The sequence below is a fragment of the Rhea americana genome, unplaced genomic scaffold, assembly GCF_003343005.1.
Source record: "Rhea americana isolate MKP2758 unplaced genomic scaffold, rheAme1 scaffold_536, whole genome shotgun sequence".
NCBI classification, from domain to species: Eukaryota; Metazoa; Chordata; class Aves; order Rheiformes; family Rheidae; genus Rhea; species Rhea americana.
Window position 1 is genome coordinate 1 of NW_028186686.1, and position 116,570 is coordinate 116,570.

Genomic DNA, 116,570 nt, shown 5'->3' on the forward strand with positions numbered 1-116,570 from the left:
CAGGTTGCCCAGAGAGGTTGTGGAGTCTCCTTCTCTGGAGATAGTCAAGGCCCACTTGGATGCAACCCTGTCTACCATGCTCTAGGTGACCCTGCTGAGCAGGGAGGTTGGACTAGATGATCTCCAGAGGTCCCTTCCAACCTTACTGATTCTATGATTCTTCAATGACCTGGAATGAAGGGACAGAGTGCCTCTCAGCAAGTGTGCTGATGATCTGAAACTGAGATAAATGTCTGATACATCAGAAGGCTGTGCTGCCCTTCAGAGGGACCCTGACAGGATGGAGAGATGTTCAAAGAGGAATCTCATGAAGTTCCACAAAGGCAAGTCAACAAAGATGCAGACCTCTACATCTAGGGAGCAATAACGCCATGCAGAAGTACAGGCTGGGGGCTGACCTGTTGGAAAGCAGCTCTGTGGAAGTCCTGGTGGACAAGTTCACCATGAGCCAGCAATGTGCCTTTGCAGTCAAGAAGATCAATGGTATCCTGGACTGCATTAGGAAGAGCATTGTCAGCATGTCAAGGGAGGTGACCCTCCTCTACTCAGCCCTGGTGAGACCACATCTGCACTAATGTGTCCAGTTCTGGGCTCCCCAGGACAAGAGAGACATGGAACTACTGCAGCAAGTCCAACAAAGGATTACTAAAATGACTAAGGGATTGGAACATCTCTCATATGAGGAAAGGCTGAAAGAGCTGGGATTCTTCAGCCTGGAGAAGAGGAGAATGCTGGGGCATCCTATCAATGTGTATGTGAAGTAGATGGGGCCAGATTCTTTTCAGTGGAGCCCAATGACAGGATGAGGGGCAAAGGGCACAAAGTGAGACACAGGAAGTTCCATCTGAACATAAGGGAAAACTGCTTCACTGTGAGGGAAACAGAGCACTGGAATAGGTTGCCCAGAGAGTTTGTGGAGTTGCCATCCTTCGAGATATTCAAAAGCCATCTGGGCAATGTGCTCTAGGTGATGCTGCTTGAGCAGGGGTGTTGGATATGATGATCTCCGAAGTCCCTTCCAATTTCAATCATTCAGTGATCCTATGATCTTTTCAATAGAAAGGTACCATTTGAATCTCACCCCCTTTCTTCTTTTCAAGAATACTACGTGATTACTGCCTGGTGATTCCATTATGACATTTTGTTTCAAGGCACTACAGATGACAGGTGCAATGTTGGATGGATGAATTATTTTGAAATTTCAAATATTTTCTGTGCTCAGTTTCTTTAGGAACATAAGTTACCATGTTACTAAGTGCTGATGTTACTCTAGTCTCCATGTAGGAAAATTCCTGATGGCAAGCACTTTTAAACATAATGATATTTAGGACCAACTCTGTATCTCCAGTCACCAGGACCTGTCTCCAAGGGATGCTACTATGCAATAATTTATAGTGTGAATTTACAACACACTGCAGTGTACATTAAAATTGTCTTAGAAAGTGGAGTTACTTTAGAAAAAGATTGATCATGCAGGGAGTTACAGTGAAAGAGTTACTGCACTGTAACTCTTCACAGTCTTCTTAATTGCATATTAGCTTTGCCCTGTACATAAGATTTCAGTCTAACTGTTTAGGATATAGGCAAAGAATATTAATTTTCTTAATACTGTTGGTTTTTAGGCTTTAATTCCTTCCCCTTTCATGTGTTTTCCCTGACTTTATTTTTGATTTAGACAAAGTCTGAGCCTATATATGAATTTAGAGGAGTTTGCTCTCTAAATCTGCATCTCAGAAGAGTTCCTATGGGACACAAGCAAAGAACTTACGTACACAAAGTCTAAAAGCAGCCAAGGAGAGATTCATGGCTCACAGGCCGTGAATACAGCCAAACATCACTACCCATGGCATACTCAGATGAATCACTCACGTAAGCTTTAGATTGTATCTAAATGTCCTGGATGACAACTGCACTATTGTCCCACCACACATACACAGATTACTTTTTCTGGCTCTTCAACCTGATTCAAAACTATTGTATGGCCATTTTTTATCCTAAGCCATTTTTGTAAGCACCAGGCACTCATGATGGAAACTAATTCCAAAGGCAGTATCAATTCCAGACAAATCAGAGCAAGAGCTTGAGATTCACCCATGTGAGAAAATATAGAGAAAATACTACTTCACTTTACTGTTTAAATGAGGCATTATCTTGAGACTCTTCGAACAACTCTTCAGTAATCTTTCATTTGGATAATGAAGTCTTCTACATAGGCCTTAGAGGCATACTGATTATAAAGACTTTCAGAACAACTATGTGAATATCATAGCACATAGTAAAAGCTAATGAGCTAATTCCAATTTGTGTGTTGTTGCGCTACTGTCCAGCAATAATAAATGAACCCTCATAAGCTCTCCTTGTAAAACCTATATACATTTTTCCAAAGGTGAGAGAAATCTAAGTAGATATGTACAGATGACAAAAAAATATTATTTATCATTTCTTACAAGAAAATACACTTTTTACTTAAAACTTTGCTTATACATACTGGAAAAAGCTGGAAAACATAATGCAATAAATCCAGTGATCTGCAACCAAAAGCAAACATTGTTACATAAAAAAAGTGCATATCAAACAGACTCTACATATTTCAAAAAATTTACTTCTCCTTATATGTAAGGGACACTTACTCACAATGCTAACCAGAAATGTCTGTTAGTTCATAATTAATCACTTGTAGATGTTGTATACACACATCAGTTGTTGACTTTGAATGCTTAAAGTAGCACTATAAACAACAACAAACCTCAACATTTGAATTCATATCAAAACTTAAGTCTCTTCCTTGAAAAGAAAAATTGAAAATTTGAGTCAGATGCTGCTCACTCAGAAGCATATTTTAGAAGACTTTCACAGAATCCCAGAGCACTACAATATATATATTACCTAAAAACACTGAGAAATACCTCCCCCCTCCAGACTTGTATTTAAAATAATCAAGTTACTTTTATTTCTTCACTAGTAATGTTATTGGATTGAAAAAGAAATAATTTAATTGAAATATGTGTTATTGAGTGAAAAATGTGAAAACTAAAAAAAAAGTTATAAACACAGATTTAGATTGGGGTATTATATAGTCACCTATATAATACATAATTTTGACTAGTTAATAGCATAGCAGAATGGGGGCAAGGTAAAAGCTATTGCAAGGTAGTTTTCTATTCTCGAGCATCTAGTACCTACTTGGCAATATGAAACTCAAGCATGAAGGGAGATTTTTCAGGGGGTTTAAAAAGGTACCAGATATCTGCAGGTAGACTAGCACTTCACTTCTTTCACATTTCACTTCCAGTGCACTAACAAGCCACATGACAACTAGAGATTTGAAGAGATGGAAACATTTGGTGACTTTACTGAATAACACAAATTCCTCAGTAGTAAGCTCCCCTCGAGGGCTAAGATGCAATCATACCAACATTTCAAGTAAATTACTATTTCTGGATCCATGTTGTATTGGGTCAACAGTAACTCCTTTAGGACAAAATTCTCAGATACTGATCCACAACAGAATTACTTCATGCCATCCTCTCAGACACATTTGCTATTCTGTTTCTCTACAAACAGGATAATCAAGCTAATGCAAACTAGGGAACTATACAAAGAAAAATACGTATTTTAAAATCTATTCATATTTTAAGATCTACAGACTCCTCAGCTCTGAGGAGAGGATCTTATATGAATGCATCTTAGCAAAAGTCTACAAAAAGAAATCCTATCTTCCCCTCAGATATCCATCTTGGAATCCAGACTGTTCCAGAGATGTCTCCAGGGAAAGAAAAAAAAAAGAGAGAGAGAGAGAGGGAGAGAGACGACAATCTGCAGTGTTCAGTGTTCAGGGCAAAGAAATGAAAGATCCTTATCCTAAGCAGGATGCTATGAACAGAGAACTTGAGATTATTTTCAGAGAGATTATTTTCCAACACTGTAACAGCAGAATTGCACTTCTCCATTGCTATTTCAGTATAATGGATAAGTCTTCATCTCAATATTATTTTGAAATAAAAAGTGATTTTATTCTGGAATAATTATCTCAGTTCAATTTTATTTTAGAATGTTTCCATATATTAATTGTTCTGAAATTGACTCTCTGCAGAGTAATTATTCTACTATATATACATTGGTGAATGCTTTTTGGTAGATTCATACCACTTTTTAATGAAACTGCATCTCTTTCTTTTCCTAACAAATTTAAGCTAAATTACTAGGTAAATACGCACCTAGAAGACCATATGGTTGCTACGCTTCAGTAACTTTCAATATTTGCATCTGTAGCAGATTTAGAGTGTCTAATCCCTTTGACTAGGCCCTCTCCTTATGCAGGAAACAGCTTAATACATGCACTTAGTTTTGGAGGAATTCTGAATTCTGTTCTTCAGGAAGTTTGTTCTTAAATTTCCTTTAAGCTAGATAAGATCAGATGTTGTCTGGCCCCCATGACTACTACTTCTTGTAGAAAGATGGTATTTCAAATGATATTACAGTTGTCAAAATTACAAAATTCCTTGCTATGAATACCTTTTGTCTATAGAAATTACGTATTACTTTAAGGTACAGAAGATCTTGGATAGACCAAGCCTCTTTCTGTTTACTTTTTGTAAGTATCTCTAGGTCTTATCTTTCTTTCTAGGATCTAGAAACAAGTGTAGCACTCAATAACATTAAGAAAGGGCTGGTGTTCCTGGAGTAGGTTTGCTGATATGGTTGAAGATGGGCTCATTCTTTAAGGGTGCAAAGAAATTTGTAAACACTTCTCTAAAGCAGTCTAATGGATCAGTTCTACTCCCCAAGATCTAAGAGTCCAAGGTCAACATCAGCAAGCATTTTAAGACATAAAGCCTTTGTTCTCCTCAAACTTTGGTAGATTCAAGAAAACTGAATTAATTCTTTTAATGATGAGAAACTCTTTCAGTGGATGGAAATGAGAACATATAACTGCAGAGTTAAAAACAGCCTCATTTCCCCAGAAGGACAGGTTACCAGCACCCTAACTTCTGCTTGTCTTCACTGGTAACTACTTTCAAAATAAATGCTTCTTTTGAGGAACAAGCAGCCCTCTTCCACAATTTCAACAAGTATTTTTCCAACAAAAATAACATGTAGTATTGGAATTTGATAACTTTTTGTCCCCACAGTCCTACCAGAGGTGGGAAGTTGCAGATGGATGATGAAAATTTCAGTAAATTATTGGTGAAGGTAAAGGAAGAAAAGAAAAAACAAAATAAATCTAATTGCACCAGGTGCTGTCACTTTCAGATTTGTCATAAAAATGCTACATTAAGTTGTTAATAAGATTAGGAAAACAGTAACTATTTATCCATACTTGCCTAGTTTCATGTTTCTTGTCTATACAAAACAGACGAATACAGAAAGCATTTGAAACACCTCGGTACACTGGACGAAAAGCATCTTTTTCTTCAGTCTCAAAGACAGGTGYTGCTGAGAATTTAAAATCTTTGCCTCTGAGGTCATCTAATGCCAGTTCAGTATGGGAAACAGTATTCACTCCACCCTTCTGTAATAATAAGTGATATTTCAGATGACTTTTTCATTTTTTAATGGCAAGGTCTTGCATCATTCCTATCTTACAGCATTCCAAGTAGACACACAGGGGCATGCTTTTCACTTGTCACATCTTGACAAACACACAAGGTTAAGGAGGTACTTTTAATGTGAAATCTACCTGCTTATGAAGCAGTAGGAATATGGCTTTATGTATCTACAAACTCATAATTTTCACTAAAATCCCTTTGTGAGACAACAGATATTTATCTTTCAGAAACGCTTTGCAATATAAAAATGTTGTTTCCAGATGCGTATTGAAACTATCAAAGCACGTTACATTAAAGAAAATGGAACTAATGCAGAGAATACTGTGGAAATGGAACTGAATAACTATCGGAAGAAAACCAGAGCTGTTTGATACAGTATTAAAAGAGAGACTACAAGACAGATATAACCGTTTAATATTTCTTGGGATAAATTCTCCGCAGATTAATATTGCACCCAAGATAAATTAATTGAGTGGTGTTGTCATTACATAATATAATATTTTATGAATACATAGATCATAGTACTAACAGAAGTTTTAATCTCCTATGTACTAATATTTTTACTTATAAAGTCTGCTGCTTCAGAAGAGGAGCTCAGACATAATCCTCCTTTCATACCTATGCAAACGATATCCGATTTGATGTTACAATTTAAATTACGGTATGAGCCCTTTTCACATCAGATGCTATACAAATACAGGACAAAATAATAGCCCTGTTTTGACAACGCTGTCTGTCAGATTTACTAGGGCAACTTCCATGGCCTAGCTCTGAAATAATAACTTCATCCAAAACATTACATACCTCATTTAAAAACAAATAAACAAAGCAAGCAAGTAATCCATTGCCTTTAAATTGATTCATCTACATAAAAATATTGAATGCTAGTATTTTATAGTGTCTTTTGTTTTAAAGCATGAAAATAAATTTCACAGTATGTTCCAAAACCAAACAATCAGTAGTTCATGTTTTCTTCCAGATCTATTGTGAATAAATGTAACATCCCCTTACACAAAAACCCAAGTAAACAGGATATAGTGGGAAATCATACAGCTGTTTTAAAAGAAAGAGGAGAGAAAATTACAGAATCTACCATTATCTGGTTGTGGCAAAATGCCATACAGCCCTTCTGCCAAAGCTTCTGGCAGCTAGAAACCACATAAACCTGGGTTCTGTACAAAGGCGTTTCTTCCACCTGATTACTGTGAACCATTTAGAGCCCAACTCTCAGTTTGCAGAGGAAAGCAGAGTTATTCATTCTCAACATTTAGTTTCAAAATATGGCCTGAGTACTGCACGGGATTGCTTTAAATTTCCTAAGTTCTTTTATCCTTCCCTTTTTTCAGCAGTTAGGCTATACTTTTGCAAGGCTTTCAACTTCTTCCACTGAGGTCTAGAACAAGACCTTCAGAAATTTACTTTTTTCTTGGAAAATGAAATTTGGTTTTAACAATACGACCACAAGGTTTGTGACTTTAAGAAATACTTCAAATATCAGAACAGTTGCCTCTGAAGCACTAGTCTGAATGTTTCCTTTTGCAGACTGCAAAGAAACTGAATCTGAAGCTTGAGCTGATCCCTAGTTTTCGTATCAAGCTGTACAGACTGCAAGCAATAAGACAAGTTGACATTCACAAACCAGCAAATAAGCTGTTTTTCTGGACTATCCTGAAATTGTTCTTAATGTTGGAAGTTCTGACACACAAAACTGCAATATAGGAGATTCTGAGTTTTTATTCAGGTTGCTACTGAGTCATTGCTCGGTCCCAAATAAGAACCCCCAAATTTGCTAGTTAAATCTGTATTTCAAATAACTTCAAATTCACCTCACATCCCTCTGTCCCTGTGGCCCCAGCAGGTGAGTGACACTGGGCTGTCAGGCTGCCTGCCACTTTCTTCCTATTCCCTGGCCCGCTCTCTGGCCCCCTCTCTCAAGGGCAACATGTACCTAGCCTCTCTCTCTGGTTCATCGCATACATCTGTCAAACTAGGTCAAGACTGTGATAACATCTAGTTTGCTGGAGCTTGTCTAGCCAACATTTTTATAAAAGTATTAAAACATTTTAAAGCTAAGGGATATTCTTCATGAAATACTGCAACGGGCACATCTGATGGGCTCAATTTTTCTTCCTTTGAAATCAGTGATAAGACTTGAACTGTTTTTGAATATTCCATCTGTGGAAAACTGTAAAAGCTTAATAGCCTTGCAGTTGATTAAAAAAAAGTGCTTAAAATCAACTTCTTTGTCTGAAAATGCAACATAATGTTAGGCTAATGACAGTAAAAACACATCTAAAAGCACTTCAGTGTGATGGCCTTGAGTTCTTTGTAACATATTCCTTTGGCAGGATTCCAGAGAGTGATGTAGCTCCTGATTCCTTGGACTAGAATGTGGAAATCCTTACTCCATCCTCTTATCATTTGATTTGCCAATCTTAATCTGTAAAACCTGTCCCTATGCTATACATTTCCCCATTGGAAACTGCAGAAGCAGCACAGACAGAACGTGTGTTCTTTTAGTTCTACAGATTAAGGGGGAAAGCTGAAGCTATACTGCTGCCTTTAACAGCTTTGGTAGCTTGCTATCGGTAACAGATCTGATGTTTAGTAATGCAGTAAGGCAAAATTCTTTTAAAATTAAAAAGACTCACATTCTGTCTGTTCCTGAGGAACACTTCCTCTAGATCTGCAGAGCAGAGCCCACTTGAAGTCGTGTTTCCAACTCTGCTCTGTCTTCCAGAGCAGTTTCTGATCCAGTTTACTGTGTAACACCACCTATAACTGTGTGGGCAGATGTAGGGAATGGTGCAGGAGTGGAAACAGGCAGCACTGCTTGTCCTAGCAACCTTCCCCTCCTCTTCAATTTAGTCTTAAGAGCAGATCAGCATTGCTGTGTGCTGTGCTATTACCTGAATAGCTGCATCGTGATCACCAATACGTTCAAAGTTTTGAGATGGAACAGATTCTGCTTCTTGACTCCCTTGCTTGCTTTTATCTTCATCTGAGTAATGAAAAGAGTTAGTGCATAGAACAGGCTTAAAAATGTGAGCTTAACCATCAGAATCGCAGCAATAACTGAAGAATAACTTGTGCTAAACTGCCTCTATTGAAAGAATTTTTACTACCACAGTTAAAAGAGACATTTACTTAGCTAGAACTTCATCAGACTATTTGACCTTAAGACAAAATATGAGAAGGAGTTTTAAAACAAAAATTAAACAGGACACAGTTTGGAAGCAATTCCTGACCAGTATATTATGTGTAATAAATTATGGCCCTATCAGAAGAGAAAAATAGGAGTAATTAGTGTATCGACTGATATCTTCACTTCCATGTCTGCTTCTAATTTTTTTCCTGATGACTGCAAAGATGAGCAGGGCTCTTGATTCTAAAAGTAAATCTCCTACCAGGACTGAAATTCAGAACAAAGTCTGGCCCAGTCAGAACCCATACTTAGAGGAGGAAATAGAGATGAGAAACAGGGACTGAAATTCCCCTCTCAACTGCTAAATTTAACTAACCTCTTTAATCTCTGTTTCCTTTCTTATAAAAGGTGCCTGCTGTTTGATCAATCTTTCTCACTTTGTCTACTTCCACCTCTTTATCTGGTCTAAAAAAAATCCTCATCTGCTGCTTTCATTCTGTTCAGACACTCTGTTTAGATATGTGAGGCCAGATTTTATCGGGGAACTCCAAAGTGCAAAGTAAGATGTCCTAAGCATTCATTAGGCTGAAATTTAGGAACTCTAAGCAAAAAAAGATTTAATACCGTTTCTCCCACTGCCGTTTACCTGCCTCCTCCATCAGGTGCCTGCTGAGCTGCAGTGGCTAATGCCTGCCTTTGGGGCGCACACCTGCCTCCTCCCAGGATCCTTAGTCTGTCCAAAACATCGCAGTTCCCCAGACAGCTTTGGGGGACGGCACCAAGACCTAAAGGTATCTGCTGGCTCATTAGCGAGTTGCATCTCCCAGGTCGAGCCATGGCTGCTAAGAAGATTATTACCTTTGATTTTCAGCTATGGCCAGGAGCTTCTCCCCTGGATGCTGAAGGAACCACTTCAAAGCACTTTATCAGCTAGCAATTGCAAATCTTTTGTGTCATACTCAAGGAAAAAATAGGCACTGGTTGAACTGCATAATGAATGCCCACTGCAGCAGTGACCGCAGCTTTTGCTAAGCTTCTAAACATCAGCAACACAAAGCAGGAATAAAAGGGCTCCACTGAAAGGAAGGGCAATTTATAAAAATTTACCAAAGAGAAAAATATCAAATTAATGTAGAGCAAGCTTTAAATCTGCATAACAGATACATACCATCCTCAGTAACATTATAGCTGCATTCTAATTGAGTTCAGCCTAACCCGAGTAACACCTTTTTTGGCTACAAAATTGTTAACTAAGATGATAGGAGGAAATTCTAGCCAACAGATCAATCAATTTATATTTAATAATTGACTGATGTGATAAACAGCTATGGGATATGAGATACAACATATAGGTATGTATACATTATTTCTGGCTAAGTGCTTAAGCAATTTAAACAGCAAACATCTGTACGCCAGGGATTCCTGTTAAATACCAACGTAAATGTATTTTCTGCCGTTCTATTCCCTGGCTGGGGCCAAATCCAGAGCAGAGATAAATTAGCTTCATTATTTTGCCAATTGACATGAGCTGAGGATGCAGCCCAGAGTAATATCTTCCTATTTAAAATGTTTTAAAAAACAGGACAAAAATGTCCAAAACCATTCTGGAACATTTGGCTTTAATTACCTAACCAGTACAGGCAGGCATCTTAACTGTTTTAAGCTGCAATGCACAACAGTTCTGTAAAACTCTGCTGATATCCAACACCTATAGGACAGAACTGGCTACCAGCTTTTATAACATCTTCACGCTTGCTAGACAGCGAGCAATCACCACTGCAGCAAAGGCCACCCAGGTTTGGGAAAGCGGTTCCTAGCTCTGCATGGTGACAGATATTTCCCCTAAAGTCAGTGAAAGGGGACGGTGTTCAGAGGCACAGGTTATCTAATAACTCATCAGAAAGGTCACATTTTAAGTTAATGTTAAGGACCAATAATTTGAAAATCAGCTTAGAAAAGAAACATTTAAATACCAGCAAATCCTACATGTTACACCAAATAACCATCAGAATTACCAAAACAAAATGTCAGCTGCTATGTTTTTAGCCCCTGAATGCATCCTCAATAGTTTATTCTTTAAGCAATGACCCTCCTAATTTTACAGATATGTTCATAGTTTATTGTTTTTATATTTAAAAATAAAGTCTATGGAAATAAATTTTAATTAATAAACTCTTGAGATCATTGCTGCAGAGAATACATCATGATCCTTGCATTTGAGAACTCCAGCAACATAAGAATTTGGAAGTTTCTGAGCTCCAGGAGGAAGAAAAAAGCTTTAAAAAACACAGCACAACTGAATTCTTCACTCCTTTCTCTCTATTTTACCTTGGAAAAATCCATCTGAGTTACATTCACTGACATACGTTTTTTTCATACAATAATAAGCTTTTCTTTTTTAAAAAAAGCTCCAAGAATTAAAATATTTCAGCCCAAAGTATTTTTAAGAATCTGTTCTCTGGAAATCTGTTTCTCTATTAGTAGGAAAGAATGCAGATGCAATGTGCAGGGCAAGAGGAAATTCAGGGGTTAGAAATCACAGCTTCTCTAGGGGTATCACAGATGTGAGACTTCACAGAAATGATCAAATGTCGTCTTGATTAACCCAGCAACATTTCTCATTACAAACAGCCTTGCAGGTGTCAGAAGTTAATTAATACAAGCCTCTTGTTGTCATGTAAATATTGATATGTTGTTTCTGACTTTATACTAAAATGAAGACTCTTAATGGCTCCACCACCCACTACTGTTAAATGTAGCTGCATCGTTGTTGTTTACAAACATGCTGTACACACGTGATTGGGAAGAACATAAATACTGTTGCACTTAATGAAGTAGGAAACATGAATACAAAGCAAATAACTCTGTGATTGCTAGGTTCTTAGCAGAGGTAACAGTCAGCAGGATCAAAAAGCCAGTTCAACGTGAAGCCTGATGAAAAGCCCTTCAATCATTCTCATTCTCACTGCATCATAATATTTTCCAGCTACTAATTCATGACACCATATAGAGCAACAACCAAATTACTGTAATTACCATGAAATGTAAGTGGCATATCAATATTGTGTTAAACACAGATTTTTGTATACACTTTCATTATTATTCATAAAATAATAATAATTATTATTTTGAAAGGGAAAGTAATATCAAGCTGTGGTCTCTAGTACAAAGGTTAAAGCAAGGTAAATAGCTTGAAAAAGTCTCTGTACTAGCGTTATTTATACGGAAACATAAAATTATTCGACAAAGGAATGTAGCTTACATTTTTAAATCTCAGTCTCTGAATTCATTAAAAGAAACTTCATATCCTTTGCTGATGTAAGATGTCTAATGAAGCTTCACTGACTTTACATCTAGGGACAATTTGAAAGCAAATTTCCAGTACGGTACAATATAGAAATGGTACAATCACGGAAAGAGCATTCCTGTAACCATGTATATGTTACACAGTATAATCAAATATAAACATCTGAATAACACTATTATTATAAATTCAAAGGATATAGGTTTGCCCTGATACTTCAAAGACTTACAAATAGACTACTAGGATTCAACTGTTACATACAGACTCTCTGTTTACCAAAATCAAGACATAATTACCTTTTCAAACTACATTTTTAAGAAAATGAAAAAGTCAGAGAAGAGAGAAAATGCACTAATGTTTTTTTCCCTGTAAACATCTTTATTAAAATGGTGGGCTTTTTTCTTTTACGTTCTTAATAAAAAAATGAAACATCACTCTTTTCCTGGAAGTTTTTATGAATTACTGGTTAAATGACCTTTGAGTCATATCTACTGCAAAAATGAAACTTGAATCATTCAGAAAGAAAGAGTTTTTTTATTCAACTGTTTAAAAAAGATGGGCTTTTTATTTATAGTCTCAACTCAAATGCCTAACAAACAGTAGACAGAAAAGCTCCTTTTACAGCTATCATATAAAGCATACATTTTCAAAAAACTGTAAGAAACCTCTGTAACCTGTGACAGATTTACTATTCAACCAGTATTAGAAATTAGAATAATAATAAGATATATTTGATTTTTCCCCTTTCTTTTGCCTTTTGTTAAAATTCAGATACCATAGCCTTTAGTTTCCTTGTTTTCTTCTTGACTATATTGGGCAGAGACAATAATTCAAGACATCATAATATGGACAAACAACAGTCAAAAATGTTGCAATTGTTCATTTCTATTCTAAAACGTGTAAAGCCACCACAACTATTTTTATTACTATTCAATAATATCGGAATGAATATTCCTGAGTAATATATAGCCATTAGCTACCTCTAATTTCACTATAAAACTTCTAGTGGCTCTCTCTGTCTTTCTCTAAGAATGACACCAGAATCAGGCTCTTAACTGATAATAATCAGGTTCCTTCTCAAGTGTCTGTCTTTGAGATGCTTCCTGTTTGTGCTCAAGATATTTGAAAGAAAGTCTACCAATAATTCTCTCTCTTCCTTCCAAGGCTGCCCTTGAATACACCAAGCCTCAAATTTTTGGCTCTAGCACAAACAGGGCTGCATCTGCAAAGGTGGCATCTAAAGGCTGCCTGCAGGGCAGGCAGAAAGTAGGATCAGCAAGGTCATAACCGTACCTAACATCACTCTGTTGAGGAGATAAAACTTGGTAAATGGTTTAATACCATAGTAGTTCACAAGATCCACCATAAAAACCTAATCTGCCATTCCAAATGGAGGGATACTGCTACTTTTTTCAATCTTCCTTCAAAAGCAAGCATATAGCATTGCAAATCAAAATCAGCCATAAAAAATGTAATTTTTAAATGAAGAGGAAAAATAAAGATAATCTCATACGAGAATGCTAATCAGGTTGCTTAATAAGCTTCTGAAAGGCACTCAGATGCTACGCTGATGAGAGTCATGTAAGAACGTGAATAGAATTTTTTTTAAAATAGAAATTTTTCTCTAATAATAATTCTTATATACACATTATTTAAGAATTAACAGATCTAACAGCTGGATGGTTAAAATCTCTAACTATATACGCATTTAAAAGGCTGAGCAGTGCAGAATTTGTCACAAAATATGGGCCTGCATTTTGAGGTCCTTGGACAAGGAAAGCAGACATAAAAGTAGCTAAGGGATTTGCCAGAAGCAAATTTGACAGACTAGGTCCGTATATATGTCCAGACTTCCTGCTGATCGGGTCTGAGGTACTGCAGTAAAACAGGAGCCATAATGAGAAATGAACACCTCTCACACTTACTAGGTGTTTAAAATACTAAGTGATAATATTTGCAGTTTTAAAATGAAAGCTAGTTAGTACTTTTCAGCACATTCTCAGCTTTGTAAAGATCTAATCCTAAACCAATTTGCACAATTTACTAGAGTAGGTAGGACCTTTTCATATATTGTTTGTACCTGGCCAAATAGTGCAAGGGAAGCCCAGAATGCCAGGAAAGGAAACGAAAAACTAGTTTTCAGAAGATAAGAGACTATTATAAATGATCTGTCTTCCTCTCTGTCCTATTTATATTCTTAATATATGTCTGTCACCTATTTTGAAATAATACTCCTGAATTTCTAGGAGCATGGAATGACACAGGATAAGATAGCAGGATTTCTTAATCTTTTATTAGCAAGACTTTTCTTTGAGAGAAGTTCATAGGAATAGCAGGAAGAGAATTCTTTCTTCCCTTTTTGTGTCCCATGGTCGTCAGCTCTAAGATACCAGCTGGCGACTGCTCTGAGGCTGTCCAGCGGCCTTTTTTGTGTTCAGACAAGGAGATATGTAAAAATCTAACAGTACTTCTTTTAATGCTATTACTGTTAACTAATACGTAGCAAAATGTTGCTCTTCTGGACAAAAAAAAAAATCTCTTCAACACCGAAAAATAAAGATGACAATAGAAAACAGACGATATTTCCATTCCACAAACAGGTGACATATATTATTTGTAGTAAGGTGTCTTGTAGATGGGTTGTCATATCATGCCGTATAGAAAAATAAAACAAAGATAAGCTTGATCCCCCCAAATCTTGAAACCTTGGAGTAACACTGCAAACAATACGCAAAGAAAGCGGACACTGGACCACACAAGTCAACGGGACAGCATAACAGCCACAGTTAACCAGCTGCTTAAGCTGTCACTAGAACCAAAGTTCAAAATTACATCTTCAATTAATAGTACAATAGTAGCACACTAATGGGAAATTTACCCAATGCTTTAGCTTTCCAAAACTTGAAGCCCGTGTTCATTCCCTACCTCTATACCAAGGACAGCCTACAATCAGACAAATCCATATACATCAGTTCCCTAGGAACAGCAACCACTCTAGAAAGATCAGAACTATCAAAATTTCTTTCCTGAATTAAAAAAATGACAGGCAACTACCTCCAGAACAGTTGCATTCCTCTGTGTTTTTTTTCTGATACTTTCATATTCCAGCATTTTGCAATAACTTATTCAGAAGCTAGAAATAAATGCAGCTTGAACCTATATAGCATTTTATAACATAGATACCTTCTTGAAAGTTTGGTTCTTGTGGCATTTGGAGAATATCATCAGGATGTGGTTTACAGAGTCCATGGAAGGGCCCTAAGTCAAAACACTCGTGAAGCAAGGAAATATTTACTTGGGAGCATAAGCTCATGAATCCTACTGCAATGCCACCATCCTGAAACATAAAAACAATGTCACATTTTTATATGTAAATGTTCAGCAGCTCACTTTCGCTGAACAAAAAAATTGCTAAGTCATAAAAATTACAGTGATCAGTATCTGGCTATGCACAAGACAATATAAGGTACTATTTTGGCAAAAATTAAATTCAGCATTCTTTTTTAATTTTTCTTGCAATATGTGTACTAGATCCCCTACATTAGATGCTGTAATTGTTTGTTAGCTTCAGTTTGCAGGGGGACTGAGATTATTCATATGGACCAAATGTAGATCTATTGTCACAGTAAAACATTTATGACAGCTAGCAAAGAAAAAATGTACTTTTTTAACTACAGACTTCCAAAAATTATATAATTTTTCCTTAATTTAAAGTGTAGTTACAGTAAAACCTAGGTTTAGCTATCCCTAATGGTTGACTGATAATTACACACTACCATGCAAATACAACTGTGTTCAAATTGAAAAAAAATTATCTTCCTGAGAGAATGACTAATTCAAAAAAGTAATTATATACCATATAAACAGTATCTAATATAGTATATGGTATGTATTATATACAGTAATTATAAGCAATATAAATATTCTTAAGTTCTGAAAATGTCCAGAAATAGCCATATCTGAAAGACCAGTCTTTCAAAAAAAATGCTCTGGAAAGTATGAAAAGGACAAGAACCCTGTGATGCTGAAATGTTTGACTACTCTGCATTTGACTGCTACTGAAACTTTCCAGAAAGTTATACTGTTCAAAAAGAAAGACTGAAAAATAAGAATCAGCATGTTGGCCCTTCCCCCACCCCAAGCCAACCTGAAAAAAATTTTAGTACTCTATGCAACTTTCTGATAAAACACAAAATAATCAGAATTTTTTCTTAATATATATAATGAAAACATCCTTTATAAATACAATTAAAATCCAAAGGCTGGATTCGTATAGCTGTTTAATCAGGCCATCAGCACTTGAATAAAAATAAAGACTATATATAAATAGTTTATTTTTTCCCCAAACAACAAGTGATTGTTTGTTTGCGTAACTGAACAAAAGCTGGGTCGCTGCAGTTGTCTGGCTGCTATGTAATTTTAGGCCCAAGGCTCAGCAGAGGCTGATTAACCAATCCATCTACCATATGTGCAAAAAGAGGTTGCCAGCCTCATTCTCCGCAGGGAAAATTGGCATCTATCTTGGTTCACATGGAGGTGTCTTTCCAGTCTGCAGCAGCAAGTCTAAACTATGAAGGCCTGAAACACCTTTTGCTTGTGTCATATTGAGCTATAAACGTACAACAGAAATGTATTATTTATAAGATAGCCATTTGTGCTGTGCTATTACACTAATGGTTCATTGTTTCCCATTTGGCTTCCAGTAGAAGTGATTACATGCTAAGGTTTTCTAAAATCATTCGCCACAGAAAGCAGAATTCCAGAATTAGGAAGATTATGTTGCATTACTTACAAAACCACACACAATTACAAATACATAAAAATACTAACAGGAATTTTCAGCAGGATAACTTTTGCCACCTCTCTTTCTTATTTAAATTAATTCCTGGGTTTGTGTTTTCAATTCAGCCAAAATCTGGCTGCCTGAGCCAGGAAATGGAAAAAAATCTGGGGCATTTTTAACTGTGAAAGTATTATTGGCTACTAGTTCTCACATGCAATATTTATTTTACGGGGAATGAAAATTGGTCATCTATAATGCAAAATGTCTTAAATAGCTACAGAGCTGTTTCAAGATGACTTGTTCCAATTATTTGAAAAAAATCTAGAGAGTTATTGGGAATTGCAGCTTCATTAATTTAACAGGAGATATCACTCCTAAAGAATAGAAAGCCCTAAAGAAAATAGTGGAGGGCATTATGTAGATGCAAGTCATGGATTCCACCTTGCAAAAGTGAGCCTGATCTTTTTGTTCAGTAAGCTGCACTGTGAGCTGTTATTCACACAGGACATCATTAACATCATGCAAAGACAAAACTGTACACAACAGACTTACCTCGCCAACAACAGCCTGATTTTCTTCGTCTTGAGTTTCTAAGAGATCAACAAGGAAATATTCACCATAGATTTCTTTCAGAGTTTCACGGTGACGTGCCAAGATTGGCATGAGATCATCATGATCTTCCAATCTATGAAACAGAGATTACATCATGTTCTAAAGCTCTGCTATTCTTAAGTCCCATTCCTTCCGCTATATTGTGTTAGCATATTGACAAGTATTAAAAAAATCTCATCCAAAACTCCTAACCCTCAGCTGGGAGCCTCAACACCAGAGGGGAGACAGAGTCAACACAACTGACCTAGGAGCTCAATTGCCCAGGAGAGATGCTTGTCTTTTTCCAACGAAACATGAAGGTAGCCCAATTCAAAATTCTCTTGCCTAAGGCATGTTAGGCCAGATGAACCTGGACTTTTGGGCTCATTTACAATATTTATATTCAGTGAGTCCAATCATCAGCTGGTTGAAGTTGGCAAAGATCTCAAACAGTTACACTAGTGCAATTTATAAAAACATTTTTTTTTAAAAAAAGAAAAACAAAACAGTGCCTTCCTGTATGGGAGAAAGAGCACTGAATATTGTGTTAGATTACTGTTATCACACACAGTGGCACCATCACCCAGCAGAAATCAAGTCACTGTGCCTCTGTAAGGTCAAGTTAATGCTCTACCGCTAAAACAAATCCAAGGGCCAAAGTGCAATTACTGTATCCCTCTGCCACACGTGAGAGGCCTCTGCATATGCGGGAACCTGCAGCATCAAGGCTTTAATTATGCTTCCACTATTCCTGTCTCTTCTCCATACTGCCTTGGTAAAAGCTCTCTGCATAAAAGCTAATTTCCAACCAGTCCAGCTTTCACTTTAATCATAGAATCAGTAAGGTTGGAAGGGACCTCTGCAGATCATCTAGTCCAACCCTCAACCGACTGGCCCATACAGGGATCAAACCCGCGACCTTGGCGCCACACTCTGACCAACTGAGCTAAACCTTAACACCAATATAGGTCCCACCCCGTATGGGTTTTTACTTAAATAGACATAAACACTCTCTTTTCCATTAAATAACTTAATTTTAATTCTTAACCAGAATCAACACCAAGCCTTAACAATAAATTTCAATGCTTTTACTGTACAGAAAGCGTAAGGAAGGAATTCAACAGACATATGTGCTTGCAACCACAGCATAAAGGCCCATGGCAGAGTAGCTCTGACACAGAACTAGTTTCAATAAGAAGATGAAAGCTCTTTTCTTATTTATTTAGCTAAACACCATAACAAGTAACAGCAGTCCCACAGACAACTCTAAAACTAAAAAGGTAGTTATAAAAGTCTGGCTGTGATGGACACTGAGAAGGCATGACCTTTACTACCAGACTACACAATTAAGAAACCACTTTCTCCTCAATGTCATAAATAGGCTGCGACTAAGAGTGCTTCTAGTAATTTCAGCTATCATACGCGTGTGCAAGGAGCAGGATGAACGCTAACGGAGACGAGATGTAAACCGACGGGAGCAGACAGCTYGCTCCATTGCTGTGACTCCTTTGCACTTCCTGCGAGGAACAGCGACCAGCACAATCAGCTCTTTCCAAACAACAGAGGCTGCATGCTGCAATTACAGTTCACTCCCGCGACTAATTGCTGTAATGCGTAAAGATCTTCGCCGAGTCAGCGTGAGCCTATCCTCTACCCGCTCTGTGAACTGCAGCGTGCAGCCTTCTCTTTGGAATAGGCATCTTCTTGGTTATAACATTTATAACACTATTTAATCGTGCTTATCTTCTGAGGCTCATTTTTTCCCTCTGTATAGTTGTGACAGTCAATTAAAAAAGCAGAAGGATCTTCTGCTGCTGGCCAGGAACCTGACCCCACGAGCTCCAGGAGCAGTGCTGGAAAACCAAAAGCACACCAAAGCAAACATTTCTAACCAAAGGGCGTCCGTGCTCCCTCGTGGTGCTACCATACACACCTACACAGTAAGGAGACCTATAGGAGTCCGTGCTCCCTCGTGGTGCTACCATATATGCCTACTCAGTAAGGAAACCTATAGGAGTCCGTGCTAGGTCCTAAATACTAGATCAGTGTTTCTGATAAAAACAAAACCGGTACTTCGGTTGTGATCATGAAGCAATAGCAGAAACCTAGAAACCCTTTTGTTGGAGGTCTCTAATGACCTCTAGTGGTAAAGGGCGCACATTTGTTCCCTAAGGCACCGAATTCATTGCTGAAAAATCTTCGAAGAACCGAAGTCACATACTTTCAACCTCTCGGAAGCTTCATGCTTTGAAAACTCTTAGCTGTTATTAGAATCTCGCCTTCATTACTTGGGAGAGATTAAACCCCCTAATAAGTGTTTTCTGCAGATCACTGTAAGATCTGAGTGTATTTTATATTTTAAAATGTGCTGTTTCCCGGATAAAGGTTGTCCAAAGATAATAAAATACCTTCCCTTTAATGTTTTTGGTTCTCTCTATCTCTTAGCCAGATGACAGAAAACAAGACTAATATAAATACATCATGGAACATTTTCCTGCATTTTTAATAAATATTTTTTATTTTTTTTAATAGTGATTTACAAAATAAAACAAGGTAGAAACAAGATGTTTTTACAAAAATACATTAATCAGTGCTATACTTTCTGTTGCAAAAGGTCATTCACTTTAGCCTGAATAAAATCATAAAAAAATTATTTGCACTTCTTTCATTTTTATGTTTTAGGTGCTAGTACCATGATGATGGTAACACCTATCTTTTACACTGTGTTTGCTCACCAGTCAAAGCCCTAGTGATGCTTTACTAACTGTAAGCAAAGCACTGTTTGTTTTCTTTCCTCTTCTCCCCAATAGGGCAGTTGAGTAAGCCACATTAGTTCCCCTTTAATTTTTTTCAAGATACTGTTCAATTTCAAAGGGGTTTCATGTTTTGCTTCCTTATTTGAATAACTACCAACAGCAGGACAGACAGTCTAATATGCTTGGATTTTGTCTTCCTCTCTGAATTTTAATTTGGTTAAATTTGAATTTTTTAATTTGATTTTATTTCTCTGTTTTCACTATCCCACAAATAAAATGAATCAGGTAGTAAGATTTTTTTTTTATTCCCAGGTGAAAAAAAAAAAGAAAGAAAGGACCTCATGGTTCTTGAAGGATCTTAAATATTTGTTCTCTGGAGGCCACACTATGAATCTGAGACATGAAAGGATGATAATGTTTCTTAATAATCCAATGTCCTAAAGGTCTTGTAGCTACGAGCAACCCTTCACAATATGACTATGACTTTATGTATCTATCACTCCACATCCCCAATTTTCTCCAGCTAGAATATCATTTTCTAAATCTCTCTAAAATAAGATGTTAGTAGTGGAGTATTTTAAAAAAGTTCTCTTTTCTTTAAGAATTTTACATATTGTAGAAACAATAGTTACCTTACATTTATATTCTGAAGATATCTAGCCAGGAATCCTTATTAACACTTCACTCAGTTTTAGGAAAAACATTACTTTGCTTTAGGCTCCTATTGCTCAAGTTTATACATATCTAAATTCTCGTACCTATAATTTGGATACCTTAGCTCTGCGTAGGCAGCAGTTCAGAAAAATAAAATCAATTGATTTTACTTTTCTGGATTTTGRAGAAGTATTAATGTAAGCACAACTGGGCCAAAAACTGCATTTCTAACTTTATCACATGGTCCAAATTTCAAAGTACTGATAGACTTTGACATAAGATTGAAGGACAGTTTAAGTGCTATCACAATGATTGCTGCTGCTCCTACACCAGAATGAATGTGGCCTTCAGAGTAAGGGGACTTACCTTTCTACTAGGGGACTAGTGACCTCTTTTACTCTAATACCATTTCTTTTTCTTTCTTTCTTTTTTTTTTTTTTTTTATTTTTTTTTTTTTTTTTTTTTTTTCAGGCCATCTGTGTGAAAGCTCTCTTCTTACTCTTGTTACTCCCACTGCTCAGGAACAGCCTGCAGACAAGGCCTTGAACATCCTTCCATCCCTGATCCAGTTGCATTGACCTCTTTGTTTAGGTCAACCAAATGGGTTGTTTGGGCAGGATGGACAGTAAAGGAGAGCTTTTCCAGCTTGGAGTGAGTATCTGTTACAGATGGTCTTACTAACAGCCTTTTTAGCAGAGTGGATAAATGTTTAACTTGTGACCTTTAGGATGTCCCAAGTCACAGTACTATTCCATCTGATAGGAGTTTAAAATAATTTAATTCCTTTTCTAAAGGGCAGTCACGAGATTCTTTCATTCAGTTTTTAAGTTAAGAAAGTCAACTTCAGAATCCAACAGAGATGAATATTGTGACTGTCCACTCAAAACTGGGGATAGCCGTCAGTTGTGACAAATTTCCAAGCACCACACTTTTTAATTCTTTTTTTCAGTTTTAGCAAGAGTTTTCATTGCAATAAATTATATGTAAGAAAAAATGAACACCTGAAAATGTAACACAATATAAATCTTAAAAATTAGCTATAGAACTAATTCAAAAGCCTCCTCTAAAATGAAGTTCCAAGAAAAATCATTCTAATACTTTATATTTCAAATCAAAACAGTAGACTTTCTCTTCTTCTCAGGCAATAGCTCAAAGGAAAAACAGTAGCAAGGCTTTCTATTATCAGAACTTCACTACTTTAACATAATTAATTAGTATAGCAAATTTGTTATGTATTATGAAAATTCAAATAAGTTGAAGTAATTTAGGGGTAAAGGAATGGAACTGTATTGTCATTGAAATGTGTTGCTTTGCTGAGACAGATAATAGGTACACCACCTCCAAATTAAATGTTTTGCCAATATATTTATCAATGTGATGCTTCATTATGCTGATGCTCCAAGTCTCTTAAACCATTCTGCTCTGCAAAACACAGCATTACGTGAGGCCATGTAGCAAGATGCAGACAGTAATTTTGCGGATTGGTAGTACGTAGACAGACATGCAAAACTCGTGACAGTCAATGGGGCTCCACATGGAGTGCAATCATCTCCCTGCATACTACAAACTGTAGGAACAGGATTGTTTCATTTCTGCAGTTCCCCCACCACCACAAGGTTGTTTTTTTTTGTTTGTTTGTTTGTTAACATAATACCTTTTAATACAAAAGTTCAGCCAAATTCCCAAACTGAGAGAAAAAGCACAACAAAAGCATTCCACAGAAATGTAAATCTGTGATTTTTTACATATCTGTTAAAAAATAAGGATGACAAAATCTAAAGATAATATACCAGCAAGAAACTTAAATATAAAAGCTTAGTGGACTGTGTTCTGGCACACTACAAATTTATTTTGCATTATAAAGGTCAGTTTAAAAAATAACTTCAGAAAATAATGGTTAAGCAAAGTATCAATTTACTGCATTTTTTCTTCCTATAAGTAAAGGAAGAGGGAACAGAGATTACCCTAATCTCCTATCATTGACCCAGAACATGTTGCTAGGCAGGTGGCTGGGGACAGCTTTCACAGATAAGTCTCTAAAGGGTTTCCAGTGAATGTTACTATGGATGCCAATGAAGTACAAAGGTCAATACAGAGGAAAAGGAAAGGCAAAGCATCCCTTGAAAATATAATTTAGCTGACTCAAAGAATCTACTGATAGACAATATTTAAATATGAATTTTACATGACTGTGTAATTTAAAATAAATAAGCAGTTTTCTGCTTAGTTTTCTAATTTGTTTTTTATTAAAGCAAATCACTGTTATTACTCTTAACAAACTACAAAAATCCCAGGCAAGAAGGATCCCATTCTGTATACTGAAACAGCCTTCTTGATATTTCCAGTCAGAGCAAAAATATCTTCTATTGTTAATATCTACTGGCCATCAAAAGAATGTGTTTCAAATTAAATAAAAAACAAACATAATGAGCAGAATCAAGGGATATGGAAAACTTTTAACTTCTCAGGAATCAGTTTACTTACTAATACTTCCTCACTATTAAGGTTCCTTAACATACTGATAGATGACAAATTTCCAAGCACCACACTTTTTAATTCTTTTTTCCAGTTTTAGCAAGAGTTTTCATTGCAATAAATTATATGTAAGAAAAAATGAACACCTATTCTACCTGATAGATGGTAGAAAATTAAAAGGAAATACTTTTCAAAAGTCTATAGCAGGACTGTGTAAAGTGGTCCAGGTCAGACCTCAGTCCTTACGCTCAAAATGCTCAAAAAAAAAAAAAAAAAAGTCTCAGGATATCATGAACATGTAATAAAACTGATGGCTAAAGAGCACGATCCATCACTCTGTTTCAGGCTTATTCGGTAAAATTAAATTGTGTAAAACACCTATGACAGACAGATTTCTGTCAGAATCTAGTCCAAGACAGCAGCATCAACTACCCCATGAATAGGAAGTGTATTTACCCTGCCCAGAGACTTGCCTAATGCGGCATTAGCTCCCCTGTTAGCACTGGTCAGTATGGAGCACATATCAGTAATATATGATGTAGTCACCCAGGATGTGCTTGTCCCTAAAATGAGGACCATGACAGACTTCATCGATTTACACTACAAGCACTAGAAACCCTTCTTTAATCATACATATACTACATAAGCACATAGCAAGGCTTACATTTCAAAAAACAAAAACAACTCCAGAAAGAATCAGAATGAAAAAAAAAATTTAATGCATAAAATACTTCCCTACATACACTCCTCCCAGTGTGAAGAGGACAAGTGAGTGAATCAAAATGTGACAGATATACTTTGAATGCACTACAGAGAAACATTTGTATAGTGAGAGAGTGTATGGTCCTGCAATTTATACAGCAATTTCTATGAATTTATACAGAAAAATTCAAGGGCTAAACAGGGCAGAAACTCTGCATTTTCAGTTTACTGTACACAATGCTGGCACAAGCACAGAAAGCTGTGATTTGGCATAGGCAGCAGAATTCAAATGGCAGGAAAAAACAGAGTGGTAATAGTCAATGTGCAGCTAGACAGCAGCAGGCAAGGCTGCTAGAGAAATATGCATCTCTATCTGGTATAGGCTACAGCAGCTAAGCAGGTAGACTCTGAAATATTTTTTTCTTTCTTGACTTTTTAAACGACATTTGTTATTAGAACCCCAAAACAAGAACAAAGCTGTATTAAAAGGAGCTTCGTATGAGCATATCGTGAAGGAGTCTTTGTTCCAAGCTACACACATTGAAATAGATGACACAATGGAAGAAAAAGAAAAGCAGGTACAGTACTACTAATAGCAGTGTTACTCCATTATCTTCTTAAGATACCTGAGCAACACTGAGGAGACCTGCTCCTCTGAAACACCATGAGAGAAGATGTACAAAAATGACACTGAAAAAACTGCAGGAAACCAGAAGGGTTACTCCCATGTTTGAATGATTATAGGAACTATGGACTATTATGTAATTCCTTTAGCTGATAAATCCTCCTCTTCAGACTTTGCTTAACTGGTTAGAATATGACATAACAACAGAAATGAAAATTTACTTGTAATATGCTCCAAAAGACATGGAAACTATAGTAAAAAGCTCAAATGCATTCAGTAAAATATGCCGCAATGTGATTAAGCCAATAGATTCACAGAATAAACATCAATGCTGAAAATTTGATTTTTTTAAATAAAAAAAAATTTACAAAAAATACAGTTAACTTTGTGATGAAGTAGAATAAAGACAGCACAATCATAACACAAATATTTAATTAGGCGATCCAGGAAAAATGGCAGTTGAACTAAGATACTGATGTGATAAATCAAAAAAGAATTTTTTTTAAATTGACCTGGACATACTCACAGAGTAGGAGAGCCAGAACCGCATTACCTTGCTTTGCGAACGTACAGCTGTGGGTAATACTGATGCCTGTGGCACACAAGCAAAGAAAAGTTTGGATCCACTGTGGAACTTGGCATAGTTGTCATCTCTTCAAAGATATTTCCCAAGGCTGAGTCTGTGATCGACACAAATCTGTTAGGCGTAACAGAGGATCTGCATTATGTCAACTTTTGAATTATCAACAAAACTGTTTGAGGAAAATTGAGTTTGAATTTAAATCACATATGGCATAATGCTCTAAGTCTTTTTAAGTTAAGCAGTGAAGCTGAAATGGCAGTAGTAAAAACGTGAAAGAATTGTTAATAGATTAACTTGCTAACGATTATTCAGTCAATTCTTTTAACTTCTCCAAATAATCAATGTCTATTTCCTTAGTGTCTTGTAGGACCAAGGGTGAGAGCTCAGTCAGCCCCCAGCATCCTAAACCTGAATGAACTTCAAAGTAATCAGAAATTGGTAGGATCAAATCCCTACAGAAAAAAAACAGTCTAATGACCAATACTATATGCCACTGGAGAATCTCCTTCTCTTTGTCAAGAGCTGTTATGCTGAAGCAAAGCTTAGATTTGTTGTTAGGGTAGTTTCAACAAAAAACTCTTATTTGGTTATTGTTTTCTGTAGCTGACATTACACTAGTAAGGCAGTTGTATAACATGACCTGGAACTTAAGCTAGGTGGAAATCAATGTATGAGGAAAGGCTCCAGTTCGCTTCAAGGAAAGCTCCAAGCAAAAATTAGCCATTAACCAGATGCTTGGTTTAACAGTCTGAATTCAGGACTTTATTTCCAAGTTACACACTGTTCTCTGAACAATGAAGCTAATAAAGACCCATCTCCTGATGCGCATTCTCCATCTTTAGTACCTTGGCTAGTTTCTTATCTCCTACACTCCTCTCCCACCCTAGAGAGTCCTCTCCTCCCTCTATATCCACTTGAAAAGAAAGTATGTGATGTGACTGGTTCAGATGTATGGGTATGATGACTGGAGTACAAATACGCATACATATGCTGAGTGACCTGTTAGCCACTGTCTGTCAGAGTATGAACACTGATTTCAATCCCTTACCGCTACTCAGCCACAACTTCATAAAACTTGTAGCAATTTATTTCTGAGATCTCTACTTCTCTGTTTAAATTTGCCTGAAAAAGTTATGAGTTCAAAGATTATATGAAATGGACAGACTGCTGAATGGACTGCTGGAAAGAACCTGTAACTACATAAATTCCTTTTACAAGGGATAAACATTAAAGGATATTTTAGGATTGCATTTTCTGCATATTTAGAAAATGACTGTTCTTAGTATATGAAAAAATAACACAGTGTACATTAATGATAATGAGATTTGAAATTGTTCTCATTAATTTAAGAATAAAATGGTATTAAATTCTTACCTAAATTCTCATCAGCTGGTATGAAGAGAAGCACAAATTGCAGTTCTGGAAGTATATTAAAAATCGTCCTGGATAAATAACATAATTATATTCAGTCATCAATCATTACACACTTTAGATATAACAGCAAGCCTTTTAATGTAAGAAATTTACTCTCCAATGTTTCTAATCTTCTTGCACCAATCCACATGGCTCAAAATTAAAACATTTTATTTGTCACAAATAAGATGGTATGAAAATCATCTGGGGTTTTTTTTTCTATCCCATTTTTCTCTTTAATCTGCCAAACTTTAGACTTCATACTTCCTCCTTTTTATATCAGTTCCCCAGTGGAGAAAAAAATTAAAGATGCCAGATATCTGCTGGCAGATCTCTGACCTAGCATCTGGATGAGCTTGCTTGACATCTCAAAGTAACTGTAAATTTGACAGCAACAGCACCAAATGCAATTTACTCTGTTTATGTAGGGATGTTTTAAGCTATACCAAATAACCTGAGCACTTGTTTGACTACTGAGCTAACACAATGATATATAGGGCTGTTTGTACTGTACAGTTTGTAGTCTCTTTACTATTTAATCTGTAGCTAACAAACTTCAAAAGACCATGTGAACAATCATTTTCCAGAAAGCTTTTTAAGCTTTCTGCTCAATCGTACATTTTAATCTTTCTTTTTCCTAAATTTCCACTCCTAAAAATCAATATGCCTTGCAACTGCAGTACTGATATTTCTGCAGAAAATTATAGCAAAGATACAGCTAATGCTTAACACTGTTTGGAAAAAATATACTCAGAACTGGAACAGTTTGGTTTCAAAGCCAAGAGTGCGTATTTGATTAATACATGGCTATGTTTTATTATCTTCTGAAACTGTTTAGAGTGACAGCTAATTCTGATCCAGTGTTTATCTTGGGCATTTTTAATTCCATAGCCTCTCTAATGATGGGAGGAAAGTGTACAGGCTTCACTACAGAATGTTACACATTAACTTACCTAACAATTTCTTGGGAACATCCAGCTGCATATTCTTCTCTCGCCACAAAAAGATGCAAGAACAATGTGTTCAAAGGCTGCAGTACAAGGAAAGAGAGTCTAAACACCATGCATACAGTATTTATTAAATCAATCCACATGTTTATATGCACATTTATTTCCCATTTATATAATCTGCATGCAAAGTGAGTAGCTTCACATATATGAGTAAATTGTTGCCTTCAGAGTCTCTTGGTAGACAAAGCTATGTGCATAAAGGTTCTTTAATATCACAATTTGTGCTTTTGTAATATTTTTGATAATTGATTTACACTCCAGCTGACTACCATTAGAGTACATTCTACATGCATCATTGTTCTTTTCAGTTAACAATGTTAATTCAACACTAACAATATTTTAATTTAACAACAACTAAATCTTAGCAATATTTAATTTAACATTTGGCTGATGAAAAAAGACTTTTTTTTCTTTCTAGGTTAAAAAAAATTTCTCACATACTCCAAAACTTACTTTCTTTAAAAGAAGGAAGAAAAATAACAGAAGCTTAAGATTACATCATTAGGCACATTTATATCTGCAGCCAGAAACAGGGCAGAGTAAGACTCCAGTTAACCTGGAAAATATGCTTTCCAGCAAAGAAATACCCTTATATTGGAACAGTAACTGCTGTTAATTCAGCTGTTTTCTCTTGCATATTTCCTCCAAGTGTTGAGGCAATGAAGGTCCATCTGTAAATGAGGTATTTCTATAAAAATATTTTAAATAGGAAAATTTCTAGTCTTCTGAATAGTTAAATCTTCAATTAAATGTAATGGCTAGAGTCACCATTGAATTTTGGCAAGAATGATTTTACTAGAGGTCTGTAGTAATGGAACAGCATAAAGACTACAGGCTGTTGTAATGAATAAACATCAAGAGCCATTTCTAAAATCAGACTTCTTATGTATTTTTGTAAAATGTGAAAGAGAAAGGAGTAAAATAAAGTAATGGTTTGGTTTTGAGGCCCAAGAGGACGACCAGGAGGCAAGAATTTGACTTGTAATCAGTTCTGAATAGCAACGGTAAACAGACAATCCTGAAAAGAATCTTCTCTAATTACATTCTGCACCAGCCAATTCATAATTTAGACCCTTAAGCTTTCTCATCACTTCTGATCTCTACAGAGACAATTCTTGTCAACTACACTTTTAAGAAACTCTATTTTCAGAAAGGTCTCAATTTTACAAAGCACATCAGCATAGATTTAAACTGCAGTTAACCGACAATATCTCATAAAGTTATAACTCTGAACATGTTCAGTTGTTTTGCCAGAGCAGAAGCATAAAGTATCTACTGAATGTTATGTAGAGATTTTAGAAAATAATCTGTTTTAGAAAAACAAAGGTTCCTCTGCTCCTTGATTCAGGATCTTTCACTCCTGTTTACTAGCAGGAACTAACTAACATGCTCAAGCTTTCTTTTTTTCCTTTTTGTTTCTTTTTCTCTTTGCATGCCCCTGCGCTCTGATGTCAGCTGCAGCTTTACTGCAAGAGATATTGTCAAGCGCACAGCCTGAGGAAGAGCTTACACAACTGACAGCACAGCACGACCCAACACAAGCAGCTGCAGCTGCACAGTAAATGAAGTGGTTGTGCCTGCCATATGCCTGTACACAAAGTGCTGTCAAGTGACAAAGAAAACAGATTATAAGAAAACAGCATGTTTTTTCTACATTCTCTTTGATTGTAATAATTTTCATTTTAACTGCACATACACCATTTTCAAATGCAACTGCTGACTTGACAGTTTTGCTACAAGCCGTTGTTTAACATCATCCAAGACAACACTGGAAAAATGATGAACAAACTGACCAGACAAAATTTCCATACTGCCAGTATATTATTTTGGCATATACTGCCTAAGGTTTGAGTGAGGTTAACATTTTCCATTTTTTTTCAACAATTGTAGATCCAGTTCCCACATGGACTGAATGATGAGCAGCAGTTGTATGCTGAACTTCTTAGTGCCTGGCTCTAGGAAGGAAATTCATAAACCTGACTGAGGAGCCCATATGAAAACTGGTATCGAATAGAATGGAGTGCAGGAACCGCCACATCCAGCACTGGACAAGTTAACTCCAGAACTCACCCATTAAATTAGTATTCCATTCTATAAACTAGAAAGCCTTACTCCAGAAGGTGAGAAATGTGGATTTGAAGTCCCTTACAGTGAGCAGAATGTTAGAGCAAGGTCTCTATCTCCAGGAAAAATGCTCTGTTAGATGACACCAGAGCTATACAGGGTTTTGAATGAAATGTATTGGTGGCAGCTATGATTCATATTGCTGTCAGTACTATCAGGGTACACTAGACATGTCCTGGGCATGTCTAGCAAAGGACTCATCTTGCAAATCCCTAATGGCCTCTGTCAGAATGGCAGAAACCTTAAGTTACTTCAGTGGCAAAAGTATGAACTTCTGAGCAACTGAGAGTTTAGTGAGGAATCTAAGTGCCTAAATTCTACCTAAATTATATTTTAAATTCCTATGCCTATTTTTATATGAGCGCCTTAAGTGAAAACTCAACTAAAATTACGCAATTTACTTACAGTGCACTTGTTAATGTAGTTTTCATGTAAGAATGATTCCCAATCAGACTGATCAGTGATATTCCAATTTGGATAGTCCAAAAACAAAGCATGGGCAATAGACTCTTTCTTCTTGTTGCTGAGAGTCACAGCAAGATTTGATTTTTCTCTGTTAAAACAATTTTAATGCAGAAGTTGAAGAAATTACATTAAAAAAATGTGTAGGGAAGTCTTACACTTGATAACCAGGATGTGTTCTGGAAATATTCAAAACAGACACAAAAGTTGTCATAAGGATATAATGACATTAAAATAGTTGTTTGTAGTTCCCATTCATATGTCCATCTGTCACGCTGGTTGTGCATGTCATATACACTGAGTATGCCCAGATTTCAAAATACTAACCCAGTAAACAATGCAAATATAAAGTAAGTTCTGTGAATGACCAAGAAAAATATTTATCATTTAAAAATATTAGCAGTGAAATTCCTGAGTTATCAAACAGCTATACTCACACTCTATAGTTTCTTGCTAAATAAATAACTTCAAGAACAAGTTTGCTCTTAACAGGTTCTTTCTTACTTTCAATAAAATATCTGTATTATTGCTGAGACAGTCCTATTTTTGCTGTTTTGCATGGACTGAGAGCAAATCCTGCATGGATGAAGGCTGAAACCTGACCTCAGAGTACCCCTAGGTGGATTCCTAAGCAGTAGTCAGCCTGCTCAGAACTCAGTTGTTAAGGTAAAGGGTACCTCGAGGGCCACAGTTTCAAAAGCACCTTAGAATAAAAGGTGAGTAAATGTAAATAATGCATTTCACAACTGGGCTAAGTCAAAAGCCCTTGGACAAATAAAATGTCCTGAACTAAGAGGTACTGTTCTGAGAGAACATTGTAGACCCTCCTCCAATTTCAGATTTGTCCTTTCATTCATAAACTCATGCTGTACTCTTTCCACAAGCCTGTATCTTTCAGACCTAACATATAATACCTCTCACTTCAGCAGAGAAACTGGAACAAACTTATTGTCATAAATTCTAACTTTAAATATAATTTTCAGTTATTCTTCAAACAGGGTTCTTTATATGCAATACACAGATGTAAACATAAGTTACAAACTTTGAAGCTTTTTGTTTGTGGGGTATTTTTGTTTCTGTTTTTTAACTAGATGTATCTATCTTGTTCTCCCAAGCTGACAGTGTCTGACAAAAGGGGCAAATATTAAAGGCAAGTCCTTCCCTTCCATATGCCTCATCTCTTAAAGTATACCTCTAACTAATAGAAACCTGGTATACACACATGAACAATTTACATACGTGCACGATCTGTCCCTTTGCATCTCCCTTTTATGTCACTACCTGTCTATTTAAGATACACTAAATAAAAAAGAATCTTCTTTGATTGTCTTGCACTGACATCTCTGTAGACGAGAAAAACTCTTTATAAAGCAAGTTTTATATTATTTTCTCCTTCTCTTCGTTGTTTTCCTTTTTTCTCTCTCAATAAATTATCATTCAGAAATGGGGAAAATAAAGATCACTAGATTTTAGACCCTCAGTCATACGTCTCTCTTGTCTTCAAGTTCTCCAGACTCTAATCCTGCTCTTGCATGTACTCAGCCTAACTACCATGCATAGCAGCATAGAGCATATAATTCAGCCTGTCAGACCTCTAAAATTAACCACATTCAAAAGAGCTCAGAGGCTCAAGCCTCAATAAAGCTTCATTACCCAAATCCTAACTTGATGTTAATACTTAATTCCAAACATTTATTTATTTGGTGGATTTGGAAATGATAATAATTAAATGATTTTTCTAACCCTCAATTACTACATATTTGCTATGCAAGAGTTAAATGTTCCCTCTGCTTTGTATTTTTTCTCATAATTCTATTTTTCCCAAATAGCTGGTATCTATTTCCCTTCAAAGACAAATGCAAAAAAAGCTTGAAATGACCCACTGGCATTTCATGCACTCTGTGTACTATACATCACTGCACAGAAAAGAGTCTCTAGTATTGCACATACTATAGCAGAAGGCTTCCACAACGACATGCTTCTGCTAATGGTTTTGCCCTGCAAAAAGCTAGGATACAGATGTCCTGACATAGGGGATATTAAATATCTCAGTGGTAGAAAGTACAAAGGAAGAGGCACATTGAAACATGCACTTTACAGCAGATGGAGAGAGTCTTTCTCCCAAGACAGAACAAGAGAGGCAAAAAAAATCCCTAACAACTCTTTTCCTTAAGGGGAAACTGGTAGAGAAGGAAAATGTTTGGACATAAGCAAGGAAAGAGAACAGAAGAGTCATGGCCACACAGCAATCAAAATCCCCGATCCCTGCCCCTCTATTTCAAATACTCTCCAGTTGACAAAAGGCCTCAATTAGATGAAGCAGACAGCAGACCTTGTAATCTAATGGTTTTATCATATAATATTCAGAAGTATTTCTTCGGAACTTTTATAAAAAGTAAGGTAATATAGAGTCAAATCCTGTCCCCAATACTTGCTGCTGTGAGCCAAGGTAGCACAGTAATGCACATTTGTAGCACAAAGGAGATGGAAGCAGATTTTCTTTCCCTTTTAATGAGCTGCATAAAAAAAAAAGCATTATGCTACACTGTGTCAAGGCTCATAATATCTATCTGCTCTTTTAAGGATAACCCAATTTCTTTAAGTTTCCTGCAAGAATGGTAATACAATGTCCCTAAACAGTTACTTACAAAAGATATATGACATTAATCCTTCCAAAAGTTTTTTTTGTAGAACTGCTGATGAGGCTGATAATATCAGGAATATCATGTGATTCTGTCCTTCTGGCACTGACTACTTCTGCCTTTCCTCTCGATGAAGTTATTGTAGTCATTTTATGGACTGTAACAAAAAGAAAGAAAACATTGTTGTTCTAGCAGATCCTGTAGCAATTTGTTGTTGAATGTAGTTACTTGAAATGGAATTTTTAAAACATGGAGAAGATTGCAATTTAAGTGCCTAATTCCTGTAGGCCTCTGCATGTATACCTGACTACTCCTTGCATAGAGCTACAGCTTGCATATAGTGCACATGTGGAAATACTGATACCTACTGTACGTATTCCACATGCTACACAGAACTATTTTTAATGGACTAAAAACTAGTTTTGCATCTATTTATTTAAAGGCATTCACATGCTACTTATCAGAATAGTACTCACTGTTAGTCATTTCAAATTATTCATAGCTTTCAGTCTAGTGAGTTGGCAGAATCAGCTCAGAATAATAATGTCATAATAATGTTAAGCAGCAACCTCAAATAAGTTAAGTGCATTTTGCCCCAAACTGCTCAAACTTCCTTTTTAAGTCAACACTGATGTTTAAACTTCAGAAGGAATTGAAAGCTCTATGGCTTCTCTGACCAGAAGGAAAATATTTGTGTGGTTCAACTTCTGCATAGTTTGTCAGCTCCCAAGTGATTTATTAAGATGTCTACCAATTTTGTAACATAGATGGCAACAGGCAGTCAGCCCATCTGTGATTATCACTAACAGTTCACTTATCTTTCAGCTGTGTTGCCACCCATTATTGTATAGACGGACTATATCCTGTTGTAACAAATAAAAATTAGGCAGGTAAAAATATAGAAACGGAACCAACACAGTCATTTACTGCAATTTCTTAAATACACGTGTGTAAAAGACCACATTGTTAATTCAAAAAAAGAAAAAGTCTATATAGCCAATACATCTAGACTAGAACTCTTTTACCAATTGACCCAATACAACAGCCATTTCCAACAGTGGCTCCAAACCCAGATATGATGGCAATACCTGAATTATGCTCCACAGATCCCAACTAAAATGAGATAATGAAGGAAATCCTGAATTTAACATCTTTTATATACAAAGTCATGTGTACAGCTACATCTTTCACACACAGTCAAGAGATTATTGTATGTAATACCAACAGTCTCAGTCATGCAAATTTATGTTTGCAAAAGGCCCCTGGCTCCAACCTGGCACCAAAATATCTTCAGCAGGTCTTAATGCACGGGCTTAGTGGACAGAATTGTTATGCAGAAAGAATCCAATTTTGGTTTGCATACCTGGGAACATACTACTGTTCTGCTACTGAGAAGAAAGATGAACCTCATGAATCTCCCCCCTAATGACTACAGCAGAAATCTCTGTCTTCCTGCTGTCAGCTGAGTGCGAGATCTTTCTCTACATACAGAAGTATCATGTATGTCCACCATTTTTAACGTCTATACAGAAATAGTTACGGCCACTGCCTCTCAACTGTCTCATTCATCCAGCTAGGCTTGAATGTACTTACTTAATATAGATTATGACAATAACACCTATCAAAAAAAAAAGACAATGACTTATGTAGGCAATTTCTCTAGTGTCTTAAGTTGTAAGACATGTACATTCTTTCCTGTGGAGTGGAAGAAATTATACTAAGGCTAAATGAAGGGTGGTTCCTAAAGTGAGCAGACAAAATGTCCCCACAATTCACTTATGCATTTAACTAAGCAACCTTAAACTGCGAGACTACTAAAATAATTGGTTAATTTTCATTAATTTCATTTCCATAAATCAAAACAAACAGGGATTTTAAAATGTTGATAGCAAATTTAACTTCAGCATTAAGATTACTTCAGCTGAGGAAAGTGCAGTTTGCCACATTTCTCTATTTAGTTGTTCAGCTTCATGTATTGAAAAGTACCAATCCACCTCCCCCCAAACAGACAGACAGAAAACAACATTCATACATTTAAAATGTACTGTTTTTATAAAAACAAAATGTACTGTTCCTACCATAAATCCTGTAGCTGTATTAGGAGAACAGCATACAATAGCTGAGAAAATTGGCAAGACAAGCAGATAAAGAACTGTTCCTTTTCTGAACCAGTTCTTGGAATAACTTCCCCTCTAGCTCATTAATTAATTAAAATGTTCTCTTTTTAAGCCCAAAGAGATTCCCAAGTGATAACTATTCTTTCTGTTGGTGACTCAAAGCACACCAAACATGCCGAAAGCGCATCCCTCAGAAGACTTCCACGGGACACCTCCTTCTGATTGATCGGACCCATGGCAGATGGCACACACAAACCAGACAGAAATCAGGCCAAGAAAGAAATAATGGCTTGCCCTGGCAACACGAGTGAGTGCTGTCGACCGTCCTCATCCCTGAAAAGCCCAGAGGAACAAAACCAGACTCCAATTTTAAAGCTGAAATGCCATGATAGAAGGCTGCTAGGTCTAAGAGCTAGGCTAAGCACTCTTGATTAATAAGTGAGTGAGTGAAAGCAGCACGGAGACCTAGGGTGGGATACAAGTGTTTTTTAAGCATTTGTTACCAATACTGACATGTCTTGGGCTGTACATCATCAGCATAGGCTCTGCTATGCAATAAATATATGTATTTTTTTTATGTCATGCCGTCATTCCCTTTTAATCTTGGGCATTTGGCAACAGCCCTTCAGTTCGGAGCCGAGCTGCCGATGTAGACGCTGAAGGGATTTACACAAACCCAGAGACAGAAGCCGACTCTAGCGGCAGAATAAAATCAGGCTGAAGGCAACCCCGGCCCTCGCGGCCGGCTGCGGCCCCGCACCTCCTTGCCGCCCGCGGGCCCCCAGGGGGCGCCGCGCCGCGCCGCGCCGCCCGGAGCATGCTGGGAGCCGGGCCGCGCAAGGGGCGCTGGGAAGTGTAGTTCGGGGCTCGGGGCGGGCGGGGCCGCGCCTGCCGCCCGCACGCCGGGCGCTCACCTTCCCCCAGCTGCGACGCGATGGCGTCCCGTACCGTGGTGCTCGAGGCGCAGCGGGGAAGCTGGGGGCGCGGCGGAGCAAGAAAGGCGCGCCTGCTGTCCCCGCCGCCGGCGAGGGCTTCCCTCTCCTTTCCGTCTCTCTCGCGCGGAGCAGCCGTTAAGACGCCACGCCGCCGTTGCCGCGGTAACGACGCTGCGTGAGGTCAGGGGTGACGGGGGCCGCGGCCGGAGCGGAGAGGCAGCAAGATGGCGTCTACGGCGGCTGGGAAGCAGCGGATCCCGAAAGTGGCGAAGGTTCGACGGGGCACCCGGCTCCAGGGGGAGGAGGGGGCCGGGGCCGGGGCCGGGGCCAGGCCTCGGCCTCGGCCTCGGCGACGCCCTGCAGCCGCCCGGCCTGGCCTGGCCTGACCTGGCCGAGCAGGGGTAGGAACACGGAAAATTTTAAATCCTTGCTGTAATTCTTTTCTTTACAGGTGAAAAATAAAGCACCCGCTGAAGTTCAGATCACAGCAGAACAGCTTTTAAGGGAGGCAAAAGAGCGAGAGCTTGAACTTCTTCCACCACCTCCTCAGCAGAAGATCACAGATGTAGAGGAGCTAAATGACTATAAACTTCGGAAAAGGAAGGTAAAGCCCCCCCCCCCCCAACATTGCTGCTCATCTAAAGCATTGAAATCGTAATCGATCTTAATTTAAACAAGATGTGTTTTACATTACTAGTGCATTTTTCAAGTAATAGCAATTATTAAAAAAACTCTAAACATTTTCAATAGGAAATGTTTTCTTTTTTCAATAGAAAAACTTATTTCGTGCAGAAGTTCTAAGTTATAAACATGCTGTTTAACATAAAGTTTGGTAGTACTTTACTTTAGAAAGTTTTACAGTTTTTCACAGACTTTAGAATATAGCATTCTACATTAACCATGATTATGTTTTAATGATTGCCTTCAAACTTATCCATTTTGCTTGTGAGACTTTAGGTATAAACTTTTCTTCTTTATTTAAAACAGAAAACTCCTTTGCTTGTGCACGTTTGTTTGCTGTTTTGATCTGCTTTCTCCTTTGGCAATTCCTGTTCTGGATCAAAAGAAAGTAAAGGCCAAGTATATCACTAACAGCAAACTTTAAATGTTTTCAACTAGACTAACTCAGTTATTTTTTAGATACAGCCAATGTCTAACGATAGAACCAGGATCTAGAGATAAATTAGGAACATCATTTGCTGTAGCATGTATGCGTATATTCAGAGCTGGTAACTGTTCAAGCACAAGCAGATGGCACTTGTGTACTCATACTTTAGTGGGTGTCCATTTGCTCATTTGTTTAGGACTCTTAGTGAAGATTCAGGGCTTTACAGTGCCGGCTGGTGGTGATGTTATTTCACTTGGGTACATAGAGGGCAACTACAGTTAGATGATCAACACCACAGCACTGCAAACACTGGTTTTGATGTTACATTTTTCTCATCCCTCGTTTGAAGAGCAGTAACAAAACACTGTATGTTAACTGTGTATGTTAAACCATGTTTAGCCACATGTTAAATACCAATAGCAGTGATCCTGACAGTAGTCCACAACACACTGAACAGGCCCTCACCATTACATTTCATGAGCTGTGAAATTTGTCTAACACTTTTAGCAGTAGAATATTAAATCAAGAGAATAATCATAATGCATCTTGCTATTAAAAAAAAAAAAACACAAGAGAATGCGATGATACAAACAGATCTAAGTGAACAAACTCTTGCTGACACATCCAAGTATATATATCCAAGTATGTATACATAGTGTAGTCTGCAATGATTGGATTCTGTATGTCTAGTTAATGTTGCTATTGAAATAGCTAACCAGGAGATTGAAGGTGAAAAAGGAAAAGATTTGAGTGCTGTTATTTTCCTCTCAGTATTTTATGTATTAGGTTGCAGGAACTTGAGTTTAGTCCTTATCTATATGATGATCTGTGCTTCTAGTGGCTCTCTTATGCCGTTTTTAGCAAATACTGAATATGATTTGTTTCAGCATCTGCATAGATGTAACATTTGGAATGTAGTCCAGTTATAATAATATTCTGTAAGCTGTTTATAATGAGGTCATTCTATACAGAAGAATTTCCTACTTACGGAAATAATTTTCTCCTTAGACTTTTGAAGATAACATAAGAAAAAACAGAACTGTTATCAGTAACTGGATAAAGTATGCACAATGGGAGGAAAGCCTAAAAGAAATACAAAGGTAATTATGCTATAGCTGTAGGCATCTCTTTTTAAACCTTTTTAGATACATGCTGACAAATGCTATCAAAGTCTTGGGGGCACATTATGTTCTCAACATACTTCAATGATGTCTCTTTACTTTCCAGAGCTCGTTCCATTTACGAGCGTGCTTTAGATGTGGACTACAGAAATGTCACTCTCTGGCTGAAATACGCAGAAATGGAAATGAAGAACCGCCAGGTTAATCATGCCCGAAACATTTGGGATCGAGCCATTACTACCCTCCCCAGGGTCAACCAGTTCTGGTACGTTTTCAGAGAGTAGACCATTGCTTTTGCTCTTATGTGTCATTTTACTATAGGCATAATGCAGAAGTGCACTGTGTTCTCTGTTTCTGCAGTTCTTCAGGTTAATCCTCAAATGGAAGGGTTTAAGTTTTGGAAAGCTTTTGTACTTTTCCAGTTGTTAACAGTAGTGAGAGGATGTTTGTGTGTTTGCATGCTGCCAATCCCTATAGTATCTATAGGCACTTCTGGAGTGCAGGTGGTGAATAGGTGGAGAAATCTCAGGAATGCTCTTACTGAACACTCAGAAAATCATTGTACTTCTAAGTATTTACTAAGTGATTGTAAAGATTTGATCTTGTTTTCTAAGGTATAAGTATACTTACATGGAAGAGATGTTGGGGAATGTTGCTGGAGCACGTCAGGTGTTTGAACGCTGGATGGAGTGGCAACCAGAGGAGCAAGCTTGGCATTCCTATATTAACTTTGAGCTGAGATACAAGGAGGTGGACAGGGCGCGTACCATTTATGAGAGATATATCCTTTCTAGTGCATTGTGATTCCTACCCAGGTCTAGGCTTGGATTCTTCCTTTCGTTTATTTAACATTATTCATGTTTCCAGCTTCTTTGCAGTCATCGTGTTGTTTCAGATTTCTCTTTGTACTTCTTCATGACTCTTGCCTGATTTTTTTTTCCCTTCCTCCTCTTACACTTTTTTCTTTTTCTCCTCCTTCTCCTTAAGTTCTCAGGACTGAACATGAAGCCTTTGCCTACTCAGAAGAGTTGTCTTTTCTTCTTAGGTGTATCACTTGCATATATCATCCTTGGGTGGTGTTTCATAGTCTGTGACCCTGTAGTTACTGGGAAGAATGGGATTTGAAATGACCAATTCAACTGTTTCTATTTCTTTAACATAACATACTTGTTATTGTTCATCCTGATGTTAAAAACTGGATCAAGTATGCCCGCTTTGAAGAGAAGCACAGTTACTTTGCTCACGCAAGGAAAGTTTATGAGAGGGCAGTGGAGTTCTTCGGAGAAGAGCATATGGATGAGCATTTGTATGTGGCTTTTGCAAAATTTGAGGAGAACCAGAAAGAAGTAAGACCTTCTTAATTATGCAGAAGATTAATACTAACCTCTCCCACAAGATTCCTTCTTGAATATCAGGCTCAAGGGCATTTAACATTATTTCAATACTTGTGTTTCTTCAGCACGTCATGAGGTCCTGTTATTGTAGCCTGAGTTCAGGAGACAATTTTTTGCCTACTTTTTTATTTGTCATTTGGTGACATTGAGGAAATATGTTTTAAGAAAGATAGGCACCAAATATCTCAGATAAAAGAGTAGTGCCATAGGATCTAATACAGATCCTCAGATTTTTAAGTTTAAGGTCGATTGTCTACATGATTTAAAAAAAAAAAAAAAAAATGAATTAGCCATTTTTTCCCAGATGCCATCCTAAAAGTACCTAGGACATTAAGCAATTGAAAACATTCCGTAAAGGGGAAGGAAAAACCCCATACCACAGCCTCTTAAAACTATTTTAAGCATCCCAGACCTGTAAGTGAGTAAGCAAGATGGTGATAACTGTTACGGAATCATTTTTTTTTTTCAACTTTTGGAAAGTTACTCCTAGGGAGATCCATTAGTCATGTCCTAAAACACTTATTTACATTAAATATTGCCAAAAGTTCACTGAGAAATTAAAGCACAGATTTTGGGGGAGGAAAGATGTTTTGTAAATCTAATTCAAGTGATATTTAATATTTTCAGTTTGAAAGAGTAAGGGTGATCTACAAATATGCCCTGGATAGAATTCCAAAACAGGAGGCCCAGAATCTTTTTAAGAATTACACCATCTTTGAGAAGAAGTTTGGAGACAGAAGGGGAATTGAAGACATTATTGTCAGCAAGAGGAGATTCCAGTATGAAGAGGAAGTGAAGGTATGTATTATAAACATCCTCTGGGCTCATCACACACACAGGTGCTGCTTAAGCTACTGAAGCACCTCGTGATACAAAGGTTAATTAATTTTACATTGCCCTCGATGCTCAAGCCAAAGAATCCCTACCCCCCTCCATTCTTTTTCAAAGGTAGAACTCAAGCTGTAGGGCCGAGAATGGGACCTAACTTGTGTTCACTGCTTTTTTCTTTCTGCAGTCTAAGTAGACGGTGGCTCCAAAATTTTTCATTGCAGTGAGAACTCAATATTCTTTGCAGTCATYTTAGGGAGATGTGCAGTTTAGCTGGTAACTTATTTCACTTTTGTTATGTAGTAACTTTTACAGGAGTCCTTGTCTATCTATAAATACCTTATTTTTGTGAGGAAGTGTGCCATACCTACCTACTATTTGTTGAATTGCTGAAAATTGCAGATTTTCATCATTTCCCCTTCCNCTTTTTTTTTTTTTTTTTTTTTTTTTTGTCTTCAATCAAAGAATCTTTGGTAAATAAAGGATGTATGTAAAGGAACAGGATTTTTTTTATTTAAGATTTACTGAAGTTTCTCTCCTGTTTCCTTGCTCCCATGCTTCTGTAAGGCGAATCCACATAATTATGATGCGTGGTTTGACTATTTGAGGTTAGTTGAAAGTGATGCAGATGCCGACACTGTCCGAGAAGTGTATGAAAGAGCCATTGCCAATGTTCCTCCAATTCAAGAGAAGAGACACTGGAAGAGATACATCTATCTTTGGATCAATTATGCATTATATGAAGAGCTAGAGGCAAAGGCAAGTAGTAAGACCTCAGGGATTTTTCTTTCCTTTCTAGATAACTTACTTAAGTAGCTACAGATATTTTCATTTTAACAAGAAAATGGGGAACTAAACTTCTCGTATCTTGTTTTATGTAATCAGCTACAGGAATTGCTCTTTAAGAGAGTTTTTTTCCTATTCATTTGTGTGTAGCATCCCCTCCCTTGCTTGGGGAAGGGAAAATAGTAACACTTTCACATCAAGTCGTCCAGACGTATGCTGATCAGTAAAAACAGAAGTAGGTTCTTCTAGCTGTATTTGAATTGCCTGTTCCAGGCTATTGTCTGAACTTGTGAAACAGTTTGGTATTGAACAAAAGAATTTGAAGTTGTTGTGTCAAGCAGCCAGGAATTCTGAGGTTGTGTAGGCATTTCTTCCCTATGTTGGTTATCAATCATTTAATGTTACAGCTGCATATAATCTTAATGTAGCATAGCTGTTCAGAGTCTGTTAACAGAAAACTTTCTTTTTTCCTAAAAGAATTTTTAGGAGGGCCACTCCTAGTTTTGTTGTCTAAATCTTAATGCTAAATTTTGTTTTGGAAAGACATCTCTTACGGAGTCTTAGAAGTTACCATCTTCAAATTGTGCACACAAATAAGCAATATATAAACGTGTGTGTGTGTGTGTGTGTGTGTATGTATCTAAATACACCAGATTCTAAACATCTGGACTTAAACATATTCTAGCACTGTTCTGGAGTTTGACAACTATTGCATAACTCAAAATACAATGTAATCTTAGCAATGAATGAAGTATTTAATCTTGCCTGTTTTTATAGGATCCAGAACGAACCAGACAAGTGTATCAGGCATGTATCGAGCTCATTCCGCACAAGAAGGTATGGCTTCTCCAATAGTTTCTATCAAGTCTTGGATTAAAATCCCCAAGATCAAGATCCTTGAGCTTTCCTTCCCTGCCCCCACCACTTCCTAGTCCTGAAGCCACTTTGGATTATCCTCAGTTAGTTGCAGTGAAGAGAACAAGGTTCAGGTGTGTACGCCCCTCCAAATGACTATTGGCGCGTTCAGGAACCTCCTGCTCAGGAACAAGGGAGGTATTTATCCAAGATTTTAAGTGGACTTCCTTCCAGTACCATTGATTTCTTCTTCCAAAATTGACAACCTTTTCTTCAGTTAAGGTGTTAGATGGCTGTAAATATCATCATCAGTAGGAAACTGCAGGCCACACACTGATGTTCTGTTGCCTAGCACAGACATGATGCAAGGGTATTTTCAAGTTACCTGAGTTACTTTAGAAAGTTGAAATAGCATGTAGTCAGAGGCTAGCTTGGTATCATGAAGCAGCACAGGAGAACTTACCTCTTTTTTTCCTCCTGCTTGCTTATTTTCCTTCTCAAGTTGAACTTTTCATAGCTGTTCTCAGTCTACCAGCTCACAGCCTCTGCAAAGTATCTATTGTTCCACTTTGCAGGGGGTTGCTGCCTTCAATAGCAACTGTTTCTAATTGCTTGCATGGTTTGTGCTGAGGAAGGTGCATTGGTGAACATCTTTAGGGTTACATCTCTTTGAGACAGACTTTCTCTTTTTTTGTCAATGAGCTTTAGTTAATCTTTCCACATGGCAAAACAATTAACCAACTTTGCCTTGGAATGCCATGAAATCTTAGGCAATATGTATTTCCTTTTCTAATGTGATGTTAATCATTTCATCTGAATATCAGATGTGTGGATTAGGCAATGTGTAATAATTAAGAGTTGATTAACTGTTAATTGATTTAGTGGTAAACTAACCATTTTCTTTGTTTGAGAAAACTTTCAATGCTGGTCACTTTTACTTTTATCCATGGTGGAGAAATTTTTCCTTTCTTAGAAAGGTTGTTTTGCATTATGAACTCTCAACTTCTCAGCGGGAAAATACTACAGTAAAGTGCAACAAACTGTAGTAGCAGTAACATTTCTTTGTATAGCCTATGTGATGTTCTTTAAAGAACATATGCAGCATCATTTATTAATCTTCCAACTCAGGCATCACATTTTTTTTTCTTTCAGTTTACATTTGCCAAAATATGGCTACTGTATGCACAATTTGAAATACGACAGAAACATCTTCCACTTGCCAGAAGAGCTTTGGTAAGGCAATTATGGAATTAACCTCTTCTTTTACTTAACTAACTAATGACAGCAAGGGAATGGCATTAAAAAATCTTAAATTGTACTTCATAAATTGCTGGTTTATCCACTTTAAAGCATCCTAGAAATTTGCAGACACCACTATTTACCGTCATGTATGTTTTTTTTTTAAAAAAAGCATAGCTTGAAGTACGGTGAATTAGCTGCTGACTGAAATTAATGTAGCTTTCTCTTCTCAGCTGGCAAAACACTCATCTGAATAGCAACAGTACCCAAATCAGCTTAGTGCACTTGTAAATTTTTAGCTGATGCTGATTTGTTTAAATGATGCTTGTGCTAAAAATAGCTTTTTAACAAACGCTCTAAAATCAATAGTTACTTGACTCTGAGAAATTGAGATTTACACAGTGGAGTAGTCTCTGAGTCCCAGTTATTGTATTGCTAAGAGAAGCAATCATGGGGGCTTTGGACAGACTTAACAGAGTGAATTGAACTCCAGTACTGAATTTGCTATCATGTCAGAAAATAAGGGAATATGTTTTGGCAGAAAAACCTTTTAAAATGTAAAACTTTCAGATTATTTTAAATAAGCTGGGTGACAGCATGAAGCGTTTTGAGAGAAAGCCAGTATGGTAACAGTTGAGGTGGTTTGATACCAAAGAGAAAATTGGTGGGGTTTTCATTGTATCTGTGGCTCAGCAATGACAGAGCAAACATGAATGTAGCTGACATTAGGGAGCAAACATGGTCCAGTGTGCTAGTAAAGCTTTGTCTGGTGAGCTGGACTCCTGCCCTTGACCAGAAAAAAGAAGCAGAGGGATTAAGTCCACTGTGAGATTGTTAATGCCTCCCTGCAGGAGAACACAACCATCTGTCCTGAAGCGTGCTGCTGTTCAGACTTCACTTAAGATACCATTGCTAAACATTAGCATATTCACTGATCATAACCCTGCCTCTACCCTTCATTTTTAGGGGTAAATAACTTAGTGAATTCTGGAACGGCTGCTTTGATCTGTCTGGAAATCTAGTTTCCTCTATTTCTTTGAGGCTTCTCTTTTTGGTAGTCCTTTTTTCCTTCTGTTGTTTTGTTTCTCTGACAGACCTTTTTTTAGTGTGTCGCATCCTGTTTTGGAAACCAGATTTTGATACAGCCATAATCTTTATACTGGACCTAGATTCTGCAAGCAGGTCCTTTCTTGACAAATGAAATGACTTTGAACCATGTGGGTCCCACACTGTCACTGTGCAGAAGAGGAGGTCCAGTGCCTTGTGCTGAAATGCTCATCAGTATGTGGACAGCATGTTGCTCTGCTTTATTTTCGCTGGCTGCAGATGTCGTGTGGGTTCTCTGCTTTCCTAGGGTTTGAGAAGAACTGCAACTTGGATGACAGGAGTTCAAGTGGAGCCTACACTACTTAAGAAAATAGTAATGGGGGGAGAACCAAGCATATTTTGAAACATTTGTGGAGCCAGGGAGACCTGTAAGGGTGACCAAATCAGTGATCCCAAATACTGGTTTCCTCTATTTATAAAGTACTGAAGTAGGCAATGTGTAGGTAAGTAAGTTGTGTGGGGGAATCACAGTAAGGAAGTTTATAGATCTTGAATTAATTGCTCACATCTTCTTGAAGAGGCTCCAGTCAGAAACTGCTTTCTCACAGCTTGACACCAAAATATTCTTTTTAAACATCTATCTATCTATATATCCGTTACTGTAAGTCAGCAGGCAGGGAGTGTGGACAGTTCCCTATGCAGTGGTAAATAGTAGTGGTGGGCCAGGAGTCAATTTCTCTTGATACAATTTATAAGATAAGATACTCAGGAACTGCTCAGTATGTTTTCTTCAGTTTTTGGCTCAAGATGAAATGTTTATTTGATAAGTCAGAGTTTCAACTGATAATTCTTGGGGAATCCATACTACTTAAAAATACTGAAAAGGTTTAAAAGACTCTCTGTTTTCAGAGCTTCTGTTGATAGTTTATGGATGCACATGTGTGCTTTGTAAACACTGATTATGTTTCATACTGGTCCTGATCAGCCTGAGAAACTGCTCAGAATTGAGTTTTAGTTCAAATAGTGAGCAGTAAACAGGGTGACTTTTTGTTTTGTTTTAAACAGGGGACATCCATAGGTAAATGTCCAAAAAACAAACTCTTTAAAGGTTATATTGAATTGGAATTACAACTGCGAGAATTTGATCGTTGCCGAAAGCTTTATGAAAAATTCCTGGAGTTTGCACCAGAAAACTGCACATCATGGATTAAATTTGCTGAATTAGAGACCATTCTTGGTGATATCGACAGAGCCCGTGCAATATATGAGTTGGCTATTGGCCAGCCCCGGTTAGACATGCCAGAGGTAAGCGGTCAGATGAATTTCAAGGTGTTTATTACCCACTGTGGCTGATGAAAACACAAATAATCCATCCATTTGAACAGAAAGGCTTATCATAGTGGCTTAGTCTGTTTCTCATCTAATTTAGCATGTTTCTTGACAGGTTACTCAGGGCTATAAAACCCATGATAAAACATGGAGAGAAAAACATGCTTACAGTAATACTTTTCTATCTCTAAATGGCTAATTTCTGACTGGATTATGTGCACAGGCTTTGATACTACTTGGCGTTAATCCTAGGTAGCACAGTCAATTAATACAGAGCTCTGAAATGTATTTATAAAAAGTTAATGTTTACCCATGCTCCTCCTTAATTAAAAAAAAAAAGTTTTAATCTCAGTATTAGATACAGGGTTGTTTGAAGATACTATGAACATAAACAGTGACTTCTTTTACAGGTTCTTTGGAAATCCTATATTGACTTTGAAATTGAGCAAGAAGAGTATGAGAAAACAAGAAGCCTTTACCGCAGATTACTTCAGCGGACACAGCATGTTAAAGTACATACACGAATGCAGAACACAGATTTGGTCTTGATTACAGCCCATGCTGGGGGGAGAGCCTTGAATGCTTTCRTTTTGTGGCTTTTTCAGATCAGTTGTGAACCTAAATTTGCAGTGCTATGCCACAGCCTGTGCCATTAAAAAAAAAAAAAAATCAGTGATGTTTAACAGCAGCTATCCTTCCTGTTAGGAAGGACAGCTTCCTACTGAGCAGCTTTGGAATTTTAGTTACAAAAACACTGGTGGGGGGGGAGGAACAAGTATTTTTCCTTGCAAACTAGTTTGATGCTCTAGTTTGAATTTAGTCAAGCAGATTTATCATGACCGAAAACAGCGCCAATAAATTTGTCCAAATGGCTTACATGAAGGTTAGGGTTATCTATTTGTTAAAAATGAACAAAACCCCCAAACTTGGTTTTTATTTGCTTTCACTACAGGTATGGATCAGTTTTGCACAGTTTGAGCTTTCTGCAGGGAAGGAGGAGAGTTTGCCACGATGCCGGCAAGTTTATGAAGAGGCAAATAAGGCAATGCGCAACTGTGAGGAGAAAGAGGAGAGAGTCATGCTTCTGGAATCCTGGAGAAACTTTGAACAGGAGTTTGGAACTGATACCACTAAAGAGAGGATAGATAAACTTATGCCTGAAAAAATAAAGAAGAGAAGAAAACTTCAGGCTGAAGATGGGGTAAGAATAAAAGTTATGCAAGTAACTAACTATGCTGTTATTTCAGACACAAACCAGATTCAGCTGGGATGGGTGCTGTGACTGTAGAAATTTTATTGTGGTAGCTGAGGCAAAGCATTGCCCTGAAACAGGTGCTGCTGAATTGCTTGCTCTTCAGCATGTCTAGGTGGCAGATTGATAAGTCTACCATAGCAGTTAAAGGAAAACTAGCCCGAGCATTTGGTGTGAGTATTTTGACTTTAATCAAAATAGCCTGAAGTAGTACTATATGGATAGTATCTGTTTCTCAGCTTTACTTGGAAAACTGTAATTCACCAGATCTACTGCCTTTGCTCATCATCCAAAGTAGTAGTACTGTCTCACCCCCCTCTCTAGCTCATTGGATTTAGCTGTGGTGGGTAGTTTAACAGACAGTGATTTTTAATTTCATCTTACTGTTATGCTCATTAGAAGCAAATTCTAGTAGTTGCATGTTTTAATGTTAGCTTAAACTTTCTTTGATGTGTTTCTTTTCCTAGTCTGATGCTGGCTGGGAGGAATACTATGATTATATTTTCCCTGAAGATACTGCCAATCAGCCCAATCTCAAACTACTTGCTATGGCTAAACTGTGGAAGAAACAGCAACAGGAGAGTGAAGCTGCAGAGATGGATCCTGACAAAGACATTGATGAAAGCCAGTCATCTTAAAGCACTGCCTTCTTCCCCTCCTTTTTGGAGGTATTGTACAGTATTTTCATTGGTGATGAATAAATGTATTTGAAGAGTTTTACTATTACTGATTTACAACCTTTTTTTCCCCCTCAAATAAAAAATGTTATTCTGAAGTGATTCCATTTAACAGTCTCAGTTTCCAGCAACTGAAAGGAAAGGTCACAAGGCAAATGCAGAAGTCTGCCGCTATTACCAGTGTTCTGAGAACTGTAAGCAGCAGTGGATTGCAGCTTTGTTTTCAAACACAAGACTTAACTCTTCTAAGGCTCCTGGCAACTGTCACAGATTGCTTGATTTAAGGATATTAATGTGGCCAGATCTACTTTCTGTAATGAGAAAGATGCCTTCAATGATTCCTGATATATTTTCCAGTGATCTGTAAAAGCTGTATCGATCACAAGGACAGTTGAAAACAGTAAGTACTAGTGACAACTGCAACCTGTTCGACTTCCTACTGAAGTACGCTTTTATCCCAGAAACTGTTTAGGAAGGACAACAGTAGAAGCTAGATATACTGAAACTACCCCCTGAAAAACAAATGTATGGAAATTAATTTCACAAAGTTTGTATTGCACAAGCTATATTTTTCCAAAAAAAGGTTTTAAGCTTAAACACTTCATACAGGAAGGATGAATAAGAATTGCGTATCTGTGACTCTCAGGCTCAGTAATAAAAATTGCTTCCTGTCTGTGTTTTTATTTAAATGTTATACCACCATAGTTTACAGTAAATATTTAAAGAGCTACTGGACATAAAATTGGAAAGCAGCATAAGTAAACTCAGTATAACTTTTGGAGTTCCATGGAAGGGGGCAGCATTGAGCCTTAGATTTCTCATCCATTTAAGCTCAAAGGAGAGGGGGAAAAAAACCAGGATACTCTTAGTATGTTGCCTGAGAATCACAGCTTACAGCTATTCGATATCTTCTGGTCTCACAGGATGAGGTAGAGGTATAATTGATTTCTTCTCTGAATCTCTGGAAAGAGCTTTTCTCATATCTGTTTCAAAAGAAACATAAATGTTACTGTAACAAGATAGCCATTACCTAAAGCCATATTAAGTCAAATTGCTATTACAATAACCTTATTTTCATCAAGAACATTCCAGTAGCAACATTATAAATTCAAACACTGCAAAAAAAAAAAAAAAAAAAGTCAATAGAACGTAAGGGAAGTGGCAAGCTAAAACGACTCTTAAGGATTTAAGGCATCTGCCATTGTATCTCTCTCATAATCCCTGCACTTCATAGGACCAATGCAAGAACAGAAAAGATGCCTAATGTGGCCACATAAGTGTTTTTGGAGGATACCTAAAGAAAATCTAAAAATAGCAAGCAGCTAGTCTGTCAGTTTTTTAACAGAGTAACAGTAATACACTTTCTTCAATTTAAAGGGGAAATTAAACAGAAATGGAAAGCTCTGAAATTTGAGAAACTGAATTTGAATCTGAGAACTTGATTTTGTCACTGCTGACCATAAATGCTTCTAAGTTTGTAATTAGGACATCTAAAGGGGCGAAGTAAGTTTTTAAGTCCCAGTCATCAAAGCACCCCTTTCCCCCCCAAAAAAAGGGAGCCTCCCCCCAAAAAATCCCAGCAACATATTCCACAAATACAACCACTCGGAAGGAACATTCTTGGGAAAGAAGAACTGGCTAAGTAACTGCATTTTTATTTTAATCTTACCTACAGAACAGTACATCTTTGTACTTTATTCATCTTTGATAGTTTATTTTGCCACTGGTAGTGCAGAACCTGTATGCTGCACAATTAAGTAAGTTTTGTAACTGAAGTAATCTTCAGTAGGAAAAGCTACCTGAAGTCACAAACAAAATTCCACTCTTCAACAGCTCTCTGAACTTAGTTTCATATAAAAAAAGAACAAACTCAAAGATGCACAACATCAGAACCTTCCCATTCAGCTTGAAGCAGAACAAGTACTTACCATAAGCATCTTCATCTGGCTCTCCGTTGCTAGCAGAGTAGTACTCTAGTACTGTCCGGTACACACTGTAGCCTAGTTGCTTATACATATTTACTGCAACTTGATTTGATACTCTCACAAAGAGATCCACAAAAAATCCACCCTTTCTTTGTAAAAATAAATAAAAGAAAGTAAGGAAGAAGTTGTGAACATATTTCCAAATAATAAGCCTAGCCTGTAATCAGACCAGAATTAGGTACGATGATGCAGTACACTACCAAAACATCTTTTGTACTGTTTTAACAGATTCATTCCTTTTCCAAGAAACAGATCTGGCACAGGCACAAGTATTATTATAAAATTACTACAAAAAAGAACAAGACAAACTAAACAACCATACAAGCCTCACTATTTTAAGAAATGAGGGGGAGAAAAAGTTTCTAGACTGCACTAACTTAGGGACTACTTCATTTAAAATACACACAGGGAAGAAAAAAAAATCAGAATGAAATTCAGTTCCCCAACTGGATATAGCACTTTTCACAAGGCAAATTCTTCAAAACATTGTTTTGGGGTTTTATCAACTACAGTGGGGTTGTCCTACCAGCATGAGTTGAGGACATTTATCAGTTTATTTGACACTAAATTTTCTGCAGGTACAAGTAACCCAAAGCGATAGGGAAAGCAAAGCTTAAGATGTTGCCTCAAGCACATAACTTGCTCAGTGTTCTGCCTGATAGGGCCACACGAAGTCCATGACTTTATTCAATTATGTCGTGGGCACTTTGGGAAACGGTGTTGACATTTTGTGAAACTTCTCCTAACAAGAAAAGCAACTTCTATAGAGTGCTACTTATCCTGGCAAGATAGCAGTATAGAAACCATGAGATTTTAAACTGCCAAGCAGCAGTCATAATTCTTCGTTCTCTAACCAGTTTTTTTAGTTTCAGTGAATCACAACACTGTTTACTGGAAAACTCTGGGTCTGTTTCCACATGAATCAAGTATATAAACCATGGAGAAGAGCCTGTAGGAAGATTACTTTAGAAAGATAATTTTTGAAAACAAATACACTACTCACTTCTCTGAAATTTCTTCCAGTAGTTCCATCAATTTAGCAGCCAGACCCAGACGGCGAAATTCAGGTGCAACAGAGAGGGCAGTAACATGTCCATGCCACTCCTCTCTGGCCACAGAGCCTTCTGCTTTACCCATTACTGCAAACATACAGAATACTTAGTGCAGGAGCACTTTTGGGATAATGCACCACACATAGCTAAACATGTTTACAAAAGAACCAAAGCAATGCATAAACAACAATTGCAGTAATTGTGGTAAATACTGAAATAGTGATGCCTGCACCATCATTACACTATTCAGTGACTATGCACAGTTGTTTCTGTATACCAGTCTATTAAAGTGTTGGAAGCACGACCTTCCAGGTCCTTGCCTACCTGGATAAGTTGAGTTCTGTTGGAAAGAGCCCCTAACCTCCAAATTGCTAATCCTGCCAACTGCATGCTGAGAGTTTATTGCAATATCAAAATCAACTGTCTGTAGAAAAGGCAAACAGCTCATATACAGCTCCACTAAAAATGTCGTTCTGCACAAGTTTTACGCTAGCTTTTTTTGATGAGTGTAAAAAGATCATTTTTGAAAATTCATTTTTGAAGCCTAATTGTCAAATAAAAATCATAATCAACTTTTGCAAGTCTTTAACTGAGCAGAACTCAGGATCTGATTGAAACAATGAAAGGAAGGAGGACCAGAAACCTCAAACTAACCATCACAAAACTAATTACTGTGCCCACTATTGGAGTCTTCGAGTCACTAAGAAAAGCACAGGTTGGGAAGCTTTGCCAATTTGGTAATGGAAAGCTGAGGCCCTGCAAAGATGGTATGTTTATGGGGAAAAAAAAAAAAAAAAGGAAGTATTGTTTTGGCAGGGGTTCTTTGTAGTTCCCTCCCTTTCTGCATAGTGCCAAAGGAGCGTTAGTTCACTGGTGTTCATTCACACTTCCAATCCCATGCAGTGTTCTTAACAGCTCACAGTCACTGCTACTAATAAGGAACTGAAGGGGCAGGTCTGGAAAAAGCCTCTGTATAGTAACTGCTTTAAGCGTCCATCTGTTGAATACTTTAATTCCCAGGTTCCTGCAGAGACCTTTATGACTACAAAAGGTGGAAAAACAAAACCAATAAACCTCACTGTTTTAAGGAAGGAATAAGCAGACAAATAGCTCTATTTAGAAAGAGTTCCAAGAAACACAAATATCTGATAGCAAATAAGCAAATATAATTGAAGTCCAAAGCCAGAGCTTTCCCTTAATGGACAACACAAAAACCAAACGCAGCATTTTTACTCACAGTTCACTAAAAGCGTGCTGGATCACAGCTGAGTGCAGTGACTCAGTTCCCTGCTCGTAGGAAGGCTTATCCGCACGCGTTCACACGGATAAAGCTCGGCTGGGYGCGACGACAGTCGCAACCCTTTGCTCGTGAACATCAAAACAAAAGCTATTAAACCTATATAATACGCTTAGATATTCCTGAGACAACATATCGCTATACAACGCTCCTCTTCAGTACTAAACATTTAGAAAAATCTGGAGAATTAAGCAGYAGCTTGTGAGTTATAACCCCCAAAACATCAAAATGCGAGGAAACGGGAGCATAACCCTCTCCTCCCCCCATCTTTTGCCAGTTATCCCGTCAGACTCACTGTAACCCATCAGCTCTCCACCGGGGGCTTCCGCGACAATGAAATACTCGGGCCAGTGGGCCAAGTACTGCAGGTAAAAGGGGATCCCGTACTAGGGGCGCCTGGTTAAGGAACACGGCTCGACTAGAAGGGGCCGCGGGCCGCAACGGGGCCGCTCTCCGCAGAGCGGCACGGCGCTGCGCCGCCCCGCTCCGGCTGCCGGCGGGCGCGAGGCGGGAGGATACGGTCTCCGTGAGCGGGTCCAGGTTGCTGCGGGGAGAGAAACCGACACTCAGCGACGACGGGCGGCCCCGGCCCGGGGGGGGGGGGGGGGCACGCCACGCCACCCCCCAAAAAAAAATTCGCCTGACGGGCACCCCGTCCCACACCGGCACCGAAGAGCGAGCACAGGGCTCCGCAGCCCCGGGCGGGGCAGCTAAGGGAGGGCGAAATGAGGCAGGAGGCGCCCGCCGCTCACATGTTATTGAAGCGGAAGAGGTCGTCGCAGGTGAAGGCCCGGAGCGACGTCATGCTGCCCGTACGGCTGCCACAGCTGCCGCCGCCGCCGCCGCCGCCCCGGAAGTACTCCCTCCGCCCCTCGGCGCGGCTGCGGGCCGCTTCCGCCGCCGGGGTGGGGGGGCGGTTGCTAGGCGACACCGAGGCGGAGGGTGCCTTTTTTTTTTTTTTTTTTTTTTTTGGTCCCCCTCAACCTCGGCAGTAACGAGCTGCGCGGATACAGAATGCTTTGTGTGTGTGCGTGAGGGAAATCAGGCTGATTTTAACAGGCTAAATTTCAGTTCAGCTGATTTCAATTTCTGGCTGATTGTTTTTATTTATTTATTTATTTTCGGACACTGCGGCAATGGGCTGACAGCCCCTGCTCTTTCGTAACGAACTCCCGCTCGGTTTTCGACGCAGTAACTTAAGAGCAATCTGAAAGCGAGACTTGCCCAAAAGACTGGGGCTGTGAGGCTGATCGCAGCCTTTGAGACTCACCATCAGAAAAGGAGCATGAGGGAGCGACAGCAAAGAGGCAGATCTGGTTTAAGCGGCTTCAGTTGGTATTTTTCAAGATGTGCTACTTCTTGCGCGTTCACATCTAATTCCCTAATAACTGTGTTAACTTTCCTGTTAAGGCTGTTTTACTAGTAAAATTTAAGGATTGATTACCTCCAGCTTAATTTCATTTAGCTTTTACAGCCGCTTCTTCATTTCAGAAAAGAGAGAGTAATAATAAGCACCTCAGTTAAAAGTTTTTTCTCTCTCAGTATTTCATAACATCCAGCTCCTCTCAGTGGAGAAGATGGAATAGTTGATTTTTTTACAAGCGCAAATCCCTTCCAAAGTTTTGGTATCATCTGTTTCCTGGCATTATGAGAAGTAAGAAGTGTTTTGCACAGAGAAGTGAATAAAACAGTCAGATTTTCAAAAGAAACAATTGCACAAGAATGGGCAGCGGAATCATCTTGAGGTGGCTGGGGCACATGCTTCCCTTCTGCACTTTTTGCTTTCCTTTGTTTCACGCCTGAAGTTTTGAGTTTCTCAATACTTGCCCTCTCTGCCCCAGCGCTTCCCTCGCTCAGTAGTCGCCATCACATGACAGTGGTGAGATTTTCATTAGATCTAAATGTCAGTCTGAACTTCGCAAGAAATAGTTCAGCAGTCAAGATACATGCCAGCTGCTTCTGCTGACCGTTTAGGTCAAGCACAGAAAGTGGAACGACTGGCTCAGGCCAACTGACATCTTCAAATATTTTTATATATACATTACTAGTCTGTATTTAAAAAAAAATGATGATACAGTAGTTAATACTGTATTGTAAAAAGATGAAGAATGAGTGAATTGAAGTCTAGCCTAGGAAATATCACTGCTGCTATCTAACATCAAAATTATTTTCCTCCTTTGGTCTGAAGTCTAGTTGGTGTGATCAGCTTCTCAGCACACTACCTTACACAAGCTAATACTCACTTGCATCTTTTCAAAGAGTTTAAAGTGGGACAAGCAATATAAAAAGCAGTATCATGAGAGTCTACAGATACACAAAACATTCAAGTGCAAATTATTTCTAAGAAAAAGCACACAACTTCCCATATTGTAGTTCATTATTACAATGTATTATGTGCAAAACTCACCATTTATCATTTACAAAATGAAATACAAACATGTGCCGGAGGTTTCAGATACATGGCAAACTGACATTAAAAATGGTACAGATCTTCATATGTACAATATACATGCCACTCATGACATATTTTTGTAATCACCTGCCTTAAGTTACACTGCTCCAAGGACTGGAGGTAAGCCCTTGGTCCCTGTAAAGAGAATAGTCCCCTTTGACTTAAGCAGGGACCAGTATCACCCATAGCATCTACTACCTTAGACAAGTCACAAGAACATACACATTTAATACCATTTTACCTTTGTATATTTAGGACTCTGACTTTCATGTGTCACCTACTCAGTAACTTAAGAATCATGAAATGCTACAACATAACTCTTCAGTCCAAAGCACATTTTGATGTTGCTGACAAACTATATAAAATGGTTAGTGTTCCCATTCTTTTTATTGATATTTAATCCTCTAACACAAATAGTATCTGGGATAGGTGCTGTCAAATCCACCTGCATATCTACAGTATTGTATACATAAAAGTTTCTTACCAACATCCTTCGCTATCTTTCTGCAAGGAGCCTGAACCAGCAGACTAACACATTTTATTCCTAAATTAAGTTCTCTACATTCTTTCTCTACCCCTTCTCTACATCCGTTTCTTTCATCTTCCTCTTCCAGAACCATATTTCTATCTAAAACAATGCATATAAACAATTATCCAGGTAACAGTACATCAAGTTCAGATAAAGGCACTGAAATCACCAGCACCAATGTTACAATCTTCTTACAGATAACAGAAGTTTCATAAAAACCCTCCTGTAATATGAAAAAAGAGAAACCACTGAGACTTTTAATGCAATACTCTAAAACCAGCAAGAGATTTATTCTTGTATATTAAATGTTAAAATCACATGCATAATTATAGAATACTTTATAGTTAAAAAAATATTTAAAAAAAACAACCCTGACAGTTTACCTGCAACTGCTATAAAATTTCTATGAAATATATATAAAAACATGGAGATTTTCTGTAATAATAATAAAAAAAAAAATTAGAAAAGGATGCAACCATCCAGGTAATTTTGAGTTAACTGATGCCCTGCATCGGACAGTCTTGTCACACTCRTGCTGGTCAAACTGAGCATGTACCAGCCAGTTCACTGAAACACTTGTCTAGCATAGTTACATTTAAATCAAAATGACATTTGGCTAAAGGATGAGTGGCAGAAACTAGATTTTGGCACACTACAGCAAAAGACCTGCAGAGGGCCACAATATAATGTTTCAGAAGTCTGTTGTACCAGAAATTCAGCTTCATGTGCTGTTTATTCAAACATGCTGGTTGAATATTCCACATAACTGGCCATATGCATGGTTTACATGGTTTTTCTGTAAGCAACGCTAGAAGTGTCTGTGCATGTTTTACTAGGCATTTATGGTTTAAGACCTGCACAGACTGTTTTACCTCCCCAGGTAGGCAAATTTTTTTTTTTTTTTTTTTTTCAACAGTTAACAAGCAACTGAAATGAAACAACAAGTTGCTGGTTTTAAGAGGCAGAGTCATCATTGTTCTGAAAAATGGCACCGTAAGGATCACTGTTAATGCGCTTGTAGACAAAGTGGAAGACCTGGGGTTGTGGGCGGCTATGCAACTCAGCCTTGATTTTCTGAGGGTAGGTGTCTTCTGTCAGTTGCTGCCAGGTGTCATCAACAAAAAGGAACAGGCTATATTCTTCTGGATTGTCCACTTTAAACTTCTCAGCACAGAGCTGACACACATCTTCCGTAGTGATATATGGTCTTACTAGCAAGGTCTTTCCTGTACATCCACTGTTAACTTCCTGGAATGCAACTCGAAGGTAGTTCTGTAGAATGAGAAAATAAACGTAAAAAACTAAAACAAAAGCAAAACAAAAACACACACACAAAAAAAAATCCCCAAACCCCCAAACCATGAAACTCATCCTCAGAAAACTGCGGAGTCAGCAATAAACAGCAAGCATCTTATAGAATCATAGAATCGGTAAGGTTGGAAGGGACCTCTAGAGACCATCTAGTCCAACCCTCAGAGTGGCCCATATGGCGATCGAACCCACGACCTTGGCTTCATTAGCACCACACTCTAACCAACTGAGCTAAACCTAACCCCAAAGCCAGAGTGCTGAGCAGCACAGTCCCCCAGGCACCCTAACCACGGGGGCAACATCCCTGGGTGGGCTCGAACCACCAACCTTTCAGTTAACAGCCGAACGTGCTGCCTGTTTCTTCCTGCTCTAATTGTGAAAGAGACTCCGATGGTTCCTGTAAATTATGACCACTTTCGTTGATTGTGGTGTGAAACTGTGGCAAGTGCGGTGGGTATGGCAGAAACTCAGTAAGCCTTCACCCTCCTCCCCTTGGTTTACAGTCTAACCGTGCAATTAAGAGTGAGCAGATAAAGCCTTGAACACATGGAAAACTCCAGTGGTTTTAATGGGACTTCATGCCTGGCTTTAAAAGGGAACAAAATGCTGAGAAGCAAAATAAATCTCTGAGGCAGCATGTCCAAAAGATGCTGCTGCCACTGCTGGCTCAGCCTAGAGTACAAAAGCTTCACACACTACATTAGTCGGGGGGGGAGGGGGAGGGCCTCTGCCAATTTAAAAACAAGGGTGTTGATCCAAAAACAAGTTACTACATGATAAATGTCTGTTTGCACTCTTATCTTGTAATATGCAAAAGGTAATGCAATCTCACTTGGGGCTTTTTTCATCAAATTATCCAGAGATAATTAGTCATGTATCTGAGCCTTATGTAATGGGTTGTGCGCGATAGTTTTTTTTTTAATTATTATTTTTTTCTAAAGAATAGGGATGCTGTAGAAAGAAAGCTTACTGTGCAGCATTTGAGTGAATCTATAAAACATTGAAGCAAAACTGGACCTTTTTTCCGTATGGAGGGTTTTCTCCATGACACATGCCCACAGCTCTAATAACATCAATAAATGCTAAATATACCTTAAAAGGCACAGTTCTACCTTCCAAAAAGCATTTGAAAAGTAAAGTAAAAGGCAAAGTCACATTTTGGACATATGAATAAGGCAACCTGATGTGATGCTTCATTAGGAGAAGTTTATCTGGAATTAGAGACTATGAAAAGCGGTGAAATTAAAGGAAGTGAAAAGCATAAGAGGATGACAGTGAGAAGTAACTGCTTATTGAGTAAGTTGGTACCTATGACTGTATGCAGAATAAATTAAGCAAGCCAAATCACTATGGTAAAAAAAAGTATATTCCATATAAGTTATAAAAACTAAGACCAAGTGGAATGTTCATATGACTTATTATTTAAGTCTTTTTTTTTTTTTTTTTTTTTTTTTTTAAAAATTTTTTTTTTTTTTTTAATTTTTTTTTTTTTTTTTTTTTTTTTTTTTTTTTTTTTTAATAAACACTTTTTTTTAACAAACATTCCTGCATGGCTTTTGCAGACTGAAACACTGAAGCTCCACAGCAAAATTTAAACCATTGGGACTGAAGTTGACTGAATAAAACTAATCCATTTAGGCTGTTATCCAGCCTAAGGATCTAATAAGTGAGCAGCCCTAAAAAAGGCAAGATGCACCACAGCTTTAATTTCTAATGTAGATAACACACAAAGGATGTTGTTCTTTAAACATACACACTTTTAAGCAGACAGGATTGCTTGAAGAAGAGGTTGAAGGTTACACAAATGCCTGTTACTCATATAATAAGTATCAAATTCATTTATGCAGTATCAAAAAGTTCTATTTAATAATCATCAACATATGGGATTTCTGTTTTTCCATCCTCTTGAGGGAGGTAGGGAGGGGGAGGGCCTGGGCCTTCAAGGGTCCAAAAGTTGAAAAGGCTGTGAGACTGCACCACAGAAATAAAGTGAGCACATCCTGGTCCAACCTGAGAAGGATTAGTTGTTCTGAAGTTGTTACTTATGTGTCCATATCGCAGGTACTTTATTTCAAGACTGCAGACTGCCAAGAAATTAAATTGAAAACTGGCAGTCTGAGCAGGTAGCAAACTGCACGAATTTGTGCCAAGCGTAGCCTGGCGAGGGGGTGATCTTACTGATTCGAGGCTCTGTTTTGAAACAGACAACAGAATGAGAAGCCCTGGACATTCTCACTCAGCACCAGTTCTTTTCCCATTGCCCGCAGCATCGCCATCCAGCAAGGCATCCAGTTGTGCAGTTAGCTTGGCTGAAGTGTCTCTGCTGAGCAAGAGACGGTGAGACAGAATACAAGATTTTGCCAAAAGAATCCTCTGAGATTTAATCATTCAGAGGAGATACAAGATGATGATGTTTCCTACAAATGGTGCAGCGTTTTGTTGTAAAGAATGCCAAATTCAGATAGCTTGAGACTTCCTCTAACTACAGATAAGCCTAATATAAAATGGATCCCAGCAAGATGGACTAGCTTTGTGCAGTGGCCATAGCTTAGGATCTCTGTTAATCAGTTACCTTTCTAAAGAGAGACACATCATGCAAGACTGCTTCTTTACCTAACTCCTTCCTGTTCAGTGTTGCTCTGTAGTCCTTTGCACGGACACTGATAAAGCACAAGAAGCCTCAGCTGAAAAGTTTCAGTCTTCTCCCAACCCTCCACCTTTATGATCTGGTTAAGATCTTGGGAAATAACTAATTGATGGTTGTTATTAGCCAGTCTGGAAACTTTGGGCTATGATATCATCAGGAAACATCTAAAAACAAAGAAATAAATCCTTGCTTCTCGATTCCAACATCCTCCTTGATTCAGTCCAGGGACTGATGTATCCGAACAGCCAGTCAACAGCGTACTATGATTTTATGTGGAAGACCTGCAGATCTGATTTTAGAAGATGAAATAATCCAGACCATTATTCTTCARTTGAAGTAATTGCCTTACTCTGAAAGAGTAGTAAGAAATGGAGGGGAAAAAATTATATATAAAAAAGATGACATTCACAGTGTAGAACTCTGGTCTGCTTAGCTTTTAATCAACACTGTAGACCAGCTTTCCTACCACCTCTCTCCTGTGCTGCGTGCTGTATGCCACCATTACCTACCAGAGGAGTTGTGCTGATCTACAGCACAGGAAATCTGGATTTGTTCTTTTTAACAGTAAGGCATASAAAGAAGCTAAATATAAGATATGATTCACTTTGTCCATGGGAAGGGCAGGGGGAGGTTYCATTTTTCAGTGTTTTCTTCCAACCGTCACAATTGAACTCTATTAAAAAGTGTAAAGACTTAAAAATAAAAAAAAAAGGGGGGGGGGAGGAACTTGTAAGCCATAGTCTCAGCACTGCTTCACTTCCTTTCCGCCCTCAAGGAAATCATAAAGAATCACACCTCTCAAATAGAAATTTCCAACAAAACAATCGCTCCCTCTGCTTTTTTTCCCTTAAGCCCTGGGCTGTACCTGAAAATCGTCAACGGAAGGTATTGTTCTGTTAGTTGTCCTCCTCTTATGCCATTGCCGGAGGGTATCTCTGGCTTCTGAACTTAGCAGTCGGGCAGCCTGTTCTTCCTGGAAGTTCTTGATCAATGAAAGTGCTCCATATGCGCTTGTCAAGTAATAGCCTCCTGTGAAGAACAGCAAGAGAAAGACTTCTCAGAACAAACAGGATGCTAGATGTTCTGACTGTTCCCAGAAGAAAAGACATATTTGCTATATCTATCTATCTGTGTGTGTGTGTGTGTGTGTGTGCATGAATGAAAGTCCTTGTACTCTGTTGTCAAAACATTTGTATATAAAGTAAGATAGCAGGCAGCTTGCTTTTCCTGGACCGGCATTCTGAACTGAGTAATGAGATGATACTACTACTACTACTACTGATTCTTGTAGGGAAAATTAATAATTCATAATCACTCTTACTGTACAGATACRTAATTTATTTACAGTAGCAAATTTAGTGATGTGCTCAGAACTGCTCATTACTACATTTTTTTTTCAGTTCTTTTCTGCGCTACCCCATCAACTGCTCCATACTTCAGCCTGCAGCTTTTACAAACAATGCAACACCCTTCAAGCGATGCACTGCCCAACAGTTACTGCTATTAACACATAGCTCTCCTACTTCCAAGAGTAACACAGATATTCAGCCAAAGTATCTTCCTGACATCTGGAAATCTTGGTGACATGGACTCTGCTTATGCACAGCTATGATAAGCTCAGTGTCTTTGTTTATGTGAACTGACCTGTGTGTGCTCACAGGCCTTCTGATTACTGGATGATGTTTTCAGAGCTGCTCAGGGACATGCAATAGTTACATGCACTGCATATTATCAAGTGGTGCAARTACATCTAACTGAATCCACTAGTCCTGGGGATAGCTAGTCACCTAAGTGTCTTGTGTAAGATGCTCRTTTACTCCTGAATGTTTTTACAAAGTTGGGACATGAATTTTCTTCTAATCAATTTTCAAACAGTGATTAATTTTTCTTCYTAAGTTTCAAATGTATATGGAATACACGTAGAGGCTTAAGCAAAATAAAGGACAGTCTCCTGTGGTTCAGGAACCTAAAAACAACTACACTTAGTGGCAACAAAGTAACAACTGTGAGTAGGATTTACAGCCAGGAAGCATCCCAAAAGCATTTGCCATAGTTTGAATGCACAATCCAACTGCTTAGCCAGAAGCCTGGCTCTGCTTTTGCTGCTTATTTGCTTTTTCTTTTAAAGGAAGACTTTGCATGTTTTTTTTGCCATTTTTTGGCATCCCCACAATGTCTGACTAGTAGAGAAGGTGATGTATGCAATCCTCCTTACTTCGTCTTCACTACATGAACGGAGAATGAATTAAATAAAGCCAAGACAATTGCTGACATACAAAAGAAGCTGCAGATTACAAAGGAAAAGGCATCTCAGCATGAGCTAAGAGCCCTCAGCAACCTGGGGAAAAGACATGCTCTGCTTTACTTCATTTTTTAAGTAAACCTAGTTAAGTGGAAGTATCTAATTAAGAGCAGCACAGTCTTTTCACGCTGTCATTTAAAGATGCATTCTATGCTGACAGGAGTATTTTCAGTATGACAGATAGCATCCTCTTGGCCTCTAGCTTTGCAACAAGTTCTTTATATAAAACACATGCAGGAGCCATGAGCCAAATTGGAAAATATATCACAATTGAACTGCACAGCCTCAAAGCACTAAACAAWTTTTCCTGCACAATATAGTGCATCTGGTGCCAAAGACAGGGCCAACCAATAGATGGACCCCTTTTGCTGAATTAAAAATAACATGACTTAACAGTTCAGTAGATGTTTCTGCTTTTCAAGCATGTTAATGATCTCCAGCTTGACATCTCAAGTATTTTCCACAGGAAGATTCCTGACCAATGCACTAAAGGATGCTCTGTATGCAAAGGCAGTGAACAGGCTAGTGCCAAAGGAGAGGAATCCTTGTGTACTTCTCACGCACATACTGGAGGATACAGCAAGAGGATATAGCAATTCCAAGTCTAAAGATAGCAGGGACAGGAATCATATAYACGTATATATTTAAACTCACAGCTGAGCTTAGTCACGAAAGCCTTTTAACCTCCTCACAAAGTGGTGGATTCTGAGGCCTACCAAGGTCTTGCAGAATAYCTCTGTGCTAAAAACATTACCATGAAAGCAGAGAGAAAGCAGTAGATTTCCCTGCCTCTTGTGGACTTCAGCCTTCAGTCATGCCTGCTGTAAGAAATTCATTCCTGGAGCTCATAAAAATATTTTTCAAGAAGCAAATATTGGAAAGAAGCAAAGCGCTTCAAGGAGGAGGTGTTCTCAAAAGCACTTCCCTGGCACAGAATTCCCCAAGAAGTTTTTACGAAGCATCTACCCTATGCACCATTTGAGTCACACAACTGAACTGAATGCTGTGGCACTATAAATACACTCACAGTATTTTCAGGCACTGAAGGATAAACACATTTGGCATCTGCATGATATATGGGTTTGCTTGCCAAGTTATGATGCCTCTCCATTCCTGGCTGAACAAAATGGCATTCCCTCATAAGGAAGTATACACCAGGAGATTCTCAGAGGACTCAAGTCTACACTCTGTAAGCACATCCCACCAGAAAAAACATGGTTTTTCATACTCTAAGGTAGAAATAATTAGGAGAGTCTCTTGTTACACTACTAACCTCACTGACTTCAGTACTCTCCTTCAAGAGATTTTCAATCAAACAAGGTCATAGCAACTGTGCTATCAAGGAGAATCTCCATTCCCTAATCCTTTACTTAATTTTAATTAAAAAAAGGGGGGGGCGGAACAAAAAGAAGATTTACCTTCTCCGTGTAGCAAAGATGGATCCAGCAATTCCATCATGTATTCAATTTCAGTATCCAGTTCTAGCATATCACACTGGGCTAATACATATGTCAACACAGGCAAGAAGTCATCAGCTCCATATAGCCTCCCTGGGGTGAAGGGAACACAGACAGTGATATACAAACTACACTTTTTTACTAGGTTCAGAGTTTCAAAGCACARTGTTATTTGCTGCCTTCATTAACCAGCAGGATTGTATCGCTCTACAGCCTTCCGTTTGTGGCAAACGGAACATTATCCAACATTTGCTGGACAGGAAACCAACACMAGCTTGATCCTGTACTTCCAAAAAGCATACATCGCATGCAGATGAATGCAGACTTGCAAGTAAATTTAAAGACTGGGTCCACAGTGGCATAATGGCCACTGGCTCACTTTACAGAAGACTGTCATGAAAGTCTGGCCTGAATCCCACTTGCATTTCTACCACTAGCTAGGAGAAGATGAATAGACATTTTATTTTTACATGCAAGGACATTCACTTTCTGGAAAGGTCCAACCAGACACCAGTTTGAGTTTGAGTCCCAGTACAGAAGCCTAGACATAAAGACTAATATGTAGATTTTTGTCAAAACCAGTAAGATTTGACATGAAAACTCAGCTCCTTTCYTTGACAAAGTGCAGTTACACACACCAGTGACCAAAGCCTCATATTATCTCCAAGCAGTGGCAGAGGCAGCATCAGCAAGAGCAGCATACAGTTAATGCACRTACTATGCTGTARCTACATCTGGCTGTGCTTCTACTGCTTATATTTAAGCTTTCTGTTTAAGATGGAAAATATTGCATATATAGATTGTATTTTGTAGATTGGCCAGACACAGGYTGTATTTTCTGTGTTCACTGTAGAGCTGGTGTGCTGTCACTTAACACTACCAAGAGCAGAGCCAGGTTAATCTTTGGTAAAACTCGATGATTGACGGGTCGATCTAAAGTTAGGCCAGCTAAGGGACACCCTCCAAGTATTACACTATTACCTGGCTGAGAGTACAAGATGAAACAAAGATACTCAAAGAGCTGCTAGTTCAATGCCATGCTTTACAAACCTCATGAGACAGCACAACCCGAAGAGCCCAAGCTCCTCAATGCAGTAATTGACCGACAGTGCCTGCTTAGTRTATTTTCTTCTTCTGTTTACTGGAAACAATTTACTCAGGGTACAGCACAGAGGAAAGAGCCTACAGCACTTTGGGCCAGGATTCCTATATTTGCTTCCAAATGCAAGAAGAGTTTGCACAGAGGAAAGCTGTGCAGGAGCTTGGACCCAGTTCTCACAAAAGTGCTTCAGGGTCTTCAGCCACAATCATTCAGATTCCAAAAGAAAGGAGGTGTCTTGATCAGCACCAGGGCCAGCTGCAGATTCAGTGCTCAATTTGCCAACCACCCGCTTATATTTGCCATGCAGAAAAAATCTCCCATCACCTGCATTGCTCACCGCAGCTCGTGACCTGCAACAGCAATGTCTGATAGGACTTCGGGCAACACAGCTGCACCTGTGACTTCCTGCCATCTAGCACAGTGTTTTCATGGTGTGTCACTGATGGCTCAGCAGCTCTCATTAATCTACAGCTCCATTTTGTTATCTAGCTTTCAAGGTCATTCTTTTGACACTTGCTACGGTGTAGAAGTCAATATCATTACTTCCATTCCAAAAATGCTAAAGAAAAGGTCCAAATGAGAATATTCAGAGGAAGCCAGAAGTACTGGATCAGAGGCTGTTTTTCTCCACCCAGTTACACAAAGCCATTGTGGTTGTGGTATTACATACACACACTATTCAATTACTATATTGAAATATAGGGTGTATTTAACCGCCTTTACTACAACTTCCAGAATAATACTCATTTAATCTCGGTGCCAAATCAAGACTCACAGAACAGGCTTTCTGACAGCCAGTTTCAAAAGCCAACAGCTGTCCTTTTGAAGCTGCATCACAGTTCTGTTTAACCTTCCCACACAATTTGCAGGTGTGCTGCCAGTAGCCTGAGAGACATCAGGAAAGAAGTGGAGAGGCAGAATCCCTCTCAGAAGGGCTAAGAGACACAGCTCTAGGAAAAAGAGGCATCTGTCTCTGCAGAGTCCAGTGATCTCCTCTCCTGCACCAGAAAAATAACCCCAGGTTTGGAATATCAGCAAGCTTCTATCAGAGGAAGCACCATACCTGAGTTATTCTCCATAACAGTGTAAATCAATTTGCAAACTCTCAGTAGCAGCATGACTTTCTTTTCAGGTGAATACATTTTCTGCATGGTCATGAACTTGACTTTAATCTTTTCAACGTCCACAAAGTCTGGCGTTGGAACAAGCACACCCAGTTCCTGAGGATTCCTCTGCCGCACCAGCTGCAGGTTTTCCTTTAGCTGTTTCCAAGAACCGTCCACAGTGTGAAACTCTTTCAACATCGCTTCAATGTGGCCCTTCAGCGGCTTCAGAATGCACTTGTGCATGGCCTTCTCCAGAACCACATCTGCAACGGCAAACACAGGTCCAGCTGACTTCCTCCTCTACAGCACAGCCAGGATTAATATACCCATTCCCAAAAGAGACAGTAGAGAGCAAAAACTACTCACTACAGCCTATTTATTACACAAGCTAAGCTTCCAGATGTTTATTAACAAGAAAAAAACCCAGCAAAGCAGAATCTATATTCCATTTGAATTGATAGCAATCTGGTCCATGCTAAAAAACCCACAAAAGAAAGACAGACTACAGACTGTCAAAAAACCCTATGGCTCCACTTAATATTTTTTTTTTTTTTTTTGCCAGAAGTCTCAGTGTTTTGTTTTTAATTTGAACTTTAGACTTGAACTTCCAAACCTGAAGCAAAATAGTCAAAACTGTAGCTTTTGTCTAGTTTGGCACGAAAATCAGCCCTTTTCGCATAGTTTCCATCAGAAATTGTACCTCAACTAAGGCCTGCTAAAACTTGGCTCAACTTTGACAAAATCTTTATGAACGTGGACAGATTATGGGCTTTAAACTATAAATGAAAACCAAGCTGTGTTTGTCCAGCTTCAGATTTCATCATGCAAGCTTATATACAGCTTTGTCATCAACCTTGAGGTTCTTTGTTTGGCAACTGCGTGCACGTGGCACAGTAACCACTAACTTAGKTTTTTTTCCGTTCCTGTTCTACTGAAGGTTTTCTTAAATAAACATTCTCCTTTTTCAAAGTATGGCCCACATCAACAGCGAAAGTCCTATGCTAAACCTTTTCTCTGCAAACCTTTACTTTATAGGCTAATTTCTTCTCCCACTCAGTGTCCCTGTGGCAACAGAGCTTACATTAATTATTTGTGTTGTAGTGAACTCCCACAAGGTCAGAAGAGACCAGGGACCCTTCTGCCTGGCCACTGCCCCCAACGTTGGGCAGGCAGGAACTCGCATTAGGCAGATGCATAAAGCGCGCGCAGGGACCGGCAGTGGAAAGAACAGAGATGGTGAGCGTGGCGCTGCTGGATCACGCGATTACACAAGGTAGCAGCAGGCATTCCTATTAGTAGTGACTCATAAAAATTTCATTAAACATAATGCCCTTTGCAGGCTTCCTTAATTTCAAATTAAAATCTTTGCTTTTTCTTTCTTTTTTTTTTTTTTTGATTGTAGACTACTTCTAAGGGGAGGGGGCACATTGCTTTTTCCAAGCAATTAGAATTAACTAGGATGTTATTCTTGTTCAACCATCTTTTCTTTGGCTCCCCACTTCATGCCCCTCTTTCCCACACAAACATACCTTTGCACACTCCTCCTCTTACAGTGCTTTTCCTTCATACAAAGCACTTACTCTGTACATCTCTGGCATGCAATTCCAAGATGTTCGACTCTTTTGGGAGCTCCCACTTCCCCCTCCCCAATGCTCCTGGGACTTCTGTAGCTTCTGTTGCTGCTTTTCCTTCCTGAGACCCTCAGGGATGCACGCAAAGCTACAGCTGCCTCGTTCCCAGAGGCTTTAAAKGCAGCTGGGCTCTCTCTCCCAATGGAGACCGCTATAGCTGGACGGGAGAACAAATCAATGTGAGGAGCAGCGTTCACGCTCTGATTTTCCAGATTTCCCTAGGGCACCAGTAAAGACATAGCCAATCTGACAGATGTTCACAGTGACCTAGATGGACAAACATACAGCGTGAAAGGTGGATCTGGCAGCTCAGTGGACCAGAGCTACCCATCATATAAGCGGCAACGTTTCAGATGACCAATCCTTATCTACTGTATTCAGCAGAGCCACAACCACCATAAACAGCACTGCCAAACCTGGTCAGAAAAGCAAAAGCAGCACCCTCTGCACAGCAACAGAAACTCCCTGCCATCAAAGTCATTCTCAAGACTAGTGGCGAAAATTATTTTTCCACCCAGGAAAATGCACAGTTCTGACCTGTTGGTATAATAGCTGCTAATTTCTACACAGGACACATAGTTCCTTGCTAGCTTCACTGATGCCTTATTTTTATTGACTTTTTTTTTATTTTACTTATTTCTACTGCTTTCTTTCTTTTTTTAATAGCAAACCCCCTTTAACAGCTTTACTTGTAAGCAGAACATGTCTGCTGTTTGCATTCCAGCTGCCTGCTCTTGCTTAAGTCAGAATTAAAACAGCCAGGGCTGCCAAACAGCTCATTAAGAGAGAGAACTCGGCATCCCCATGAAATTTTAACTTCTGCCAGCTTCCCCTGGAGCCCTGTGCACAGTTGGCTCGTGCCAGTCTCCCTTCATCAAAATAACATGGGTTGCCACTGTATCTGCTAGCTGGAGGCTCAATAAATTCTGGAAAGAATTCAGCGCGGGACCTCAGACTCCTTTGGTTGGATGAGGAGGGAGCCCCTGGCCTGGGACGGGAGATGTGGAAACTCGGCTGCTCCAGCGGAAAGCCGGCCMAACCGCTGCCTGCACCATCCCGGCGCTGCTTCAGCAGAGAAGCGCTGCCAGAAGGCTTTGCGGGAGACTCTTCCACTGAGCCCAAGCTTCTCCTTGGTCTTGTTGTCTGCAGGTGGGAAGTGGAAGTGTTAAGTCTTTTGCCCTCAACCCTTAGTCAGTGCCACTCCCACAGCTTCCAGTGCAGATGAATCACAGAGATGTTTATGGCTCTGCAAAATGGGGAAGAGGAGTTGCTTAATATTCACAATTCATCCCAGACTCCTAGAGCAGTGCCTAGCAATCGCTTTCAAATTTACTCAGTCACGTTCCCCAGTTTCTCAGGGAATTTAAACTGACTTGAAGCTGCACCGAGGCAGCGAGCAGACAGCTCATGTAGGTACGCCCAAAGCTCCGCGCAGGGCGCCGTGCGGCAGCTCCCCGCCGTTGGTCTGCTAAATAGAAGATGCAAAAGCATCCAAGTACTTCCTCGTGGATCACTACTCAYGGCTGTTCCTAATGGTTTCTGTGTTCTTACCCTGATCTGTTAAAAAAAAAAAAAAATGGTAGCAGCTCCTTCAGTGCTGTACAGTGACTACATGACACCTAATAGGATATAAATTAAATAAAAGATATATACCTGTGATTGCAAAGAGACCCTAGCRCTGGCTAGGCTTGGTAATGGTAGACTGGGAGAGACTGGCACTTTACTGCAGCAGTTTTGCACAGAATTAATCAGCAAAGAGAAAGTCAATAGCAAGACGACACAGCAATGCGCCCACAGTTTCTTTTCCTTAATCTTTTCATCTTCCTTCTTAATTCTTGGAATAGATACAAGAACCAGGGAGTTCTGCCCTCAATTAAAAAGGCAGCAAATTCTAGCGAGCTGGTGAGGCCAAGAACTTAGCAAGCGTCAGAACGATCGGGCATTTTTATGGTAAACAATAATATCCGTATTTATCCTAATTCATACAAAAACTTAAAAAGGCTTTAGGAGCATATTAATAGCTACATTATTACTGAAGCCTGGAACGACAGCATTCCTTGTGATCTGGGTCTCAGACCAATCGCTAGCGTTACAAGACTGTGATAGTGATAACTACGTTTGGCAGCGTTTCCTACYCAAATTAGTGTCTACAAGTGGTGAATTGCGGACTGATCTGCTGAGTTAACATTTCTGTATATTTCTCAGATCAAATCAAAGCCAACAACAAAAACTCCTGTTAACTTCAACAAAAGCAAAATGTTTCCAAATATCCCCTCTGGATGCTAAATATTTCAAAACACAAACATACATGCTTCAGATTTTTTTTAAATCTGATTATCATTTTAAGTTAAGTCCTATTTAGCTTTCCTGCAGTGATACTTATAATTAGTCTCTAGCCTCAAAATGGGAACTGGAAATGCTTTGATAAATGAATTGCAAAGGCCAGCCAGCTAGTTTCGCTGTGACTTGTGGAAACACATCTGTATCCTGTGCTGACATGCTATTTTGTTTCACTGCAAACCGCACGAGTCTGCGTCTGGAGAGGACAACACATGAGTCACAGTAAGTGTCCTCACACAGCCTCTTCGCAGACCTCGCTGCCTGCTGTTGCACACTCCTCACCGTTTCCAAGCCTTCTCTGCTCCCTGTTATCGATTGCCATTGCTCCACTGAGATTACCCTAGCACGTTTCAGAGCACTGAAGACTCACGTGTGAGCCGTTTTCCACCGGCAATGGCTAAACCATCCTGCAGTGCTCGGTCAGGAGATGCAGCAAACCTGGGAGCTGCTGCAAAACTAAACAGTGCACTCTGGCACCAGCAGCATTGCTCGGGGGGCTGAGAGCAAAATGCTGCTTAGGCGCAATAGGGCATGCAAACGCAGGGCACTTGACCACGCTGTGTTTGCTGCCTTTGGGATTTTCCCCAATATCCTGCATGTTCGCAGCTTGGCACTACTAAACACGGATCTATTTTAAGACAGCTTCAGTCAGAATGGCTAAGTCACCAGTTCTTGGTGGATGTTGACGTTCACATACACCTAGGCCATCGGTCAAAGACATCTCTGCAGAAGGAGCAAGGCTTGAAGATGAGACCTCCCATGACTCATGGTCCCTGCTCACCTACACAGCCCGGAAGGCAGAGACACAGCAGTGGTGGGAGGAGGGAGGCAGCAGTGGTGGAAGCAAACTGGCTGAACAACCAGGCAAGAAAGGTCTCTAGGATGATAATACTCCCCCTCATTTTACCTACCTAAAGCACACACCAGTGAATCACAGACATTTGCGTTTGGTTTGTTTTGCTTTAATCAGACCAACTGATAGTTAATTGAAACTCATGCTATAGCTGTGAAGGAAACGTGTCTTCTCATGAAAAAGGAGCAATAAAGGAACAGYGAATAACTCAGAAAGCAAATGGAAGGGATGGCAGGGAAAGGCAGAACCAGGTCGACTGCCTCTGCTCCAGGCCCTCCCCATTTGCTTCCTCCTTGCCCTGTCCCCTCCCTCTTCAGTGAAAGGGGGACCATGGGAGAGACCAGGTCCCTTAGCCTCAACTTGGCATGAAGAGATGCTAGGGTGAACAGCAGGGAACAAGACCTAAAATAGATATCCAAGACCCCTGAAAAAATATCACAGTGCTAAAAAACGCCCATGTGAGCTTTTCAAGAGTTAATAATGACATACCATTCTCATTCCTTTAGCAGGATAATTGGCCAAGTAAAGAAGTGCAGAGTAGGAGCTGGGCTATATCTTGACTTTTTTAAAGGCCTTTAACCCTCTTCCATGCAACTTGCCTATGAGCAAACAAGGGAAATTCTGTCTAGCTCTAATTACCATAAGGTGGGTGCACGGCTGGTTGAAATACTGCACTGAGCGCCCAACTATCAATGGTTCACTGTCAAACACACAGACATTTCAAAAGAGGTCCTGCAGGGGTCAGCTCTGGGCTTTGGGCTATTTAATATTTTTGTTAAGAATCTGGATGATGAAATAAAACAATTCATACACAAAACCTGCAATGATATCATGGCGGGGGTGGGAGAAAGACATCATCAGCTCTTGGGAGAGCAAGTTTAAATTTGTCTTCATAAGCTGGAAAGAGGCCTAAAGCTAACAAGAGAGAATTTAATAAGGACAAAAGCAAAACATTGCCTTCCAGCAAGAAGAGCGCAAAGGCAAAAGCACAAAGCAGAAGGCAATCTAGCAGCTCAGGCGCCACAGAAGATGAAGTCAGCATTTCAGAGTCCTATGAACTGAAGACTTTGATGGGCAGCCCGACAGGTTGTAAGAAAAGACACCCCAAATGYGCTTTGTCTAACAGCAGGCTGGAAGCGGTTGTTCCAGGCCTGCACTTTACAGAGGAGAGGCCAACGGCAGAGTCTGGAGGAAAGCGAGCCCTACGGACGGTAAAAGGCTGGAAACCAGCACCTGCGAGGAAGGACAGAAAGAAATGAGCTCTTCAGCCTGGGAACGGGGATGCTACAACGGTATGTGACAAATCCTCAGATGTAAAAAGTTGCTACCAAGGGGACTGCTAATTTTAGTTTCATGCCCACTGGCAGAGGAGGAGAAGGGAAAGGGAAGGTAACTGGGCAAGTAACTGACTTCATCTTCGCCAGAGAAAGAAAATCCTTCTCCATCTAGGGATAGTTAACAGGCTTCTCGATATGCCTTCCAAGTCTTCCCAGCCATGATACCTTAATATAAATCCAAGTGCCTGTGACACTGCACAGTCCACTGATGAGGGGCCAGCCCATTCTGTCTAAGCCCATTTTAAACCTCACTATTCCAAAATTCATCGTGTGTTAGAAATACCAAAGCGAATACTGAGGAGGATGTTCAGGCACCTTGCCATGCCGTCAGTTAATACCTTATTGCCAAAATGTTTAAGTTAGGCATTCCTTGGGTTAGGCCTGGGCTTGGGCATCGCGATGAAGCTGGTCAGATGCTAGATCCTATCCGGTGATCACCTGACAAAATGATGACACTCAGCTTGACTCCTTCCTGCTCACAGCCAGGAAAAGGGGAGATATAAACAAAAACTCCCGAACATTTGCAATTCAAGCAGCAGCGGACTGCAAAGTCCTGCAAAGTCCTTCGTTGGCCTGAAAAGCGAGGGAAGCAGTGCCCCAAGRCAAGCTATGTGTTGCGCTGGTCATTAAACAGCCACAGGAGGTTTAAGTCCCAAACAGCAAGGGCTGTGATAAGCTGTGGGTGATGCTGCTCTAGCACATACTAACATTCAGGAGACAGCAGGATAACACGAAACCTGTAGGCACCTGACCAGGCAACTGTCCTGCAGGGTGGTGCAAAGCAGAACAGGGTTGGCTTGAGCACCTCTGGAAGGAGCAGAAAGGGCCCAGGCAGCTGAGACACCTGATGACTTACTGTCACGGGCTCTCTTCATGCCACCTGCACCAGCACCGGGGCTCCGCTGCGAGGGGCAGCTGCAGCTACAAGCTACAGCCATCTGCTGCTACATCGAGAGGAAGAAGCTGTACTGTAACTTCATAAACCAAAAAGAAAGAATAACTGACCATTTACAAAGTTAAAGTTTGGGCTACAATGCTGCATTGAAATAGTCAAGCAAAACCCCAAGGTCATAGGCAAGGATGACTTTTTGTTCTAGCTTAAGAAGTTCTTCTCTATAGGGATGATTAAATCTTGCTGTCACATAGTTATCTGCTGAGATCAGCACCATCCGATGCTCCTGATCCACTGTGGCTGCTTGCAGGCTCCAGGAGTAGGCAGCAGATGACTCAAAAGCAAGTTCTTCATTTGCTTACCCTGCTTTAATTAGTTAGATTTAATTGCATGATCTAAGTCAGACTTTCTGTCGCTGAAGAAAACCAATGTAGCTTAGTTACTATGCTTTATAACTGCAGCTACTCCAAACTACCGAGACATTTAAAAGCAGACATCATTTTGTCAGTCTCTAGAGACCCATCGTCTGACTCAACCCCACCCTTACAGTGAAAAGTACAAGTCAAACCAAATTACAAGCACAGAAGTTCTGTACTTCRTTGTCCAATAGCCCCACAAAGCCCGTGGGCGGAAACCCACACCAGCGTTCAGTTTGCTTTTTCTTCCACTTAACACCCACGTTTACATTCTTTATTATTCTAGTGGGAGTACTCCGTGTCTTTGAAAGAGTCTTGATTTTGAGGAAACCCTTAGTACTTGCTGCAGCAGCGCTTGCTACTTTGGCTTGACCTGGTACAAATTAAGTTGAGGTTACAAGAGAATCCTTCCCCTCAGTCAAGGACAGATAAAAACATCAACAGAAAATCACCAGCTACTCCGAGAGAAAGAACTATCTGCCAGTTTTGCACTGGGCCAAATGCTGGGACACTGGGGTATAGGAAAAAAACAAGCAAGTTTGAAGTGAGCTCAGAAGGAAAGTATTTTGCCCTGAGGGATGTTTACCTCCTAAATGTGGCTTACAAGCTCTTTTACAAATACTGCTCAGGCTCAGCAAGACAGAGGGACAGAGAGATTTTATACAGCAACAACAGCAACAACAATTTCATTTTTGCAGTTACACAAGTCTCTCTCTGTTGGTAAAACATGTATTCAAATATATAGTTCATCAGCATTTTTTTTCTTTTCTTTTTTTTAAACTTGGATATCCCTTTTATTTAGCTTCAAGGGTAGGGACACTGCAGATTTGCTAGGAGTGAAATGAGAATTTGCTTGGATGAATGAGATTTGTTTCAAGAGGAAATTGCCAAGAAACATTTCTCTGCTCTTAAATGTTGCTGGTTTCTAACAAATTCTGGCTTTAGGGCTCCAGTGCATGCTTAACATATGCTTAAAATTGGTGCATTGGAGCATCTAAAACTATTTCAACACACGTCAGGGGAAAAAAAAAAGCATGCCAGCAAATGGGGGGTTAACAGTACAGATTGTTTTAAAGCTCAAATAATCAATGGTTTAAACTCTGCTAGCAACGTCAATTCCCTCCCTTCCAAACTAGCACCAAGACTATTGCTATAGACTCGGATCCTACGTTTTCAGCTTCCCCCAGACTACTGGGCAGTATTTCTTACCTATTTGGTCCTCTGGGATCAGGGATTCGATCGGGGGGTCAAGTTCGGAGCTTTGGGACAAATAGTTCTTGACTTGGGTCATGAACTGCCGGATCGTTTGCAGCATGTCGGTGCTTGAGACATGGCACTCCTTGTTTTCCTGGAGAAAGCTGATATAGTCCTGCACTAAGCAGCCAAAGTAAGTGCGCTTGTCCTGGGACATCTCCGCGATTTTCTTTATCATCCTCTTTTCGGGGGTCATGAAGGAACTGAAAACGCCACTGACTTTCCGTAGCTGAGATTTCACAATCTTGGGGAGAACAAACGAGCTGTTTCTTTTCTTCTTGGGCTTCAAAGGGGGGGCCATGCTCTCCTGGTCGCTCTCCCCCTCAAAATCCTCCAGGCTGCTGTTAGTGTCCCCCTCGTAGCCGAACAAGGGCATGCTCCGATCGAAGTCCAGCGAGTCAGAGGAGGAGGTGGAAATGCTCATGTCGCTCAGCCTCTGCCTGCCTCCATCCCACTGCGCCGGTGACTCACCGTTCACCGCCGACTCACCGTTTGCCGCCGGGCTCCTCTTGGAGGCTGCCGGATCCTGCGCAGGCGGGGCGGCACCTGCAGCGCCGGGCACTTCGGAGGCGCGCGCCGAGCCGCCGCCGGGCTGCGGGGCCGCCGCCGCCGCCTTGCCGCTGCCCTCCGCCTCCGAGCAGACGGCCTGCTTCTTCAGCCGCGGCGGCGGCACGGGGGCCGGCTTGTTCCGCTGCAAACCCGAGTCTCGCTGCTGCTTCTGGCTGACCGTTGCTGGCATGCTCGCCGGCTTTATAGTCCGGGAAAGCTGTGGGCTTGTCAGGCTGCTATTAATAGCAGGAGGTGGCGGTCTGGGCGGGGGGGAGCGAGGCCTCTCGGTGCCATTCACGTCTTGGGCGCGCGGGCTCTGCCTTTTCAGGCTCCCGCTAACGTCCTGGCTGTGCACTTTTAAGAAGAGGGGATTAATGAAGCACAGAGCTCCGTTGGTCTGGCTGCACTCCAGCTCCGAGGGCATTCGGGTTCGTATAGCATGCACGCCATTTATAAGGCAGAGCTGCCGCGCGTCTTTGCAAGCGCTGTCTGCAGGCGCGGGCCGGCGGGGAGGCGAAGGATTCGGGGGGTTGCTGTTAGCCGGCGAGCTCCAAAAATCTGAAAGTCATCATTGTATTAATGTAAGAATGCAAACAGCATGCAGATGGCGTTCAGACCGTTCAGCTCAAAGTAACCCCTTGGAAGTATTAAGAAATTTAGACAACCTTTTATAATTCAAGGAAGGAAAAAAAAGAGAGATGAAGAGCAATCATAGCGAGCTTCTTAAAGCACTAGCAAGCATAACTGCATGCTACACTCCGGGGGTTGCTCCTATTTGTTTATAAATGTCACAGCCAGTGCGTAGCTTTGAATCAGCCCACAGATCTAAGCTAAAAAGTAAACTGAAAACCAAAGAAAGGAACAGAGATCGTAACGTAGCAGTCCTTACTGATCTGAGGCTAAAACGGACATAAGCTACTCACCAGCATATCAGGCAGGAGAAGTAAGACTCCAGTTCTCAGCTGGTGTTAATAAACTCGCTCAACCAAATCCAACAGAGTTAGGCTGATTTACACCAGCTGACAGCCACTTATGGCAACTAATCAAAACCAGAATTTTTAGGGGTTTGATTTCTGTTTACAGGGAGCAAATATATCTAGACAGGAAGACTCAGCTCATGTTTTGCTATGCCAGGTGCCCACACAACCTTCAGAGCTACACTGATCAAATGCTCGTGCCTCTTTAAGAGCCCTGGCTTGCAGCCCCATGTTTGTAATGGTTGCACAGGCTGCCAGAGGTTTTGGACACTCAGCAGCACATAAATAGACGGAATGTGCAGTCCCATCAGCACAGTGCGGAAAACCTGTGCTAAACCAGCAAATTTCCACTGCCGTCTCCTTACTTGTCCAAGCAAAGCATCAGTGCGAGTGCACAAAACCCCGTAAAAGTAAAGCCCATCAGCTCCTGTGGCTCTGATGGCTGAAACCAGACCGGCCCTSTAGCACAGCAGTCAGACTGAAATAAGGGAAGAATACCAGAGGAAGACTGTGGTACAGTTTGCCAGGCTTGACATGGCCCCTTTCCCCAGAGTGTCTCTTTTTGGCTGCTGGGCAAAAATGAGCCTTTTGAAGCCCAAGGCATGAATTTCACATATTGAGCTCTACCACAGGAGTCCATCCATGCCTGGCAGCTGTGTCCTGCCCACAGGGCAGAAAACAAAGTACAGCCCAAGGTGACAGGCTACTTCCAAGGAATATATACCTGGGAATATATGTAGGGAGTATACTAGGGGCTACTATATGCTAGGAGAGGCACATTGCACAGCCATGCGATGCTGCTATTTTTTTCCTGCTCCACAACTTCACACCCTGCTTGCAGATCCCTCAACAGCTGGCCAGTGTGCTTGGCATGCAGGCTGCTGCAAACATGCATGAGATAAGCACCACAGCAGGTGAAACATGTGAAGAGAGACCAAAAAAGGGTTGGCAAAAGCCTTGAAACCTTTACCACCAGTTCTTCCGGATGCAGTTTGCTGGGCTACATGCTGTTGACCTGCACTGTGTATTACTTCCTCCRAGCCTAAAGCATAACAGAGCTCTGGCAGGAGCTCTGGTCCTTAGCATTCAGATCAGGCTGTTTTGCGCCTCTCTGCTACGAAGGTCCCTTTGAGAGTTTTTAGGCATCTCTCGGGTAAACCACATTGCAGGCCTGGCTTCCTGGTGTGCTCTTTTGTATGTAGTCACCTAGAACTCCACCAAATTCCCAGTTCGGCTGCTGGTTTTTTGCCCACAGAAACTGTGATCTTAGTCTGGCATACAGTAGGCCACTGACTACAAATATACCAATCACAAAGTTATACACCAATCATCCACCAGTCTCCTTCCAGCTTTCAAATGCATTAGCTTAAAACAAAGAAATAAAACACAAGCTGCAAACACAAAGATGGTCCAAGAACAAGACTAAGCCTGCAGCATATAAGCCACGGTGCTCTTGAGTACAGAGGAGAAAAGACAGCATCATTACTCTGGAGAGCTTGCTCAACACCATCATTATTAGCTTCTGTGGAGACACTCGCCTAAATGCTACTTCAAGGCCTCTAGATTTCTAGGGGAGATTGTCTTCATTACACTGCCTCCCAATTTGCTTGCATTCCCATAAAAATCCATACTTTCATTTAATTTCCTAACCTTGCAGATTCATTTAATTTCATTTCCTAACCTTGCAGATTAGCTGCACAGAAGATATTTGTGTTCTCTCTGCAGTGAATTCCTGATTGTCAGGGCAAGTGCAGCAAAACAAAATGCAAAAGCAAAAGCAATACAGTACAATTAGATAAGACTTTGCTGCAAAATCCCACCCAACATCTCTGGAGAGCCTTGCATTACAACCTTGATTTACTGAAGATCCATTTCTGAAATGAAGATGATTCAAAAATCTACTGGGACAAAGACTGCCCTCAGTCAGCTCTCTCTTCCTCCAAAAAGAAATAAGGCCATTCAGCACTTTGCAGGAGTTGCTCAATGCTTCATCTGGGTCAAGCCTATATTTCAAATCCTGCCAGGCTTTGCATCTGCTGCAGACTCGAAAGACATGTTGCAATGAGGCTGCACTTGGTTGTAGCAGTCAAGCTGTGCATCCTTCAAAGACATGGCTTAGCATTTTCTGTTTTTATTTTAAAACCTTCAGCAAACCAAAGTTCATGGACACATTCTACCAATGTTATGCACACATACCTCCTTGTACTAATATGCTACCACACAAAGCCACTGGTGTCAAAATTGCCTTTCCAAGGTAACTGATAACACATCAATCTGAATATACAGTTTTGATAACAGTGAACTATAGTTCCCACACCCTCCTGACAACTACAGCAAATTATCAAGCTAAAGGCTGCTGTGTGAGACCACAGCCAACATTCCAGCCTGGAGGACAAGCTACCTCAAACCTCTGCCTAGCGACTGCAAGACGTGCCTTGCATCAGCCCAGGGGCTGCAAAGAGAGGAGAGAGAAGGAAGGAAGGAAGGAAAGAAACAACAGAAACAAGAATATCACACAAGGCACGTAAGGATGGAAGAACGCCAAGGTCACCATTTGGTGAGTACAAGGCTTTGACCCTCCCAGTTGGAGAAGTTGCTTTTCCAAATGCTATCTGGATTATCATTTACCAAAATGAATATTTACTGATGCAGACTATTTCTTCAAGCTTATAGCAATATTATAGGGAATGAGAGCTATGCAGGTAGCTACTTACTCAGTCCAAGCTGAGCAATCTCTTCAAGTTCAGCTTCTGTCTTTGCTGCTGCAATAGCATGAGGCAACTTCAGGGTGAATGGCAGGACATCCCTGTTTGTACAGCAGAAAAACAATAACCATTTTCACAATAACATCTATAGTTTAAGAATTATTTGTTTCCAACGCAGGCAGTAGTTGAGCTCAGATTTTTACTCTTTTTGAGCAATGGCGAGTAGCAAGAGCCTTAAACACACAGTATACAGAGTAGACAGCACCAACCCCAAGGTTCATTTACACTGGGAAGTACTGTGAAGTGCAAATGAGACTGAAGTCCCCAGGACTCCCTTTGGGCTCATTTCTACAGCCCCACCTTATTATAGCATTATAGCTATATAATTATATAGCTATAGCAGAATATAGCAGAATCTTTAACATCCAAACTTTCAAGAGCAAGCTAATGTGATGCAAAAGCTTTATCTGCCCCTTAACCCTTTAACTAAGCTTTATATTTTCCAAATACACTGTTGAGTTATCTCAAAATTGAACATCTTGTTCTCAGAACAAAAATCTAAATGAGATTTTTTTTTTTTTTAATTAGCCACCCAAGTGCTAAGGCAGGATGTATCGGTGCACTGGAACAGGCTGCCCAGAGAGGCTGTGGAGTCTCCACCYTTGGAGACATTCTAAAGCCATTCAGACAGGGTCCTGGACAGGCTGTTCCAGGTGACCCTGCCTGAGCAGGGTGGATTGGACTAGAGGATCTTTACATGTCCCTTCCAACCTCAACTGCTCTGTGATACTCTGTCCTAGGCRGAAAACACATTTTATTTAAGAAAGTCTTCATAATTTATCCTTATATCTCATTTCTATACCATAGATATATGAATAGTAGAAGGTCAATGAATGTTTACAGATGTATGAATGTGCATAACATAAGCCAAAGCCAGTGTAAAAAGCTTTAAGACAGAAATCTTAAGAGACAAAACTGCTTAGCTTTACTTACATTTACATAAGTACTACCATCAGCAGACAGTATAGCTCTTGCCCACCCAGTTGGTACCAATACATCCTCAAGCAACAATGCATGCTAAATTGTAAAATCTGTAATAGAAGTACCTATCTGATTAGAGTAGATTAGAGGAAATGGAGCACAGAAATCCTACATACAACCGGATTATTTTTTTCTAAAGCTGCAAACAAGCCAACCATCTATTGCAGCAGACGGACATGGTTTTTAAATGCTGAAATATCATCAAGTCGCATGCTAACTTCCTGAAAAATCAGTCTATCAGAACTCCAGGCAAATTCAAATCTAACATAGGCACGAGGCTGAGACAGGCAAGTAGGATAAACAGTAGGAAATCTTTATAACCATGTCTAAATTGGGATTGTCACTCAGCTCTTACTTCCTTTCTCTTCCTCAAAGGGCAACAAGGAAAGCAAGAGGACAACATGTGGGTGAACAGCCTGGACACGCAGTCTTGTGTAAGCCCTTATGCACCTAAACAGGGGGCCAAATTGCATCAAGACATGCATTTTAAATTTACACTGCGCTGACTGAAATACTATGAATAAAATTAAAGCTACTTTGTGAGAGAGACTCTCAGGGATGAGACACAGGAGCAAGGCAACAAACTACAGCATGTTTGCGGGCTTACTTTTAGCCCTGGCAAATCCAAAGCAACTTTGTGCCTGGAGTAAAAAAGGAATCAACTAATGCAAATAACTTTACATTTGCTGCAAATGCCCTTTATGCACTGACAGAGAGTTACCAGAGTTTGGCTAGGCCCAGTGAGAACTGAAAGGGTGACAAGATAAAGAACCTCTCATCTCATAGCATGTTTAAATGCTATTTTCCTTCCGAGTGCCGACCAATTACTTCTGTGATAAAATGCTTCTTTTATCACATGCATGTAGAGCTTGGCGCAGGGGAGGCCTGCAGCCAAGGGCTTCTAGCTGCTTCTCCACCACCAAAAAAACCAAAAAGCCTTGCAACTCAAGTGAACCCTTGGCCAGCAAGCATTTCCTACAGCRGAAATCACTACATTGTCACCGGCAATCGTGTTGCAGTAAAAAGCCGAAGACCTTCAAATTGCCAGTCCCCATCCCTCAGAAAATGTAACTAGGTGTGCAGTTTGCCTGTGTCCCACCTGTGGATAAATGTAGGACTTGAGCATCTGTCTGGGATTTTTCACTAGTGAACTAAAAAACAGCTTAAAAGACAAAATATTGGGCATTTTTTCTCTGAAAAACAAGTCAGGCACTCATATATTGGAAAGCCAATGAAACCACTTTTGTTGTTTGCAGTGTACAGAACCTCTCAGCTGTCATGGTCTCCAGTGTGATCAGACCTTTACGCAGTATCCTCCAAAAATGCATATTATTAGCAACTCCATTGCTAGATGGCTGATAGTTTATGGTGCTTGTTAAAGGAATTATAGAGCAGTTGAGAAAGCATTAAAAGATAACAGCTAAAGTCAAGTTAAGCTTAGCAACACCTCACAGCTGGGTAGACAACATAAAACCATCCTTTCAATAATCAGCAGCAAATACAACAGATCCTTACTTCCAGTTCTCATCTGTTATTTAGTCCATTACTTTCTATGACTGCCCAGGAATATTTATAGATCAGTAATATTTTTATCATGCTGAGCCAGGAAAGTCCTTCAGACTCTTCTTTCTTTTCAGGATAGTCTAGCAAATGAAACTCAGAACATCATATCATCTTACCTGCTAATACAGTAGAAAGCAATGAGCCTGAATAAATCAGCAAAACTTATTCCAGATCCCTCCAAGGAAAAGGCTGTGAAGAAAGTCACAAGATAGAAAGTCACACATCTATCCACTGTTTCTTAAAAAAGCTTAATAAAAAATATTTACTTTTTTCCAGAAAATTAGCAACATGTTTGCACCAAACTAGCCTCTGTTTGGTTAATCAGACACAACTGTGTGGAGGAGCACGTGTCTCCACTAAAGGCATTATAAAGACTGTTCTGAGAGTCTTGCAGTTGGGTTTGTTTTTGCATTCCAAAAATCTGTTCTCATTCTTGGGAAAGAGATCAAATGGGACTAGAATTGCACAACTTTTTACTATCAGACAAACCAACCATTGAGGCTTTGTTTAACCTAGTATACTAATATAGCTATTTTTTAATCTTCATTTCCTCCTCTTGCAGTCCTTCCTACTAATTTGTCTAAGACAATTCTGCTTCACAGTGTTGCCTTGTGCTGAATTTCAACTCATCTTTTTTTTCCCTAGTAAAATTATACCAAAACTCTTCTAGAGATCCCCCCAAAATGTTACTCTGCAATTAAAAAGAGCATGAACAATTTTTTTCTCCAAATCATTCTTCCATATTGTTATAAATGTTTGTTCACAGTAATAATGATATATAAGTGATTGCCACTTTACTGACATTAAGCTTTCTGTGATGCCAGTGACAAATCTTACCCAGCAGATAAAAAAAATTGAGCAGGGGAAGCTCTTAGAGTGATACCACCTAGGTCTTTCACCTCATGACTGAGACCAGAATAACAGAAGGGAGCGCATTTATGAAATACAACAGTCGTATCAGTCAGGTTCCTAAAACACACTGACATCTGTTCTGCATAGCCTGAGACAACTTCTGCAAAGGGGAGAGAGAGAAGTCTCATTGCTGCTGACCACCTCTGAGTTAGAGCAGCCAGAGCTCTCAGGTGGATCTTCACTGCCTGCCTGCATAGTGTTGCTGAAGGACAGGCCAAGTTGGTCATTTGTATGCCGACAAAAAGGGAATTTCTTCAAAAGGCAAATTAATAATGTACATAGAATCATAGAATCACAGAATCGGTAAGGTTGGAAGGGACCTCTGGAGATCATCTAGTCCAACCCCACTGCTCAAGCAGGGTCACCTGGAGCATGTTAGACAGGGCTGCATCCAGGTGGGCTTTGAATATCTCCAGAGAAGGAGACTCCACAACCTCTCTGGGCAACCTGGTCCAGTGCTCCGYYACTCTCACAGYGAAGAAATTCCCCCTCATGTTCAGGCAGAACTTCCTGTGCTTCAATTTCTGCCCATTGCTTCTTGTCCCTTTTGCATAGGACAACTGAAAAGAGTTTGTCCCCATCCCCTTGACACCCTCCCTTCAGGTACTTGTACACATTGATAAGATCCCCCCTCACTCTTCTCTTCCCCAGGCTAAACAGGYCCAGCTCTCGCAGCCGTTCCTCATAGGGCAGATGCTCCAGCCCTCTGATCATCTTTGTAGCCCTACGCTGGACTCTCTGCAGTAGCTCCATGTCTCTCTTGTACTGGGGAGCCCAGAACTGGACACAGTACTCGAGAKGAGGCCTCCCCAGGGCTGAACAGATCACTCAGCAGGATCACCTCCCTCGACCTGCTGGCAACACTCTTCYTRATGCACCCCAGGACACCATTGGCCTTCCTGGCCACAAGGGCACATTGCTGGCTCATGGTCAATTTGTCATCCACCAGCACTCCCAGGTCTTTCTCTGCAGAGCTGCTCTCCAGAAGGTCAGCCCCCAGCTTGTATTGGTGCCTAGGGTTATTTTTCCCTAGGTGCAGGACTCTGCACTTGCCCTTGTTGAACTTCATGAGGTTCCTCTCTGCYCAGCTCTCCCGCCTGTCCAGGTCTCTCTGAATGGCAGCACAGCCCTCTTGTGTATCAGCCACTCCTCCCAGCTTGGTGCCATCAGCAAATTTGCTGAGGAGGCACTCTGTCCCCTCATCCAGGTCGTTGATGAAGAAGTTGAACAGGATGGGACCCAGTCCTGAGCCCTGGGGGACGCCACTAGCCACGGGCCTCCAACTRGACTCCWCRCCACTGACGATGACCCTCTGAGCTCTGCCTTTCAGCCAGTTCTCAAGCCACCTCACTGTCCACTCATCTAACCCACACTTCCTGAGCTTCTCTAGGAAGGCGTTATGGGAGACAGTGTCAAAAGCCTTGCTGAAGTCAAGATATACAATGTCCACTGCTCTCCCCTCATCTACCCAGGCAGTCACTCCATCAGAGAAGGTTCTCAGATTGGTTAAGCATGAGTCGCCCTTGGTGAATCCATGCTGACTAGTCCTGATCACCTTCTTTTCCTCCATATGCCTGGAGATGACATCCAGGATGAGCTGTTCCATCACCCTTCCAGGGATGGAGGTGAGGCTGMCCAGTCTATAGTTGCCTGGGTCCTCCTTGTTGCGCTTTTTGAAGACTGGAGTGACACTGGCTTTCTTCCAGTCCTCAGGCACCTCTCCAGTTCTCCAAGACTTTTCAAAGATGATGGAGAGTGCCCTGGCAACAACATCCACCAGCTCCCTCAGTACCTGTGGGTGCATCCCATTCGGGCCCATGGATTTGTGGATGTCAAGCTTGCCCAGAAGATCTCTAATCCTATCCTCTTTGATTAAGGGAAAGTCTTCCCTTCTCCAGACTTTCTCCCTCATGTCCAGGCTCTGGTATTCTTGAGGACTGCCGTTAGTGAAGACTGAAGCAAAGGCGGCATTCAGTAATTCTGCCTTCTCTGCAGCCTTTGTCACCAGGGCCCCCGCCCCATTCAGTAGCAGGCCCACATTTTTTCCAGTCTTCCTCTTGCTGCTGATGTGTTTGAAGAAGCCATTCCTGTTGTCCTTGACATCCCTTGCCAGACTCAGTTCCAACTGGGCCTTAGCCTTCCTCACCGTATCTCTGCATACTCTGACTGCATTCCTATAATTCTCCTAAGTAGCTTGTCCTCTCTTCTGCATTCTGTGTACTTTCTTCCTCTGTCTGAATTTAGCCAGTAGCAGGGAGCTCCTTGCTCATCCTTGCAGGTCTCCTGCCCCCTTTGCTGGACTTCTTACTCATAGGGATGCACTGTAAACAGGTGGGTGAACTTGTGGGGGAGTTTAAGAGAAGATGCATGTCCAGATCCCAAATTGCAATGAAAACCTCAATCATGACTGGTGAGTAAAAGCATCAGTAGATACTTCCCCCTTGTGGTAAAATTCTGTGCATGAAAGACAATGTAATATTATTTTATTTTCTAAAGGGAAGAGAGGGAATTCATTAGTTTAACAAGTCTGAGGACACAGCCTTAGGTCATACAGATTATATACCAAAGAAGTTGGTAGCTTTTTCTTCTATTTGCCTTGATTCTGATTGAAACCAAAATCAGACACATAGAATTAACTTTCTGCTGGTGGGGAGGGAAGGGAGAGGTAAAAAGGAGAAAACAACTGAAGTTAACTTAGGTCAGTAATAAAATATGACAGAGTTTAACTACAGAGTCTCTACCTCAGGGCCATTTAACTGAAGTTGTTGCTAATTTTATCTCCAGTTTTCACTGCCTTGTTATAATAAGCCCCTTTGTTTGTAGTTTCTGCACCATGTACACTCACCAGCTGCAGTCTCCTATTTTCATTCCTTCATATCAGAAGTATTTCTCCTCTCCACTCTCTGAAGAGATGAGTACAGTAGTGTTTCAAAAACTACAGGAACTCTGCTATTTGCTTATTTCTGCAGAAGATGGTATCTACCTATACTAAGCAATGCATCTCCAACTCAGCAAGGTAAAAAAAAAAAAATATATAATACTCCAGTGTCTACCCTGCAGGCGTAGGTGTTTCTTCATAGCTTCTCTCTCCAAGATATGCCTGACCCACACTTAGATTTGCCTAAACAACTCTTTATACCCTCAGCAGAGATCACTAGGCAGTTTGTGTTTCCATGACTTTGGATGATTTTCTGCTGCAGGTTTCACCAGTGCAAAGCACCTGGCTCATACAGGGTGATAATTATCTGAAAAGTTTGTAATTCGTAACTTACTGTATGTGCTTTCTTTTATTGCAAATTCTTTCAGGCAGGACCCACATTCACCAGGCAGACGCAGAGATATGACTTTTTTCTGCAGTCTTGCCGATTTCCTAACCAGAAATATCTGTGGTGGAGAAGAGGAAAGTATAAGGTTTTAGCTTCATTAAAGATGCCTTAAAAATTTGAGACAGAGATATTAAAGATGAACGGAAACATAAAAACCCCAAAGTCTTGGATTTCCTATGTGAAACATCTCAGAATTTCACTCACTCAACAACTTAATGCAAAGTAACACCAGAACTTTTAGAAAAATATCTCATCTCTGTATAACACAGGCATGTGACACCAGTTCTTCATGCTCATGTGTGACCTCTCCAGTTTAACCTACAGTAAATCCCAGCCCTGGCTCAGGCTKCAGAGTCTGGGGGAACTGGATGGGGGAGAGCTCCTGCATCCCAGCAGCCCATTCCTGCAACTCTTCTGCACCAGGAGAGAGGCAGGCAGGTAGATGCAGAAACAGTCACCAGCGTCATCTGAGCAGCAAGTGCCTGGTTTCCATCTTAGCAACTTCAATGCAGGCACTGGTGAAGGAGAAAATGTGGTTGAATTTCCTCTTTAGCAATTCTCTCTCTGAGGGAAAGGTATCTGTTAGAGTCCTGCTTAGCAAGGTCCTGCTCTGGAGCGCCAACTGCAGCAGTCTAGCTCTTAGCTCCAGCAGACTCACTTGGATTAGAGAAAGCACACAAGAAATAGTTTTTCCAACAATTGCTGCAACAAGTGATCAGAAACCTGACTTCTTACCCCAGGCGGCTGCGTCTGCAGAATCTCCATGGCTTCAGTGTCATTCAGACCAAGTTGCAGCCACACAGGGTGAGCATGGAGAAGCTTGTCCAATATGCTTAGCTTGTTGGACAGGCTGTCATAGCCAGAGTCCCGGGGACAGCCTTTTACATCCTTTTTCTCAGGAGAGACATTATCCATGTCCTTTACTAGGCTGCGAAGAAAAAGGAAAAAACAAATTAGACATGCAAATCTCCCATAAGCAATCACTCAGTCCAGCAAACAGAATTACTACAACGCTAGTGGCACTGCTGGCACCCTGGACTGCTGTTTCTTCTACTGAGAATTCCTATCATTAGTATAGGCAAAATTAGCTAAATAGCTAAGCCTTAGCTTAAAGCTAGCTTCCACTAGCTTGCTGAAATTCAGCAGTCACCTCAAACAGATACACACGTACAGGCATGTATGAATTGATTTCAACACTTAATCCCATTTCCTTGTTGTGTTTGCATTTGGAGAGATTTATGTTCAGGGATTAATATTCATGCAATTCAGATATTTTTATTCCCAGCACGACTACAAAAGCTGCAGTGCACAGAAACCTCCCTCTGTCCTGCCTGCCAGCAAACCTGTTCAGTATTCTGGCAACGGAGCGCTGAACTACTTATTGGCCTCCACAGCATCAAACACCATTTTCTTTTCTCTCTGCCCGCAGGGATTTTTCTCACAAAGGAAACCTGATCAAAAATAACCTCACTGCAGCTCATCCTGAGCCTGACTACCATCTCTGCTCCATTAACCCTGCCAGCTTCTCAGGTGCTTATCCATCCTTGGTCTCCTCCACTAATACACTAATGTGTGGTCAGAAATATCATTGGGGGAAAAAGACAAAAAAAGATAGGAAAAGGCAGAGGAAAAGAAGAATATGAACCACAGATAACCCTGTCTAAGGCACAGCTTCACTAAGAAATCATCCACAGTAACTTGCATGGTCTGTGCTCAGAGAAAGTCCTCAGCACACTGACATTTTTGCCCACAAAGATCTTTATTGCACACACTAGCACTACAAATCTGTCATGATCAGAAAAGGGGAACTATATATTTGTGCTCCTACTTCCTTTGGTTCTGGATCAACTCCTGTGTAAGAAGTGGAGGCAAAAGCTGGACTAAGTGTGAACTTGGCACACTAATTTAAGCTCAAGATCTACTTACGAGCAGGACACTTTAAAATTTACTGCTAAATTCAGTAATAAAGACAAATCCTTGAAGGCTACAGATATCTGTTGGGTATTAAAAATCCAAAGAAACCGGGTAGTCCATGGGTTGCTTTTGTTACACAAAGCTTCCCCATTGCCCCTGGCTCGAGTCCCACCGCTGCTGCTGCGCTGCAGACACGTCCCCGATCCCTTCTCCCTCGGGAGCAACCACAGCGCAACAGCCCCTCAAGCACCCGCGCTGCTGACGCCACTGTCAGAGGTTTTCTCCAGTGGCAGGAGAAACTCGACCATGATGCGAGTCTGCCCTGAGCAGCTGCTGGGCAACATGGCTGCACGGGCCCTGCTGCAGACTATTCCCACGGCTCTTGGGGATCTGGCTGGCAGTAAGTGGCATTAACAGCACCTACTGCCTCCGCTTGGCCAGCTGCTGCAGTCACAGCAAGCATGGTAGAGGCTTCATGAGCACAGGAGTGCTGGGTAAGAAAAGAAGGGGGGGGGAGAACTACTTTTTTTTCTAGCTTTGGTCAGCATCTTGCAGCATCTCCAGATAAGGGTGAAAAGGGAAGTAACTGGGTGTGCATGGGGGGTGGTTGCTCACTCTTTCCCTGCATGGTCAGAGGCAAATTGGCACACCCAGGCAAACTTTTAGTTATCTGCATCAGTTATCACCCCCAGGTCACCAGCTGGCCTCTCCCTTCTTTTTGTCCTCCTTTGCCCTTTCCTCATTTATGCTGCAATGCCTTTGAGACTTGCGAGGCACCTAAACCAAACCGCCAAGCAGATGATCCTCCCCTAGGGTCAAAAGCTGTTAACAACCACCGATACGCTGTGACACCAAGTACACGGAAACGCACTGTGTGGCAGGGAAGCAGTGCCACTGAAGCTGTAACAGAGCTCTGAAAACTGCCCAAACAGGAATTCGAGGTTCCCTTTACAGCCCCAATCTCAGTGAAATCTGGTGTTCCAGGATGCAAAATGCCCAACCTGAAACACTTGGGGCAAAACAAGGGTTATACGCTGATGCTAGCTGCAGGTTCAACTAAGTAAGACTATTTCCAGTCCTTGCTCAAGAGGTATAGAAGAAAAATATTGCAGAAGGAACATGTTTGAGAGGGAGCAAATTTTGCCCACAAAAGGAAATTACATCATATGCAAAGGAAAGAGCATGACCGGTATCTGCCATCAGGCCAGGCGCTCCTTGTCAGCATGAAATCAGCTTGAGTTAGTAAAAGTTTGTGTACCCACCTAAGGCACGGCATTCCTCCTCTCTGCTCATGCTTTAATGCTGCCAAATTTGCAAATCAAAGTCACCCAAAACATTACTAGGGAGAAGATTAGTTTGAATAAGGTGCTGTCAGAAGCCCCTGGCAGATGGTACAGCACCACTAGGCGCTTCTGCCCCAGCTCTCCTGCATGCCGGGATGCCAGGAGGCTGCAAGGCACTGGTCTCCATCATACTGACCTGCAGCCAGGTAGCTCCTCGCTGCAGCTGCTGCCGCCCCCTCCTGAAATCAGCCAGCGATGACAAGCGTCAGGCTCTGAGCTGTTTTTTTTTCCTTCAAAGTATTTTCTTTAATTAATGATCCAGGTACCAAATCTCCAGTCTAATCTTGACACATGGAAGGTCTGGAATTTTGTCACCCCTCAGAGAGCAAAACCCTTTGGGACTGTGCTTGACATGTTACTTCTTTGAAAACAAGCATGGGAGAAGAAGAACCATTTGAATTCCATGGGAATATCAGATTAATTTACATGTTCAGAGTAAGAAACTGCTCCAGTGAACACACACTAGCCAAACATGCTGTGTTTTATGCAACAATTTAACTCCCCTGTTTTCTTCATGGCAACTCCCAGTAAAAGACAAACTGATCAGGTCACACAAAACCAAACATCAAACTGATCTGCATGGATGGTCTGCTTAAATGCGGAGGTGCTGCTACACCACTCCCTCTCAATGATTTATACTCTCCCAGGGATTTCGACGCTATTCACAGCGGATTAACGAAAATACATGATTCATGCAAGTTTCCTTAGATTTAAGAAAACCCACAAGCATGTGGGAAGTAAACAAAGATAATGTCCGAGATAAACAACACTGCTACATCCTGATTAAGCTTAGCTCACTGTCGAAAGGAGAACGAACAGGTTGAAGCCTGTAATTCAGGGTGATCTTCTCCCTCATACCTATAGGGCTGTAACATACACCTCACTCACATCCATGCAAAGCAAATRTTCCTGTCCTCCCCCATGCACCAGCTCTATGTGTATTTTTCTTACAGTTTGTCAAACCCTATCTGTATCTCTTGCTCTATCCTTGTGACGTAAACTTCTAACTTTTCTGCTCCTTTTTTTGTAGGGCTTAGGATTACTTAGTTCATCTGCTCTCTGACCCCGCCAGACTTCCTGCATGGACCGACACTGGTCTGGGAGAGGATATTTCTCTTCAGGGGTGCTAACTTAGTGAAGTTGCACCCTAATAGGACAACCAATGTTGCTCTATGTGTTCGCTGTGTCGCCCTTAAACCAGGTTGCTCCAGGACTATTGCACCACTGGGAACAGTGGAAGAACTGATCTGTCCTTGTGAGGGTATGAGATGAGTTGGAGGGACTGAGTCTGCACCCGTGCTATGGAGAAAGCTGCTTATCAGCCATCCCAGTTTTAGTATCTCATCCCAGTTGAACAGCCTAGCCAGGAAGAGAGGGATTGTGCACAGTCAGGAGGGTTAGGAACAACATCAGTGAGAGACTAGATTAAAATTGTAAAGATAAGGACCAGCTTGCGCTTGGATGTGTCCAAACCTCCTCACTGCGTTCGTTTGCTGAGATTGGTCTGTTTTTAGGATGCTCACGCACTAGGACCACCTTACCCAAGGAAAAAGGGAGAGGCAGAAGTCCCTTCTTTGCCCCCGCCAGTAGGATGCTCAACTTCTCCTCAGCACACACAACTTAACAAGCCGTGCCACTGTTTCTGCACTCGGGGGAGAGAGGTTTGCACTGCACAGCTTTGCAGCCAGAGGCATTATTCTCCCACCGTTCACCTGGCTGTTCCTCAGCAGCAAGTGATATTCCTTCCGGTTGTTCCCTGCCCAGATGCAAGGGTGAGGAGATAAAGTGCATCTTCCTAAAGTTGCAGAGAGAGGAGTGCTACAGTCCTGCCAAAGGCTGCCCATAGCTAGCGCAGTTAAAGCAGGTTCCTGGCTGTTTGACTGACTCCCCAGCTGCAAGAGTGTCTGCATTTCTGTAAATCCTGCCAACTAGCAGGCTTTAACTACACCAGCATCGCATATATAGTCATACCAAGCATCAGCTGGCAGAGGGAGCAAGGCTCCAAGGATTCCCTCTACTCCTCACCAGCTGCACTGTCACACTTTTCTCCATCTCCTCGCAGCTAAAGGGAGGGGACCAGCCTGCAGTGGAGAAGGTTAAATAACCTTGCCGATACCAGAAGTAATCCACCATTCAAGTGGATTAAACTCTATTTAAGTTAATAACTAAAGTGGAAAAATGTGAAAAATATATATGCATAAAGGCTGTCCAGCATAAAGCATGAAGGATACGGGGCAAAGTTCTGCCCTTGCTTCTATCATGATGACAGAGCATGTAGGGAGCAAGCTGCAACAGCTGCTACCACCCAGCAAATCACCTCCCAACCATCGCATAGCACAACAGGCTGAGGGAAGAGGGGGCCACCAGTACACTGCGGACCAGAAATGCATCTTAGTTGTGCCCTTTTGTGACAACTCCACTCACCTGCATAAACAAGATACATTCCTGCACGGGGACCAAGGTCTGGGCATCAAACACTGTGAAACACCAAAAATCGATGACCTGAGTGTCCCATTCTGCAGACATTTTGACAGYCCTCCTCCCTTTTTTTTGCATTGCATTTACATGCTTACAAATAATATATGTGGGCCTTGTTACTTGACTCATGCTTAATTTTACTCAGGCTAGAGGTGTAAAAGGGGTGGAATATCCAAAATATAGTCTGGGAGTGTAAACCTGAAACTCACTACACAACCACAGAAACACACTGCAGACATGCAATTTCATGTGCTTATTTTTCATGTACTTATTTTTCTGAATACAACTAAGGCCTCTTGCAAACACTGCCTTTGCAAAAGTGCTCTGGGTGCATGTGGAAATAGTCTAAAGTGAAAAGCAAACAAGAATAATGCACAACTTTCAGCTCAGATTTCTCCAGATGCAAATCCAAATGCCATAACAAGATACTGACTTCTGAACAACAAAATATACAGTAATTAAAGCAACCTACATTAATTACAAACTTTTAAAATAATTCAAGAGGTCTAAGTAGTCAGAATAGGATATATATCTTTTATGGGCATCTAGTTTAAATAAGTACCCTGGAAAACCTTACCTGAAATGATTGAAATCTTGCCTGGTAATTCTAAATAACCAAAATATATCAGTGAACAACTAATTATATAATCTATACTAACTTTGATACAACCTTTATCTACACAGAAGCATGAACTTCAGMTGTATATAGTCATATAAAATTCACTTTAATTCATTTATTCAGATTTTATATCTATCATCTTTAAAAGGACAAAAAAAAGGATAAATTTCTTTTTATTATTATTATTATTATTTACTGGACRGCTGTTTTTTAGTGTCAATTCTGATGTGAATCAGAATTCAATTAAAGACTTGTAGAAATAGAAATTCCCTTTTTTAGATCAGTTTTATTTGCATATTTTAATCAAAATATAATTTGCACTCAAAATAGAGGCAGTAAACAAAAAAATCCCCCTTTTCTGTAAAATGAGAGATCTCAATTGACTGTTCCCAGTTAAGTGCTTCCATCAGGATTTTGGAACTCATAGATCACAGGCTCCCATGCTTATGTTGCACTCAACAGTAAGAAGAAGCCTTTTCTCAAAGCAAAATTAGTTAACAATCTCTGAAATTAATTAGCTGAATCCTTTCAGATGGAGAAAGTATGCTTTCTGCCCCTGGAAAGAACTGTGCTGTCAAAAGCTTTAGCACTTGAACAACACACRACCAGATGCTTTGCCAAGCACTAATTAGTTCCCTTGTCTCATGTTCTTTACCACTTGGGCAACAAAGGTGTTGCTCAATGTTTTAGTTAATGTAAATAATTCAAATAAATTGCAGTAAGATTTAGCACACTTCCGAAGTATTTACAGAGCGAGAAAAAAATTAGCTAAACATGTGGATGTAATTCTGAGTAAATAACTATTAGCCACTTCATTAACTCCCTGCCTTGTAAAACACAGTCCGCTAGCAATAAAACTGGCCCACTAAGTGCAGTCAGATTGGTGACTCTTCTCTTGCAACAAATATTTTGCCATTAAGGAGAAAACGCGTTTTTGTCCTTAACACAATAATTAAAATATCAGATATCCTCTGGATATCAATCTGTTAAATAGCTGCTGACAAGCCTCACAGTCAAAATACCCACTATTTCCACTTACAGCAATAGGCTTAGACTACAAGTTTTGATACTCCTTACCTGCGTGTCATGATCACCAGAACTTAATCTGTACTATAATTTATATCTCAAATCATTTTAATGTTAACAAAATCCATCCATCTGCTAATTTTTATATGCAAGATACTCACGTATAAACCAACATAAACCCATACCCCAAAAATATTCCTATGACACAGGTCAGCTCATACCACTCTTTTACTTACTAACCTGAGAACATAAATAATTATGTTATTGGGTAAAAGCTATCTTGAATCTTCGCCCCAGGAGCAATGTACATTTTCAGCCTTTTCAATGTGAAAGCAGAGCTCACTGCCATACACAATGGGAATAACATCAGAAGTTTCCTCCCTTAGACACTCAGCTGTGTCCTAGCCTTGCAAAAAGGAAGTACTGGTGAAGATCAGTTGCTTTTAGAAACTGTTAGGGCAAATATGCAGAACAACCAGTCTCTAGACACTCCTCCAGCACAAAAGCAAAGTCCAGCTCTAAAGAGCGAGGTTACCTACCCCCTTCTGTGTTGCCAGGTTGAAATGCGGCAGGGCATACGTCACCCCGGAAAACAGCACCATGAAAACATGCCCATCCTGTTTCCCTGTCAGGAGCTACGGAAATAAACATTTTTTTCATCACCTTTGCAAACCAGTGGGTTCGTCCTCCAGTGCGAGATCTGTCTGTACCATCTCCTGTTTCAGTTCTCCGATTTCTGAGGCAATTGTGTCAATGAGCTGCAACGGGACAAAAATAATATGACGTCAAGTGAGTGGAAGAGGCGTGGAAAAGGAGCCTGGGCAAGTTTAGTCATCAGAGATTACAACTTTTTTTTTTTTTTTTTATCCCATCCTACACGGATTTCCTCTTGTAAAGGAAAAAGGCAAATCGAACAAATCACAATCCCGGCAGAGGAAATAAAACCCGTTTTCCACCCCACATCCAAAGGCTTCACAGTTACCCACAAGGCACTACCTTAGAGGCCAGGTAAYACTGGTAGCTTCAGGAGGACAATGGTTTTGAAGAATTATAATAATTAGGCAACATTTTACCACCTCGTTTTCTTCTCCTCCGCCTCAGCTATTCACACCCTCTTTCCCTGTGCCGCATGCATTTTTCCCATCAATTCGAAGGAAGTTTCCCTCTCCTTTTACAATAAGCCAACCACATTAAGTATGCTTCAAGCGACAATGAACTGCTATATACTGTATTCACACCACAGGTTTCTTCCTTTCAAGGTCAGAGTCCTCGGCGGTACTGTACGCTACGGCATTTTACGAAGCTTTTCCAGACAACCTCTGAGTCACTGCAGGGAGATGTGAGCAAGCTGTTCCCATGCACGAGAAACGACCGCTGCAGCAAAGGCCCAACGCAGCACACTCCCGCTTCTCAGCAAGGCTCAACCCCTTCGTGCCCCGTACGCACAAAAATTGCGCATCAAAAATAAAACGCTTTGGGGCTGACACTTGCTAACCAAAAAAACGTAGCCACCAGCCCCCGTAGCGTATAGTGTGCTATCGGCTACAATCTCAAACCAGAGCTCGTTCATGCACTCAGCCAACTTTTGACAGCAGYAGTCCTTCTGTACCTGCAAGTAGAAAGTGATCTGCTCCCTCATTTCACTGGATCTGCTCGTTTGGTTCAAGAGACAGTTAATGTGAAATCAAGAAGCTGCCGGAGGCATAAGAAGCCGAACAACCGCACTTCTCTTCCGAGCTATGACTGAACAAGAGGAGTGGAAGGCTCCGTGGGAGCCGAACCTTGAAGAACACATCCTAAAGCAACCCATTACACCTCCTAGCTACCGTAACCACTCTTAACTATTCAACTGGTCATAAACATGAATACTTTTCATAAATCATCTTAAATTTAGTTTTAAATAATGAGCAGCACTTTAAAATACCGTTTCAGCATATTTCTTCTTGCTATTTGTATCAAGATGTGAAATACAAGTAAAAACTCCCTAATAAACAGCTGTTCAGAAAAAAAAAATTGTCATTCTTAAATAGTGAGTGTGACAAATACAGGAATAAAACAAGTGTACCTTAGGTCAACAAAACCATTCTGGGTTTAGCTATAGCCTATCAATTATTAAATTAAGATTTCCTCTTCCTCGATTAAAATCACAATTCATATCTGACTGTACTTCATTGCAGAACACATAGCCAAGCAGTTCCTTATTAATAAAAAAAAAAGAAAAATTCCAATGTTCATCAAAACAGAAGGAAAAAACAGCTAGTTTTAAATACATGCTAAATTTGCCCAGTCTTCATTCATTATTAGATCTGTTCGAGAGCAATGAGGTAGTCACCCACCACCGTACAAGCAGTGGCTGAACAAGCTTTATTACACCTCTCGGGCTTCTGTGGTGGCCTTCTCCCCCTCCAGCTCTGCTGCAGTTTCTCATTTCGGTTTCTCAGAGCAGCTCACAGTCACTCCACGTGGTTTTCTATTCCCTTTCTGCACTGCCTTGCCTTTTCGCTGCATCTTGCTGTAGTAGCTCCCCCTGTCCCTCCTCCTCTGAGGAGCAGCGGGCTCTCTCGGTCCCTTTTCAAGCACGCAAGCACAAGGCTTGCAAATTTTCATCAACCTTAGGGCCAGGAAACTGAACTTCTAGCTGAAGAGAGACTGAAATTAAAGCAATACCCTTTTCCTCCTCCCAGCTGAGGAAGGTGCTAGGACCCTTCTTGTCTTCCACACCTGCCTCCAGAGAGGTTTCTCAAACGCCAATTCTCCCAGCCTTTTTGGGGCTGCTGAAGGAGGGCAGTTGCAGCACTAAGGGCTGAAAAATTAACTTTCTCGGTGGACAAAGCAAGGCTCAGCTTTCAGCCTGAAGTCATGGCCTTCTCCTGGAGACGCCTCCCGTTCATTGTGCGGGCGGAAAGTTTTTCGAGCATGGAGCACACGGCTTGGCCAAAACGCCAAAGGCAGCCATGCACACGAGCAACCTTGTCGGTCCTGAGCAAACGGCGCCTCGCGCTCGGGCCTGGGAACAGGCGTTGCAGGAGGTGGGCACCTGTTGCCACAGTGCCTGCAGCACCACGCACGGCCGCAGCAGCCAAGCCACGGCGTCCCGCAGCTGCGCTGGGCTTTTTAAAACACAAATTCGTGATGCAAATCGGGAACTCGATCTCGACTTATCATTAAACGTTATTCAAGAATTTGATGCATTAACGAGAGGGACCAGCTGTGAGCATGACCTCAGCAGCGCGGGATGACGAGCGTGGCCGACGGAGCGGTCTCCTCACTGAATCGGTTCACTTCCAAGGGCTCGCCACCAAACCTCCCRCAGAGATGGCTACAGCTTCGCCTGGCGGCAGCTGCGTCCCTCGCAGCGGTCTTCCTTCAGATCTTAGGGGCTCACTTAAGAGCCAAGCGGAGCGGGAGACGGACGGTTCGGCAGCCCCGCGGCTCCTTCGAAGGAGCAGCCATCTGCAGGGAGAAGCTGCCTTGGCACAAGGGGAGGGCGACTCAGTGCTCCACCAAGCTCCCCAGGTCCACCCGGCGTCGAGGCAGGGAGGCCGGGTGCCTCAGCCGAGCACGGGCAGCCRTCCCGGCCCTGGTGGCATGTGGCGGCAGCGAGCTTTTCCTTCAGCTCGTCCTGCTTATCAGTGATGGTCGGCGACTCCTGCAGGAGGCCAGAGTAAAAACCGAAGGAGGAGAAGGGAAGAGCAGTCTGCAGAGAACCTCCTGCAGCACTTGAGGGAGGCAAAGCAGCGTTCCTCACGTTCCTCAAGTCCTGCTTCTCCCCTGTGACGGCCACCAAGGTGTGAGCAAGCAGAGACCCACCCCATGACAGCTTCGTGCCCTTCCRCCGGCTAAAAAGGCGCCGCCGGTTTCAAAAACGACGCTTCCATGCTTTCCCCCAAAAGCCCACCGTCCGGGGAGCCAGAACTGCGGGGAAAAACTCCTCAGGAAACACCTCCCTCCCAAGCAAGCAAACAAAACCTTGGGGAATTGAGCAGAGGGGAGAAAAAAAAATCTCATCCAGGTTGTCCTAGCAGCACGATAAAGTCTCAGGAGTTCAAGCTGCTCTTACACCCCATGCTTCACGCTACTGTTTCATGGACCGGCGTGAGGCCAAACGYGGGAACTGCTCTGCGCAGCAAGCGCAGCCTCAGCCCCGGGCAAACTCCCCGAGAAGCCGCTGTGGCTCCTTGCTTCCACCTTGTTTTAACCACGGTGCACTATGCTTCCTGCTGCTCTCCAACACCCGCCTTCATCTTTGCGAGTATTTCTAGGCCTTACATTTCACCTCTTTCACGCAACTGCCATTTAAATCTTTGTCTGGGGAAGATATTTGCTAATATTAAATTAAAGCTCCTGGAAATAACCATTTTAAAAACAGATTTTAAACATATATTCCCTTCACGTCAGGGCAGCGTAAGGCAAGGATCGCTACACAGTTCTATCTTGAAGACGTTAAGCCATCTTCATGCTTTTTGATTAGTATTTCTGCCTTAAAGAGAACTTCCTCAAAAACATCTCCACTCAGTAGAATTTTTCTGGTTTTGGTGAAAATTTTTTMTTTTGTTCTCTCCTCTTTCATTCATTCTTCATACTCTTCTCCAGATTAAAAAAAATCTTTTTGGAGTTAAGTCCTCTTGAGCATTTTTGCAATTAAATGACACATGCTGTTACACCAGCAGCACCTGACCAATTAGTCTCCATCAAATATCAGTAAGGTGCAGTTATGAACACATGACATAATTTCTGAAGTATTTAGGCCGGACAAAACCTCTGGTCATTAGACAGCATAAGTGATGCTTGTGAGCTTAGCATGCTGCAAGAGGAGTTTTTAATAATATATTTCTACAAACCATAGCCAGGAGCCCTGCATGTGCAAGATGACTAGATCCAGGCCTTAGAAAACATGCAGCAGAAGGCTACCTTCTTTCCAGCACAAGGCTCAAGGTATTCTAATTCTTCAGAGTGATTTCTCCGCTCACAGGATCATGATTCCTATTTTGCCAAAAATAATGGAAAAAGCTTCTCACTGATCTCAACAGACTTGAAATCAAGACCAGAAAATGTAGATTCTACAGGAAATATGACCAAAATTAAAAGATAACTTACAAATGCATAATGTGCTAAATAACCAGTTGTTTGTCTACTGGTTTTCCCTTTTTTTGGCTTATTTGTTAAGCAACATTATTCTGTAAGTAAAAACAAAACAAAAAACCTACAGTTGTACCACTCAGCCAACTGTTTTCATGCGAAATAAAATACAACCACTGTAAACTCAAATAATGATGAGTCAGACAGCACGAAGTTACACAGTAGCGCAGTACAATATTCCCTAACCAAACCTATCCTAAACATCAGATTGCCCCAAATACCCAAGTACTAACTGTTTACATTCCTAAAATCAAGGAATGAAAGAATGATGTGGAAACATCTTAAACCACAGTATTTTTTTCCTAATGTATCATGCAAYGCTTAATGTTAGCTTAGCCTTCATTGAACAACACTGATATCAAGCTTTTAAAAGACGGCAGGGATGACAGTGTAATTTATATATACAGCCCACAAAACAGAGCTCACCATAGGGTTCTCCAATCAAAAGGAAAATTTTTTAATTTCTACATTTTACATCTTTTAGCATGTCTGGTGAGCATCAAAAACCAGAGCAACTTCCAAGCTCCTCTCCAGCATGTGCAAGAGAAGCATTGCACCCTCCAGGAGCTACAGGCGCCTTTCAGAAGCACTCCAGGCAAAGCATGACCCTGAGAAGGCACAGATGGGTGTTTCTGCTGAAGCCTAGCACAGCTACGGGTCTTTTAATTCATCCAAAGTTTCTCAATCTTAAGAGGATGACAGGTGGCTTAGACCTGATTACTGCTGCGCAACATTTTAGAAAATCATTCATCCATTGCCGCATGGCAATTGAATCCTTGTTTTCTATATTGAAATGCAAATAAGCTTGAGTGAATTAAACCGCACATTTCTCAAAAGTGTACTAAAAGAGACAATGGAGATGACCATTGCTGAGAGTTTAAGTTCTGTCTTTTACAACAGCTCAAGAGAAAAGGTGAGAAAGAGAAAGGTGAGATCAGCATCTCCGATCTGGAGAGGGCATGTGGGCTGAAGACAACTGGGATCAGTGTCTGACAGGACAAACGCACCCCAGCACTTACCCCTCTTCCTGTCAGCATCTCATTTTTCATTCTTGCTGGAGCCCTGTATCCTATTTGGCATCTCGTCTTTGCCTTCCTGTTTTGATAAGCAGAACATAGCAACTCTCAAAGAGCACCCTGTGCGTGGAGCTGGCAGAGCGCCAGAGGCACAAGCCAAACTGGGAACACTATTTCTGGACTTGTTCAAATGCTTGTATACAATTAAATATTTTGATACGTGGCTCCACTTTCTGATTATTTTGCAAGTGAATTTCCAAGCATACTCACATTATTCAGGATCTTATTCATCAGTAAGCAACACAGTTTTAGCTGATGCTTGATTTTAGGACAGAAAASCATTAATAGTATAACAATTCAGATGTCAGTTTAGTACGGTTTGGAACTTAATAATATTTTGATGAGAAGGATGATTCAGTGAAAAGGATGTTTGTCAGAGACATACATCCAGTTCCTTGCTTCACCACAGTCTCCCTCTGTAACCACTGGCAATTCAGGCAATTACTCAGCCTAAACTCTTTGCTTCCCTTTTGCTACTTGCTGGCTCTGAGCCTTCATCAAGTACTACATTTAAAGACTTGGCAGAATTTGGCCTCTAAAAACACAAGCCTTCACTCTTTGTAAAATGGGGACAATAGTCTTTTCCTAGCATACTAATGGTTGAAAGAATGAATGTGGGAAAAAACAAAGAGATGGTTAGAAGCTACAGCAATGGGGACTATTTAAGTACAACCAAGAAGAAACAGCAAGTCAGTGTTTCCCATTAATATGTGCCAATGAATTTCCTAGTAAAAGTTACTGAGAATAGCAAGATACTTTTCATTAGCTCTTAAAGTGCCCTGATAAATTGTAGCCCAGCACACTAAAGGTATTTTGGGCAACTGTAAATTACCATGTACAGTACAAGAGCCATATGCAGAAGTACTCTACACACATAATCCTGGAGAACACCTGGAGAACATTCCAAAGCACAGGTAACAGGATCTCTCTTAATTACCAGGTCTCCAAAATACAAAGGGAAACAAGAAAAAACATCTGCATCTAAAGAATACCCCCCAAACAACAAAAAAAAAATTAAATAATGCATATAGAAAAATCTGATGGGTGAAGTGCCTTCTTTACTAGCCCATCCATCTCAGAGCCAAAGTAATCGTTCTCATGATCTTAGAAGAGGATGAGAAGCCTGAAAAGATACCTCTGAAGCATCTTTTATTCCCACTGTTCTTCAGGTCATTCCCCTACCAGGCTGTCCCTAGGAAAACTTAGATCAACCTCAGAATTTCTCAGCTGACTCTATTCCAGCCTTAAAACAGCTTGGCATCATGAAAATGCTATGGCCTACTGTTGTCCTAATTGTTTTGAGTAACTCCATCCATGACATCAGGTGGTACACAAAATTGCCATTTCAGCGTTTATATACCACCCAAGAGGGTACTTGAAGGTGAAAAAATCAATGAACTACAGAAAATGACTTGGACACTTGCTTGCAGTTCCACTGACATCATTACTGCCTCAGCAGACACACAAGTGACAATCTAGAAATGTTCTTCACAATTGAAATAGTTTTGTGCTATGACTCGAAAGTATGACCATTCACTCCGTACAGCTGAGGACTGCCAACGAACAAGGTAATGTTTGTGCTTATGAGAAACAGGACATAACAAAAGTGTATTGCAAAATCGTGAAGTGGTTTCTGTCCCAGATGACTCCTGCTTACTGCTGACCACATGAAACTCAGAGTGAGCCAAAGAGGAAAATAATTAATCACTGCAGCACCAAGCTTTCGTTTCTTAAAGACTGGCCTGGTAAGATTGCCTCAAGATAAAGAGAACATGCAATGTATTAACTGGGCATTTCAGTACATGCATGTGTCACTATAACTGTACTACGAAGCCGCTGGCCTGAATAGTGGTCCTACGCACTCCTTTGGTAGTGATTACAGCTGTGATACTAGGCACAGTTGCCTTGTTCCCTTTTACCCATAGCCTAATACGAGGGTTTTTTTGGTCTATCTGCTAGAAAGAACAGAAAAAAAAAGAAAAAAGACAGAATTAAGGTGAAATTCAGATAATGGAGAGACCTTTCAGCCATTCAGGATCACAGGGATCGGAGACAGCAATACCCGAGACACACGGAGCACAGCCTGGGGGCACACAGTGGTACCACAGGAGACGCAGAAGCTAAGAAGAAGAATCAGCAAAGTGGCAGCTGCTCGCCACTGCTTAAAGCTTTGACTGTTCAATCAACTTGACCGGAATGCTAGAGGAAGACTGGTATTCTTTTCCTTAATACAAGCTGAGATGGCAACAAAGAGCAACATCTTTTGCAGGATGGGCAGCTGCAGGTGAACTCTAGATAAGGTAATCCAGTGCTCAGAAGCATCTGTAACTTTTTTTTGTCACTCCTTAGAGCAAATCTTTGCCTCACAAGGCAGTCACTATGACCCTGACATTACGCTAACAGCAAAATGCTAGCGCAGAACAGGCATCTTTAGCTTTGTCGTATATAACCTTGACACCAAACCACATGACAGTTTTCTCTCTTCCCCATAACAGCTCTGAAAAATATGCACATAGCCCCCTGGCAGGGGTAGGACACTGCACTTTGCTTCCACTGAGTGGCACCGCCTGGGCGGCACTCTCCCTGCCCTGCTCTCTAGGAGTATACGGTGTCTGCAGCTGTACTCACACGGTGCACAGGAAGGTTTTGTTAACCTCGCTGCACAACAAATAGTTTCTGGAAGAAAATGTTAACCACAGTCTTCTCTGCCATTAACTTGAGCCCTGTGTCCAGACTTTCCTCGTTGTACATAAATGAAACACAGTTAATGGCATTTAGTGGTCTTTTGAAAACCATACTGATAACCCCCACCCCACCTCTGCCATTTGCAGTGGAGATGCAACTTGAGATCTGACAGTTCTCCAAAGCCTCTCCACCTTACCACATAAAAGAACTAACATGAATTCCCATGTCACCCTGGAAAAGTTAGCTCACCGCAGCACAGAAAAACCTCTGATACATCCTTCCAAGYTGGAACAACTTGCACAGAGCAGGTAGCAGAATTGAGGACACAGTAACCTGTGTTTGCTTTTACAGTGTGATCACTCATGCCTGAGCTAAGCTACTGGTCGTGCTCAGATCTGGGGCCAATCATGCAATTTAACTCCACAGAGAATACTGGGAAAAGAAGCAAAGTTAATACCCAGAGAAAAATGTATTTCTAAAGAATTCCAGGGGGTATTTGAGGGGAAAAAGATGCTTTGTGCCAGAGCCCTACCTTCATGCGGCTGAGCACTACTGCAAATCTGATGAGGCCTCCACCGCTGCTGTACACGCAGGTGTTTCCCAGGGTGTCAGGCAAGGAGTCTGTATGTTACACGTCAAGTTTCTTGGCCCATCTCATGCATTACCATACTTCAGCTCTGTTCTGTGATGCAGGATGGGACTGAGAGAAAATGGAAAGGCTCTCACCTGAAACCATTTCTCACCAAAATAGAGTGTAATAGGTGTGCTGCAAGCCACATGACATCTCAAACAGCACTCAGAGTATAAGAACACCTAGTGAAAACTATTGCTGTTTTCTCTGTGGAAGCCTGTGAAATGCAGAACAGAACCACTAACTCTCAGTGCCTGTATGACCCAGGAAGCTGGGCGAAGTATATTAAGGAAGGAAGGATTAGGTTCCTCTAAAGTATTTAGGCACTTGCAGACACAGACAYGAACCTTGCTGGATTTCTGAGAGTACTGCGGTGAGCTAGGCACCAGTATCTTGTTGGTTTTAAATGAAGTTCACTTATGCTTAAATACTTTAATGAATGAATAATAAAAAACCTGACTGTCTTTGTAGTCCCAGTGTATATATATATGTCAGTATTTTTGTGTTTGGACAACACAAAAACAAAGAACTCCCTCTCCAAGTAAAACTAATCCAGTAATGATACAACTTTAAACTAGACAAATCCAGTTTATGAAAGCTTTGATCATGTTATGTCTGTGTGTAATAAAGCTTATATTCTCAGCACCAGCTGCAAAGAAAGACACAAGCCCTTTTGTATCAGATACTCTATTCAGTGTACAGGAAAACCATATGCACACAAAGTAACTGGATGCCAATCTAACCTCAAATAAAATCTGTAAAAAAAAGATCCTCAGCAAAATGCTTCCCACTTTACCAAAAAGATTTGCTATGTATCACAGACTCTGTTGCACTTTCTGCGGCACTAGTTGCACAGAAACTCATGTGCTTTATGTTTTGCGTTGGTCTACTAAGATACAAAACCCAGAGACAGTTAAAAATAATACATTTTCTCAGGACTTGGAGACTTTTTTTTTTTTTTTTTTTTGTCACAGACACTAAGGCTCTTTACAGCTGCTAGAGAGAAAATAAGCAATCTAGCACTCCAAAGTAAATGAATCCTCCTAATTACTGAAATAAATCAAATATCCCATTTACCTTAAAGAAACTTCCTCTTTTGTCCAGACAACRGGCTTCCATTGTCAAAGACGACATCTTCCCCGGGAAGACTCCACTGAATGCCTTCAACTCCTAAAAGCAGAGACATTTTTCATGGTTAGTCCAGTCTGTAGGAAATGCCTTTCTAAGCCACAGAAACAGTCACAACAAACCTTCTGCCAAGAGCTTTTTCCGTCAACAGCACAGTACCATTTATTTCCTACCAAAGTCCTTATGTATCCTTTTAGTCTATTATTTTCCTATCGATTGCTTGAAAAAGACAGTGCTTGGAGTTCCATGTTTCCCCCTTCTCCTCACAACCGATCCTGCAGCGATCCTGCAGCTCGGAGTAGATTTTAATGTGCTCATTAAGGAAGAATGCTACAACATAATGATTGCTTTGTTTGTTTGTTTGACCTCAGCCTGAAGTACAAACAGAACAAATGTTAGATGTCATCGTAATCCGCTTTCAGGGGTTACAGTTTTAATAGGACTGACTGGAGGAAAAAAAAATATCACCCACATGAGAGAAAACATATCATAAATGTAAAAAAAGAAAAATCCTTGGAGTTATTTAAATACAATTAATCCAGAGCCATGTCCAAGAGAGAAACTGAAGATGCAACAGGGAAGAAGCAGCATTTTCCATTGACGGGTGACCCGACTGAGCTGGCAGACACCCAGAAGGGCAGAAGGACACAAGCCAGTCCAACATCCTGGTGGCCATCTCTAAGCATACATAGCTGTTGAGCACAGATCTTCTAAAGTCACAACCAACTCACATCTGTAATTCATGCACAGATTTCTGACCTAAACAGGAGTTGAGCTCCACAGCTAAGAATACCTTCCAGGACTGTCCACAGCAAGTTTTCAACTGCCTTTAAAGAGCCTCCTCTTCTCCTTCCTCATCCATTTAGGGACAATACAACAAGTACTTCTGCTGGAAGCTCCAGCTATCTAAATGACAAACATTGCAAGTGCAAAGCATTATGAACTAAATGTAGGCACAGCTTTTGATGTGATACGCATGTAAATAATAATAAATGGCAGGGAATAACAGAGAGCAACAAGCTTACAGCAGCTGCAGATAAAGCGTGAGCTAAAAGGAGCAGCTGAGGCAATGAATTTGGGGAGAGAGAGAGGAAAAAAAAAAAAAAGGCTCCCCTACCCCTACCTCCCCTTCCCCCTCTAATGTATTAGAGGCTAATTGCCCCAACAATGGCAAATAGGACCAAAGAGGAGCTTAAAAGAAGCAGGGTGTGAGGTTGTTGAAAAGGCCTGGCAAGCACAAGCACTGGAAAAGGGTGAGAGGTAAAAGCAGGAGAAAAATATTTTCTCGTGGTTTTAACATGCAGCAGGAAGCTTAAAATTCCTTTACCCCATTTCTAGTGCTCATATCACCATAGCACTAGAAAAGGTTACATTTTTCCACTAATGAGTTCCAGTCAAAAAGCAGCCGTGCTAGGAAGCTCATGAAGTAGCCTGCTTTTGCCGGCGGGGTATACAAGCTTTAAAGGTACAAGGAAAAATCCTGAGTTCTTCATTCTCATGCAAAGCAAACACGGGATGACCGCCCAGAGAAGCCCAAAAACAGTGCTCAAAATCATTATTTCTTTTTTAATCAGCACACGTAAAAGAATAAGCTTCTGATGAAGCAGTTAAGCATTGTGATCTTAGTAACTTTATCTAAAGTCCAAGACTTGACCAAGACAATCTTGGAAGAGGCTGAAGTCCAGGGAAGGAAGGGGGTTTGCAGGCGCTACTAGATGCGTTAGCTTCTGTGCCTTCGTTTGCCACACTGAAAACAGCAATAAGGAAAGCTGGAAACAGAGCAGTTCTTCCACCCTAGGGAATATCAGGCATTTTAAAGGCTCCTAAAAAAACATATCTAAGTTTGGCTTTGAGTTTTTTAACTAACAGCTCCTCAGAAGCTGTTTAGCTGGGCTGCTGAGCAACTGCTAAAGCAAACAGCTTCTCACCAAAGGGGAGGTACTTTGCCAAAAAATAACTCTTCCTACAAAACATCTTGACTTTAAATTGCTTGCAATAACCACCAACATTTGCAATAACCAACTCAAAGTTCCCAAACTCTTTGATCAGAGTTCTTCTGATCAGTTCTGAAGAATATCTGTATCTTTCCTCCTCTGACAGTATCTTACCAAGTATCTATACAGGGAACCCATCCTCTTCTTACCCCTCAACTTCCTGCCGTCCTGAACTCCGTGGAGGAGTAAAACTTCTAGCACTAAATTCACAAGTTCATCTTGATTAAAAAGCACAGATGGAACAAAACTCAGTTCTGTGAACCTCGCTCGCACCCCAGACATACGGCTCACCCATACGTGCTACTTGCTCTGACACAAACTGGCTCACCACCAGCTGTAGCTCCACATGTTCTCCAACGTCTGAGTCACAGGCTGCCATCACAACCTGCCTTGCACAAAAGAATGAGGCAAGTGCTATAAAACAGATCAGACTGGTGAATCCAACAAGGTTTCTTGATTATCTCCTAAATCTCCCATTTTCTCTGCATACTTCAATCCTCTAAACTCAGAATCACAGAATAGTTAAAGTTGGTGGGGACCTCCAGGGATCATCTCATCCAAATCCCCTCTGCTCAAGCCCCAACTACAGTAGGTTTGTCCAGGACTGTGTCCAGTTGAGTTCTGCCTGTCTCCAAGGATGGAGACTCCACAACCTGACTCTCTGGGCAACCTGTTTTGGTATTCAATCATCTTTACAGTAAAAAAAAAAAAAAAAAAGTTTTTTTTCTAATGTTTAAAAGGAATCTCCTGTGTTTCAATCTGTGCCCATTACCTCTTGTTCTGTCAATGGATATCACTGAGAAGACCTTGGCTCTATCTTCCTTACTCCTGCCCATCCCCCTTTGCGTGGATCACTTCCCTCCACTTGCTGACAACGCTCTTCCTAATGCAGCCCAGGATGCTGCTGGTGTTCCTTGCTCTAAGGGCTCATTGCAGGCTCATGTTCAGCTTGTTCTCTGCCACGACACCCAGATCCCTGTCTGCAAAGATGCTTTCTTACTGGTTGTCTTTCAGCTTGCATGGTGCATAGGGTTATTCCTCCCCAGAGCAGGACACTGCACTTCCCTTTATTGAATTTCATGATATCCTTCTTGGCCCWGTTCTCCAGCCTGTCAAGGTCCCCTCAAATAGCAGCACAACCATCTGGCACATCACTCACTCCTCCCAATTTTTTATTGGCTACAAACTTGTTGAAGGTCCCATCATACTTGCTTTTATCATACAGGTCATTAGGCAAGATGTTAAACAGTAGTGGTCCCAGTATCAAAGCCTGAGATATACCACCAGTGAATAGTCTCCAGCTGGACTTCGTACTGCTCAGTCAAAACCCTCTGAATCCGACAGTTCAGTCAGTTTGCACGTAACTTCACTTTTCACTTACCTAGGCCATACTTCATCAGTATGGCCATGGGGATTGTGTAGGAGACAGCACTTTTAGCCTTGCTAAAAGCAGAGAAAAACAACATCCCTTGCTCTCCCCTTGTCCACCGATCCAGTCATTCCATCACAGAAGGCTATCAAGTAGGTCAGGTAAATCTATGTTGATTACTCCCAATCACCTTCTTGCTCTTTGTATTTTGAAATGGTTTCAGGGATTATTTGCTCCAACACCAGGGACTGAGGTGAAGTCAAGAGGCCTGCAGTTCTTTGGATCCTCTTTTTTGCCCTTCTTGTGTTTAAAACAGTTCTCCTGATCTCCCCTCTGCACTTCTGCTAAGATGATGCCACTAAAAACAATCATTGTGATTGAGCCCACAATTTCAGAAGCAAAAACAGATATTTGAAGTTCTATATGTAGAGACTTGTGTCTCTTCTGGGTGTCAGGTGGACATCTCATGTGTACAAGTGTGATGCCAGAAGCTCACCAAAAAGGGGTAAGAACATGCATCACTAACTTGTAAGTTCTTAGCGAAACACGGACTAATATTGCACCTTGCTTTCACTCTGGATGGGTCCAAGTTCTCTTGTGTGCTCGGATAGAAAAGTTTGGTCTTCAGCTGCTGTTAACAAGCACCATCTTGCAAGGTCCCAGAAAAGGGCCACTTCCCCCTCCTTCTACACACAGCAGGAGGGAAACATGGGAAGAACCAACTAAGAGGCTTAGCATCGGCTTCCAGCACCAGAACCATTCAGATAATTTGCAGGGTGAGGATGAGGCAGAGTTTAGAAGCAAAGGAAACAAGAGAAATACTTTATTTCCTCGCCAACTCCTTTCCAAAATCATCAGTGTTATTTGTAACATACAAGTAAAAAAGGAATTAGGATAGAAAAACAATTTTCCAAATTGATGCTATCCTTTTAATGATAACACCAAATTCGATTCTACAGTAAAACTACAGATTACAATAGGGGTTTATGAACATGATCATGTAGTTAAATTTGCGTTTCTATTCTCAGTCATTAATCTTTCCACTTGCAAACAATTACCCCTTCACCGGAAATCTATTTTTTATTTAATTTAATCACAAGGACACCTACATGCAATACTATTACCAAAACAAGACCATGCTAAGATTTCTGAGTTCATCTTATTTCAGAACACAACAGAAGTTTATAAGCTTCCACACTCATACATAAAGAAGAATGCAAACACACAGACACACAAAAACTGTCCTTCAAACAACACTATAGCTCTCGAAGCCAGAAGAAAGAAGAAAGTTTCAGACCACTGTCTATTTCTCCTACTGGAAGTTCTGAGGCTTAATGCTTCTCTGAAGCTATTATTAGTTACTTAACGTTATTATTGTTACTACCTCTATGACTATAACTCAGAGCCTAAGCTGAGCTTGGGCCAAGCCTGGGCCTTGTGCTTCCCAACTCTCTGCATAGTTGGTGAATCAACCCGTACTAAACAATAGGCTTTGCAATCAGATAAATTGTAAATGTAATTTCAAACTGACTTAGGATGACCAAAATACTGTTCTATGTTTGATGTTCTTCAGTATCTCCTGATTAAATTGCCTCAATGTGAAGCATTTTTTTCAAACAGACACTTCTGCAGTGTCACCCCTGAACTCAGGAAACAAACTGGACTCTTTTTTTTCTATGGATTGTCACAAAGAAGACTCAATTTAGGCTACAAAATATGTAAATAGATGTAAAAATCCATCAGTAGAAAGTATTCTGTGAGAGGAGAAACATTCCCCAGAATTAGGGTGTGCTCTTCTTCTTCAACCTTGGGGTTCAGAGGGTACATAAAATGTACATAAAAAACACTGAAGACAACCAAATGCACTACTAGGAGGTTTCATTTCTCTATGCAGCAGAGATTGTATTTCTGCGGATCCAGACCTGCTTGCAAACTCCTGCTCTGAAGCGGTCCCTGTTGAGTTCTGATAGTAAGAGATGGACAGAAGGGAAAAAACCTCTCTTCTGTGTCTGGGAAGTTGGATGGAGAGAAATGTCAAAGCATGCCTAACTCTATACATACTTGATGCTGAGATTTTATCTTTTCTTTACGTTTTACAGGCTGAGACAGAGAATCTGGATAGATGGTTTAGACCCTGTCTAGCTGAGTGCTCAGAAATCCATCTAAAATTGTCATTAGGCCAGAGTAGGCAGCCCGCTGCATAAGGTCCATGACCTTTAGTCTAGCCAGCTGCAAGGTGGCATCTGCTGCACATGTTGAAGCATGTACTACCCTACCTACTTTGCAGTCTATGCAGATCACTCCAGGTGTAGCAGGTGCTAGCTCTAAGATCTTACTTGACTTTTGCCTGCAAATGCTGCTTCTTTAATGTTTGGATGGCTCCCTTCCAGCTGGAATAGTCTATACTGTAAGTACCGTCTTCCTACAGCTCTTCAAATTCAGGACAAAGTATGCACGTGTAAAGGACAAGGCAGGACAGGAAAGTGGAATGACTTGTCTGTTTGGCTAATACCTCTGAAATACAGTGCTATAAACAGCATCTCTCTGTGGATATCAACTCCCACGGAAGCTACTTCCTCCAATCCCTTCTGCTCCTGCTTTTCATTTACACAAGAATGCCAGAGCATCACTCAGGCGCTTAACGTAAGTGAGACTCCAGACTTTTCTCTTGTCACAACAGTTGCTTTCCTCTCTCATATACAATTTTACTGGGTATTGTGTATTATTACATTTACCAGTAAGTAGCACAGCAGCAAATCAGTGTCTTCCTGGACTGTTCATGATCCTTCCCTCCCTTCAACCCATCTGCTGCCCAGCTTTAGCTCCAGAAACCTTGCTGATGTTTTCATTATCTTAATCTGATCTTGCCTTTACAAGGCAAAAATCCCATCATCTTTATCTAAAAGTCCTAGCAAAGATGAAACATCTATGTTCATCACTGGAGCCAGAGGGCAAAAGCCACAGGGTCTGGTGAACTTAAAGTTCCCAGCCACCAACCTTCCCCCCCGCACCAGCTCGGTTTCCTAAGAAATCTGGGCTATACAACTGCATTGTCTTTCTCTTATTTCTGAACCATGATTTTTGACCTTTTGGCCAACCTAGCCAAAGCTGAAAGAGAAGAGTCTCTGTTCATGAACACAAGCAAAGGATAGAGGGAAGAGAGATTCTCTTCAGGCTGTCATTGAAGGAGGAGAGCTATTTAGCCTTCCTTCAGCTGGCTAATCATCAGCTTGGAGAGCAACCTAAAGGGACTGCACTGGAAAAGTACGCTGTAGGAGACACAAAACACAGCTGAAGGCAGGGTGGGTAATCCAAAGCAGCTGGAGAAGGGACAGGCAGAACGAGGGCACCCAAGCAGCCCCAGGGAGGGAGGAGGGCAGGTTGCTGGTGAGGATGCTGCCTCACAGCAGGCTCTTGAGGATTTGGCAGCGGGATGGTGTAAAGGACAAGGAGCCAGCCCAGAAAATTGAGCCTCACTACATCCATTGCCAGCTGCATGCACATGCACATTTAAAACCTTCTTGCCTCCAAGCAAGTTTCTCAGACTGAATCACCTTCACCAATCACACTTGAATTTCTCTTCACGAAATTCATATAGGCAATTTCACTTCTGAGACCTCCTCCCTCCCTTATCTGTGCTCTGTTATCATTTCCTTCCATACATTCCTCTTACCTTCATTAAATCTGTCATTTCTCCGCTGCCCTTACATTGCTTCCCACCTTCCTYCACCATTCCCACCTCCTGAAAGCTCCCACCCAAACTGCCCTCTTCTTTCCCCTCCCGCCATTCCCAGGGAGTATTTCAGYATTTCAGTATCTCACAATCGGCCTGCGAGAATTTCTCCCATGACGTGCACATGCTTGTCTGTTTTATGTATGTATCRGAAGGGCTCGGCTCAGCGATTACAGAGGCATCAGAGCAGAGCCCTCTACCATCACAGAGGCCTCCCTTTGAAAACTGGTACCGGAGCTTGACACAAGCCTGGGAGGAATGGGCAAGTCATTTTATTCAGAATAAAGCAAACAACTGGATGCATTTAAAAACTACCCCTTATTTTAATCTTATTTTGCATTTTTCTTACATTCTTGAAAAGTAAATTCTCTTCGACAATTTATCTTAAAAATGTAACATAGCCTTTACGATAACTTTGGTATCTTTTGGAAATCTTAGTGATGTCCTATTTGTATTTAAACAATTACATAAGCTATTCAATGTTCAGATTTTTGTCATTTTATGTTTAAAAAGCAAACGACAGCTTTTGTGTTTTTGCTATTAGTTTTTACCTCTTAAGTGTATCCATATCTGTTTACATACAATGTTGGATTTAACCATGTGAAATTTTGAGGCACTTAAATTAACTTAAAAGTGTTAAGGGACAGAATGGGGAAAAACTGATATACTTGTTTGAATTTAAAATTTACTAATGCGTTGAGAAGTGCTGTCCAATGAGAAAAACAAAGAGCCAGTATCTAGCAACAATATTCTTCAGTATTTAGAACCAGTAGATTGCATTTATTAGTAGCAGTAATTCACAAACCAGAAGAAGAAAAAACTTCCCTGTTTCTTCTATTCCCAGTGTCTCAACTGCAAACAAACCAGTCTTACCAACCAAATCCTAGAAGCAGAAATGGAGAGAACAGCCTCTCACCACGGCCATCAAAACCTAACAACCAGTTCTGGTTTTGAAGCCTCACCCAATCTCCCACCCAACCCAGCAACCTATGGAAATCGTGAACGAGAGCAAGGAAAGGCTTATCGCTGCCCGGGAAACAAACACCCCATTTACTGCTCTTTTTCGGCATGTCTCAGGCAGCAGAACACAGATCACATTCACTTTTGGCTAAGAAGCACCCTCTGAAGGCTTTCGGCATCTACCACCTTCTGCGTGCACCCCGTAAATTACCGCAGTTCACAGATGCAGCCTCTGAGCTGGCTGCGGGACTCCTTCGAGAGAAGGATCGGAGTAAATGGGGGGGGGGGGAGAGGAAGGGATATCTATCGCAATGCAGTATTTAACACAGAAATCTTTTTCTCCTTTACTTAATAAAGTTACTGGAAAGAAGCTCACAGCTACGAGCTAATTACCCAAAAGACTCTGAGGAGGAATATTCCAAAGCAGATTGTTATGACCCAAACGTAAGCCAGTGATAGCCAACTCTGCTGACCAAATCAGTGCTTTAGAGATACCCTCGCTAAACTAGCAGAACGTGTGTGTGTGTATGTGTATATTTTAAACAAATGATGACACTGAAAGAACTGGCTGTCCTCTTCCATTATCAATTTATATGGGCCATAGCTCCCATTGAGCTTAGACACTTATAGAAACTATTTTAGGCGAAGTGGTGAGGGTTTTACCATTTTGCAGTTAGGGAGAACAAGAGAAATCATTAGTCTGAACCTATTTCTAGTATTAAATGGCACAAATCAGCTGAGATCAGCAGAARCGTACTCATTTATAGCCATGAATGCTTCCTTAACCCTCCCCTTTATCCAGCAGCAGGGTACAGCAAAGGAGCTGGAACACAAACCCTACCATCTCATAACAGAAATGCAAGCAAGCTAATGCTAGTACACTAGGTACTTAACAGCCCATGGCAAGTTACCATAATAGTATAATGAAGTAATAATAACAATTTAGAAATACATGGTGTTTTTTAGAACACGGCAAAGTCACACAATTTCAGTGAAATCTAATTACTGGTGGATTAAACTGGATGGTCTTATTAGAAATGAGGAGGATAAAAATTTGTAATATAATTACATATTTTACCTTTTTTAAATGTGAAAGAGTACTTTAAAATTCAAGCCTACACAAAACTTCGTATTTTCCAGCAAATTTAAGCAGCCTTGTGCATTTTATTTGCCTGTTCTCTTAGCTCATTTGCATTATCTCACTGAGAGGGTTGCGTTTATCTCTAATCCACAAAGCTCTGGTTTGTCTAATTACTCTGACCTTATCTGGGTCTTGGCAAAGTTAAACTTTTCCTTTTGAAAGTATTTCCTTTGAAAAGTTAGCTGAAAGCCTGCTTCAAGGGGGGCACAGATACAATTGAACACAGTATCACTTTGAAAATCTATCAATTAAGAGCCTCCATCTGAGAACTACCCTCGGTGCCAGGATTTTGCAGACCTYTCGACTCAAATGTTGCATTGTGTTAGCACAGCTGTATCCACAAGCAAAAAGCAAGGGGATTATGCGAAAAGGACTCCAGCTTCCGCCATTCTTCTGGCTGCAGAAAGGGTTTGCAGTCATTTCTTTTTCCAAATAATGCAAGAACACATTATGTGTACTTGCACAAAGCAAGTAACACATACAGCAAAGATGACAGCTATTCAACATTCACACAGCGTCACAGTCTCATAATTTTTTTTAATTCAAAAATGTTTTAATGAAAAGTTGGCAATAGATAGTCCTTGATCAGTCTCCTTTTAAGTGCTGATTTCACTTTTACATCTGTTGCCTGAATGCAACGAGCTTGAGTGAACTCCTTCAGACCTCAGTTACCACCAGTATGCAATTAGTGAGCAACAATATTTTTGCCCATACTGAAATAAAAATATTACCAAAATAGACACTCAAAACACCCATGGGCAGAAGGGCCATAAACGACTATGTGCAATGCTTTTCAGGAAACAATACTCTCTTGAAAAACTAGAGAGAAAACAGAAATATGCAACACTCCATTACCTTCCCCAAAACAGTGAGACGATACAGAGTTACTAGTCCCTTGACTTGCCTCTTAAAAATGCATTTTGCAAAATAGGAGATCACTGAATCAAAGGCCCATGCATTTAACTAATGAAATTCAATACCTCACTAAAGCATGCTAAGGACAATCATTAGCTTTCCCTTCAAGAAAGGAAAGATACAACTATGAGGTAGTTAAAGTCCACAAGCAGAATTAAATGACGCACAAACATTTTTTTCAGTGAAATAAGGTTCAATTATATTACAACAACCGAGCTTCCAAGCGTTTTAGATTTCTACATTTGTTACATCAGTTATTTTCATTCTTAAGTTCCATCTCGTGGTGTCAGCAGAACAAGACATTGCATATCCCAACAGCAAAAACTGTTCCTCGCAGACTATTAACATCACAGAGCAATCGAATCAGGGCACAAAGCTCCCTCTGTAGGAGTGCCTTGCCTTTTGCCAAGCTATAATCAAGACCTTTACCAGAACAGTCATTTAGATATTCTGATTCTTACCCAGGAATTACGGAAAAGTAGTCAAGTCATGGACTTCACCAAGGCCACTATAACCCTTACCTACTATTTTGTTCACAATCCTAATCTGGAATCTGAATTTCCATGGGTTGGGAAAGGATAGGACAAGTCAAGCCACTGAAGATCACTAAACCTACACAACAGCATGAGGCTTAGAACATCACCCATGAAGAAAATAGCTGGAGGCTGGGCGAATATGGGAGAAGTCCTGTGCTTATATTTCCTTAGATATTCATGTATGGCCCTTGTTTTCTGGCTTCCTCAACCTCTCAGAGGTCTGCACAGAGGAGTTCAGAGTCCCCAGAAGTCTCTGACCTTCTCTAAGCACATAAGCTTTTGGGATGTTCACACCCAGGCCAGCTCCCTGAGGACGCACATCACCCAAAGCCCAACGCTCTCGCCCTGGCTCCATGAGGGGCAAGCGTGATGCTGTTGCAAATCCAGGAGGCAGAAGTGATGATCTGAGACCTGGCAAATGAGTTTGAGGGGCAAGACATGGTTTCTGGCAGCACAGTGAAGCATTTGGAGTCCCGGGTCAGCATTCTCACTCTGGAAAGGCAGCAGGCAATTACTGAGCATGGAAATGTGATGTTCCTCATGCCTGAAGCAGTGCAGAAAAGCCCACACTTCCCAGAGGTAGCCGCTGAGGGCCCTGTCTACACTGGAGCTGTCCAGATTTGCTGACTTCATGACAGCACCCTCTGAGCACAAGTAACTGTTCCTGCCCAGCCCTCTTCTGCACATGGCTTGTGGGATAGCCTTCCTCATCATCCTCCTCTTCACTGGAGTGTCTTAAAAACGATCTTCTGCCTACATGTCCGGCTAGAACTCAGATTACYCTCCTTTCACCTGGCAGTCTGATCTACAGATAGCACCAGTTTTGGGTACAAGTTGAAGTGTTACAGAGCATGGCAGATGAACATGACGACCTGCATCTCAGCACAGCAAGCAGATGCACTGGGATGCCAGGATGTACCCGCTCAATACAGTTGTTCTGGTCAAACAGATGATGTATGCAGCCTACAAGGAACTAGACACTAGCCCAGGCAAAACCAGGACTTGGCCTTAGCCTTTGCCATCTTGCCCTGACACGTCGTCTCGTCTTTTACTTGCTAGCCTTCTGTTAGCCTTCATTTTCTTCTTCACAGGCGAATACTGGTCTAGATAGACCCTTGCTTGGACCCTGTATGGCTCCTCTTTTGCTAGTAGTCTCTCTCCCTAGAACAGCCAGTTGGCAAAAAAAACTCCTCCACTCTCCATTCACAGTTTACAGAAAGAGTGATGTTCTCCTAGATACTTAACAGTATCACACAAAAATTACATGAAGGTTACTATTCAGCTTCCAGGTCTCAGTTTTTTCCAGTTTTCTCAGTCAATCATTTCTGAGACCTGTATTTGCATCCTGAAGTATCAAYTTTTCTTGTCGTCTTGGTTAACATAATACCACTGCTAAGATCACAGCCAAGGACTCCCTTCTAAGGACTCCTTCACCTCACTATACATTGAGTCACAGAATATTAGCAGCTGCTTAAGTAATTAATGTCTCAACAGACTCTGATCTCCAGGGTCTGTGAACCAGTCTAACTGGCCTGTTTATATATARTCGACTTACCAACAGTGCGAACAGTTGCTGCCAGATTTATAAATTGTTCTTTCTACATTTGGTTTCAGCTAGTCTTCACTCCTATCCCAAACAACTTTCTGCCTAAAGGCTTATTTTTTTCACCTTAATTCAAGAGCCTACTCATTGGCAGCCTTTTAAGGTATTAAGGATAACGAGGAACTACTTCAAACATGTTTCAGCATGGCACTCTCATGAGAGGGTTTAAGTCCGATTAGATTTTGGATAGATGTGTTGTCTCACTCATAGCTATCTTTTACCTCCACAGTCCCAGAGAAGCATTGTCTTTTATCTACACTGAAGTTATAAATGCACAAATGAAAGCATCTGAAAATCCCATCTGAAGTGTTCAAGAGTTGGCCCAACTCTGCTCCCACTGAAACGAACAGACATTGTATCATTGCTTCTAACAGGAGCATACAGTTAGGCAAACACTGAATGCCTCGGAAAATCCAAGTCTTCATCTTTTTGATTGCATGCCATGTTAAGCAAAGTTTGTTTGCTGCTAGCACTGTCTCTTTGCAACCCTTCCAAACGGCTTCCTCCTCCTCCCATGCACTAAGCCACCTCTTCCTTGCTTGCTTCCATGCTTTACTTTCCACACTAGTGAAGAGGAAAAATATAACCCCCCAAAACCAAAGTAATTTCCTTTGGCACAGCATTTAATTGTGAAGGACATTATCCTGTCTTTTAGAAGAGAACAACTGTAAGTTGATATGTTCAGGTCTTGTTTTGCCTCTAGACAGGTCAGAACAATACATTTAAGACYGGCTTTGGTTTAAACAACCTTTCATCCTAAATTTCCTGGCCTGGATATCCCACAAAACTAGAATTTCTTGCCATATTTCAGTAATTTCCATTTGTTATTCCTGCCAAGAGGAGAAAATACTAAAGGTGCAAACATTCAGAAATGTTTTCAAGCCTCATAAAAAGTGTTTAACATTCAATTGAAGCTACTGCAGGAAGCAAGAAAAGATAATTGCTTGAATTACAAKATAGCTTCAAGGTCTTCAGAAACTTCAAAAGTCGTAACAAAGTATTAAAGTCAAATGCAGAWGGGGTGGTTATAGTACTTCCACCTAGATGGAGATGCACATGAAGACCACCTGCTGGGCTTGACTGTGCGTTGTTCTCGGCATTTCTGAAAAGCATCTCTGTCTCTTGTATCATAAACCCCAAAGAAGGATGAGAGTTTCAGCTTCCAGGTAGTAAATATTACTTTCTTGCACAAAGGCACCAAGCAAAGCTCTACCGTAGCACTGCCAGAAATAACATTCTCCCATTAAGCAGAGATGAAGCACGGACCTGACCTACTCCTCATTCAAGGAAGTTAACAACTTCTATGTACTTAAAATATTTCCATGACTGAGAGTTAAGTGATTATATACACTTATTTTGGTATTAGATAGCAGCATGCAGCATTCCACCTTTGACTATCATTTACTCTCTTGCCCCTGGCAATTTTTTTATAAACATCATAATTTCTATTTCATCCTGTTTTAAAAATATATGTATAGGCATGCTCAGTGAGAACTTACATTATGAACACTGAAGGAAATTGCATTTGATTCCTATCTCCTGTTGCAACTTAAATTACTATAATGAAGACAAACAGTATTTCCCCTTCCTGTATCTCTCAATTTGAACATAATGGAAACAGAAAAGAAAAGGAACATTTTCAGACCAGTTGTGTATTGGGTTAGCTTTGATCCCACTGAGATTGTGGCAGGGTTTACTGCTGACTCTACTGACAGCTGGGTTAGGAGACAACAGAATG

At 40.7% G+C, this 116,570-nt stretch overlaps 4 protein-coding genes across 9 annotated transcripts; 1 reads left to right on the forward strand and 3 right to left on the reverse strand.

Moving 5' to 3' along the window:
- Positions 1 to 8,458: 8,458 nt before the first annotated feature.
- LOC146588155 (cilia- and flagella-associated protein 61-like) lies at positions 8,459 to 30,200 on the reverse strand (the record flags this gene model as incomplete). Its single annotated transcript, XM_085318459.1, has 7 exons — positions 8,459 to 8,550; positions 15,155 to 15,335; positions 17,334 to 17,466; positions 25,138 to 25,264; positions 26,542 to 26,609; positions 27,534 to 27,610; positions 30,120 to 30,200. Coding segments are annotated over 7 exons (759 nt in total), but the record flags the coding sequence as incomplete, so codon positions are not given.
- A 5,634-nt stretch (positions 30,201 to 35,834) lies between these two features.
- Positions 35,835 to 47,555, forward strand: CRNKL1 (crooked neck pre-mRNA splicing factor 1). Its single transcript, XM_085318450.1, has 14 exons — positions 35,835 to 36,142; positions 36,322 to 36,474; positions 37,987 to 38,078; positions 38,206 to 38,364; positions 38,714 to 38,880; positions 39,267 to 39,445; positions 40,121 to 40,291; positions 40,889 to 41,080; positions 41,885 to 41,944; positions 43,115 to 43,195; positions 45,314 to 45,553; positions 45,988 to 46,089; positions 46,530 to 46,778; positions 47,297 to 47,555. The coding sequence occupies exons 1-14, from the start codon at positions 36,095 to 36,097 to the stop codon at positions 47,465 to 47,467; spliced, it is 2,064 nt and encodes a 687-aa protein (XP_085174576.1). The 5' UTR covers positions 35,835 to 36,094; the 3' UTR covers positions 47,468 to 47,555.
- Positions 45,567 to 52,698, reverse strand: NAA20 (N-alpha-acetyltransferase 20, NatB catalytic subunit). Of its 2 annotated transcripts, XM_085318452.1 has the most exons (7): positions 52,593 to 52,698; positions 52,360 to 52,384; positions 52,136 to 52,226; positions 50,495 to 50,630; positions 49,435 to 49,580; positions 48,402 to 48,489; positions 45,567 to 46,734 (listed from the first exon to the last, which is right to left on the reverse strand). In XM_085318452.1, the coding sequence occupies exons 1-6, from the start codon at positions 52,643 to 52,645 to the stop codon at positions 48,404 to 48,406; spliced, it is 537 nt and encodes a 178-aa protein (XP_085174578.1). In that variant the 5' UTR covers positions 52,646 to 52,698; the 3' UTR covers positions 45,567 to 46,734; positions 48,402 to 48,403. The 2 variants fall into 2 exon arrangements, with proteins under 2 accessions (XP_085174578.1, XP_085174577.1); XM_085318451.1 differs by lacking the exon at positions 45,567 to 46,734 and having other exon boundaries at positions 48,041 to 48,489.
- A 1,509-nt stretch (positions 52,699 to 54,207) lies between these two features.
- Positions 54,208 to 102,724, reverse strand: RIN2 (Ras and Rab interactor 2). 5 transcript variants are annotated; one of them, XM_085318453.1, is made up of 12 exons: positions 102,704 to 102,724; positions 102,531 to 102,623; positions 92,586 to 92,680; positions 85,278 to 85,470; positions 84,489 to 84,600; positions 80,421 to 80,493; positions 77,710 to 77,801; positions 73,425 to 74,576; positions 64,704 to 65,009; positions 62,500 to 62,631; positions 59,645 to 59,808; positions 54,208 to 56,093 (listed from the first exon to the last, which is right to left on the reverse strand). In XM_085318453.1, the coding sequence occupies exons 2-12, from the start codon at positions 102,585 to 102,587 to the stop codon at positions 55,776 to 55,778; spliced, it is 2,694 nt and encodes an 897-aa protein (XP_085174579.1). In that variant the 5' UTR covers positions 102,588 to 102,623; positions 102,704 to 102,724; the 3' UTR covers positions 54,208 to 55,775. The 5 variants fall into 5 exon arrangements, with proteins under 5 accessions (XP_085174579.1, XP_085174580.1, XP_085174583.1 ...); XM_085318454.1 differs by lacking the exons at positions 102,531 to 102,623; positions 102,704 to 102,724 and adding an exon at positions 101,355 to 101,371; XM_085318457.1 differs by lacking the exons at positions 92,586 to 92,680; positions 102,704 to 102,724 and having other exon boundaries at positions 102,531 to 102,615.
- Between the last annotated feature and the right edge of the window lie 13,846 nt (positions 102,725 to 116,570).

Excerpts from the sequence above, each read along its gene's own strand:
- NAA20 (XM_085318452.1), bottom strand. The coding sequence starts at position 52,645 with ATGACGTCGCTCCGGGCCTTCACCTGCGACGACCTCTTCCGCTTCAAT. Across the intron at positions 52,385-52,592 it reads CTCTTCCGCTTCAATAACAT|CAACCTGGACCCGCTCACGG; the intron begins GTGAGCGGCGGG and ends CTCTCCCCGCAG. Across the intron at positions 48,490-49,434 it reads GCCAGATGAAGATGCTTATG|ATATGAGAAAAGCTCTTTCC; the intron begins GTAAGTACTTGT and ends CTTTTGAAACAG.
- CRNKL1 (XM_085318450.1), top strand. The coding sequence starts at position 36,095 with ATGGCGTCTACGGCGGCTGGGAAGCAGCGGATCCCGAAAGTGGCGAAG. Across the intron at positions 38,881-39,266 it reads GCGTACCATTTATGAGAGAT|TTGTTATTGTTCATCCTGAT; the intron begins ATATCCTTTCTA and ends AACATAACATAC. Across the intron at positions 41,081-41,884 it reads ATGAAGAGCTAGAGGCAAAG|GATCCAGAACGAACCAGACA; the intron begins GCAAGTAGTAAG and ends CTGTTTTTATAG.